Source organism: Pogoniulus pusillus, chromosome 3 (assembly GCF_015220805.1).
Source record: "Pogoniulus pusillus isolate bPogPus1 chromosome 3, bPogPus1.pri, whole genome shotgun sequence".
Taxonomy (NCBI): domain Eukaryota; kingdom Metazoa; phylum Chordata; class Aves; order Piciformes; family Lybiidae; genus Pogoniulus; species Pogoniulus pusillus.
Genome location: NC_087266.1, coordinates 33,781,624 through 33,925,802, shown reverse-complemented (window position 1 = coordinate 33,925,802; position 144,179 = coordinate 33,781,624).

Sequence of the window (144,179 nt, the reverse complement as noted above, 5' to 3'; positions counted from 1 at the left end):
CAGGCTTCTTAAGGTAACCATTTAAAATAATTTGAATGAATCATTTTTTTGCAACTGTCTCTCCACTGTTTATAGACGTAGTCTAGGTAACTGGCTTAGACTACATGACTGCATTTAGACAGTTGAAGAGATAGGCCATGATAGATGCCTAATTTTTAGATGGTTAAAGATATATGATAGGAATATCTGCCTAAATGTTCACCTAATCAGCAAGCTGGTGAGAAGAGGAATCTCCGTGCTGAAAATTCAAGGTGTGTTACTTTCAAATGGAGAAGCTTGAAGCAAGAATCTATGCAGCAAAAAGTATCACAGAATCACAAAATGTCAGGGGCTGGAAGGGACCTTGAAAGCTCATCCAGTCCAACCTCCCTGCCAGATCAGGATCTCCTATACCAGATCACACAGGAACACGTCAAGGCAGGTTTTGAATATCTCCAGAGAGGGAGACTCCACAACCTCCCTGGGCAGCCTGTTCCAGTCTTCTGTCACCCTCACAGTGAAAAAAAAATCCTTCTCATGTTTAAATGAAACTTCCTGTGCCTCATCTTCCACCCATTGCCCCTTGTCCTGTCATCAGGCACCACCAAGCAGAGCCTGACTCCAGCCTCCTGGCACTCACCAGTTACATATTTATAACCATTGACGAGGTCACCTCTCAGTCTCCTCTCCAAGATAAAGAGCCCCAGCTCCCTCAGGCTCTCTTTATAAGAGAGATGTTCCATTCTCTTAATCATCTTTGTGGTTCTGTGTTGGACTCTCTCAAGAAGTTTGTGGCCACTTGAGCTAGATTTCGAGCTCAGACATAGGGAAGAGGTGAACATTCTAGGGCTAGAAATCTAGCTCAAATGGCCACACAGTTCTATGTCCCTTTTGAACTGGAGACCCCAGAACTGCACATAGTACTCCAGATGAGGCCTCACCAGGGCAGAGTAGAGAGTCAGGAGAATCTCTCTCAACCTACTAACCATAACTCTTCTAGTACACCCCAGAATGACATTGGCCCTCCTGGCCACAAAAGCATATTGCTGGTTCATGGTCAACCTCCCATCAACTAGGATTCCCGAATCCTTTTCCCCTTTGCTGCCTTCCAGCATATCAGTCCCCAACCTATATTGATACCTGGGGTTGTTCTTTCCCAGGTGCAAGACTCTACACTTGCCTTTGTTGAATTTCATTAAATTTCTCCCTGCTCAACATTCCAGGCCATCCAAGCCTCACTGACTGAGTCGTCAGCATGGGTTTACCAAGGAGAAGTCATGTTTAACTAAACTGATAGCATTTTATGATGCCATAACTGAATGGGTAGATTCAGGGAAACCAGTGGATGTAGTCTACTTTGACCTTAGCAAGGCCTTTGACACCATCTCCCATGACATCTTAGTGATCAAGTTGAGGAAGTGTGGGATGGAAAAGCAGACAGTGAGGTGGGTTAGGAACTGGTTACAAGACAGAGTTCAGAGGGTGGTGATCAATGGTGCTAGGTGCAGCTGGAGAGCTGTGACTAGTGGTGTCCCCCAGGGATCAGTGCTGGGGCCAGTCCTGTTCAACATCTCCATCAATGACATTGATGAGGGCACAGAGTCTGCTCAGCAAGTTTGCTGATGACACCAAGCTGGGAGGCTTGGCTGATCCAGCTGAAGGCTGTGCAGCCATCCAGAGAGACCTGGACAGACTGGAGAGCAGGGCACAGAGGAACCAGATGAAGTTCAACACGGACAAGTGCAGAGTCCTCCATCTGGGGAGGAAGAATAAACTGCACCAGTACAGGCTGGGAGGTGATCTGATAGAAGCCCTGTGGAGAGGGACCTGGTGGATAGCAAGTTACCCATGGCACAGCAATGTGCCCTTGTGGCCAAGAAGGCCAATGGGATCCTGGGGTGTATTAGGAAGAGTGTGTCCAGCAGATCAAGGGAGGTTCTCCTCCCCCTCTTCTCTGCCTTGGTGAGACCTCATCTTGAATAGTGTGTTCAGTTTTGGGCTCCCCAGTTTAAGAGGGACAGGGATCTGCTGGAGAAGGTCCAGTGGAGGTCTATGAGGATGATGAGGGGACTGGAGGGCATGGCTGATGACCTGGAGCTTTTTAGTCTGGAGAAGAGAAGACCGAGAGAGGATTTGATAAATGTTTATAAGTATCTGAGGGCTGGCCAGGAGTGGGGGACAGGCTCTGCTCACTTGCTCCCTGGGATAGGACAAGGAGCAATGGGTGTAAATTGCAGCACAAGAGGTTCTGCCTCAACACAAGGGGGAACTTCTTTCATGTAAGGGTCCCAGAGCACTGGAACAGGCTCCCCAGAGAGGTTGTGGAGTCTCCTTCTGTGGAACCTTTCAAGGCCTGTCTGGATGTGTTCCTCTGTGATCTGTGTTAGATAGTATTGTCCTGCTCTGGCAGGGGGGTTGGACTTGATGATCTCCTTGGGTCCCTTCAACTCCTCTAACATCCTGTTATTCTGTGATCCTGTGAATGGAGGCACAGCCTTCTGGTGGGGCAGGCACTCCACCTTGGCTTTACTATTGCGAACAGTAACTACGGAGGTGCGCCTCTAAAACAATATACTGTAATGTCTAGTGATTGTACAAATGCTTTTGATTGTTCTGCAGCAAAAGTACAAAATAAATGGATGAGAAAAAGGAAGAAAATAAATCATGCAAATGTCTTCCATAAATAGCAGCTGTACGCAATAGTGAAACTTGGCAGGTCAGATTCCCATTATCACACAGATTCTTCTTAAAGCCAAAGAACACTCTGAAATTAGCTACTGGCTTCTTAAGCCTCCTAAGGCATTCCTTTTTTTTTCAGAGGCCATTTAATTTACAAGCTCAAGACGTAATATACAATATAATATCTTCTCTTTTTCAAAAGTATTATCTCCAATCTACATCTTCTTTCCCTGAGGACAGAATCCCAACAGCTAGGCTGGCTGGTCTTCCTGACTCTCTCATACTGTCTCAGTGCACTGTTTTAGATACTGAGACACTTTAAAAGGAGTGATAAAGGGACATTGCCCCAGGAGATGAGGCTTGAATACCTTTTACAGGCTGAACTTGTGCTAAAGGGAGAAATAAAACTGCTCCTAAATAAAAGTCAGCCTGGGAATCACTCAAGGAGCAGGGTGAAGTGACGAGTGGTGCTCATGTTTGTGAAGGCTGACTCCCCTACATCATGCCTGATTTTTATTTAAACAAATCAAAACAACAATGAAAACAACAAGCTGGAACTGAAACAAACCCAGGGACTCAACTAACAGTTAAGCATTGTGGATGAATGGGTGCCAGTGATTCAACATTCTCTCCAACATGCTTACAATTTAGTAGTGTAGACAGAGGAGGCTCAGGGATGACCTCATTGCTGTCTACAACTACCTGAAGGGAGGCTGTAGCCAGGTGGGGATTGGTCTCTTCTCCCAGGCAACCAGCAATAGAACAGGCTCAAGTTGTGCCAGGGGAGGTCTAGGCTGGATGTTAGGAGGAAGTTGTTGGCAGAGAGAGGGATTGGCATTGGAATGGGCTGCCCAGGGAGGTGGGTGGAGTTGCTGTCCCTGGAGGTGTTCAAGAAAAGCCTGGCTGATGCAATTAGTGCCATGGTTTAGTTGACTGGGCAGGGCTGGGTGCTAGGTTGGACCTAATGATCTTGGAGGTCTCTTCCAACCTGGTTGATTCTATGATAACAAATAGTCTTTCATCAACGTTAGTGAACTTTAAGCAGTGTTCTTCTTTCTATTTCTGATTTTGAGAGTACAGCACTGAAATATCTGTTCTGAGCAGTGAAGGACCAGCTTAAATTACCAGAGTTTGTTTCAACACTGGAGACAGAGTGCCTGGAGAGCAACCAGGAAGAAAGGGACGTGGGGGTGCTGGCAGATAGTAGCTGAACATGAGGCAGCAGTGTGCCCAGGTGGGCAGGAGAGCCAATGGCATCCTGGCCTGCATCAGGAACAGTGTGGCCAGTAGGACAAAGGATGTTATTCTTCCCCTGTACTCAGCACTGGTCAGGCCACACCTTGAGTGCTGTGTCCAGTTCTGGGCTCCTCAATTCAAGAGAGATGTTGTTGCCCTTCTCTGGAACGTGTCCAGAGAAGGACAACAGAGCTGGTGATGGGCCTGGAATACAAACACTATGAGAAGAGGCTGATGGAGCTGGGGTTGTTTAGCCTGGAGAAGAGGAGGCTCAGGGTGACCTCATTGCTGTCTACAACTACCTGAAAGGAGGTTGTAGCCAGGTGGAGGCTGGTCTCTTCTGGCAGGCAACAAGCATTCGGACGAGGGGACACAGTCTCAAGTTGTGGCAGGGGAGGTCTAGGCTGGATGTTAGGAGGAAGTTGTTGGCAGAGAGAGTGATTTGCATTGGAATGGGCTGTTCAGGGAGGTGGTGGAGTCGCCGTGCCCAAAGGTGTTCAAGCAAAGACTGGTTGAAACAGTTAGTGCCATGGTCAAGTTGACTGGATAGAGCTGGGTGCTAGCTTGGACTGGATGATCTTGGAGGTCTCTTCCAACCTCTTTGCTTCTATAATTTAATGAGATGATTTTTACTCTCTTTGGACCTAAGGTGGCTTTGGTGTCAGTATAAACATAATTGTGTTTGTGTCAGAGATAATAAATTCAAATAGGTACACAGTGCCTTTGAGCAGAGTTAGCCAGAGTGGTGGCAGTTCGCAGCATGGCTAATCCATAAAGCAGTTATCTGGAAACTAAATGGGACCAGGTGACGAAATACTTGTGCCTTCTGGCCTCACATCACATCATTGCTTTATAGGCTGCATTTTTTTGCTTGCAAAGAAACAAAACAAAAGAACCCCACCCTGAAATGAGAACATTTGGTTTCTGAGAATAAACGTAATTACAGCTGTGTATTTTAGGCAACAGTAAAATTATAAATAGAGTATTAGTATTTCACAGGAGAATTCTTTTACAGTAGCACCTGTGAGTGTACAGCACTTCAAGTATTTAGAAATACAATTCACGTGATGTGGAAGAAAAATGCTTCTATACTTAATAAAAGTGGCCTCACAGTACGTTAAGGAACTCTATGATTTCACTCTTGAGCTTTTTATAATCTCCAGATAAACTTATTTTATACCGTGTCAGAGTGTATTGCCATGAGGGATCTCTAAAAAACTTTACAATACAGTTATTATATCAATAGTAGCTATGACAAATCAGTCAAGTTTCTGGAGTGACACATGAGATTCAGCAGGCTCATGGTCCACAGAATTTAAATTAAGGCAATTCAAAATCTGGCTTTTGTGCTCGTTCCACAAAAGGATGACAGGGATTTTTATTTGTCTTGGGACTTTCCCCAGCTTTGCCTTGTGTCCAGTCAAAAATAATTTCTTCAGGTAAAATCCTACTTCATCGGATCTAAATTGAAAGCAAAGCTTTGGAAGATGGGAGAACAAGCAAGAAAAGGAGCAAGGGCAGTTGAAGGGCGAATTTAGTTTGAAACTAAGCAACAGGCTGATGGAGATGAAAGAGTTCCTGTGCTTGCCCTAAGAACTCAGCAGAAACAATTTCCATCTTGACAGTCTTCAAGTAAACCTTCTTCCACTGGCTGACTCTGGCTGTAATGCTGAAACAAATAGCTGTCAATGTGGCGTGCAAAGAGGGGAGGGACACCTCTCAACAAAAACACCCCAGCATATTTTTGTTGCATAGTACTTCTTTCTGAAATGCACTTCAGACCTGCTCTTTTGCCTAAAACTTTAAAAATGTTATCAGGTCCCTGAAATTCATAGAATCATAGAATCAACCAGGTTGGAAGAGACCTCCAAGATCATCCAGGCCAACCCAGCCCTGTCCAATCAACTAGACCATGGCACTAAGTGCCTCAGCCAGGCTTTTCTTGAACACCTCCAGAGACAGAGACTCCACCACCTCCCTGGGCAGCCCATTCCAATGCCAATCACTCTCTTAAATTCTTTCTTTTCTGCTGCTGGTATTCTCTGGCTTCAGAGAAAAAGACAGAGCTCTCCAAAAGGGCAAATAAGACAGATTTCTTAAGAGGAAAATAGATGCAATTAGGTGAATCTTGTGATGTGGTGTGAGAGGGAAAAGAACCAGCAAATTAATGGAGAAAGCTACAAATAAAGAGAGTTTTGCAATTTATTTTGCATAATACTGGTTTTGTTCTCTTTCAGTCTCCCCTCTGTGAAAAAGATGATTAAAGAAATGAAATAAGAGTTAAGAATTTTGCAGGGTAATGTTCAAGCTGTACACCCCCATACTGCAAAAAGGCAAATGGAAACAACTTCTCAAAAGAAGATTTTTCTGTCTTGGTAGATGTTTGCAAAGGAAAAAAAAAAAAACATATGCAAGGGAAGAAAAAAAAATCATACACATAATAGATTATAATTGCAAACTTAGGGCATCACTTACAATCAATAAATATCAAAACATGTAATGTGTTCCAGATTGTGCTAGTTTGAAGCTAGCTAGAATGTTTTGGTTGGAAGAATTAGATGATAGGCTCTGAACAGGAAACAATGGTGATGTCTGCTGCACTCATAGGCTTGCTGAGATGGATTAAAAAAACCCACAAATATAGATAAGGGAGTCTCTCCCTGGAATTTTTGGGCTGCACTTCTCTCTCTAACCTAACTTGCTGCCTGACTAATCCATCTGCTTTCTAACCCCCCCAGCCAACCCTCCAACTTACATTGAATATAAGGCAAAGTCTGGGGTAAGGTAGAGGGGTGGGGAGAGGGTGGAAGGGTGGTTGGGAGCTCCTCCTGGGGACTCTGGTTTCTGGGAGGGCTGTTGTGTTTCTGTATTACTTTTTAACTTGTCTATTTCTGTCTATAGCTGTATGTATTGTAAATACCTGCTTGGATATTGTGCTAAGCTGTAAATATAAAGCTTCATTCATTCAATTTCCATATCGACTGAACTTAGTCTGGGTGATTTTCAACATCTTCATGTATGACATTGATGAGGGCACAGAATGTCTGTGATGAGGGCACAGAGTGTCTGCTCAGCAGGTCTGCTGATGACACCAAGCTGGGAGGCTTGGCTGATCCAGCTGAAGGCTGTGTGGCTATCCAGAAGACCTGGACAGACTGGAGAGCTGGGCATAGAAGAACCAGATGAAGTTCAACAAGGACAAGTGCAGAGTCCTCCATCTGGGGAGGAAGAATAAACTGCACCAGTACAGGCTGGGAGGTGATCTGCTGGAGAGCAGCCCTGTGGAGAGGGACCTGGGGGTCCTGGTGGATAACAAGTTACCCATGGCACAGCAATGTGCCCTTGTGGCCCGTGAAGGCCAATGGCATTAGGAAGAGTGTGTCCAGCAGATCAAGGGAGGTTCTCCTCCCCCTCTGCTCTGCCCTGCTGAGACCTCATCTTGAATACTGCGTTCAGTTTTGGGCTCCCCAGTTGAAGAGGGACAGGGATCTGCTGGAGAGGGTCCAGTGGAGGTCTATGAGGATGATGAGGGGACTGAAGGGCATGGCTGATGACCTGAGGCTGAGGGACCTGGAGCTTTTTAGTCTGGATAAGAGAAGTGAAGACTGAGAGGGGATTTGATAAATGTTTATAAGTATCTGAGGGCTGGCCAGGAGTGGGGGGACAGGCTCTGCTCACTTGTTCCCTGGGATAGAACAAGGAGCAATGGGTGTAAGTTGCAGCACAAGAGATTCTGCCTCAACACAAGGGGGGAACTTCTTTACTGTAAGGGTGCCAGAGCACTGGCACAGGCTCCCCAGAGAGGTTGTGGGGTCTCCTTCTCTGGAGCCTTTCAAGGCCTGTCTGGATGTGTTCCTCTGTGATCTGTGTTAGATAGTATTGTCCTGCTGTGGCAGGAGGGTTGGACACGATGACCTCCTTGGGTCCCTTCCAACCCCTAACACCCTGTGAGCCTGTGATTTTTTTAAGTGTCTGGGGGGACAGGGAACACCCAAACCATCACACAGTTTTTTTAGTCATGGAACACAACATGTCTCTCACAACAGAAAATACATTTTCATAAAACTTGAAATTTTAATGTCAGTTTGAAAATCTTACAATTTCATGTTCCTACTTTCCCCCTCAGTTTAAATCATCATATTTTGTCAACCCTAAACTCTAACAAAATCTCCTTAATCTGAGTTAGGACTTGAGAACAGCAAAAGTGTAAGATTGTTAAAGCCACATAGAGAAAGCTCCTAATGAGGGTGTTAAAGCTGCCAGCAAATTAGCCTAAAGATATTTTATTATATATGGAAGCATTCTGCTAACTTCTAAGGATATCTTGGAAGAATGCTGGGGCTTTTTTTTTTTTTTTTTAAATCCCTGAAAACTAAAGAGCAGTTGAAAAACTAGAAAGCCTAAAAACCATTACAGATGATCATAAAGCAGCCTTGGATAAAATAGGTTAGCTCATAAATCAGAGCTATAGAATCTACTGCAGGACAACTAAAACAGCGGAAGCGGTACTGTTTACAAAGGAACTCTAACTCCAAACAATGCAGCTCACCAATAGAAAACAAACACATTAAAAGAAAGGAAATTAGTGAAGTCATTACACAAACCCAGCTGGGAACCCAGCTGTTTAAAGATGAAGCAAGCTCTCTAATTCTTGATCTTTGGGAGTGTCTAATTAGAAAACAAACCAAAGCGTTGTTCTCCAAGACAGTATTAAAATGAAAAGGAAAAGAAAGAGCTCCTCTCAGGATCAGATTCCTGAATAACTAAGCTAAAGAGCAATGCTACTTTTGCAGAATTGTGGCATCAGTTTGGGGCTCCACCTGTGAGTATTACATCCAGTTCTGCAGCCCCTGTGACAAGAAAGATGTGGATGTGCTGGAGGGTGTCCAGAGAAAGGCCACAGAGATGCTCAGAGGGCTGGAGCAGCTCTGCTATGAGGACAGACTGAAAGAGTTGGGGCTGTTGAGTCAGCAGAAGGGGAGGCTCCCAGGTGACCTTCTTGTGGCCTTCCAGGATCTGAAGGGGGCTTACAAAAAATCTGGGGAAGGACAGTTTAGGATATCAGGGAGTGACAGGACTAGGGGGAATGAAGCAAAGCTGGAGATGGGTAGGTTCAGACTGGACGTGAGGAGGAAGTTGTTCAGAATGAGAGTGGTGAGAGGCTGGACTGGGTTGCCCAGGGAGGTGGTTGAGGTCCCATCCCTGGAGGTGTTTAAGGCCAGGCTGGATGAGGCTGTGTGCAGGCTGATCTAGGGTAGAGTGTCCCTGCCCATGGCAGGGGGGCTGGAACCAGATGGTTCTTGTGGTCCCTTCCAACCCTGCCTGATTCTGTGATTCAATTAAACTTAAATAAGGACTTCAGTGTATACAAGTGTAGTGCTATGAGGCATGTATGTATAGCTTTCATTTTGTAAGTTACTTTTGTTTTTCCTCCACTATTTAAAACATTAAATAGATACATTGCAAGCCTTCAGTGTTAACCACCTTCATTGAGCAAGCCAATTAGGCAAATATAATGGAAAATTGTTCTTAGGACCACAGACCATGAACTTTCTGCCCAGGGCCACCTTACCTGCAGGAGATTCAGCAAAATAACTTCTTTAATTATAGCATGGCAACCCTAAGTTTGTAATTATTTATTTTTCATGGCACTACTGCTTTCATATTAATAACTTTAATGCATGAAGGAGTAAGAAGGATGTTGTAAGCATAGGGATCAGATTGACAGAGACATACATGAGAGGATAAAGGAGACTGGATTTGAAATATTACAAGTAAGGACACATTGACTAGGGGATAAGTGTAGCATTGCATTTCAACCTCTGCTGCTAGCAGTTTTAAGCCTTTTGAGAACACAAATGTGAAGAGAAAATGCTTCTCTGAGTCAGAGGACCTACGTAATCACTCTTCTATTTTGGGATATTTGCCATTGGACTCTTATACTCAGTGGGAAAGCTGAAGGATTTGGAGACTTTTTTTTTCCCAACTGACATAAAATATGCCCCAAATGGCTCCTCCAGAATGCTCTGAAATAGAATTTGCTTTGTTTTCTTTTTTCTTTTCAAAATGTTTCATCACACTCTAAGCTTCATGCATCTTCAAAACCTCTTTGCTGTAGTGGTTACTCTTTATTGTACCTCATGTACTACAAAGGTAGCATGGGGGAGGAAGACAACCTCCCTTGATCTGCTGGACACACTCTTCTTAATGTGCTCTAGGGTAGCGTTTGGCTTCTTTGCCACAAGAGCACGTTGCTGTCCCATGGATATCTTTTTGTTCACCAGGAATCCAAGATTCTTCCCCAAGGAGCTGCTTTCCAGCAGGTCAACCCCTAATCATAGAGTAGAATCATAGAATCAACCAGGTTGGAAGAGACCTCCAAGATCATCCAGGCAATCCTAGCACCCAGCCTTGGCCAATCAACCAGACCATGGCACTAAGTGCCCCAGACAGGCTTTTCTTGAACACCTCCAGGGATGGTGACTCCACCACCTCCCTGGGCAGCCCATTCCAATGCCAATCACTCTCTCTGGAAAGAACTTCCTCCTAACATCCAGCCTTGACCTCCCTTGATTGCACAGCTTGAGACTGTGTCTTCTTGTTCTCTTGCTGGTTGCGTGCCAGAAGAGACCAACCCCCACCTGGCTTCAACCTCCCTGCAGGTAACTGTAGACAGCAATGAGGTCTGCCCTGAGCCTCCTCTTCTGCAGGCTGCACACCCCCAGCTCCCTCATTGTCTCCTCACAGGGCTGTGCTCCAGGCCCCTCACCAGCTCTGTTGCACTTCTCTGGACACATTCCAATATCTCAACATCTCTCTTCATTTGAGGAGCCCAGAACTGCACACAGCACTAAAGGTGTGGTCTGACCAGTGTTGAATACAGGCATAATTTATGTCCTTTAATGGTCACATTCAAGTTACAATTGTGAAACCATTTCCCAATATGATTCTATTTTAGGGTGCCATCCACTGATATGTTAATACAATCACCTAGAATCCAGTAGCAGAAAAAGTTGAAGTTTAAAGTTTTAGATGATTTAGTGCAAGGGAAGGATCTTGAGATATCAAGAATGGTATTGGGAACCAAAAAGTTACATGAAACATTTCTGTGCAGTGAAGTTGTTAGAACATGTACTGATGTTTTAAGAATGCCATGGGTAATCTGAGTTTTAAGTCAATGCTTGAAGATATTTGAGTTATTCTTTGAAAGAGTACCTCTTTTAACATTATATGTTATAAAACTTTAATTTGGTATAATATTGGAAGTGTGTGAGTTCACTTTTACAAAAACACATCATCCATCACTACCTGGTCTGTAGGCTCAATTGAAAGCATTTTATTTAAAATGCTTTACTGGTATGTAATGGCTTTCTCTCTTCATTGCTTCAGCCATTAGTTAAATTCAAATCTACATTCCTTCTGAACATTCAGCATACCCTCTCTCCTAGATTAAATCACATATTGCAAAGCTTTAAGTCTGGAGAAAGTCTTCTAGAATTCAAAGACATTAGAGTCATAGAATCAACCAGGTCAGAAGAGACCTCCAAGATCATCCAGTCCAACCTATCACCCAGCCCTGTCCAATCAACTAGACCATGGCACTAAGTGCCTCATTCAGGCTTTTCTTGAACACTTCCAGGGACAGTGACTCCACCACCTCCCCGGGCAGCCCATTCCCATGGCAAATCATCACTCTCTCTTGCAGTCTTCTACTTTTTTCTTTTACCATACACATATTGTTTAAACTGCTTAGTCTTCTAGTCTGCTTGCTCTGATGCCTGTCTTCTGTCTCAGGAAGAGAGGTATACAGTAGTTTTCCTAGTGGTTAGATGCCTGTGACTGTGTAATGGCCATTTCCCAAATTTCAGAACCATGTTGTAGCAGATCATAGAATCAGTCAGGGTTAGAAAGGACCACAAGGGTCATCTAGTTCCAACTCCCCTGCCATGCACAGGGACATCCTGCTCTAGATCAGCCTGCACACAGCCTCATCCAGCCTGGCCTTAAACACCTCCAGCAATGGGGCCTCAACCACCTTCCTGGGCAATCCATTCCAGGCTCTCACCACTCTCATTCTGAACAACTTCCTCCTCATATCCAGCATGGAGCTGCCCATCTATGAGAGTCTAAATCCCCTCTCTTGTTCATCAACAAAGATAAAGATTGCATCATCTCTCGTCTCTCCCTATTCAACAAAGATAAAGATTTAATCATCTGTCCCTAATCAACAGAGACAAAAATTGCCTTTGGTAACTCCCAAGACTCAGACTCAGTGTTTGGCCTAAAGCTCAGGGATGCAAATCAACAGACAAGCCTTCAAAACTCCTGGACCTCAGCCTGGCTGGAATGCTCAGGATGCCTACATCTTATGTCAGCTACCCTGAAGAGAAAAGGCTTATGTGTGTGTTCAGGGTATGGACAGGTACAGTCAGGGATGGGGCGGAGACCCTCCCCCCAGTGGCGACAGACCCCTACGAATGCAGGGGAGTACACAGGAAGATTTCCTGGGGAGCTGCACCTGGACACCAAGCAAAAAACTGTATAAAAGGCAGGAGGATGCCTGCCAAGAAGTGTGTCACTCCCAGCAGACCTCCAGTGGCACTCCCAGCAGACTACCAGTGCTGCTTCCACTAGACCACCAGTGCCGCTTCCACTAGACCACCAAGAGCAGACCACCACCAGACCACCAGAGCTGCACACCCCCCAAAGAACCTCTGACAAACTCCACAGAAGATCATCCCTGGGCCACACACCCGTCTCTTTCTCTGCCCTCCATCTGTGACTGAGGGTTATATGATCACAACTCTTTTCCTCCCCTGCTTCTTCTCTTCTCTTCTTTGTCATTCTCTTTGTCTCTCTTTGTCCCCCTTCCCCCTCTCTCCCTCTGTTTTGTCCAACCTCATCCTTTAATAAATAGTTTTGTGGTGATCTATGGTCTCGTTTGCACCTTAATTTCACAACACTGAAATAAGAACAGATCTTGCTCCTCTGGACAGAGATACTGTTAATCTCTGTTCTCTGGACCTTGACATTTTTTGACACGATCTCCAGATTTGCTCCATTCCCCCTAGTCCTGTCACTCCCTGACAGCCTAAAAAGTCCTTCTCCAGCTTTGTTGTAAGCCCCCTTCAGATCCTGGAAGGCCACAAGAAGGTCACCTGGAAGCCTCCTCTTCTCCAGACTTAACAGCCCCAACTCTTTCAGTCTGTCCTCACAACAGAGCTGCTCCAGCCCTCTGATCATCCCGGTGGCCATTCTCTGGACCCGCTCCAGCATCTCCACATCCCTCTTGTAATGGGGCTCCAAAACTGGATGCAGTACTCCAGGTGGGGTCTGAACAGAGCAGAGTAGAGGGGGAGAATCACCTCCCTTGACCTGCTGGCCATACTTCTCCTGATGCAGCCCAGAATCTGGTTTGCCCTCCTGGCTGCAAGTGCTCACTGCTGGCTCATGTTAAGCTTCTCATCCTCCAGCACTCCCAAGTCCCTCTCCTCAGGGCTGCTCTCCAGCCACCCACTGCCCAGCCTGGATTTGTGCTTGGAATTGCCTCAACCCAGATGCAGGACCTTGCCCTTGGTCTTGTTTAACCTCCTAAGGTTGACAGATTATCATGAATGAGAAATAACTTTGGATTCATGCAAAATGTCTCCTGAGATGTCCCATCATAGCACAGCCTGCCTGAAGGTCCTCTGGGAACAGGTCAGTCAAGGGAAACCTCACTTTGAGCCTTACCTTTCCAAATCTCCCTATAACAATTCTGTGAAATGCACATTTAAAAGTATTTGGGGTTTATAGAGTGATGAGTAACTACCTGCGGATTCTTAAAGTTGCTGTTCATTAACTAAGTTTAATTAACATCACTTACAATAACCAGTGAACACAGTGGGCAGTTGACAGAAGACATACCTTGACACTGGTCTATCAAAGGAACATGTTTCTGTGGGGGCTTCACAGTATCACAGTATCACAAAGGTTGGAAGAGACCTCACAGATCATCAAGTCCAACCCTTTACCACAGAGCTCAAGGCTAGACCATGGCACCAAGTGCCACGTCCAATCCTGCCTTGAAGTGCCCCAGGGATGGCGACTCCACCACCTCCCCGGGCAGCCCATTCCAGTGTCCAATGACTCTCTCAGTGAAGAACTTTCTCCTCACCTCCAGCCTAAATCTCCCCTGGCGCAGCCTGAGGCTGTGTCCTCTCGTTCTGGTGCTGGCCACCTGAGAGAAGAGAGCAACCTCCTCCTGGCCACAACCACCCCTCAGGTAGTTGTAGACAGCAATAAGATCCCCCCTGAGCCTCCTCTTCTCCAGGCTAAATAATCCCAGCTCCCTCAGCCTCTCCTCGTAGGGCTTGGCTTTTTTAATCCATCCACTCACCTCTTATTTGAAGGAATTCAAATTCAATTGCAAAAAAAACCCCCAAAAACAACTAACAAGAATTTAAAATCACATAAATCACATACAAAAATTTGTCAACTACTGCTCAGGAGGAAGAAGTTGATATGTGATTTGGATGAGTTCTTTGTGTGGCTTTCAAATAACTTTCTAGGAAAACTAACTCTGCCAGGAGGGAAACAAAAGAAGTCAGCTTGAAATATTCTGCAACCTTAGATGGATTGGTTAAAAAAAAAATAGAATTCTTAATCATGATGCAGTTTAAGTGATTTGAGGGCACTGTAAATTTGTGTGAATTGCAGGAGGTTTCTGAATTGCTGTCTCTTAACCAATTATAACTTGCATAAGGGAAAGGGAAGCACAGATATGTCAGGGCCAGATGCTGCTGTCACATGGACATGTGGCACCAGAGGTTCATAACCACTCCTGCTGTGTCATGTGCCAGCCAGAAACCATCTCTTCCTTTAGAGAGCAACCCATTCTTACCAGATGACAAAGCATATTTGCTATGTGGTTGGTAAAAGAAATCTCATTCTAGGCCCTTTCCTGGGTCTAGCAAACAACAGTCTTTTAATGAGCTGGTACTGAATAGACTGGAGGGATTCGTTTTAGCAGCAGTAGTCTGTATGTGGCTTTAGCAGTATTCTGGTGGGATTGTTCTTTAAAGTGTATTGCTCAACCCATGCAGCTTTCCAAAGTACCCAATACTAGCAAGCAAAGAGCAAATGCAGCTGCTGTGTGCATGAAGTGCATAAAAAGAGCTTTGTAATGTAAGATGGTGGCGAGAGACAAGAGGGATCTAATACACCTGGCTGGATGTTGGGCTCCCTGATGTTAATGCTTCTAAGATGTTTGCTCTGTTTCCTCTTTGATATGGCTGGTTAAAAGGCAGGGAGGTTGTGCTCCAGACATTCACATACAAAGAGCAATCAGATCAGTATCAATCTCTGCAGCCTGCTGCTGTTTTAAAGGCTCACCAATGCAGGCTGGTGGTTGTTCAGATGTGGTTTGGGCCTGCAAGAAGGATAAAACTATCATAAGTGAGCCTACAGGAAATCTGGAGAGGGACTTTTTAGGATGGAGAGGGACTTTTTAGAATGTCAGGTGGAATGGAACAAAGCTAGAAATGGGTAGGCTCAGACTGGGTGTTAGGAAGTTCTTCAGCGTGAGGGTGGGGAGAGCCTGGAATGGGTTGCTCAGGGAGGTGGTGGAAGCATCATCCCTGGAGGTGTTTAAAGCCAGGCAGGATGAGGCTGTAGACAGCCTGATCTAGTGTGAGATGTCACTGCCCATGGCAGGGGGATTGTAACTAGATGATCCTTGTGGTCCCTTCCAACCCTGACTGACTCTATGGTTCTATGAATAATTCTGCATAAGTAAGTGTTTGCAAACTAACATTAAGTTATATCTTCATCTTGTTATCACCTATGCTTCTTTAATTTTTAAATATCTTACTCTTTCTGTGTTCTTTTCTTATACCTGTTTTAATTTGCCTTCCATTTGTTTGTCAGATCTCATTAAGAATGAAGTCTCTGCAGGGCAGCAAACTTGTCTCCTTTATTTTTATACAATTCTGCCTAAATCTATGGCATCATGTAAATTATTTTAATTTAAAAGTAATAATACTTTCCTATCAAGACTAATTTTGAGGTTTGTATTCAATTTTTATTTATTATGCTCCTTATGTTGTTGAAAAGTTGGGTATTTTTTCATGCATATTCAAATACTTACCTTTCCTTAGTAAGTGCCTAAATTAATTTAGCTTTCTTAAGCAACCATGAAAAGTCCCAGTTTCAAGGGGGAAAATCATACTCCCACTGGAGGTAATTAACATTTTACTTCACCAGGGACAAGAGCTGGTGAGAGGCCTGGAGCACAGCCCTGTGAGGAGACAATGAGGGAGCTGGGGGTATGCAGCCTTGAGAAGAGGAGGCTCAGGGAGACTTCATTGCTGTCTACAACTACCTGAAGGGAGGCTGTAGCCAGGTGGGGTTTGGCTCTTCTGCCAGGCAACCAGCAACAGAACAAGGGGACACAGTCTCAAGTTGTGGCAGGGGAGGTCTAGACAGGATGTTAGGAGGAAGTTCTTTCCAGAGAGAGTGATTGGCATTGAAATGGGCTGCCCAGGGAGGTGGTGGAGTTGCTATCCCTAGAGGTGTTGAAGGAAAGCCTGGATGGGACACTTAGTGCCATGGTCTGGTTGATTGCCCAGGGCTGGATGCTAGGGTTGACTGGATGATCTTGGAGGTTTCTTCCAACCTGGTTGATTCTATGATTCAGTGAGTCGAAGATGTCACCCACAATCTCAGCATCTAATGGTCCCTGTGCCATGAACTGCTATTAGGTTGCTCTAAGGCAAGTTCTGATTCTAGTTGCCACAAAATGTGGAAGAACTTATAAACTGCTGCCTTCCTTCTTCATTTGATAGTGTCAAGCTCTTGTTTATGGTTATTTCTTTATCAAGAAGAATGTATTTGCCTGATATTCTCTGTCTCACAGATGGAGCTTCCCTGTCTCTCTGAGCTATGTTTTTAAATATGCCTTCTTCATCCTCTGTTTTCTTTGGGATTCCACTTTCAGTTATCTATATTTTCTCTTTCCCAAACATTTTACTCTTAGTTCTTCCATTTCTACTCACCTCACGCCCACATTGTACAATAATAGTTTCCTATTGCTTTCCCTTCACTAGTGGCAAAAGCCACCATCTCCTGAGGAAGGTAAATATTATTATTATTACTCTGGCTTTCCAAACAGGAAAGCAAATCAGAACGGCAAAAGGATTAGACAAAGAAAGAGGAGGAATTAGTGTTTATATCTGGGATCAGCACACAGAAGACAGCCTGCAAACTGTCCTGTGGATGTGACTTTCTTGTACAGTTGAGATGCCCCTCCCATGCCCATGCAATTATATTGCCTGCTAAGCTGACTCAGACAACAACCACATTGCCATTTTGCACAGCTTGAGCTGTTTCCACTGTTTGCAGCTCACAGAAGGGACCCTGTGAGATCAGGCGTCAAGTACAAATTATGATGAATAGGCTGAGCTTAGTTTTGGGGGTTACAACACCCACAAACTGAAGAAGGTCTAACATCTGGTATCAGGAGCAGTGTGGTCAGTAGGAAAAGGGAGATGATTTTTCCCTTGTACTCAGCACTCATCAGGCCATACCTTGAGTGCTATGTCCACTTCTGGGCTCCTCAATTCAAGAGAGATGTTGAGATACTGGAAGGTGTCAAGAGAAGTGCAACAAAGCTGGTGAGAGGCCTGGAACACAGCCCTGTGAGGAGAGGCTGAGGGAAGTGGGGGTGTGCAGCCTGGAGAAGAGGAGGCTCAGGGCAGACTTCATTGCTGTCTACAACTACTGAAAGGAAGCCGTAGCCAGGTGGGGATTGTCTCCTCTTCTGCCAGGCAAGCAGCAACAGAACAAGAGGACACAGTCTCAAGCTGTGCAATCAGGGGAGGTCTAGGCTGGATGTTAGGAGTGAGTTCCTGCCAGAGAGAGTGATTGGCATTGGAATGGGCTGCCCAGGGAGGTGGTGGAGTCACTGTCCCTGGAGGTGTTCAAGAAAAGCCTCTCTGGGGCACTTAGTGCCACGGTCTGGTTGATTGGCCAGGGCTGGGTGCTAGGTTGGCCTGGATGATCTTGGGGGTCTCTTCCGACGTGGTTGAGCCAGCATGGGTTTAGGAAGGGCAGGTCCTGCCTCACCAACCTGATCTCCTTTTATGATCAGGTTACCTGCCTGGTGAATGTGGGGCAGGCTGTGGATGTAGTCTACAGCAAAGCCTTTGACACTGTCTGCCACAAGAAGCTCCTAGCCAAGCTGGCAGCTCATGGTTTGGACAGATTCACTCTGTGCTGGATCAAGAACTGGCTGGATGGCAGAGCTCAGAGAGTGGTGGTGAATGGTGCCACATCCAGTTGGCAGCTGTCACTAGTGGTGTTCCCCAAGGATCAGTGCTGGGCCCAGTCCTGTCCAGTATCTTTATTGATGACCTGGATGAGGGCATTGAGTCCAGCATCAGTAAGTTTGCAGATGACACCAAGCTAGGAGCAGGTGTGGATCTGTTGGAAGGTAGGAGAGCCCTGCAGAGGGACCTGGACAGGCTGGATGGGTGGGCAGAGGCCAACTGGATGAGATTTAACAAGGCCAAGTGCAGGGTTCTGCACTTTGGCCACAACAACCCAAAGCAGTGTGACAGGCTGGGGACTGAGTGGCTGGAGAGCAGTCAGGAGGAAAGGGACCTGGGGATACTGATAGACAGTAAGCTGAAGATGAACCAGCAGTGGCCCAGGTGGGCAGGAGAGCCAACAGCATCCTGGCCTGCATCAGGAACAGTGTGGCCAGTAGGACAAGGGAGGTTATTCTGCCCCTGTACTCAACACTGGTCAGGCCACACCTTGAGTCCTGTGTCCAGTTCTGGGCTCCTCAATTCAAGAAAGATGTTGAGGTGCTGGAACATGTCCAGAGAAGGGCAACAAAGCTGGTGAGGGGCCTGGGGCACAAATCCTATGAGAAGTTGAGGGAGCTGGGGGTGTTTAGCCTGGAGAAGAGGAGGCTCAGGGGTGATCTTATTACTGTCTACAACTACCTGAAAGGGCATTGTAGCCAGGTGGGGGGTGGACTCTTCTCCCAGGTAACCAGCAATAGAACAAGGGGACACAGTCTCAAGTTGTGCCAGGGTAGGTATAGCCTGGATATTAGGAAGAAGTTCTTCACAGAGAGAGTGATTGGCATTGGAATGGGCTGCCCAGGGAGGTGGTGGAGTCTCTGTCCCTGGGGGTCTTCAAGAAAAGCCTGGATGAGGCACTTAGTGCCATGGTCTAGTTGATTGGATAGGCTGGGTGATAGGTTGGACTGGATGATCTTGGAGGTCTCTTCCAACCTGGTTGATTCTATGATTCTATGAGTTCTGTGAATCTATCACAGGCATTAGAATATGCCTCTGAAATACAGACATAATACACAGTATGCATCAGCAAGCTCTTTGCAGAAACTGTATCTCTGTAGGAGGAGGGAAAAAGTAGCAAACAAAACAAGATAAAATAACACCCCCAAAATAATGAACATTGAAGTTATTTTGTTAAGTAATTTTTTAACGTAGTGTGATTTCTTGTAAGAGTGCATGCACCCCATTTTGTCAAATATTGGAAAGAAGAAAATCTAAGAACAGTTTCTGAATCAGGCTGCATTTTTACTGGCAATGAGTTCACTTCATACCAGCAAAAGTATAGGATGCTTCAGGCAGGAAAAAATAGTGAATTTCAGTACAACTGAGGAAAAACCTTTCAGGACATTCGTTTCTTTTAAACATTATACTCGGCTGTTGTAAAGATGGCAAAGATGTCTGGCAGAAATCATACAATCATAGAATCAACCAGGTTGGAAGAGATGTCCAAGCTCATCCATTCCAACCTATCACCCAGCCCTATCCAGTCAACTAGACCATGGCACTAAGTGCCTTATCCAACCTTTGCTTAGACCAAACATGTTTGATTGTTATGCAATTTTTATTCAAAAACAAGGCAGTGTACCAAAACCCCTGGTCTTCTTGCAGTTGCTTCCTTGCTAGTTGTACTTCCACTTAGAACTCAAAGGAAAAAAAAATTTCTTCATACTGGCATCCATGGTCATGTCTGTACATAGAGTCATAGAATCATCCAGGTTGGAAGAGATCTTCAAGCTCATCCTGCCCAACTTAGCACCCAGCCCTGGCCAATCAACTAGATCATGGCAATAAATGCCCCAAACAGTCTTTTCTTCAACACCTCCAGGGATGGCAACTCCACCACCTCCCTGGGCAGCCCATTCCAATGCCAATCACTCTCTCTGCCAACAATTTCCTCCTAACATCCAGCCTAGACCTCCCCTGATTGCACAACTTGAGACTGTGTCCTCTTGTTCTGTTGCTGATTGAGTGGGAGAAGAGACCAACGTCCACCTGCCTACAGCCTCCCTTCAGGTAGTCATAGACAGCAATGAGCTCTGCCCTGAACTTCCTCTTCTGCACACACCCCCAGCTCCCTCAGCCTCTCCTCATAAGGTTTGTGTTCCAGGCCCCTCACCAGCTTTGTCACCCTTCTCTGAACATGTATAGAGCTACATAGCTGATACTACAAACCGTTTCACGCTCAGTAACAGCTGGTAAAATGGTATTTAAGGACAAGTTTGATTTAATCTAATGAGAAACTATGTTGCAATGTACTGTACTGCCTGCAGAAAATAATTGGACAAACATTGATTTTTGTGTTGCTATAATAGTTTCATTTTTGATAAATAGGAATTTATATGCAGAGTTATTTGCTCCTGTTCTTCTCTCCATGTACAGGCTAGACAAAAGAAACCAAACCAAACAAACCCAGTCTTGAAATGAAGTTTAGCTATTTGAGAACTACCTGAGCTGTAAAAATGATCTCCCTCAAGATTTCTGTTTTATCTTCATCTGACATTAGATTAAACTTGTGTCAAAGGGAGCCAGACAGTGGGATCTACAGAGACAGAAGGAAATTAGAGCACACCAACACCAACAAAAAAGGAGCATAAATGGAAGAAAAAGCATGAGGGGTAGCATAAACTTGAGTTTAATTCCAGTTTCATGTATACAGTAAGCACCATTTGAATCATTAAACAGATTATTTAAATATTTTTAAGAATGAAATAGCTTTTCAGTAAACAGAGGCAAGGCAGCAGACAAAATACAGTCTCCACAAGGGCTCTAACTCTGACTCAAAGCAGCTATTTTCCTCTGTTGGTAGGAATGCACCTAGAATTTTGCTTAATTTACATCACTGTAAGTCAAGGTGTGTGGCTAGCAAGGTGAGTGTGGCCAGCAGGTTGAGGGAGGTGATTCTCCCTCTCTACTGCACTCTGCTGAGACCCCACCTGGAGTACTGCATCCAGGTCTGGAGCTCCCAATACAAGAGGGATGTGGAGATGCTGGAGTGTGTCCAGAGAAGGGCCACGAGGATGCTCAGAGGGCTGGAGCAGCTCTGCTGTGAGGACAGAGTGAAAGAGTTGGGGCTGTTCAGCCTGGAGAAGAGGAGACTCCCAGGTGATCTTCTTGTGGCCTACCAGGATCTGATGGGGACCTACAAAAAACCTGGAGAGGGACTTTTTAGGCTCTCAGGGAGTGACAGGACTATGGGAAATAGAGCAAAGCTGCAGATGGGGAGATTCAGCTTGGATGTGAGGAGGAAGTTGTTCAGCCGGAGAGTGGTGAGAGGCTGGAATGGGTTGCCCAGGGAGGTGGTTGAAGCCCCATTGCTGGAGGTGTTTAAGGCCAGGCTGGATGAGGCTGTGGCCAGGCTGATCTAGGGTAAAGTGTCCCTGCCCATGGCAGGGGGGGTGGAACTAGATGATCCTTGTGGTCCCTTCCAACCCTGACTTATTCTATGATTCTAAGGTAGGTAACAGAATAAAAAGTTTTACTGTTTACTAAGAAACAAAGCTGACAATGAGCTAGATACTAATTTCCACTAATTAATTATACTTGTCTTACAAATTTGCACTACAACTAATTCTGTTAAATAGAAAGGCTGGGCACTCATCTGAGCATATGTTACACAATGGATTTTTCCTCAATGTCCAAATTGTATGTTATCCCTTCTCCCTCCACAACCGTTCTACCTTGTCCCAAGAGACTTCTGATTCTGAAACACCACACAATTCCCCTCAGCTTAATGTTATAAATCATTAAGCTTGTAGATGGCAACACAAGTCCTTGTATTAATTGAGATCCTTTGAACCGAAACACAAGGAGTCTTTCAAAGGAAAACAGAAATTATGACCAACCCATAAGGAAGCATGAGAAAAAACTCACCCCAAATACTTGTGAGTCTGTCTGTGACACCCAAACTGCTTGTCAGGGTTCAGTCTCTAGATAGGGATTGAATCCAGCATCAGTAAGCTTGCAGATGACACCAATCTAGGAGCAGGAGAGCTTAGGAGAACCCTGCAGAGGGACTCTGACAGGCTGGATGGGTGGGCAGAAGCCAGTGGGATGAGATTGAACAAGTCCAAGTGCAGGGTTCTACACTTTGGCCACAACAACCCAAAGCAGCACTACAGGCTGGGGACAGAGTAGTTGGAGAGGAACCAGGAAGAAAGGGACCTGGAGGTACTGGTAGATGGTAGCTGAACACGAGACAGCAGTGTGCCCAAGTGGCCTGGATCAGGAAGAGTGTGGCCAGTAGGACAAGGGAGGTTATTCTTCCCTTGTGCTCAGCACTGGTCAGGCCACACCTTGAGTACTGTGTCCAGACCTGGGCCCCTCAATTCAAGAGAGATGTTGAGATACTGGAACATGTCCAGAGAAGGGTGACAAAGCTGATGAGAGGCCTGGAATACAAACCTTATGAGGAGAGGCTGAGGAAGCTAGGGGTGTGCAGCCTGGAGAAGAGGAAGTTCAGGGCAGATCTTACTGCTGTCTATGACTACCTGAAAGGAGACTGTAGCCAGGTGGGGTTGATCTCTTCTGCCAGGCAACCAACAACAGAAGAAGGGGACACAGTCTCAAGTTGTGCAATCAGGGGAGGTCTGGGCTGGATGTTAGGAGGAAGTTCTTTCCAGAGAGAGTGATTGGCTTTGGAATGAGCTGCCCAGGAAGGTGGTGGAGTCCCCATCCCTGAAAATGCTCAAAAAAAGCCTGGTTGGGGCATTTATTGCTATGGTCTAGTTGATTGGCCAGGGCTAGGTGCTAAGTTGGGCAGGTTGAACTTGAAGATCTCTTCCAACCTTGATGATCAGATAATTCTGTGATTCTATGTACAGACATGACCATGGATGCCAGTATTAAGATATTTTTTTCCTTTGAGGTCTAAGTGAAAGTACAACTAGCAAGGAAGCAACTGCAAGAAGACCAGGGGTTTTGGTACACTGCCTTGTTTTTGAATAAAAATTGCATATCAATCAAACATGTTTGGTCTAAAATTGTTTTAACTCTCCCTAGTGTCATCATTTCTCCATCTCTTGAAATCTGTGTTCCAGGTCCAGTTTGTAGCAGTGAATACAGAATGAGAAAGCTCCAAAATTGCACATCTTACAATGTTACTTGTGCTTATAGAGTCTTGAAAAATGCCTACACTGGCTGCTATTTTGTAGATTTCTATTTAATATCTGTCAAAGTACAAACAACTTACAATTTTACATTTCAGGATTAACACTGAAGTATGACTGGGCCTAATCTTACAGCCCAATGGCAACATCTGGATCTCAAAGCCCCAAGAAACAACCAATGTACATTCCATTCAAATATTTCTCTATGTCTTGTTCATCTCTAAATATCCCTATTTATTCTGCCTCCTACTTAAGGCTTGATCTTTCCTTCTCCCCTAATTTTGTTCATGACTTCCCACTTCTCACCTCTTCAAACTGGAATTTTATCTTCTTTCTGTTTGAAGACCTTCTTTTTCTTGGTATTATTCCTTATTTCTTCTGTGACCACTACTTTAGTTACGATTTTCTGCAGTGGAAATGAGTGTGAATTCTATTTCTGTGCTTTCTCTTTTAAACTAATTTTTCTCCTGGTGAACTACAGCACTGTGTGTTATCCATTCTCATCCTACCTCCGTTGTACAGAGCAAACTGCCTTTCTGATGTGGTAGCATACCATTTCATAAACAGAGACAATTCATTTGAACTTGTTTTGGAACTACAGAAATCACTTTGTTCCTTTTAATGCAGCCTAAGGAAACCATAAACTAAATTTGAATTTCACTGGGCTTTTCTCTGCTCAATTTAGCCAATTTCTCATGTCTTTCCCTACCTTGCCCATTATCTACAGCTCAGGTGCATGCACTAGTTTAACATCCTGAACATTAAGAGCATAGAAGACTGTAAGAGCCTTTACATTGCTTTCTCACACTATTTTTTTGTGGGTGATTTAAATCTGTCTATATTTCATTGTTTCCTGGAAGTTACTGTGCAGAGACTATCAACTATTTGTGTGCAGTTCTGAGCTCCTCAATTCAAGAGAGATGCTGAGATACTGGAATGTGTCCAGAGAAGGATGATGAACCTGGTGAGAGGCCTGGAGCACAGCCTTGTGAGGAGAGGCTGAGGGAGCTAGGGGTGTGCAGGCTGGAAAAGAGGAGGCTCAGGGCTGACCTCATTGCTGTCTACAACTACCTGAAGGGAGGCTGTAGTCAGATGTGGGTTGGTCTCTTCTGCCAGGCAAGCAGCAAGAGAACAAGAGGACACAGACTCAAGTTGTGCAATCAGGGGAGGTCAAGGCTGGATGTTAGGAGGAAGTTTTTGCCAGAGGGAGTGATTGGCATTGAAATGGGCTGCCCAGGGAGGTGGTGGAGTTGCCCTCCCTGGAGGTATTCCGGAAAAGACTGATTGAGGCACTTAGTGCTATGGTCTGGTTGATTGGCCAGGGCTGGGTGCCAGGTTGGACTGGAGGTCTCTTCCAACCTGGTTGATTCTATGATTCTATGATTCTGTTCCTGAACAGCTTTACATATTTCCACCCAGGCATTTTTCGAAGTATTAAGAATGAGCCCTGTCATGTAGTCATCCTTCGGATGATTATAACTTCAGCTTAAGTTTACTGGGACTTTTCAGTGTGACTCTAATGCAGGATGAAAAGCACTCATGACATCTGATACCTATTAATTTGGGAATTCACAATTTAATACTGTCAGCGTTATGAGTGTCTTACTTATTTGCAAATCCATTTCAAAGTGTGTTTACTTCTGCTTATAATGACATTATGCTGAGAATATTTTTCCCCCTCAAAGGAATTTATCATATTTTGTTTGCTATTACCAACATGGTTGTTTTTTTCAGCTGTTAGTCTGGAACAAATATTTAGACAAGTGAAGGAAGTAGTATTATTATTTCTCCCATTGCACATTAGTAAAATGTAAAATACTGTGCATCTAGATTGTTACCTGCTTCTGATGAAGCTTGTGATTATATTTTCTAGGTTTAGTTTGAAAGCCAAGACATCTGTTTATCTGGTGCATACAGAATAACTCTCATGTCTCTTCATCTCTAAAATTTTCAAAGGCTTTCATTCTGTTTTAAATCCTTTGAAGAAGCAGTAATCAAAGACAAAAATTATCAGAGGTACATTTTTGTTTTCCAAACAATGAAAATAACAGCGCTCGTCCTACTCCGATTTCAGGCGCTTGCAAACGAAACTTCAAACCTGGAGATTTGCCACACAAATCAAAAGTAATCTGGGTAGCAGCAGACTCCAAAGTGCTGGCTTGGATTACAGTTAATATGGGTACACCCCCCCTAGACTTCAATTCATCATATAAATTTAAACTAGGCATTTAAATAATAAAGACCAATAAGGCAAGGCAAAGACTTCAAAAAACATATCCCCTCACAGCATGACAATGCATCAAAGTTTGGGTTTTTTTCCTTCTTCTTTTTTATTCATATGAAGAAATCAGGGAGAATAATGGTGAAATGCCTTTGTAGCACAAAAGCATTCTGCAAACAGAACACTGAACAAACAATATTTTGCCATTCAAAATGGATTTTCCATTTTGAAATTTAGGTTGTTTAGCCTGGAAAAGAGGCTCAGGGGTGACCTTATTGCTGTCTACAACTATCTGAAGGGAGGCTGTAGCCAAGTGGGGGTTGGTCTGTTCTGCCAGGCAACCAGCAATAGAACAGGAGGACACAGTCTCAAGTTGTGGCAGGGGAGGTCTAGGCTGGATGTTAGGAGGAAGTTCTTGCCAGAGAGAGTGATTGGCATTGGAATGGGCTGCCCAGGGAGGTGGTGGAGTCACCATCTCTGGAGGTCTTCAAGAGAAGCCTGGCTGAGACACTTAGTTCCATGGTCTAGTTGACTGGCCAGGGTTGTGTGCTAGGTTGGACTGGATGATCTTGGAGGTCTCTTCCAACCTGGTTGATTCTATGATTTTACTTCTACATATATCTCTATTACGACCGTGCCACATCTTTAGGCAGAGGACTGAGAATATTTAGTCAAGTTTAAAACCAGTGGGAATACGTTAGATGTTTTGTGAAAATTCTAATTCCTTTGTGGTAGATTTGGATGCCCTGGGTAAAACACCACCCAAACTTGATGTTAAAACATAATCATTAAAGGGGTGTGTGTTATCTTTTGTTTCATTAGAGATTTTCATGATTAGGGTGATAGTAAAGAACAAATTCTGTCATCAGTGACAGGATTCCTGCTGCACAGCTTTAGATCTCTGTGCTGTAGTCACCTACTTAGCTAATCATCTTTTGCAGTCCATGCAAGGAAATATATTTCTAGTCTACTATTCACAGGTCCTATTGACTTCTGATTTAAGATGAAATTAATGATAGCCTAGAAGCATCTGTGAAGGGAGCTTGGATGACTGTTAGCTCACATCTAGGTTACATATGTGTTTGCACTTGGTCAGAACAATTTCCTTCCATATTGGTGTGTTTCATTCTACCTTCAGTCTGTGGTAAACTCTTGGTCATTTTATATATGAATTGTAGATTGAGGAAACGGAAGGAAAGGAGGAAGGGAGGAAAGAAGGGGAAGGAGAGAGGAAGGAAGGGAGAAATTTTGATGGAAAGAGTGAATAAGAGAAAGAGGGAAAGAAAGTGGGAGAGGAAGGAAAGAAGGAGAGGAAGAAGGAAGGGAAAGAAAGAAAAGGTAAATAAAAGAGAGAGAAAGAGAAGAAGAATAAAGAAAGAAAGAAAGAAAGAAAGAAAGAAATAAAGAAAGAAAGAAAGAAAGAAAGAAATAAAGAAAGAAAGAAAGAAAGAAAGAAAGAGAGAAAGAGAAAGGAAGAGAGAAAGGGAAAGAAAGGAGGAAGGAAAGAAGGAGAGGAGGAAGGAAGGAAGGAAGGAAGGAAGGAAGGAAGGAAGGAAGGAAGGAAGGAAGGAAGGAAGGAAGGAAGGAAGGAAGGAAGGAAGGGGAAGGAAGGAAGGGAAAGGAATGGAAAAGAGAAAGAATGAAAAGAGAGAAAGAAAGGAGAGAGAAAGAAAGGGAGAAAAAGAAAAAGAAAGAGAAAGAAAGAAAAAGAAAGAAAGAAAGAAAGAAAGAAAGAAAGAAAGAAAGAAAGAAAGAAAGAAAGAAAGAAAGAAAGAAAGAAAGAAAGAAAGAAAGAAAGAAAGAAAGAAAGAAAGAAAGAAAGAAAGAAAGAAAGAAAGAAAGAAAGAAAGAAAGAAAGAAAGAAAGAAAGGAAGGAAGAAAGAAAGAAAGGAAGAAAGAAAGAAAGAGGGAAGAAACAGAGAAAGAAAGAAAGAAAGGGAAGAAACAGAGAAAGAAGAGAGGAAGCAAGGCAGGCAGGAAATTAAAAAATGCATATCCTTCACCCTAAAGACACATCCCTCATCAGTACTCCTCAAGCTGCTCAGCTACAGGAACCATGCTGAGGACATACTAGTAGAGAAGTAACACAGTGTCATTTTGGTCCTCAGAGTTCAGTTTGGAGTGCGCAGCAGACATCACACAGGGTTGCAGTCCTGCAAGTTCAAGGATTTTCATAAAATCTGCCCTTGTGGCCATGATGGGGACAACCAGCCAAGTGCCACTCCTAAGTAGCTGTGAAACTGTGCTCCATAATTTTTGGCAACGTTGGTTTGGTTAGAAATATCTCCCTCATCTTTAGACTTTCTTGTTGAGCAAACATAATTTAATTAATAATGATTAAAAAAAACCCGGGCAGCTCACCTTTGATATTGCAATAGAGTTTACTTCAGTTTGATTAGTTTTATAAGAACTGCAACGAGTGTTGAAGGTAGTAACTTTATATTTGTCCTGGAGTCCTGTATACCCCTAAATTCCTCTCCCTCTTTGGCTTGAATGGGAGAGGAAAAGCTGCCTGTTTCCCCCACCCCCGCCTTGCCCTGCAGGCGTGAAGGGTGAGAGCAAGGGACCCTTCTGGCATGAAGGGTGCCCTGTGCAGTGCCCGCGCTGGAATCAGGCTGTAATTGGCTGTGGTCTTTGCGTCTAGGAAGTGGTAACTCTGCTCTTTGTCTAGGAAGGGTATAAATAATGGGGGACTTCCCACCTTTGGGGTTCCTGCCTGAGCGTTCGTGCCTGCCTGAGACTTCTCCTCCGGCCTTGCCTGGCCTGGATAGCTTCTACAGAAAGAGCCCAGAGCTCCAAAGGACTGCTTCACCCATAAACGCCTTTTGTGCAGACCTGAATACCTCTTAACAACGGCATCAGAAGAGAGAGAGAGAGCGAGAGCACAGGCAGCTGGACCAAGTCAGCGTGACCATGAGTTATTCTGGCTCAGCTTTATTATTAAGTGGGAAACACTATTCAATTAATAGCTAAAGCCTTTTCCAACTTCTGACTTCCAAAATAGTCAGATTACTGATGGCATCCTGTAGATCTTCTCAAAGGAACTGAATCTGGTAACTAAAACTGAATTAATTTCTGTATATAGTTTTGGGGGTGGGTTTTTGGGAAAATAAAATAACTCTATTTTTGTATAAAATTCCTGACTTGGCCACATTAACTTCCTGCCTCCACAACAATATTATACTAGGATCACATCTTCACAGCCTCTAAAGTTGTCCTGGTAGGGCATAAATTCTGCCAGGCCAGTTTAACCCTTGCTCTCCTCCTTCTCTTGTGGGGTCAGGGAGTGGGGTTAGATGAGCAAACAATAAGGATTTGGCCCCGGCAAAGCCTTGAGGGCTAGGGGGCTTAGCACTGTGTGTCAGGTGTGTGCTAATTTGAAGCTAGCTAAGATGTTTTGGTGAGAAGATTTAGATGATAGGTTGTGAAAAGGAAACAATGGTGATGTCTGCTTCACTCACAGGCTTGCTGAGATGTATAAGAACAAGAACACAAGTATAGATAAGGGAGTCGCTCTCTGAGCCTCTCTCTTTTTGGGCTGAGCTTCTAACACTTTACCCAGTGTTGGAACAACTGATTTCTTGTAAGCCTGTGTCATGGTTTTTTAAGGAGAGACGACAGAAACTAAACTCTCAAATCAAATTGGAGAGAAAACACAGAATTATATTTAGAGAGAGAGAATACAGAGCTAGACATTACAAAGCAATTATCCCATCCATGGCAAACCCCCTTGAATTTTTTCCCATCCCAAAAAAACTAATTCTACACTCCCCAGTGCTCAAATCCTCCCCCCCTCCAATGCCTCTGCCATCCAAAGAGGCCAACTGCTTACATGCTCCCGATAAAGTGGCTCCCGCCACACACACAGGGCAGGAGGAGGAGGAAAGGAGAACCAACTGACCTTGTTGTGAGCTTATAACAAGATAGCAGAATTATGGGATTGAATAACAATCTTGTAGTCCCCAGAAGATTTTTAACCCCATTGTCTCAACCTGGGACAACCTGGAAAGTCTGTGTGACCAATCCATCTGCTTCCTAACCGCCCTGGCTGACACTCCAAACTACTTTGACCATAAGGCAAAGTCTTGGGTAAGGTAGAGGGATGGGAGGAAGGTGGAAGGGTGGTTGAAAGCCCCTCCTGGAGACTCTGGTGTCTGGGAAGGCTGTTGTGTTTCTGTATTCTAGACTCAGAGAGCAAGTCTCTTATCTATATTTGTGTTCTTTTTCTTATACATCTCAGCAAGCCTATGACTGCAGTAGACATCACCATTGTTTCCTTTTCACAGCCTATCATCTAATTCTTCTCACCAAAACATCCTAGCTAGCTTCAAACTAGCACAAGGTGCCTGTGTGGTCAAAGGAGGCACAAAGCTTTGAATCCATTGGCCAGAACAATGGTGCTAGTGCCTATTGGCCAGCTGGACTTCCAAAATGAAGTATTTAAAGGGAGACGATTTAGAGAACTATGCCTTTCTGCATCCTGCCTTCCTGCAGTCTGCATCCTGCCTCTCATTGTTTGTGGCTTGTTAAAGGTGGCCACATGTGTGCAGCTCACACCTGCCAGCTTAGCAGCAGCTCAACTCTCCTTCCTCTACCTGGAATATTTTGTATTTTACCCTGGGATCATTATCATGATTTTGAAAGGGTCTTTGATATAGGAGGCTTACTCAGGGACCAAAAGGGCAGTGAGTACATCTGCTGGAGTGAATGCCAAGCCTCCATAAGCATAGTTAGAATACTATTTTCCAAGTTCTGATTGTTTAAACTGTTTAATTCTGTGCAATTACTTCCCATTGACCAAAAATCCAAAGAATCTCAGGGAATGTTCCTAATTTTTTAATATTAATAATAAAAAGTAATATTCAGACAGAAAGTAATGTTCACAATTCATAGCAATTATTAATTTCCAATACAAAAGTGCAGTGCTGGCTTTCAGTCCTCTTGTGTCAGGGCTGCATTGAAAGCCCTGTCAATGACTAAGACTGTGGTTTTCCAACACCTTTGAGGTGATCTAAACCAAACTACTACAGAAAGTGATAATTTGCTCAACCCTTCCTCTCTCTGTATATTTGTCCCCCCGTTCCCCTTTAGTATCTACTTAAAAGGAACTGATCCAGCTAAAAACCTTATGAATTGGGAAACTGGTTGATCATTTCCTAGAGCTAGCTTACAAGGTGGCAAAGTCATATGATCTTGTGATCTCCTCTGACATAAGAGAAAAGGTGGGAATAGACATCTGGAGTTGGGAGGTATCACCTGCTTTAGCTGTGTTTCATATTTAAGTTGAAGTGTTCATGAAAGCACAGCCTAATTTAATTCATATTTCCAAGGTCCTCAGTGTTTCCAAGATAGATGAGCAACTGTCACAGTCTCTGACTCTCACTTCTACCTCCCTCCCCTCCATCTGGGATCAACCTCAAGATGCTATCATCACAGCAGCAAAGAGCCCTCAAAAGCATATTTGCCTGTCAGCTGGGTAGTTGGCTTCAATTAGAAATGTGAGGAATTCTGTCCTCTAGGTCATGGGCAGGTTTTTATAGTCAGACTGGGCTGGCTAACAAGTCTATTTGCATCCTGTGCCTTTACCTGCATGATTTGCTTCTGAGGAATAGAAATAACAGTAGTGTCAGCTATGCACATCTTATGACCTTGCTCTGAATGGAACATAAAGAATGAAAGTGAAAACCTCCACAATCATTACGAGCAAACTTGAGATCTTCAGGTTACAGCTACCAAATAAATGAGAAACTGTGAAAGTGAGAGAAAGCAAAAGTAAAAAAGGAAAGTGAAGAAAATGAATTATGTATGTTTTTTAATACACCAGCACAGTGAAAATAGTGTCATGAAATGTGCAAGACTTCAGGATATTAAGAAACCATCTGAATATTGAAAACATATCTGCTATAAACCAATATGCTAGTAAATAGGTGTTGATCTGTTGGAGGGTAGGAGAGCCCTACAGAGGGACCCTGACAGGCTGGATGGGTGGGCAGAGGCCAATGGGATGAGATTTAACAAGGCCAAGTGAAGGGTTCTACACTTTGGCCACAACAACCCCAAGCAGCACTACAGGCTGGGGACAGAGTGACTGAGAGTAGCCAGGCTGAAAGGGACCTGGAGGTGCTGGTAGATAGTAGTTGAAGATGAGCCAGCAGTGTGCCCAGGTGGGCAGGAGAGCCAATAGCATCCTGGCCTGGATCCGAAACAGTGTGGCCAATAGGGAGGTTATTCTGCCCCTATATTCAGCATTGGTCAGGCCACACCTTGAGTGCTGTGTCCAGTTCTGGGATCCTCAATTTAAGAGAGATGTTGAGGTACTGGAACGTGTCCAGAGAAGGGCGACAAAGCTGGTGAGGGGCCTGGAGCACAGCCCTGTGAGGAGAGGCTGAGGGAGCTGGGGGTGTGCAGCCTGCAGTGTTCAGGTCTTGGTGAGGCTGGAATCTATCCCGGCTTGCAGGGAATGATAAGTGTTCCCAGTCTCTGGGGTAAACAGGATTTCTCTGACCTTGTCTCCTGGTTTGAAGTGGTCTCTGCCTCGGCGCTGCTGGTTTGTCTGGATGCTGTGTGTCCAGGGATGGTCAGCTGGAAGGATTTCCAGGTGCAGGAGGAGGATTTGTCTGCAGTCTCTGGCACGGTCTTCTCACAGCTAGCAGGCTGTGTTTGTGGGTTTGCAGACAATCTAGAAGGTCTGCTGATCCTGATGCTTCAGGCTATGCTAGGGCAGCGGGCATGCAGTGTGCCAGGCTGCTGGGAGATTGATCTCTGTGGATAATTAGAGATAGCTCTAGGCTTAGGCAGGGGGCTCTCGGCTCCCCGTAGGTATCAAGTGCAGGCGTGCACGTGCTCTGCTTCTCAAAGGGCTTGCAGACTGCTTAACTGCACCTTGAGATCAATGCAAGAGGGCTGAGCCTCAGTAAGTACGCAAGTGAGTGAGTAAGGGCCTGACTCTGTGTCTAGGCCTCGCAAGCAGGTCAGGGCTGCTATATGGATCAGAGAGCTGAGCTCAAACCTCTGAACAATCTGAACACGTGGTGCTCCTTTGCACTTCTCTTTATAGACTCTGAGCCTAGATTCGTGGCTCATTTGGCCATCTAAAGTGACCGATCAGGCTGGCAGTAAGCTAAACCTTACCTTAATAGGCAGTAGATGTTTGCCTGGACCCTCCCAATTAGGGGATCACTTGGGCGGACCCCAGGGATACATGGGCTGGGTGTGTGTGTGTTACACAACCTGTTTACTGCCATGGGTCCTGGCAGAAAAACATGTCCAGGCATTTAGAGGCATAGGGAAGCCTCAGTTTTGGGGCTTCGGCCCCTCCACCACAAGCAGAGTTCATGAATAATATCTAAAATAGGTTTTGAACCTTACTCTCGAAAGTCTTTTTTAAGTGTAATCTGTTCTTCCTCTCATCTCCTTTGCCATTTCTACCTGAGCCCTCTCAGATGAGAGGAAAATCTGATTTGTTCAACTGGCCACCACTGCCAATAATTTAGTGTCAATGAATTCTTCATTGCAGACAATGGCTGTTATCAGCAAGCTTTTCTGAAGTGCTACTGAACAACGCTGAACTGCATCTGAAGATGAAAAAAGGTATTTTCAACAGTGGACTTGCACATATATGAGATGAAATCTTATCCTGAAAGAGACACAGAAAAACAAAGAAGGAATTCAAACGCCTGACATGTCTGGTGTGATTTAAAACCCTTTAGGCTATGCCTAGATCAGGAAGTAGTGAAAACCAAGAGGAGCACTCACACTGCTCAAGACTGTCTACACCACATGCACCTCACATTTTCTTTCTTTGGGCTCTCTCTAGCCTGGAGCCAGAGGATAAACATTCTCTTGGTGTGCTCACAGGGGAAGTATCTTCCGGTTTAGTTTTGTCACAGAAAAGCCCCATTCATGTTCTCTGGAATCACTTTGTCATGGAACCAGTGTAGAAAAAGGGACCAGGAGAAGATTTGTTTCATAAATGCACTCCTGATCCAAATATCCTCAAGTTGAGGCATTTAGGCAGGCAGACAGATCAGAGACTATGGAAGACTTGTGCCTTTCTGAGGGAACATTTTTAGGGTGAACAAGATATTCTATCATGTCCTGGACCTGAGGAGGAAGTCGTTCAGCATGAGAGTGGTGAGAGCCTGGAATGGGTTGCTCAGGGAGGTGGTTGAGGCCCCATTGCTGGAGGTGTTTAAGGCCAGACTGGATGAGACTGTGTCCAGGCTGATCTCAGGTAGGGTGTCCTTGCCTATGGCAAGGGGGTTGGAAGTAGATGGTCTTTGTGGTCCCTTCCAACCCTGAATGATTCTATGATTCTACAGTAGTAGTAAGCACCTTTGCCACTCCCTAAAGGCAAAGGGAATTGAATGAATATGTTTGGTGGCAAAATTAAAGCAAACTGAGCCCTGTGATTACGCTGCCCAAAACAAACAAGCCCCTTAATGTTCCTGTCTGTGAAAGCAGAATTCTGTGACAGTAAATGAGGTATTTGTGTATATTTACACAGAACCTTTTCCTTTTATCTTCTCTGTTTGTATAGACCTACGAACCTCTGAGAATTATCTGTGTTTGTCTGCCTGAGTCCTCCCATTTGGTTTTGTATCTCTTCTGTTCTATCTTTTCTTTCTTTCTAGAAGTCCACATGGCAGCTTTCCAATTGTATTTATCCACTCCAACTAATTGAGTCACATAAATGCAAGTAATTTGAAGCATTATTGTGAGAGATTTCTGTTTCCCTCTTTAATTAAGCAGTTGTTCACAGGTGCATACAGTTACAACAAAATTAATTGATAGCTTTATATTGCAGTTCTTGAGTCTGCTGCTATTTGGTATTTGCAAACAGTGCCATTAGATACTGTATGTCTTATCTTGTTCATAGGGAACATTTCTCATTTTCCTTCAGAAAAGGTTAGAACAGATTGACCTATATATTGGAAAATCTATTCAAGCAGTAAAGGTAATTTTCTTAAGAAGGAATCAGAGCAAATGCTTATTTATGGAATAGTTTATTACCAATGGGAAGAAATGCAATCCTGCTTGATTTTTCTACATCCATAGCAAGTATCTTGACTATCAAAAATCACTGCTAGGGGAAGCTAATAGCTTCTTGCGGAAATTGTGGGCACTTTATTTTTTGTCATCAAGGACTACAGGATTGTTAAAGGATTACTAATACAGTTTCTTTTAAATGATTTTTGTTTAAACTAAAACATAAAAAAAAATACACTAATGAATTTAGCAACAACCTGGGAAAACTGTAAGCATGTAAGTCTGATTCTATCAGATATGACTCTGCCTACTTAGCTTTAGGCTGCTGGTAGCAGGCATAATTTGCAGCGTAATTCAGCAAACCTGAAGTTGGATTGTCCCCTTGGACTGCTGTTTTGTATTTAGCTCTGCTTTAGGTTTCACATTATGTAGAATAAATTGAGGCTACAGGATTTTTTTTACAACAGCTAGTGTCCCTGAATGATCTTGATTTTCTGTTTTTTATCAGGGTCTTAATTTAAGACTGAATCATAGAATCATAGGCTGTGTCCAGGCTGCTCTAGGGTAGGGTGTCCTTACCCATGGCAGGGGGATTGGAATTAGATGATCCTTGTGTTCCCTTTCAACCTTGACTGATTCTACGATTCTTTAGTTTCAGCTTCACTGTTCTGTGAGGCAAGCTGCATGAGAGTGAGAATGCAGAGTCTGGGGAGACAGAATCATAGAATCAAACAGGTTGGAAGATACCTCCAAGATCATCCAGACCAACCTAGCACCCAGCCCTGGCCAATCAAGTAGACCATGGCACTAAATGCCTCATACTGTCTTTTCCTGAACACTTCCAGGGATAGTTACTCCACCACCTCCCTGGGCAGCCCATTCCAAAGGCAATTCGCTCTCTCTGTCTAGAACTTCCTCCTAACATCCAGCCTAGACCTCCCCTGGTAGGAAGAAGAACCCCATGCAGATGTTAGTGCTGCTGGTGTTCTCTTTCTTGCACTCTTACACAGTATCATTGTTGCAATATGTGTGGATTTCTGGAGAGTTGGGCAATAAAACTGAGAAGTAATCTTTATTGAAGGGAAATCTGCTCTAGTTTGTTACCGTAACTGCCTATTGGAGTAGAACATTATGAATGTTATGCTTAGATTTGTTCTTTCAGTGGACAAAGATAATTTCCTGGGGACAAACACAGCAGCACATTCCACAGTACCTTATGTCCCTTACAAATCACAGAGATTTACAAATCACCATGTGGCAAATGGCCATCCCAAGCTGATTTATAGAGCAGCTTTTGTTGATGGGAAAGAAGCTCAAGCTCTGCAATGAGGCATTACGAAAATGCATGGTAAACTTCTCTGTTTGTTCTATCTCTTTGAATTTGTGTCAGTTTTATCCTGACTAGGCATAAAAATATTTTTCCTTTTGTCTGCCAGCAGTGAAAACATTGTAGTGAGATCTGAAAGTCACTGCCAACAGTAAAGTTTTCTCAGGCCAAATCATTACAATTGAGTAGACACCTTGTCTCCAGTGGGGTTGCAAATGTGTAAATAAGGAGATAGAATAGCTTCACTGATGACATATGAGACTGACTAAAATTCAGCTTACCCCCATGAAGCTGTTGAATCTGTTAAGAAAAAAAAGGAAAGTTATGAATCAAAGTCGAAACACACAATTGTTTCTGAAGCAGACACATATGACTCATACAGAACCTATCAGTTCAGAAGGAAGCTGCTGTGCCTTTGAGTCAGCTTAGACATATGTCCGTTTAACATGGCCTAGCATTTGTAGCCCAGAGATACAGAAAATTAAGTATAGGCAGCCAGATAGAACAAAACATTTTGGAATTGATAGTGCTGGTGAGTCACAATTAGGAGCTCGCTTGCAGATGAAGGATCTCTTTGTAGCTTGTTTAGGGACTTGTGTGTGGCTTTTGAGTCAAGATCAAGGGAGGTTCTCCTCCCCTTCTACTCTGCCCTGGTGAGACCCCATCTTGAATACTGTGTTGAGTTTTGGGCTCCTCAGTTTAAGAGGGGCAGGGATTTGCTGGAGAGGATCCAGAGAAGGGCTAAGAGGATGATGAGGGGACTGGAGGACATGGCTTATGACCTGAGGCTGAGGGACCTGGGGCTTTTTAGTCTGGATAAGAGAAGACTGAGAGGGGATTTGATAAATGTTTGTAAGTATCTGAGGGCTGACCAGGAGTGGGGGGACAGGCTCTGCTCACTTGCTCCCTGGGATAGGACAAGGAGCAATGGGTGCAAATTGCAACAGAAGAGGTTTCACCTCAACACAAGGGGGAACTTCTTTACAGGAAGGGTCCCAGAGCACTGGAAGAGGCTCCCCAGAGAGGTTGTGGGGTCTCCTTCTCTGGAGACTTTCAAGGCCTGTCTGGATGTGTTCCTCTGTGATCTGTGCTAGATTGTGTGGTCCTGTTGTGGCAGGGGTGTTGGACTCGATGATCTCCTTGGATCCCTTCCAACCCCTAACATCCTGTGATACTCTGATTCACAGAGGTGCTTAGCATGGGACTTATGTGACTGAGCACACCTGTGGTTGTGAACCCCAGTTTAGGTGCTTGTCTCCTCTCCATGCCTAAATCAACCTTAGCAACTTTGCCCTTCAGCCCTTCAGTCCCTGTCTTTCAGCTTTTCTTGTTCCAAAAATCTCTGTCCCTAAGTCTGGAGGGTAGTCAGCCAGCTACCATTTCCTATTTGTTTGGGTTTAGCTGCAACAACAGAGCAACAGGAATTTGTTTCCATACAGAGCTTGGATGAAAAAAAAAGAAAAGAAAAAAGAAGACTGAGTTACTCTCCTGTTTAAAGGCAGTGTTATATTCAGTACTGGCCATGCAAACGGGCTCATCACTTGTGGAATGAGGTACAGTGAGAAGGAAATTATGGTCAGCTTCCCCAGAGAGGTACAGAATCAAGTACAAGGGTGAAAAGATTTATTTTTAATCAAGTGGATAATCCTCTTCTCTGTGCAATGGGAATTACCTTAGGTATAAACATTAACCATTGTAACTGTTAAGTATGAGGGAATATTAGATTAATTATTGTGCAGATGTGAAATAAACTGCTGCAGCTTTTGCAGTATGCAAAAAGGGCGATGAGCAGAGAGTCTAAATTGGGTATTTAGCTCAACACACAGAAAGATACTTTGATTTAGTGATCACGTGGTTTAATGATGATAGTTACAAATTCTAGGTATATGGCATTGTATCATGTTGAGTAATAGTCACTTGTTCCATTTAACAATATTTAATGCAGTGAGTGGAAGTTCCACAGAAGGCAAAGGGAGCTGGGCTAACACCTCATACTGATTTTCATTAAGGTTTGGCTATCTATCTCCTCTGGATTAATTTGAGAATGCAAATATCATTGTTATGTTTTCATTACTGATAATTATTTAAAGCATTTTTATTTCAATGAAGTTTACTATTATTATTATTATTATTATTATTATTATTATTATTATTATCAATTAAAATCTCTGAGTACAAACACTTGCCTGAGAAAATACATGGAAATAAAACTTATGAAACCTGATTGTATATAAAAACAAAGAAACAAACAAAAAAAACCAATTATGAAATAATTCTTTGCCAGATAGAATAAATTTCTTTCAGCATTCATTTATTTTTTCTTATTGTGATGGTTTGGGTGTTACCCACCCCCCCCACACTTAAGAAAATCACACAGACTAGACTCAGCTGCTGGAAATTGATTGAATGAAGCTTTATATTTACAGCTTAGCACAATATCCAAGCAGGTATTTACAATAGATAGAGCTATAGACAGAAATAGACAAGTTAAAAAGTAATACAGAAGCACAACAGCCCTCCCAGAAACCAGAGTCCCCAGGAGGGGCTCCCAACCACCCTTCCACCTTCTCCTCACACCTCTACCTTACCCCAGACTGCCGTATGCTCAAGGTAGTTTGGAGGGTTGGCCAAGGGAGGTTAGGAAACAGATGTATTTAGTCAGGCAGGTTAGAGAGAGAAGTTCATGCAGCCCTAAGAGACAGAGGGCAACTCCTTTATCTATATTTATGTTCTTGTTCTTATACATCCCAGCAAGTCTAAGAGTGCAGCAGACATCACCATTGTTTCCTTTTCACAACTTATCATCTAATTCTTCTCACCAAAATATTCTAGCTAGCTTCAAACTAGCACACTTACAGTACATAATCATCTTTTGCTTTTAGCTGCTATTTTCTTTGTGGCTATGCCTACAGGTCTCTTTGTTTTCATTTAAAACACTGTCAGCAACACAAGAGTCATCAAGCTGATATTTATGTAGCTTTTATAATGATAAAATAATTTTGATAGCTTATAAAATAACGTGTGACTCCAGTGATAAAATACTTTCATAAGCAGATTTAAATCTAAACTCAGAAACTCTTTTCAATTTGCAGGCCATGTTAAATGTTCAGTCCTCTTCAATATATTTATTGACGACCTGGATGAGGGGATTGAGTCCAGCATCAGTAAGTTTGCAGATGACACCAAGCTAGGAGCAGGTGTGGAGATGTTGGAGGGTAGGAGAGCCCTGCAGAGGAACCTGGACAGGCTGGATGGGTGGGCAGAGGCCAATGGGATGAGATTGAACAAGGCCAAGTGAAGGGTTCTACACTTTGGCACAACAACCCTAAGCAGTGCTACAGGCTGGGGACAGAGTGGCTGGAGAGCAGCTAGGAAGAAAGGGAGATGTGGGTACAAGTAGATAGTATCTGAACATGAGCCAGCAGAGTGCCCAGGTGAGCAGGAGAGCCAATGGCATTGTGGCCTGGATCAGAAAGAGTGGCCAGCAGGACAAGGGAGGTTCTTCTGCCCCTGTACTCAGCACTGGTCAGGCCACACCTTGAGTGCTGTGTCCAGCTCTGGGCTTCTCAATTCAAGAGAGATGTTGAGATACTGGAAGGTGTCCAGAGAAGGGCAACGAAGCTGGTGAGGGGCCTGGAGCACAGCCCTATGAGGAGACAATGAGGGAGCTGGGGGTGTGCAGCCTTGAGAAGAGGAGGCTCAGGGCAGACCTCATTGCTGTCTACAACTACCTGAAGGGAGGCTATTTCCAGATGGGGGTTGGTCTCTTCTGCCAGGCAACCAGCAACAGAACAAGGGGCCACAGTTGCAAGTTGTGGTGGGGGAGATCTAGGCTGTATGTTAGGAGGTAGTTCCTGCCAGAGAGAGTGATTGGCATTGGAATGGGCTGCCCAGGGAGGTGGTGGAGTCGCCATCCCTGGAGGTGTTCAAGGAAAGCCTGGCTGAGGCACTTAGTGCCATGGCAAGGCAAGGGCTGGGTACTAGGTTGGACTGGATGATTTTGAAGATCTTTTCCAACCTGCTTGATTCTACGGATCTATGAAAATAACTTGTTACTCCAGTGATAAAATGCTTTCCTAAGCATATTTAAATCTAAACTCAGAAAGTCTTTGAAATTTGCAGGCTGCATTAAATGAAAATTTCTTATACTTTAACTTGGAACACTACACTTCACGGGGGCAATGGTTTAAAAGTCACAAAGAGACTGCAGATTATCCACAGCAAGTGTTGTAGTGATATCCCTGTGTAACAGGTTAACAAGAGAAGATGATACATAGTACTTCACTTTATCTACTTGCAGTATTCTGGAACCAAGCCCTGTTTTTTCACCCTGTATATGTCAACTGATTTCCATGGGGCTCCCACAAAACATAAAGGGATCAGGACAACATATTTCATACAGGGTTTAAGCATATATTTTTAATTTATAAATACTATTTTGTGTCTCTAGCTAGCTTTAGATTAATATTGTTGAAATATCTCTATATGCTTTTCTTCCCAGTGTGATGTTTATCACCTAATAAAAATGCTCAAGTTACCAAGGAAAGATGTTTAATTTGTTCTTGCTGCTCAGTTGCATGTTGCATCCTATTTTGTAGTAAATGGCACATTGTCCCAGGTGGGCTGCCATACTGCCAGATACATTATTTATACATCACATTACTGGTTAATCAATGAACAAAAACACAGGAGCCTTTTTTCCTTTCTTTTAATTCTTTTTTTTTTTTTTTTTCCCTGTGACATCTTTAAAGCTACAGCAGAGAAGAAGAGTTTTGCAATGTATTCTACCATTACTTTTGAAGTTGGCTTCAGGAGTTGCCTGGCACAGTTTGCAGCTCGCATCTGATTAAATTGAATGTGATTGTTAGACAAATGCAGTAATGATTTGTGCAGAGCAGAAGAATAATTTAACTATGTAAGCATTCTTTCCAGTTACAAGGGAGAAAAATGTATTCCAGCAAATCTTTCTAACATAGAATCATAGAATCACAGAATCATAGAACCAACCAGGTTGGAAGAGACCTCCAAGGTCATCCAGTCCAACCTAGCACCCAGCCCTCGCCAATCAACTAGACCATGGCACTAAGTGCCTCAGCCAGGCTTTCCTTGAACACCTCCAGGAATGGTGACTCCACCACCTCCCTGGGCAGCCCATTCCAATGCCAATCACTCTCTCTGCCAACAACTTCCTCCTAACATCCAGCCTAGATCTCCCCTGCCACAACTTGAGACTATGTCCCCTTGTTCTACTGCTGCTTGCCTGGCAGAAGAGACCAACCCACACCTGGCTGCAGTCTCTCTTCAGGTAGTTGTAGGCAACAATGAGGTCAGCCCTGAGCCTCCTCTTCTCCAGGCTAAACACCCCCAGCTCCCTCAGCCTCTCCTCACAGGGCTGTGCTCCAGGCCTCTCACCAGCTTCGTTGCCCTTCTCTGGACACCTTCCAGTATCTCAACATCTCTCTTGAATTGAGAAGCCCAGAGCTGGACACAGCACTCAAGGTGTGGCCTGACCAGTGCTGAGTACAGGGGAGGAATAACCTCCCTTGTCTTGCTGGCCACACTCTTTCTGATCCAGGCCACAATGCCATTGGCTCTCCTGCTCACCTGGGCACACTGCTGCCTCATTTCCAGCTACTATCTACCTGTACCTACACTTCCCTTTCTTCCCAGCTGCTCTCCAGCCACTCTGTCCCCATCCTGTAGTGCTGCTTAGGGTTGTTGTGCCAAAGTGTAGAACCCTTCACTTGGCCTTGTTCAATCTCATCCCATTGGCCTCTGCCCACCCATCCAGCCTGTCCAGGTCCCTCTGCAGGGCTCTCCTACCCTCCAACATCTCCACACCTGCTCCTAGCTTGGTGTCATCTGCAAACTTACTAATGCTCGACTCAATCCCCTCGCCCAGATCATCAATAAAGGTATCTCCTTGTTCTGCTGTTGGTTGCCTGGGAGAAGAGACCAACCCATAGTTCCTTAGCAGTTTTGCTACACCCTGCACCAAAACAGAAAAAAGGAGAGCTTTTTAAATGAAAGAAGAGCTGACGTATAGAATCATAGAATCAGTCAGGGTTGGTTTGGTAATACATGTGTGCAAATAAGAGTTCTGTGTCACAGAACTACAAGGGATTTCTGCTTGTACTTGGGCTGATTCTGTCGTATTTTGTTCATAGACATTTCAGATCAATATAAAACATTCAGCTCCGTTCCAGTGATTGAATATGAATACATTATGTGCATACAAAAATAGTGATAATCTATGTTGATACAATAGTTCATTTTGCATTAGTGTCCTAGATGGGACAATGTTAAGAAGCAATTTAAATGAAATTCATTTAAATGTCAGCTCTCATGCTTGCGATTTTTCTATAATTGGTTATTTAATTAAAATAATTCTCATAGTCATTAATTTAGACTAAAACTTGCTGTGCACTGACACGTTTTAATTACATGGTATTAACAAAATTGATATGCTTTAAAAAAGCATGGTTAAATTTTAAACAAGAATAAATTAGAAATCTCATAGATCATCCTACTTAGAGTATTTATGAGAGAGGAAAAAAAAATTCAGTCGTTTTAAATGTTTATTATAAACAAAGTCCCAACATTATTGTGCAGGCATCATGTTTGGTTCCTGCTTCAGTGAGAGGAGACTTTTATGTTAACACAGCACCTCCATCTTCGAATTCCTTTAACCAACACACAATAAATAAGGTAATGAACCAAATTAAATATTAATAGAAATCCACATAAAGCACAGAAGACAGACACAGAAGTGACGTTTGAATTATACCATACCTTTGATATCATTAGGACAACATATTAATGAAGTTTTAAAGGGTTGAATCTTTATCTTCATGAAGACAAAAAAAAAAAAAAAAGATTAAACAAGCATCCTTGTAAGATGCAGAAGAGAACTATAAAAAAATTAACTAGTAAAACTACCTCAACAGAACTAAAGTCTTAGACATGGATCCTGCAAGGTAAGCCATAAGCAAAGTTTCACGTGTCCTTAGGAAGTACACTGAAGTCAAAGGAATTACTTTCATAAATAAAGTAGGCACTTTGTTTTCAGGACTGGGCTTATATTCAGGAGCATGAGAACCAGAATTTTATTTCATTGTCTATTAATTAGAGTAGCTCTATATTACTTTGACCTTTTTAATATTCTGTGATTTAATTGGATGATCAGTCTACCTCAGCCTATGATTGCCAATCACTCTGCATAATATACTTCTGCTCGTTTTTGCTTTGATGTGTGCAGGTTCCAACCTATATTAACATGAAATAATGATTTTTTGGTGAGTGGCAGGGGCAAAAAAAGGACATATACAGACATCTAGAACTTTATTAATTCCATAACAAGATAACTTATCGATGTGGCTTTTTCTGGCAGCCAGGGTATGAAGGATATTATACCTCTTTCAAACATTTTTGATCCTCAAATTCAACACTACACATCACAGAGTTTAAAATGTTGTTCAAGACTGAAGCCATCAGATTTCACACAAGTCACCAATCTGACTTAGGAAAAATACTGAAGAAAAAATCACTGCAGAAAGGCAAGTCTTGCATGTGGACTGTGATCTATCTCCTCTTATAATTTGAGAACTGGATTCATAGAAGTGTAGATGGTAGTGTCACTACCCATGACAGGGGGATTGGAACTATATGATCCTTGTGGTCTCTTCCAACCCTGACTGATTCTATGATTCTGTGTCTAGGTGTGAGCTAAAGATTGTAGGCTTTTTAAAGTCAGTGAAGCGGAAAATCTCATTCCAGATGAGATACTGTATTTGCTTAGATGAATTGTTCTCTAAAGCACAAAAGCAAATGTAGCTCTCAATTTACTACAAAGAAAGCCTCCGACTAGGTCAGAGATGGAAGGTTCAGCTAGCTGAGTTCCACTTCTTCTAGTTGGCATAGATTGGGGTGTTTTAATCTTGTATATTCTGACTCATGCGTCCATAGAATCACAGAATCATAGAACCAATCAGGTTGGAAGAGACCTCCAAGATCATCCAGTCCAACCTAGCACCCAGCCCTGGACAATCAACTAGACCATGGCACTAAGGGCTCCATCCAGGCTTTCCTTAAACACCTCCAGGGAAGGCAACTCCACCACCTCCCTGGGCAGCCCATTCCAATGCCAATCACTCTCTCTGCCAACAACTTCCTCCTAACATCCAGCCTAGACCTCCCCTGACTGCACAACTTGAGACTGTGTCCCCTTGTTCTGTTGCTGCTTGCCTGGCAGAAGAGATCAACCCCCACCTGCCTGCAATCTCCAGGTAGTTGTAGACAACAATGAGGTCACCCCTGAGCCTCTTCTTCTCCAGGCTGCACACCCCCAGCTCCCTCATTGTCTCCTCACAGGGCTGTGCTCCAGGCCTCTCACCAGCTTTGTCACCATTCTCTGGACATGTTCCAGTACCTCAACATCTCTCTTGAATTGAGGAGCCCAGAACTGGACACAGTATTCAAGGTGTTGCCTGACCAGTGCTGAGTACAGGGGAAGAATGACCTCCCTTGTCCTACTGGACACACTGTTTCTGATACAGGCCAGGATGCCATTGGCTCTCTTGGCCACCTGGGCACACTGCTGGCTCATCTTCAGCTACAATATACTAGTGCCCCCAGGTCTCTTTCTTCCTGGCTCCTCTCCAGCCACTCTGTCCGCATCCTGTAGTGCTGCTTGGGGTTGTTGTGGCCAAAGTGTAGAACCCTGCACTTAGCTTTGATATCTCATCCCATTGACCTCTGCTCCCACCATCCAGCCTGTCACGTTCCCTCTGCAGGGCTCTCCTACCTTCCAACACATCAACACCTTGTATATTGTGATCTTGTATATTGACCTTGTATATGATGGCTTGGTTTTACTTTCTGTTTTATAAATATCTGTGGTCTGAAGTACTGTAACGTCTATGCATCTCACTGCCTTTAAGATCTGCAAGATATTGGGAAAACTGCTAGCCCACCAAGATAGCACAGGATATCTAGCAGAGTCAGAAACAAAGCCTAGCCCAGCAAACATCCATTTAAAATCTTAGTGCTAGTCAAGTGACTCATACTTCATATTTTCTCCAGTATTACTTCCTTTCTGCTTCATTGCTGTACTGACATTTTTGTTCCATGCAGTGATATCACAGTTGTCTTATCTTGTGAGCTGATGGGGATTCTGACTTGTCTGATGGGGATTTTTCTGATACTTGGAGTATCCTGCCCTTCAGCTGCTGCAATGAAGCACTTTGTAGGATGAAATTGTGATTATAGCATGTGTTGGCTAAACTTGACTAGCACAATCAACACCACCATCAAAAAATAGGAAACTAATTTACTGTATGCCAGTAATCTAAAGGTTGTTTTGTTTGTGATGAACTTTAGTTGGTTGCATTTCAACTTCCAACACATGAAAATGCTGCCTCAACTTCATTGCTGTTCTCTGCATGAAGCAGATCAGCTGGCACTAGTTCCTTTGATAACCAGAGTTTCTATTTGCAGTGTCTACATACTTTCTGAACTGTAAGTCACCCACATTTATGTTGTGGAAAACATGGAAGGAGAAAACAGAAACTAGGATATATTTAGTAACATATTACCATCCCTCTTTAGGAATGAAGTTCGTGGGTTAGAGGATTCAGGTGTGTACTTATTGACTTATTTCCATGGTAAATGGAACTTATGACAGAAAATTTTACTAATGCTAGAGCTGGACCTTATTTACCCTCAGACTTTTTCTAAGACTCTTACACTGTAAAAGTGCCTTTGAATGCATGTAAATGTGATTTATTTTTAGCCTCCCTAAAAAGTTTCCATCTGAGAGATCTTCAACGCTGACAGGAGTATATTTTCAGTTGAAAATCAATATACAACTTTAGCAGTTAAGATTGCAATTCAAACTTAATAACAATTCCTTTGTCTTCTTGCTTACTTTATTGCTTAATACAGTGCTTCAATTGAGAATACTCAAAAGTCACCTTGAAGAGTACAGGACAGTCACTTGCCATAGGAACTGCAGCTCATCTAAAAAAGCATCTCTTTTTAAATCCCCTAACTTTAACTTTCCCCTTTTGTTTCAGTTTCATTAGACTTTCAGGCTGATCAGGAGAAACCACACTAGCTGCTACCCACATCATCAGCTCTACAAAGCCACTTGCTCACTCCCACGCTGTGGGAAGATAGTTGGAAGAATAGAAGTGAGAAAACTCATGGACTGAGATGAAGGCAATTTAATACACAAAGTAAAGGCCACACATGCACACAAAAGAAAACAAAGAATTAATTAACTGCTTTGCAGGCAGGTATTCAGCCATCTCCAAGCAAGCAGGGCTCCATCATGCATAATGGTGACTTGGGAATACAAACATCAGCACTCCAAACATCTTCCTCTTCTTTCTTCCTCCTGCCTTTTTATTGCTGAACATGGTGTCATAAGGTATGGAATATCCTTTGGGCCAGCTTAGGTCAGGTCTCCTCTTAGAGGTTAAGTAGGTTGGAGTTGCATGGTGGAGCCCTGCTTGTACAGTTTTCAGCCGAAATCCAAAACATTATCCCAAACTAGCTGCTCTGAGGAAAATTAACTCTATTCCAGCAAATCCCAGCACACTGGTGTTCAGTCCATAAGGCAAATGTATGAGGTGAAGTCATAGAATCATAGAATCAGTCAGGGTTGGAAGGAACTGCAAGGATCATCTAGTTCCAAACCCTCTGCCATAGGCAGGGACACCCTACCCTAGAGCAGCCTGGACACAGCCTCATCCAGCCTGGCCTTAAACACCTCCAGCAATGGGGCCTCAACCACCTCCCTGGGCAACCCATTCCAGCCTCTCACCACTCTCATTCTGAACAACTTCCCCCTCACATCCTCTCTGAATCTAATAGAATCATAGAATCTTAGAATCATGGAATCAACAAGTTTGAAAGAGATCTCCAAGATCATCCACTCCAACCTAGCACGCAGCCCCATCCAGTCAACCAGACCATAGCACTAAGTGCCTCAGCCAGGCTTTTCTTCAACATCTCCAGGGACGGCAACTCCACCACCTCCCTGGGCAGCCCAGTCCAATGCCAATCACTCTCTCTGCCAACAACTTCTTCCTAACATCCAGCCTAGACCTCCCCTGCCACAACTTGAGACTGTGTCCCCTTGTTCTGTTGCTGGTTGCCTGGCAGAAGAGACCAACCCCCATCTGGAAACAGCCTCCCTTCAAGTAGTTGTAGACAGCAATGAGGTCAGCCCTGAGACTGCTCTTCTCCAGGCTGCACACCCCCAGCTCCCTCAGCCTCTCCTCACAGGGCTGTGCTCCAGGCCCCTCACCAGCTTTGTTGCCCTTCTCTGGACACCTTCCAGTATCTCAACACCTCTCTTGAATTGAGGAGCCCAGAAGTGGACACAGCACTCAAGGTGTCTGTCAACAGAGTCTGCAGCACTCACAAACCAGTCTATCTTGTTGCTTTACAGCTCCATCTGGGCTCAGTAATTTTGTTCCTATGACAGAAAAAGTTAGCTTTCTAAGACTTGTCAAAAGCAGAACTAGCAAGAGGCATGATTATTGAGCTTTTGAAAATACAAATGATCATAAAGCTTCAAGAAAAAAAAATCAGTAAGTCATCATCTCTTTTTCTTTTTTACAGAAGATTAATAATGGAATTTAACTTTAGACTGAACATCTCTATGAGATGTAGGTAGATTTAATCTTTCCTAACAGTGGAAACTCAGCCAATGCAGTCTAGCAAGAGTAGAAAGCTCTTCGGCTCTTCTTGAAGTTGATGCCTATCTTTAGGAATCTGAGCAGCTCACTAAACTCTAGAACTGAATGGTTGTTGGTGACTGAACAAGAGTTCAGATATACAAATTGGCATTCCATTGCTTTGACTTAGATGTTTAGCACCATTCAAGTTGTCCTTAGGTACATATCCTACATGGCATTCTAACAAACATAAATTCCTTATGGCTCTTGTGTCACAATTTCCAGGCTTCTGTAACATCTCAGATGGTTCTATGCTCAGGCTACTGACTTCCATATATATCTGTCCTATACATGAAGATTTACTTATATGATCTTAAATTTAGTTATCTTTGACTGTAATTAGATCTCATATCAAAAAAATGGTTTGGTTTTTTTTTATTTAGTTTGAACACAGGTGAAGATTTTGACAGAGGCAGGGAAAGGAATTTGGCATGCTCTTAACAATAAAGAAATTTACAAAAGCATCCCATTGATAAGTAACTGAAAACTGCAAAAAATGTGCGGTCTTTGCCTTCTCCTTCCTCTTCTCTTTCCCCTTCCCCTTCCCCTTCCCCTACCCCTTCCCCTTTGCTTTCCCCTTCCGCATCTATTTCCCCTTCTCCTTCCTCTTCTCTTTCCCCTTCTCCTTTCCCTTTCCCTTTCCCCTTCCCTTTCCCTTCTCCTTCTCCTTCTCCTTCTCCTTCCCCTTCCCTTTCCCCTTCCCTTTCCCCTTCTCCTTCTCCTTCTCCTTCTCCTTCTCCTTCTCCTTCTCCTTCTCCTTCTCCTTCTCCTTCTCCTTCTCCTTCTCCTTCTCCTTCTCCTTCTCCTTCTCCTTCTCCTTCTCCTTCTCCTTCTCCTTCTCCTTCTCCTTCTCCTTCTCCTTCTCCTTCTCCTTCTCCTTCTCCTTCTCCTTCTCCTTCTCCTTCTCCTTCTCCTTCTCCTTCTCCTTCTCCTTCTCCTTCTTCTCCTTCTCCTTCTCCTTCTCCTTCTCCTTCTCCTTCTCCTTCTCCTTCTTCTCCTTCTCCTTCTCCTTCCCCTTTCCTTCCTTCTTCTTCCCATTCTACTTCTCCTTCTCCTTCCCCTTCCCCTTCCCCTTTCCCTTCCCTTTCCCCTTCCCCTTTCCCTTCCCCTTTTTCTTCTCCTTTGCCCTCGCCTTCTCCTTCTCCTTCTCCTTCTCCTTCTCCTTCTCCTTCTCCTCCTCTTTCCCATTCTACTCCTCCTCCTCCTCCTCCTCCTCCTCCTCCTCCTCCTCCTCCTCCTCCTCCTCCTCCTCCTCCTCCTCCTCTTTCTTCTTCAAACTCATCTTTCCTCTTCTCTCTTTCTTCTTTTCTTTCTATTTATATCTTATCACAATGTCTATATTGCTACCCAGGTCCTAAATAAGATCCATCATTTTCCAGACTGTAACCCGTGGAGATGCCGTACAGACTGGTGTAATTTTAGGAACTGCATAACTGTAAGGATGAGGTACGCAATAGCACATTTCATGCAATTCCATCACAATTTGTTGATGTGTTGCCAACAAATCTGCTTCCATTTCACATTCTGAATGGATGTTTTCTCTCGGAAGCTGGTCACCGCTATACAAATGTGTTAGCCCCACTTCAAACTTCACGCTGAAAAGAATTCTGAAATAGCCCTGGGAACATTTAGTATTTCCTTGAAAAAGCTGTGGATTGTCATTAACTGACAAACAGTCCGTTGCCAAGTTCTTGCAAGAATTGTATTTGTTGTCTGATGCCAAACAGCCTCTTTAAATGCTAATGAACAAAGTATGGCATGCATTCTGTTCTTGATGGATTATGCCTATACCTTCTGTGGTCAACAGAAGGGGAATTCCCGGCCCATATGATTTCCATTCTGGCACGGTACTCTTTTCTCTGCTTACAAGGCAGTAAGCACTCAAATAGATTAGTCAATCTTATTTTTAAATGAAGTATAGCCTCCGCACCCTAACTCACATGTATAAAATCTGAGGGAGCTGTGCCAGGCTGCCTACGCACTGTATGTGTTTTGTTTTCTTTAGAGGATTAAGCTCCTGACTTTAATATCAGCGATTCTCGCTGTATACTGATACGCCTTTTAAATTCAAACATGACTGTTTCATAAACAGCTGATTTACATGTTTGTCTTTACCTCTTTGGAGACAGATTTATGGAGTTACTCTTTTAAATTGTCTTTTTTAGTGGTTTTCATTATTTCCTGCTACTGAAAGAGCAGGCTTGGTAGAAACGGATTAAAGAACTGTGTCTTTCTACCATGGATGTGTAGTTATAGAGGAAGAGAAGGTCCAGATTTGTACATATTAATATCTTTGATTACACTTTCAGCCTTGGCTTTCCAAGAAGCATGAATTATGCAGCAAATTGGATAGTGGAGCTGCACATTGACTGTTTTTTGTGTGATATGATATTTTAATGTGGTTTAATTGTCATTTGATAACTGCTGTTAGTCAGATGATCCTCTCCCAGTTTAGGTTTTGTGGAAAGGGAAGGAAAAGTGGCGCTAGAACAACAGCAAGCCAGAAGCTACAGGGATAATACAATCCATCTTTAGGTAAGATATAGAATTATATTATGTAGAATTTACTATTAATAAAAATAATCAACCATGAATGATTATAGGAAAAAAAAACACAAGACTATTTTATCAAATCACAGGGAAGGAATTTTTCATTTTAGGTGCACTGCAATCATAAGCACAAATCCAGGCTGGGCAGTGGACGAGAAGCTCAACGTGAGCCAGCAGTGTGCACTTGCAGCACAGAGGACCAACCAGAGCCTGGGCTGCATCAGGAGAAGTGTGGCCAGCAGGGCAAGGGAGGTGATGCTCCCTCTCCACTCCACTCTCTTCAGACCCCACCTGGACTGCGGCATCCAGTTCTGGAGCCACTATTACAAGAGGGATGTGGAGATGTTGGACCACATCCAGAGAAGGGCCACGAGGATGCTCAGAGGGCTGCAGCAGCTCTGCTATGAGGACAGACTAAAAGAGTTGGGGCTGTTCAGTCTGAAGAAGAGGAGGCTCTGAGATGACCTTCTTGTGGCCTTCCAGTATCTGAAGGGAGCCTACAAAAAATCTGGGGAGGGACTTTTTAGGCTCTCAGGGAGTGAGAGGACTAGGGGGAATGGATCAAAGCTGGAGGTGGGGAGATTCAGAGTGGATGTGAGGAAGAAGTTGTTGAACATGAGAGTGGTGAGAGGCTGGAATGGGTTGCCCAGGGAGGTGTTTGAGGCCCCATGGCTGGAGGTGTTTAAGGCCAGGCTGGATGAGGCTGTGTGCAGGCTGCTCTAGGGTAGGGTGTCCCTGCCCATGGCAGGGGGTTTGGAACTGGATGCTCCTTGTGGTCCCTTCCAACTCTGACTGATTCTATGGTTCTAACTTCTCTAAATCCTGCAGTTGAGGCTGACCCTGCAGTAGATCTCCACATGGATCCCACTGGTTTAACTGGTTTTTAGTGAATAAAAAGTACTCCTGCTTTTGGTCTTCAGACAACTTTACAAATGGCTTCGCTAGCTAACAAGATACAAAAATTAAATCAGTTTATTCAGAGAAGCAGATCATCCAGTAAAAAAAAAAAAAAGACTTTTCAAGGGTAAAAAAGCATCTTGCATTCCACCAACCTACACAGAAAGAAGGACTGGTTTTTTTCCACTGATCCATTTCTAAAGATGCATGGAGAAAGCACACTTCGAAGTTAGTGAGAAGTTTGATCAAAGCTTTTCTCTCTCAGATGAGAAAAAAAAATCCTCAATGCTGTTTGAATTAAAGAAAAAAAAAATCAATTCATAACAGTATGTCTCTAATTTGCTGGAGGTACTGGGTATGCTTATCTAAACATTATGGATAAATCAAGATATCCTGTCATCTTCCATTCAGCTGTAGCAAGTAAAAAGGATAATCATACTTATGGGTATTAATATTGCAAGAAAACAAATGTTTAAAATAATCTCAGCCTTATTTGAAATGAGTAATTTCTTCTAATCTTCAAGCTATTTATAGCTAGACCTTTATAAGCTCAAACTAATTAATAAATGGGATCAATTTCAAGATTCCCCCCCCCGTTCAAACCCCACATAATCATTCATTTTAGTAACATTTTAAAGGCCACGTCTAAAATAGATTTGCACCCATGTCCCCAGTGTGAATTTTTCACTCTTTGGCAGCATACAATAGGTAGTGTATAATGACCTTTTCTTTGTTTGGAACAGGGATTGGAATAATATATTTGACCCTTTTTACTCACCTGGGAGTGATGCTAGTCTCCATGTTCAATAAGGTAAAATATGTCTCTAGTGTCCCAAGGTTAAGGCCACGACTTTAAGCTGTTTAACACGAGCTATCAGGCTGATTCACCTCAATCAGACTCTACAGAGAGGTTGTTTTTACTTTTCTCTACCCCCCCCCCCCCCCTCCTTTTTTTATTAGGCTGAATTATATATACTCCATCATAACAATTTCTTAGCCACGATACAATTAAGGGAAATATTTTGCATTACAAACAAAGCAAGTTAACCTGGTCACATTGTGCATTATCAGGAAATTTATGACTGCATAAATAGCAGTGTAAACTTACAGAAAGACTAGTAATTATAGTGCCATTGATGGGCTTTGTTGCTTTAATTCTGAAGCAGCCAGAATGATTAAACTGAATCTTAATCGACTTCTCCATTAAAAATGCTGGCAGAGAAGCTCCCTTAACCTTTCCCATTGATTGAACACAACAATCACCATTCAATTATAATGCAAAAGGACATTTGTTATAATGTACAAAAGATGCAAGAGCCATTTCCTTTTACTCAAGACAATCAATGAGATGACTTCTACCTCAGAGAAAGTAAGGTGAAGCTAGCATACCTGGAAGAGCATTAAAATCAAAGCTGAGCTCAGATAACTGCAAACACTATCATTTTCAGGGGAGAGGAAATTATTCCAGTGAAAATAAAACAAGCAGTTCCTCTTCAAAAGATGGATAAGAATGCAGAATTGGAAGTAAATTCCCTCAATTTAACAGTAAATTCCTGTAATATAAAAGTAAGCAAAACTCTCAGGTAAAGATTCTAGGGACATAATATCTAGAACTAAAACTCAGACCTGGATCTTTAATGTTAATTGTTGGGTTTTTATTTGATTGGAAGTAAATTCCCCCAAATTAACAGTAAATTCCTATATTACAAAAGGAAAGCTTTCAGGTAAAGATTCTAGGGACATAATATCTAGAACTAAAATTCAGACCTGGATCTTTAATGTTAATTTACTATTTTGCAGTGGAAGTAGACTCCCCTAAATTAACAGTAAATTCCTATATTATAAAAGTAAGCAAAACTTTCAGATGAAGATTCTAGGTACATAATATCTAGAGAATGATACAATATTATAAAAGTAATAATATAATATAAAAGATTATAAAAGTAAGGAAAGCTCTCAGATAAAGAATCTTAGTACATAATACCTAGAACTGAAATTCAGACCTGGAACTTTAATGTTAATTGTTTTGTTTTTTTTTTTTTAATTGGAAGTAAACTCCTCCAAATTAACAGTCAATTCCTATATTATAAAAGCAAGCAAAACTCTCAGATAAAGATTCTAGGTGCATAATATCTAGAACTAAAATTCAGACCTGAAATTTTAATGTTAATTGTTATTTAATCTCGTTGTTGTTTTTGTTGTTTTCTTTAGGAGGAGTAATTTGTATATTTATGTGACTAAATTCATAACGAATAGAGCATGGTAGTGTCACATACAGAATATAAACACTGCAGCCATTAACAACCAGCATAATTTCTGGACTTGGAAGACTAACAGGAAATCACAGAATCAGTCAGGGTTGGAAGGGACCACAAGGAGCATCTAGTTCCAAACCCCCTGCCATGGGCAGGGACACCCTACCCTAGAGCAGCCTGGCCAAAGTCTCATCCAGCCTGGCCTTAAACACCTCCAGCCATGGGGCCTCAACCACCTCCCTGGGCAACCCATTCCAGCCTCTCACCACTCTCATGCTCAACAACTTCCTCCTCACATCCACTCTGAATCTCCCCACCTCCAGCTTTGATCCATTCCCCCCAGTCCTCTCACTCCCTGAGAGCCTAAAATGTCCTTCCCCAGGTTTTCTGTAAGCCCCCTTCAGATCCTGGAAGGCCACAAGAAGGTCACCTGGAAGCCTCCTCTTCTTCAGACTGAACAGCCCCAACTCTTTTAGTCTGTCCTCATAGCAGAGCTGCTGCGGCCCTCTGAGCATCCTCATGGCCCTTCTCTGGATGTGGTCCAGCGTCTCCACATCCCTCTTGTAATAGTGGCTCCAGAACTGGATGCCGCAGTCCAGGTGGGGTCTGAAGAGAGTGGAGTGAAGAGGGAACATCACCTCCCTTGCCCTGCTGGCCACACTTCTCCTGATGCAGCCCAGGCTCTGGTTGGTCCTCTGGGCTGCAAGTGCACACTGCTGGCTCACGTTGAGCTTCTTGTCCACCAGCACCTCCAAGCCCCTTTCCCCAGGCCTGCTCTCCAGCTACTCACTGCCAAGTCTGGACTTGTGCTTAGGATTACCTCGACCCAGAAGCAGGACCTTGCCCTTGGTCTTGTTGGACCTCGGGAGGTTGACTTGTGCCTACTTCTCCAGCCTGTCCAGGTCTCTCTGGATGGATCCCTGTCCTCCAGCCTGTCTGCTGCACCACACAGCTTGGTGTCATCAGCAAACTTGCTGAGGGTGCACTCAGTGCCTTTGTCCATGGCACCCACAAAGATGTTGAACAAAACTGGTCCCAGAATTGATCCCTGAGGGACTCTGGTTGTCACTGGCCTCCACTTGGACATAGAGCCATTCTGTATTACAGAAATCACAGGATTTTCACACAGATAATTGCCTTAGTTTTATTTTTGTTTCCCCAAGTAAACTGCAGTAAAAAGAATACAATCAGTTAACACATCACACACATTTGGGAAGGTTGTTCTTCACAAACTAATTTTCAGAAGTTTCTAGTGAGATAATTTTTGAAAAGATGGGTTACCCTATCCTGAAAAAGTCATTAACTTCAGTCCAAAAAGAGGTACACTTCTAGAGCTAGCATGGAAGGTCTTGTATCACTCTTGCTCTCTGTTGGTACAGTTGAAAGCCTGGAAAATCATGGAGGAGAGAAGAAGCAGCATCCAGGTTGCTGGTTGTACTAGTTTGAAGCAGGCTAGAATGTTTTGGTGAGAAGAACTAGATTACAGGCTGTGAAAGGAAAACAATGGTGATGTCTGCTTCACTCACAGGCTTGCTGAGATGTATAAAAACATAAGTCAAAACACAGATAAGACACTCGGCACCACTCTCACTGGGGCTGCTGGCTGAGCTGCATCTCTCTAACCTCACCCTCCATTTTGGGCTAACCCACTTTGCTTCCTAACATCTTGGACGAACCTCTATTCTTCCTTGGGACTGGGGTAAGGTTGAGAGGGGCAGGGGGAAGGTGAAGGCATGGTTGAGAGCCCCTCCTGGGGACTCAGGTTTCTGGGAGGGGAGTTGTGTTTCTGTATTACCTTTTACCTTGTATATTTTTGTATATAACTGTATACACTGTAAATATCTGCTTGTATATTGTGCCAGCTGTAAATATAAGCTTCATTCATATTTCCAGAGCTGGCTGAGTCTAGTCTGGGTGATTTCTGAAGTGTGGGGGGGTGGGGAACTCCCAAACTTTCACACTGGTACTGTTTCTGCTATGTGCAGGTGTGGAACTTACCTCTACATAGATTTGCACCAAGTCAGACCTGTTCCTGAGATGCTGCTCTGCTCCCAAAAGAAAATGGGCAGGAGCTAGGGACTCCACAATATTTTTTCAGCTCTGATTCCATAGTTGCTTGTGTTGAGCTTCTCTCACCAGAGCTTGAGTAGAACAAATCCATTCAACATTTTTTCAGCCTCTTGCCATTTTGCACTAGTTCTTTGCCTTCTTCAGTACGTCTTTGGGGTCAGTGTGCATTATGGACAGAATGAGTACTAGTTCAATGTTACCCACATTCTGCTCAGTGTTCTCAATTAAGCTGTTCTGCCTCTTAAAACTTTGAGATACAGTGTGACATCCATTTTCTGAAAGATGTTAGTGCTGCCATCAGGTTTTGAAAGCTCCATAATGCAGTATTCATTTTCTGAATCCTTGCATGCATTTCCCGGTAGAAATCACCATCTGCTGCTGCTATCTGCTTGGGTAATTATTTCTTCTCCTGCTTAGCCTCTTTCTCATATTACTCCCAACTTTTACATTCATATGGAGCACATCCATTTTATACTGTTTAATTTAGTTGACAAACATTGGTAATGTTTACCAGAATGAAGAACAGTTTACAGAATCAGAGGGATGAGAATGCTATCTTATATCATAGAATCATAGAATCAACCAGGTTGGAAGAGACCTCCAAGATCATCCACTCCAACCTAGCACCCAGCCACATCCAGTCAACTAGACCATGGCTCTAAGTGCCTCAGCCAGGCTTTGCTTCAACACCTCCAGGGATGGTGACTCCACCACCTCCCTGGGCAGCCCATTCCAATGCCAATCACTCTCTCTGGCAACAACTTCCCCCTCACATCAAGCCTAGACCTCCCCCGGCACAACTTGAGACTGTGTCCCCTTGTTCTATTGCTGCTTGCCTGGAAGAAGAGACCAATCTTTAGGTAGCTGTAGACAGCAGTGTGGTCACCCCTGAGCCTCCTCTTCTCCAGGCTAAGCAATCCCAGCTCCCTCAGCCTCTCCTCACAGGGCTGTGTTCCAGGCCCCTCACCAGCTTCATCACCCTTCTCTGGGCACGTTCCAGTACCTCAACATCTCTCTTGAATTTAGGAGTCCAGAACTGGACACAGTACTCAAGGTGTGGCCTGACCAGTGCTGAGTACAAGGGCAGAATAACCTCCTTTGTCCTACTGGCCACACTGTTTCTGATACAGGCCAGGATGCCACTGGCTCTCTTGACCACCTGGGCACACTGCTGGCTCATCTTCAGCTACTATCTATCAGTATCCCTAGGTCCCTTTCTTCCTGGCTGCTCTCCAGCCACTCTGTCCGCATCCTGTAGTGCTGATTGGGGTTGTTGTGGCCAAAGGGCAGAACCCTGCACCCTTTGCCCTTGTTGAATCTCATCCCATTGGCTTCTGCCCACCCTTCCAGCCTGTCGCATTCCCTTTGCAGGGCTCTCCTACCCTCCAACAGATCAACACGTGCTCCTAGCTTGGTGTCATCTGCAAACTTACTGATGCTGGACCCAGTCCCCTTGCCCAGAACATCAATAAAGATATTAAACAGAACTGGGCCTGGCACTGATCTTTGGGGCACACTACTAGTGACAGCTGCCAACTGGATGCAGCACCATTCACCACTGCTCTCTAGGCCCAGCCTTCCAGCCAGTTCTTGACCCATATCAGAGTGCATCTGTCCAAGCCACAAGCTACCAGCTTTGCCACGAGCTTATTGTGGCAGACAGTGTCAAAGGCTTTGGTGAAACTCAGGTAGATTAAAATCTTGGAGGGTTGTTCCAAGACTTCTGACAATCGCTATTCAAATCTAAAAATCACTAATAAAGAAGTCAAAAGAACAGGAAATGAAGGATGGGGTATATATTCCCTGTAATGGATCTCTTACTGGATTACCCAGGGAAGGTGGTTTTTCCCATACTTTGTAATGACTTGTGTCCTGTGTTTGGCTAGAATAGGGTTAAGTGTTTGGTTTGTGTGGATTTTTCCATCTTCAGAAGAAGATGGGAGGAGACACAGCTAAGACAGGCAATGGAAACAGCCAATGGGGTATTCATGGAATCCACTGGTTGGAAAAGACTTTAACATGCTTGAGTGCACAACTGTTAGACCATGATCCTAAGCATCTCATCCAAATGTCCGTACTGACATCATGCCCACTATCTATAAATGAAGGGCTGGACAGGGCAGCTATGGGTGCTTTGAGCAGGGACTGTGATGTGCGACTGGCAGAATGAACCAGGTAGGCAGTCCCAGATGGACTATCAGGGTCACTGCTATGTTTTCTTTTACTGGCTGCATACACTGTTTCATTAGTATTATTGTTCTCCCTGATTGTAGGGATCACAGGATGTTAGGGGCTGGAAGAGACCCAAGGAGATCATTGAGTCCAACTCCCATGCCAGAACAGGACCACACAATCTAGCACAGATCACAGAGGAACACATCCAGACGGGCCTTGAAAGGCCTCCTTGTGTTGAGGTACAACCTCCTGTGCTGCAGCTTACACCCATTGCTCCTTGTCCTATCCCCGGAAGCAGAATAAAAGGTCCCTTCATTCTGCTCTATTAATGTCTGTTCTATTGCTGTCTACAACTGCTTGATGCAGTCTACAACTATTTGAAGGAAGGTTATAGCCAGGTGGGGCTGGGCTCTTCTGCCAGGCAACCAGCAACAGAACAAGGGGACACAGCCTCAAGTTGTGCCGGGGGAGGTCTAGGCTGGATGTTAGGAGGAAGTTCTTCCCAGAGAGAGTGATTGGCATTGGAATGGGCTGCCCGAGGAGGTGGTGGAGTTGCTGTTCCTGAAGGTGTTGAAGAAAAGCCTGGCTGAGGCCATGCCTTAGTACCATGGTCTAGTGGATTGGCCAGGGCTGGGTGCTAGATTGGACTGGATGATCTTGGAGGTCTCTTCCAAACTAGTTGATTCTATGGTTCTATGATTTATTAAATTCCCTCTTAGTCTTCTCTTCTCCAGACTTAAAAACTCCCTTTGTTCTGTTCTATTACATTTTTCTAATCTCAACCCATGGGACTTTGCCTTTTCCAACTGATTCCCCTTCCCATCCTGCTTGGGGTGTGGGTGGAGATGAGATGGCAAGGGACACTTGTGTGAGGGGGGCTGCATGGGGCTTGGCTGCCAGCTAGGCATAAAAACCAACAAACTGTAAACCTTCCAGTATAGATCCCATATCCCACTATTGTAGGCTGATAAGCAGTATTCTGATACCACTTCAATAAATTATTAATATCAATTAAGGGACTAGTATTTTCTGCTTGAGTGTAAGAATCCCATTTGTAAGAAATACACTCTTTCAATTTCTCTGAGTTGTGATGAGCACTTACTGTATAAATAGCTATGAAAAATATGAACATGGTCTTGGTAATTCACATAGCACAAAACATTCATTTTTGAAATTTTCTATGTGCCTGTCACCTGTAAAATTTCATTTTGCAGAACAGAGTTTTCTCAATGTTCTTGACTACTTTAGTAGATTTGAATAATAATTAAGCTGAATCTAATATTTTTTTTTAATGTATAGAAATGCTGAATACTGGTTCCCAGCATGCAATGATGTATAATGTATTGTATTTACACTGTACTGTGTGATGGTTTTGATGCTACCCACCCTTATGAAATCATCCAGATAGACTCAACCAAGCTGGAAATTAAAGACTAAAGCTTTATATTTACAGCTTAGCACAATATATGAGCAGGTATTTGCAATAGATGCAGCTATAGACAGAAATAGACAAGTTAAAAGGTAATACAGAAACACAACAGCCCTCCCAGAAACATCATACACAATTTTCAGATATAAGGCAAGTCACAGACAAATAGAAGGAAAGACTATGAAGGATGTGGGTGTAGTTCTGATGTTAGTTCCATTTGACAAAACTATTGTAGTATTCTAGATGGATTACATAAATTGTTATCAGATGAGAATGACTTTTGAGGAAGCTCTTAGGCTACATGACTGTAATGGTTTGGGAGTTACCCACCCCTCCACTCTTATGAAATCACCCAGACTAGACTCAGCCAAGCTGGGATTAAGAATGAAGCTTTTATTTACATCTTAGCACAACATACAAGCAGATATTTACAATAGTTATAGACAGACAAAAAAGTAATCACAGAATCAACCAGCTTGGAAGAGACCTCCAAGATCATCCAGTCCAAAGTGTTGCAAACAGAAACACAACAGCTCCCACAGAAACCAGAGTCCCCAGGAGGGGTTCCCAACTACCCTTTCACCTCCTTTTCACCTCCTTTCCACCCCTCTTCCTTATCCCAGACTTTGCCTTAAATTCAAGGTGAGTTTGAAGAATTGGCCAGGGGGGTTAGGAAGCAGAAGGATTAGTTACACAGCAGGTTAGGGAGAAAAGTGCAGGCAGCCAGAGCCAGATAACAACTCTGTCATCTATGTTTGTGTTCTTGTTTTTATACATCTCAGCAAGCCTATGAGTGCAGCAGACATCACCACTGTTTCCTTTTCACAGCCCATCATCTAATTCCTCTCATCAAAATATTCCAGCTAGCTTCAAACTGGCACATACTGTAAATTGTATTGTATTGTAAATTACAATGTATTGATATTACATTTAATTTACTATATAAAATATTCTAAAGCGTGAATAGTACTGAAAACAGAGGCCAAATTTTTGGTCTTTACCAATATCAAGGAGGTTTTCTCAGCCACATCCCCCTAAGTCTTACATAATCTTGCATAGTAAGTGAGAAATGTGAGATCTGAACACCATATTTCTTTTGTGGAACATTTAACCCCTTTGGAAAAGGGTGCTGTAGATTAAAAATGTCCATTGGAATGGGCTGCCCAGGGAGATGGTGGAGTTGCCATCCCAGGAGGTGTTCAAGAAAAGCCTGGCTGAGGCACTTAGTGTCATGGTCTGGTTGACTGGATAGGGCTGGGTGCTAGGTTGGACTGGATGAACTTGGAGGTCTCTTCCAACCAGGTTGATTCTATGATTCTATGAAAATACTGTTGCTCACACTAAAATGGACTACAAGTCTGTGTCATAGGGCTGCAGGAATCTGCACTGGTTTCTGATTTGCCGCTTTCAAGAACAATGGCTGTGGTTTATTTCCTTGACCCAGCCTCTCTGTTCCTTTTCTTCCAAATGTCTTCCTCTCTGCTTTAATCATAGTCAAACAGGGAATCCACAGGAAAAGAGTGAGGGAACAAGAGGACTGACACAAAGAGGTAGAAACACATTCAAACATCTGTCCCTAGTAAAATAGCCTTTGATTTTGATGGAGGCACATCAGCTTTACAGCAGTTTTGCTGGCAGCTGTTTGTTTCTTTAACTGCTGCTTTTACCCACTCAGTTGTACAGAAACAGCTGTTTCTGTGCCATGCTTTGCTGGGAAAGAAACCTCCATATTTATGGCAGAAATGGGAATTTTTCTTACTTTTAAAATATTAATTACTGACTTTATTTGCAAGATAATAGCTAGAGTAAGCTTGAACCAGCCAGGAGGCAATGGTGCAGGAGGTGAGCTACCAGCCTAGATGTCCATTTTCACAAGGGGCCAGAGAGCCCTGAGCTGCCAATATTCCTTCTACCTCTTCTGGATGAAGGCCCATAGAATCATAAAATCAACCAGGATGGAAGAGATCTGCAAGCTCATCCAGTCCAACCTAGCACCCAGCCCTATCCAATCAACCAGACCATGGCACTAAGTGCCTCAGCCAGGCTTTTCTTCAACACCTCGAGGGATGGTGATTCCACCACCTCCCTGGGCAGCCCATTCCAATGCAAATCAATCTCTCTGGGTAGAACTTCTTCCTAAGATCCTGCCTAGAATTTCCCCAGCACAACTTGAGGTTGTGTCCCCTTGTCCTGTTGCTGGTTGCCTGGCAGAAGAGACCAACCCCATCTGGCTACAGCCTCTCTTCAGGTAGTTGTAGAGAGCAATGGGGTCTGCCCTGAGCCTCCTCTTCTCCAGGCTGCACACCCCCAGCTCCCTCAGCCTCTCCTCATGTGGTTTGTGTTTCACGAACAGAGAGCCTTCTCTCTGCATGCCCAGAGAGGTTATGGTGTTTCCTAGTTTCCCTCTCTGGAGACTGTCAAGACCTGTCTGGGTGCATTCCTGTGTGACCTGAGATAGATTTTATGGGAGGTTGCACTAAACAGACCTACTGATACAAGGCTGTATTTTCATCTAAAGGCAATGATTTTGCTTCTCCTACCACATGCAACAGTCTGTTTGACTTTATTGCACAGCACTCCTGTTGCTGTGAAATTAGACTACCCAAACAAAATCTAGCTCTAGAATAAAAAGCACTGTATTACTGTAGTGGTCAGATGACAAATCAGAAAGAAATATAAATGATAGATTTCATTTTGGCCAAAAATGTAGAATTTTAGTTTCCTTCTGTTGTCCAGAATGAGCATCTGTTAGTTTGATCAGGCCTGCCCAGCATCCCTGACAACTGAGTGTATGGCTTTATTAATTTTTAAGTGGAGATAGATGCACTAGACAGGACTCAGCTGATGTGTCTCACACAAGCACAATTTCTTGATGCTGCAAAGGGGAAAGAAAAAGCTAAACATTTGTTTTCATAAGCTTGATATAACAAGTAATCTAACATGCATATTGTGAAGGTATTTTGTTAGAATTATTTTCCAGTTTTAAAGGTAAAGTGCTCTGTAAATGTGCTAAAATGTAAAAGCTGCTCCTAAGGAAGTAAATTATTCTTAGTAAACCTGTCATGTTTTATGCCTGTCCAGTGGCTTTGCCTCATCCTTAATGTTATACATGCCTCTTTTTTCATAGAATCATAGAATCAACCAGGTTGGAAGAGACCTCCAAGCTCATCCAGTCCAACCTAGCACCCAGTCCTGTCCAATCAAATAGACCATGGCAATAAGTATCTCATCCAGTCTTTCTTTGAACACCTCAGGGGTGACCTCATTGCTGTCTACAACTACCTGAAGGGAGGCTGTAGCCAGGTGGGGTTGGTCTCTTCTGCCAGGCAACCAGCAACAGAACAAGGGGACACAGTCCCAAGTTGTGCCAACAGAGGTCTAGGCTGGATGTTAGGAAGAAGTTCTACCCAGAGAGAGTGATTTCCCATTGGAATGGGCTGCCCAGGGAGGTGGTGGAGTCACCATCCCTGGAGGTGTTCAAGAAAAGCCTGGCTGAGGCGCATAGTGCCATGGTCTGGTTGACTGGATAGGGCTGGGTGCTAGGCTGGGCTGGATGATCTTGGAGGTCTCTTCCAACTTGGTTGATTCTATGATTCAGCATTTTTTTTTCCACTTTTCTAAAGACTATAACAAGTTTCTTCATTATTCTGCACACCATAAAGCAACCACAATAAATTTGGCATGAACTGCAGACTCATCACAGGACAGGGTAAGGGATGGACATGGTGGCAAAGATGAGAACTAAGCACTACTCGTAGAGCTGTATGCAGACAGTGCTGTGAAATGTGACAGCATTATGACTTCCTTAGCCATATAATCCTACAGTCATAAAAGCATGGGACACTTAGTGCCATGGTCTGGTTGATTGGCAAGGGCTGGGTGCTAGGTTGGACTGGATGAGCTTGCAGGTCTCTTCCAACTTTGTCGATTCTATCATTCTATGAAAAAAAGGCCTTCCAGTACCAGAAAGGGGATTAGAAGAAAGCCAGGAAGGGACTATTTTTTAAATGTTTAGAATCACAGAACAAGAGAGAATGGGTTGAAATTTGAGGAGGACAGATTTAGACTAGATATTAGAAAGAAATTCCTTACAGAAGAGGTGATGAGATACAGGTTGCCCAGGGAGCTCACCGATGCCCCTACCACAGAGATGTTCAAGGACAGATTGGATGAGACCTTGAGCAGCCTGGTCTAGTGGAAGGTTTCCCTGGGGGGGAACTCCCAGGGGAGTTGAAATTAGATCTAGGTCCTTTCCAACCCAAACTATTCTATGAGTTTATGAATAAGTACAAAACCACAGAGTTTAAGGAAAGAGAGCAATAAAATGAATCATGAATTATGTAAAACTAAAATAAGGAAATGCTGCCTGCTGTTAGAGTATTTTGTCACACCACCTTACCAGGTAATGGCAACAGCACAGGATTTAACAAAGAGTAAGAAGGAGGGTAAATTAAACTTTATAATTTCTGATATATTGTGGTCAACTCCTATTGGCACTCAGGGTAGCTCGTGTGAGGCAGCTGGAACATCTCTACACTGTACTGGTCTTACTTCTGTTAGCTGATGTGAAAATATGAGCTGATGCTATACCATTTAATGTCTGAAGGTAGACAAAATAAGAGAGATTAGGCCTTCAAAGATGAGCAGAATGCAGTGATCTGCAGAGACTCAGAAAGAAAAGAGGTGAAGGAAAATATGATGAAAGTCTTAGATGTCACCATGCTGGTTTTAAATTGAATCATGGTGACAAAGAGCACTGGTAAAGAATATCACATTTTTAATTTGGCTAAAGAAAGCATCAGATATTAAAAGTGCTTCATCAGGAAGTCCACATAGAAAATGAAGTTGCAATTTCTATCTGCATGTAAGAATGACCGTGAGAAGAATATGAGTCTGAAAGCCATCTGGAGCTAACCTCAAAATATAGGTAGGAAATGAACAGTTTCCAAATGGAAATGTAACATGTGGGGATGAAAAAGGAAAATAAGGAAAAAAGGATGAAAATTCAAAGGGGGTGTTTGAATCATAGAATCACAGAATCAGTCAGTGTTGGAAAGGACCACAAGGAGCATCTAGTTCCAAGCCCCATATCATGGCAAGGGACATCCTACCCTAGAGCAGCTTGGACACAGCCTCATCCAGCTTGGCCTTAAACACCTCCACCAATGGGGCCTCAACCACCTCCCTGGTCAACCATTCCAGCCTCTCACCACTCATGCTCAAGAACTTCCTCCTCACATCCACTCTGAACCCACCCACCTCCAGCTTTGCTCCATTCCCCTTAGTCCTCTCATTCCCTGATAGTCTAAAAAGTCCCTCCCCAGCTTTTATGTAAGCCCCATTCAGACACTGAAAGGCCACAAGAAGGTCACCTGGGAACCTCCTCTTCTCCAGACTGAACAGCCCCAACTCTTTCAGTCTGTCCTCATAGCAGAGCTGCTGCAGCCCTCTGAGCATCCTCGTGGCCCTACTCTGGACACACTCCAGCGTCTCCACATCCCTCTTGTAATGGGGGCTCCAGAACTGGATGCAGTACTCCATGTGGGGTCCGAACAGAGTGGAGTGGAGAGGGAGAATCACCTCCCTTGCCCTGCTGGCCACATTTCTCTTGATGCAGCCAAGGATATGGTTTGCCCCCTGGGCTGCAAGTGCACACTGTTGGCTCATTTGGTACCTGAATGATGGGAGAGAACATAGCTGTGTTTCTAGAACACAACTATTTGAGATAAAGCTGTTACTCTTCAATGGGACAGTTTTTCTCTGCAGAGCTGGCAGTGCAAACTACAACTGCACTGCACTACAATTATTTGTCTATTGACCAGAAACAGGCAAATAATTTATACGCATATATTCTTAGAACTCTATAACTATTGCTTGAAGACACTGAAATTATTTTATTATGCTTACAGACAGAAAATGTCTTATTATTTGGGATAAAGTAGGATAAAAATTGGTTGAGATAGAGTGCAATAAAATAAAATGTGTTAAATCCATGTACAAGTTCATTTATTATACTATGATTTAAACCATTATTGAAGAGCTATTCAAGAGAAGTGCATTAGAAATACCTCCACTGCACTTGTTAAAGCGTGCTTTTATCTGTAACTCACAAAATCATATGATACAACCACTGTGAGATTTTGCGGTTGGCTTGGAGACTTTTAAATTCTTCTATGAGTGTCACATAAGATCAGTTAAAGTGATTTGGCAAATTAAAGGGAATCTGTGTTGTAGTATCACCTTTACATCTCATTGCTGGGGAAAAAAAACCTAGTTTGGTTATAAATAAGGTATCAAATATTTGGTAATGTGTATGCTGATAAACTACATCCCAGTTTTTATTCATGCATGGGGCCACTAATATAGACACTGAATTCAGAGTGCCCCCTGAAATTAGCTCATAAGATCATAGACTAAGTGCCTCAGCCAGTCTTTTTTTGAACACCTCCATGGACAGCGACTCCACCACCTTGTCATGGAGGCAGAGAATTAATGTGGCTGAGTCAGGAATTATAAAAAATGGAATTATTTTATTTTCCTGGAACCCTGCCCCCAAAACTATATTCAAAAAATAGTTTAGTTTATTAACAGATTCAGTTTGCTTGGGAGTTTCTTCCAAAAACTGTATTATAGATAAATTTAGATATTTAGGAAGTCAGGAAATGGAAAATGCTAAGCTATAAACACAGCTTTACCTCACTATCAATCAAGCTAGGCAGAAGATTAAGGGAACAGCAGGCATTACTCATGGAGGTGAGATAGGCATTCAGCAGTGATCCCTTGCAGGAGCAACCTTCTGATGTTGCAGGCTATATCCAATAATAGAGATCCATACTGCAGAAGCCCTTAGGTGAGTGGCAGAGCTGTCAAACTCAGAAATGTCTCAAGCACTTCTTCCTGAGTGGGATGGTCATGGAGTGATGTTGCCTTCATAGTGGCAGCGGGGAGCCAGAACTGCTAGTGTCCCCAGTCTGGGAGGCAGCCAGGAAGTTGGCTACCGATGGAGTATGAGTGAGGGTGGTCCAGATGTCGCCAGTGCTCTCTCAAAGGATCCCAGGGCTTGACCAAGCTTGCCCATTTTGCAAAAATGGGGAGAACCATCCAAAAGCAGGGATGGGATAAAAGCAAGAGCTGTAGGAAAGATGGGAGCCATCCAAAAGTGGGGACTGTCCAGTCATGGCAGGAATCTGTCCTTTGCAGTGGCAGGGGATTCTTAAGACAGGAACTCTCACGGCATGAACCCTCAGGGCAGGAATCCTTGCTCTATTTATCCTTTTTCTAGACAAAATGTCCATTTACTATTTATACTGGGCATGAAAACCCAGCTAACCACTAGCACGACTTCAGCGTGGGCTTCCACACAGGTCAGCCCATGGGCGACACCCTTTGCTGCCCCCCTTCAAGCCTGCAGGACAGGGCTGGGGGAAGCAGGTGTTTGTGTCTTTCTTTTCTCATTCAAACTCACAGAGTGAGAAGGAGAAGAGAGGAATTTGGGGTACCCCTGGAGACACCTCCCTGGGCAGCCCATTCCAATGTCAAATCACTTTCTCTGTGAAGAGATGTGATGCAGAGTTAACTTCAGGTAGTGTTTATAAGCTATGCTTGTGCTACATTGACATTCTTGTGGGAATTGTATTGTCATTAACATGAAGAAGTAGTTCTTTTGAAGAAACTTTGGACAATGTAAGATATAACCTAGCCTAGCTAAAGATGTCCCTGCTTACTGTAGGGCAAAGTTGAACTAGATGACCTTTAAAGGTCCCATTGAGCACAATGCAGTCTATGATTCTATTATTCTGTGACTATACTTCTTTTTAGTGGCGATACAGGAACACTGTCAATTTATGAGTGATGCAAACACTTGTTCAGATTCAAATAACTTTCTATTCTTATCTATGCTGCAAAAGAAGGCTACTGTTACATTAGAGTTCTGATTAAAGGTATTTCAATATCATAGATACAGTCTATTAAAAGTCAGACAGAAAAGAGTTGGATAAACCTTAGTAGTTGCATGTGGCATGATCAGATATTGGTTAGGATCAGGCTGATAATGTTGAAGCATTGAATAGAGAAGTTCACACAGTATCACAGTATCACAGTATCATCAGGGTTGGAAGAGACCTCACAGATCATCAAGTCCAACCCTTTACCACAGAGCTCAAGGCCAGACCATGGCACCAAGTGCCACGTCCAATCCTGCCTTGAACAGCCCCAGGGACGGCGACTCCACCACCTCCCCAGGCAGCCCACTCCAGTGTCCAATGACTCTCTCAGGGAAGAACTTTCTCCTCACCCAAGCCTAAATCTCCCCTGGCGCAGCCTGAGGCTGTGTCCTCTTGTTCTGGTGCTGGCCACCTGAGAGAAGAGAGCAACCTCCTCCTGGCCACAACCACCCCTCAGGTAGTTGTAGACAGCAATAAGGTCACCCCTGAACCTCCTCTTCTCCACGCTAACCAATCCCAGCTCCCTCAGCCTCTCCTCGTAGGGCTGTGCTCGAGGCCTCTCACCAGCCTCGTCACCCTTCTCTGGACACGCTCAAGCATCTCAACGTCCCTTTTAAACTGGGGGCCCAGAATTGAACACAGTACTCAAGGTGTGGTCTAACCAGTGCAGAGTACAGGGGCAGAATGACCTCCCTGCTCCTGCTGACCACACCATTCCTGATGCAGGCCAGGATGCCATTGGCTCTCTTGGCCACCTGGGCACACTGCTGGCTCATGTTCAGGCGGGTATTCTGTCATATCTGATTATACTTTAAAAGCCCCAAACCAGAAAATTCTCTATTTATTTCTCAGATAAGCAACTCAAGCAATGTCATAAATTATACAGTGCGTTTTGCTCTTGCTTCCTCATACTGAAGAGCAGCATATTCCCATTTTCTCCTGAAGGTCTACACCTTGCCATACTCTGCAATCACTTGTGTGGCCAGTAGTCTCTGATTTGTGCATGTCCTTGTTTCTAAATTTATGGGGGAAATGTGAGTGTTTCAATTATCACAAGATAAGATTTTCTTCCTCTAAATTTGTATTTTTCTTCTGGAAGGAAAATGCTTAGGTTATATGAGGAAACATAAGATATTTGGCTTCTTGACCTGTCCTAGAGATAAGAAAGATTACTTACAGAGTTAACTAGATTCTCAGCCTGAGGATGAGCAGAAAAATCTGAGAGTATCTTTGATACTGCATGGTTAAAATTTGAGCAGTAGAATGCTGAAGACCAAGCTGCACACTCTATACCACTGGAACTCTGAAACAGGTTGCTAAGAAAGGCAGTAGAGGCCCCATTCCTGGGGACATTCACAGTCAGTGTTGATGGGAGGTCTGAGCCGCCTCATTTGGTTGGGGCTGTCCCTGCTTGTTGCAGGGGCATTAGACTAGATCACCTCCAGCAGACTGTATGCTCATCCAGCCATGACCACCCAGGTTTTTTCACATGAATTCCATGTAAAACAGTGTGAAAGTCTTTACAGAAGTCTAGGTAGACAATATCCACAGCTTTTCCCTCATTCATTAGGCAAGTTATCTTCTCATAGAAGGAGATCAGTTTTGTCAAGCAGGACCTACTCTACATAAATTATGGCCTGATCCCCTGGTTGTCCTCTGTGTGATGTGTATTTGAGATGATCTGTTCCATGACCTTCCTTGGCACTGAGGTCAGACTGACAGGTCTATAGTTCCCCAGGTGTTCCATTCAACCTTTCTTGTCAATGGAAACATTAACATATATACAACCAGAGCATGAAACATCATACAAAAAATAGGACAAAATGAACTATTAAGTTGATAGTTAACAGGAAATTAAGAAGATCAAATATAGATATAGGAAGTCACTATAGGTGTTTAAGATACCTGTAACTAAAAGATAAGTCTCTATATATAATTTAAAATGATTTTCACTTAATCATTAAAATATCCTATATCATAGATATAGGATTGCATCTGATGTGTAGGATTGCCTCTGATGTGTAAAAATGAGTGAGATCAGATAGACATACATAAGACCACACTAAGAAGTTCATAGAATCATAGAATCAACCAGGCTGGAAGAGACCTTCAAGATCATCCAGTCTAACCTATCATCCAGCCCTATCCCATCAACCAGACCATGGCACTAAGTGCCTCATCCAGTCTTTGAATGACCAGTCCTGAAAAAGAGATCTGCCAGAGTTTGGAAAACCTCAATATAAATTTAAATACAGAGAGTCTTGCTGAATTCCAGTTTTAGGAATCCTTTGTAGAAGGCCAGCAAGTTCATTAAGGCAGTGACCTTTGCATTCTGCACTTTGCAGGCTTTGACAACATTTCACATAAAGCAGAGTGAAGACACTGATTTGCAGAGACCAGGAGACCAGAAATTCCTCTGTAATACACAAAACCAGATATCTAAACACTGGAAGCACTAACGGATAACTATGCTGCAATGTCAAGAGAGGCAAAGACAATTAAGATACGATACTAGCACAGCCAGAAATTCAAAGGTAAGGGCCCCACACATCTCACATTACAATATCTGTCTTTCATCCCTCCCTAAAAATCATGCAAATTCACAAATAATTTCTTCCATTTGCAATGATGAAAATAAACAGCAGCCTGAAAACAGAGAGGAGAGCATCACTGCCCTGGAGAATGTGACAAACCAAATCAACAAAATTTGATGTCACTCTCAGCAGGTGACTATTTTATTCCAGTTTCTTTCCAAATCCTTTCTGTTTCCATAAAGAGACCATAAGGCAGTAGCTAGGCTATTAGAGTATAAGCTACTAACAGACTTGTGAGGTAAGGTAGAGAAATATCTATGAAACTATTGTGCTTGAGTTGGCAAGTACATTAATATCTGCATTTAGATCCTTACCAGGAGGGAAACCACACAACTAAGCAGTACTGAAACTGGAAATGCCAGATGAGTGATAATTCAGTAATGCTAAAATTTTCTCTCTGGATTGTTATTAACCATTATCAAGATAACAAAAAGGAAAACAGAAGCAAATTTTCTTCTGAAGGTGTTCCCTTTCTGTACAGTACTGGATGTCAAATATCAAGGTTAGCTAAATGGCACCACATTCTCTCTCTTTGAAATCATACAGAACCTTTCTTAGATGTGTAATTACCCTATGTGCCTACATCTACCAGAATCAAACCCACATTTGTTTATGCTCAAAAAACACAGTATATAACTTCTGAACTACATGCAAAAACTCATTTGTCTCCATCTATCCTTTAAAACTTTGTAGTAGTTCATCACCTTTCTGGTGATCTTTATTCATTAGTTAACGAAATTGAAGGTGCTGTTAGCTGACATTACATCATGAGTTCAATAACTGAAAGAGAAAATATTTGCTCTGCAAGTAAAACATTGGGAAGGACTCACTAAATTCGATATTATTAACACAAAAGACAAGACACTTAAAGGTTATTTTTCTTTCCTATTTCAGCTACCCAATGCTTTCCTTTCCCTCTGATGCACTCTGGACAGTGTTTTAACAACTAACTTCTGATTTAGATGGAGTTTATCAGAAAAAGGTAATTTTCAGTCTTTCAGTTCCATATGCCATATTATGCAGTGTGAATAAAGAGAAATCGCAGGCTCACAGGATGTTAGGGGTTGGAAGGGACCCAAGAAGATCATCCAGTTCAACCTCTCTGCCAGAGCAGGACAATACTATCTAACACAGATCACAGAGAAACACATCCAGACAGGCCTTGAAAGGCTCCAGAGAAGGAGATCCCACAATCTCTCTGGGGAGTCTGTTCCAGTTCTCTGTGACTCTCACAGTAAAGAAGTTCCCCCTTGTGTTGAGGCAGAACCTCTTGTGCTGCAACTTACACCCATTGCTCCTTGTCTCGTCCCAGGGAACAAGTGAGCAGAGTCTGTCCCCCCACTCCTGGCCAGCCCTCAGATACTTATAAACATTTATCAAATCCCCTCTCAGTCTTCTCTTCTCCAAACTAAAAAGCCCCAGGTCCCTCAGCCTCTCCTGATAAGCCAATACCCTCCAGTCCCCTCATCATCCTCGTAGCCCTCCACTGGACCCACTCCAGCAGATCCCTGTCCCTCTTAACTGGGGAGTCCAAAACTGAACACAGTATTCAAGATGAGGTCTCACCAGGCAGAGTAGAGGGGGAGGAGAACCTCCCTTGATCTGTTGGACACACTCTTCCTAACACACCCCAGGATCCCATTGGCCTTCTTGGCCACAAGGGCACATTGCTGTGCCATGGGTAACTTGTTATCCACCAGGACCCCCAGGTCCATCTCCACAGGGCTGCTTTCCAGCAGATCACCTCCCAGCCTGTACTGGTGCAGTTTATTATTCCTCCCCAGATAGATGCAGGACTCTGCACTTGTCCTTGCTGAACTTCATCTGGAAATAGTCTTCAACAGGCTGCCCAGGGTAGTGGTGGAGTGACCACTACTGCTGAATCATGTAGACATATAGAAGTGGTGCTTAGGGGCATGGTTTAACAGTGACCTGGCAGTGCTGGATTAGTGGTTAGGCTTCGTGATACTAGAAGGCCCTTACAACAAAAATGATTCTATGATTCTACGTTAAAGGAGCAGCCTTGGTTATAGTTTAGGTTATAACCTAGGTGAATCCTAATCTGCATCTTTAATGTCTGAGCCTTTCCAAGGGCCACAAAAAGACATTCCATCTCAGATTGTTATCACAGTATCATCAGGGTTGGAAGAGACCTCACAGATCATCAAGTCCAACCCTTTACCACAGAGCTCAAGCCTAGACCATGGCACCAAGTGCCACGTCCAACCTTGCCTTGAACAGCTCCAGGGACAGCGACTCCACCACCTCCCTGGGCAGCCCATTCCAGTGTCCAATGACTCTCTCAGTGAAGAACTTTCTCCTCACCTCCAGCCTAAATTTCCCCTGGCGCAGCCTGAGGCTGTGTCCTCTCATTCTGGTGCTGGCCACCTGAGAGAAGAGAGCAACCTCCTCCTGGCCACAACCACCCCTCAGGTAGTTGTAGACAGCAATAAGGTCACCCCTGAGCCTCCTCTTCTCCAGGCTAAACAATCTCAGCTCCCTCAGCCTCTCCTCGTAGGGCTCTGCTCAAGGTCTCTCACCAGCCTCGTCGCCCTTCTCTGGACACGCTCAAGCATCTCAATGTCCCTCCTAAACTGGGGGGTCCAGAACTGAACACAGTACTCAAGGTGTGGTCTAACCAGTGCAGAGTACAGGGGCAGAATGTTCTAACAATATAGACTTTTTTTAATGTAAGGTTCAATTTCAAGCAACCTTCTTGAGATACCTAAACTGACACATTAAGCCTGATTTCTTGAGAGGCCCTGGTTCATAATGTAATCTGGTTAATTGAAATGAAGATATTGATATTAATATCAACGTATATTTTAAAATAATCTTAGATACTTCAGCTATCAAAAAGTCATTAAAAAACAATTTCACTCTTTTTATTTTCATCTTTGGTGCTTTTTACATCTTAAAGGTGATGAGTGATGGAGTCACTGTCCCTGGAGGTGTTAACAAAAAGCCTGGATGAGGCACTTAATGCCATGGTCTAGTTGATTGGACAGGGCTGGGTGTTAGGTTGGACTGGATGATCTTGGAGGTCTCTTCCAACCTGGTCAATTCTATGGTCCTGTGATTATTGTCTTCTTCCTAAAGATAGTTGTTCTATATTGGTAGCACAGATTTTCTGTCCTTGTTCCAAAAAGCATTGAGATTCAGAGGTATTTTTAATTAAAATGATTACTGTTGTGGTTATGTTATTGAGCAATATCTTAGGATAAATACATTCACTGTTAGAAGTGTAATTCTACTTTTCATCTTCACTCTAAATAATATTTATACAGTTCATCCTGAAATTGTGTAAAGTTGGATTTGATCCCAACTGCTAGAAGGTGTTGTTTTTAAAACAAGGCTAAGCAAGCACAAAACTGTGTATGAAGATACATATTTGATTAGCATTCAGACAAAACAAGTTCAGCCAGGTTAGCTCATGCAGTTATTCCAGTCTCATTGCAGTGAGTTTCCACTGCATTGACCTTTCAAAGAGGGACTTAATTTTGCTGCAATCAACAGTGCTTTTGAAAAGTAGACATACCTAAGGTGATATCATATGGTGCAGGTCATCATTGTTGCTAACACACTTTCAACAATCTCTTTTTGCATTAGAGCAAATTCATTATAACTATAATGGAATTTATCAGAGATAAGGAAAAATGTTCACAAACTCTACCTGTGAGGTTCTCTTTTCTGCCACACCAATCTCTAGAAATATTCAGCATGTTTGATTTAGACTCTCCTCTTTCCAAAGACTGTATGCTGAAACACTGATACAGGAAATCATATATAAGTTTCCACTTTGTCAAAGATAATGTAGTGGGTCTTATTTATAGTATTATTCTGGCATCTTTGAAAAAAACAAACCAAACCAACACCCCCACCCCCCAAAAAAAAAAACCACAAAAAAACCCCAGTTCAAAACTAAAAGCCTTAAGTTGATTGTCAGTGGTATAGAAAGACACCTGTGCCAGCTTCTCATCTGTTTCAGATTAATCACTACAAATTCAGAGTCTAATCCTATTAGATGCTGCAATGGAGCATCAAACAGGACATGCTAACTCAGTGTGGTTCAAAAGGACTTCTGTGCCAGGAAAGAGCCAATCTGCTGTAAAGCAGTGACTGCTGTTTTTCACAGAGCCCAGGTGAAAATGAAAACTACAGAGAATTTATGCCATTGTAGCCTTTGATAAATTCAAACCAGCAGAATAAAAGACAAATTTGTATAATGATTATGGCAACAATCTCATCCAGAGGCAAAAAGATGTTTTACATTTTCCCCGTTGGAAGCAATTCCTCCTGAGATGGTAGCTTATTTGGGAAGTTATGTGATGACTTTTTTTGCCAGAGACAGGTGGGGTGATGGTTTCATAGGTTCCCTTTCCTGAAATTTGGGAGCACAATAGATTACTGTCCATATGGCTTTGTGCATAGTTGCTATTGCATAATTGATTAAATAGGTGTTCAGTAGGTGCTATCCACCTGGTTTGGGTAATTGTTTCCCATTCTGATTCGTTTGAAAGCTTGTGGCTTTCAAAGTATTCTATCTGTTCACAGGCTCACAAGCTCACAGGATGTTAGGGGTTGGAAGGGACCCAAGGAGATCATCCAGTTCAACCTCCCTGCCAGAGCAGGACAATACTATCTAACACAGATCACAGAGGAACACAGCCAGACAGGCCTTGAAAGGCTCCAGAGAAGGAGACCCCACAACCTCTCTGGGGAGCCTCTTCCCATGCTCTGGGACCCTTACAGGAAAGAAGTTCCCCCTTGTGTTGAGGCAGAACCTCTTGTGCTGTAATTTTCACCCATTGCTCCTTGTCCTAACCCAGGGAACAAGTGAGCAGAGCCTGTCCCCTTGCTCCTGGCCAGCCCTCAGATATTAAAAAAAAATTATCAAATCCCCTCTAAGACTTCTCTTCTCCAGACTAGAAAGCCCCAGGTTGCCTGCGTTGCACCCTGGAATGAACGACTTTTGGGCCAGCAATATGGTTAGATAATCGGTCTCCAATTTATTTCTGCGTTACAGTGACTTATATGCTTACTTGGAAGAGGCGTGCACAGCTAACGTAGTTTGAGATCGGTACGTGTGGAAAGCACAGATTGGCTCAAGGTTATGTGTGTGGTACAGATAGGTTAACTTTACAATAACAACCTGTAAAGTCAGCCCCCCATGGCTGGCTGGCTCTGCCTCCTGCAGCTGCATGTGGAGGGTGCCACCCACCACCTGGTTTCCTGCCTCTGAGACGGATTCAAGGACACTCAGCAGCACAGGTTTGCTCATTCTTATCAGTTCATGCCCTGTTAGCAAGAAATCCCTCCACACCAGGTCCCTCAGCCTCTCCTCACCAGCCATGTCCTCCAGTCCCCTCATCATCCTCGTAGCCCTCCACTGGACCCTCTACAGCAGATCCCTGTCCCTCTTAAACTGGGAAGCCCAAAACTGAACACAGTATTCAAGATGAGGTCTCAGCAGGGCAGAGCAGAGGGGGAAGAGAACCTCCCTTGACCTGCTGGACACACTCTTCCTAATACACCCCATGATCCCATTGGCCTTCTAGGCCACAAGGGCACATTGCTGTGCCATGGGTAACTTGTTACCCACCAGGACCCCCAGGTCTCTCTCCACAGGGCTGCTTTCCAGCAGATCACCTCCCAGCCTGTACTGGTGCAGTTTATTATTCCCCCCGAGATAGGACTGCTCTTGCAGCTATTTTTTTTACCTAAGCAAAGTCTACTCCCATGCTGCTCACTAATATTTTGAGAGTTAGTATTTGACATTTAAAGAATACCCCTTCCATCACTGGGATGCAAACTGCCTTAGCCCCTGATTGGAAAGGACCATTTCCAGCCTTGGTTACACAGTTTTTGGTAGAATGTTTATACTTGTCCTTTCCCCTGGGAGTTGATTGTAGGGTTTTAAGGCTATCAATATCTAAGTTTCTTTATTCTTGCTAGACTCTTATCTATTGTTTCTTGCCTCTCCATATTCCTCTGTTTCTCCTCCAGCACTATCTGTTTGGGGTTTTTTTTTCAGTTGTGCTGCTTGCTAGAAAATCCACTTGTATTTCTCTGTCAGCATTCTTCACTTTTGTGTAAATTTCTTCTAATCCTTTCATTATTAAGAGAGGTAAAACTTTCTACTTTAGGGTTGGCTTGGAACTTTGTCCACGTAGATACTGTAGATTGCATGAAGTAGGCCTTCTGACTTAAGTTACCTCTTCAAGATTCCTGTTTTTTTCTCTCTTTATGGCTACTATGACCTGGCTGTGCCATTTCCTGTGTCAATTTCTGAAAAAAAAAACCCAAACAAACAAAAGCAAAAAAACCACAAAATATCATGTATGTTAGATGCAGCCTGATGAGTTCATAGAATAGAATCATAGAATCAGTCAGGGTTTGAAGGTACCACAAGGATCATCCAGTTCCAACCCCCCTGCCATCGACAGGGACACCCTACCCTACATCAGCCTGGCCACAGCCTCATCCAGCCTGGCCTTAAACACCTCCAGCAATGGGGCCTCAACCACCTCCCTGGCCAACCCATTCCAGCCTCTCACCACTCTCATGCTCAACAACTTCCTCCTCATGTCCAGTCTGAACCTACCCATCTCCAGCTTTGATCCATTCCCCCTAGTCCTGTCACTCCCTGATATCCTGAAAAGTCCTTCCCCAGCTTTTTTGTAAGCCCCCTTCAGATCCTGGAAGGCCACAAGAAGGTAACCTGGGAGTCTCCTCTTCTGCAGACTGAACAGCCCTAACTCTTTCACTCTGTCTTCATAGCAGAGCTGCTCCAGCCCTCTGATCATGCTCATAGCCCTTCTCTGGACATGCTCCAGCATCTCCACATCCTTCTTGTAATAGAGGCTCCAGAGCTGGATGCAGTACTCCAGATGGGGTCTGAACAGAGTGGAGTAGAAGGGAAGAATCACCTCCCTCTCCCTGCTGGCCACACTTCCCTTGATGCAGCCCAAGATCTGGTTGGCTTTCTGGGCTGGAAGTGCACACTGCTGGCTCATGTTGAGCTTCTCATCCACCAGCACCCCCAGGTCCCTCTCCTCAGGGCTGCTCTGCACCCAGTTGTTCTAGGCACGTGTGAAATGTATGTAATTTCAACCTTGACATATATGAAGTAGTATGTTGCATCACAATGACTGATTAGTCGTGGTTGAAGGTAGTATACATGAACTGCTCCATCTCTCACTGCAATGATTTGTGTGGGTGCACAGACCTTTGAGTATCCAGCAGCAGAGAGCAGATGAAAATTCATGCTCTCACCCACTCCTTTATTGAAATCCTACTGTTTCCTTTCTTCCAAGTTGTTTGTAAGCTGCTGCATCCCTGTGAAATCAGGGGGAAATCTGAATTGTTCCTTGAGATCAAATCATGAATATCAATCCAAGAAATCCATGATAAGCCCTAGATCATTTGATCTGCAGTTCAGCAACAAAAAGTCATCTGGCCCCAGAACAATGCAGCACAAGACAGCACTAATAGCAACACCCTGTATACTGCTTCTTTCACTTGGTATAGGCAAGAAACAAATTTAGATCAATACCCACGATTTGGCTTCAATATCCCAATTTCTTTCAAGGCATCAGCGGTAAGAAGCTTATTGTGGAGACCATTGAAAATATGCTTTCCAAATGCACTATTGACCAAAGAGCAGGACATAATAAGAAATTAAATGAAGCTGAATAAATGCTTGCATTCAATGTCAGATATCAAGAATGCATTAGTTGAAAACAGTAAGCAAAAGTAAAATAATATTTTCCAGCAACCATCTCAGCATGCTTTACAGCTGCATTGCTAATCTCTGTGCCTCATGGGCTGCAAAGCAAGACATAAAAAAAGACTTCATAATTGTGAGAACGAGAGGGGAGTCAATACCCAACTTGAATTGTAATTAGTATGTAATTTTTGCAGGGACATTCTGTCTGCTTAGAGTGATGACAAACTCATCATGGCCATTATGACTTGAATTTTCTGAATTTTGTGTGCCCCGGTCTGTCAAGGTCCAGAGAACAGAGATCAACAATATCTCTGTCCAGAGAAGCAAGATCTGTTCTTATAGATTGCCATGTCGAGAAATTAAGGTGCAAGCGAGACCACAGATCACCACATAACTATTTATTAAAGGATAAATTTGGACAAAACAGAGGGGGAGAGAGAGTGGGACAGAGAGCTAAAGGGAACAACGGAGAAAAAGAGAAGCAGCAGGGAAGGAAAAGAGCAGGGATTATATTATCATCAGCCGCAGAAGAGGGGGATAGAGACAAGTGTGTAGCCCAGGGATGATCTTCTATGGAATTAATCAGGAATTCTTCTGCTGGAGGTGCAGCTCTGATGGTGCTCTGGTGGAGGTGCAGCTCTGGTGGTGGTCTGGAGGAGGTGCACACTTTGTCAGGCATTGCTCATGTCTTTTTACATAGTTTTTTAGATCGGTGTCCAGGTGCAGCTCCCCAGGGAATCTTCCTCTTCATTCATGCATTTGCCAGGCTGCAGCAGTGCTGGAGGAGGGCCTCAGCCCCATCCCTGCACTGCTTACTTGTCCATACCCGGAATAAACATAGCTGACATAAGATGTGCACATCCTGGGCATTCAAGCCAGGCTGAGGTCCAGGAATTTCCTCCAAGGCATTGTCTGTTGATTTGCATCCCTGAGCTTTTGGCCAAGCACCCTGTTTGAGCCTAGGAGGTTAACAAAGGCAATCTTTATTTTTGTTGATTAGGGAGAGATGATGGTAACACTTATCTTTGTTGATGAAGGAAAGAGAGAGAGGATTGAGATTTTCACACAGTCCTAGCTGTTTCAAAAAAGAAATCAAAGATTCATAGAGTCATAGAATTAGCCTGGTTGGAAGAGACCTCCAAGCTCATCCAGTCCAACCTAGCACCTAGCCCTGGCCAATCAACTAGACCATGGCACTAAGTGCCTCAGCCAGTCTTCTCTTGAATACCTCTGGGGACAGTGACTCTACCACCTCCCTGGGCAGCCCATTCCAATGCCAATCACTCTCTCTGTGAAGAACTTCCTCCTAAATAATTACAGATTTTGAAGGAAGAGATTAGATGAAATAAGAACAGAGTAGTCTCAGAGACTTTATATTTCCTCTAGAACTTTATGTGGACTTCAGCTACTGGTTGAGTTTCATCCTTTTCAACCATAGCAATTCATAGTAACTAAACGTTGTGCTGAGGGATTTGGTTTAGTCAAGGACTTGTCAGTGTGAAACTAAGGATTGGACTTGATGATCTTCAAGGTCTTTTCCAATCTAAGATATTCTGTGACTCTGTGATCCTGTTTATCCAGTATGCTGAGGGTGCTGGTTATTTATAGTGTGTAGATGAACTGGGTTTTAAAATGATTTCGTGAGGAGTATGTGCTGAGATAAATACCTTTTGTTACTTTAGAAATGCAAATTAAAATGAAGAAATAAAGCTCAGTAAAGGCTTGAGCAACTGCAAATTGTAGTCATTAACTGAACTCTTTCCTTTGTGCTTCTTTATTCTAAGCTTTCTTATGATCATCACTATTTAAATTTCCTGTTGTGCAGTGCTAAAGGGCATCAGCTTGCAACGCTTGCAGCTGTAAATATCAACTGTTGTATGTTTTAAGATAACTTGAAACCTGAAAGTTTTCCCACATCATAGTGAAAAGCAACAGGTGTGTGAAATGCTATTACATGGGGAAAAGAAGTGGAGTTGTAACAGGGCTGGGTATATTGCCATATCACCATTCCGAGGTTACAGCATACTCATTTTAATGTCCACTTCTAACATTAGGGTTACTTTATCTTGGTTTTTCTGTAATGGAATGTTCTCTGTTTGAAACACAAAGGACAGACGTCAGCAGTGCAGTCAGACAGTAAAGAGCTGAAGCCTGCATATCACAGGCCTGATTCATTTGTGTTGTTTCAACCCATGCTCCAGGCTCTCAACAGGAGAAGTAACCACAAATGACCTTGTGAGAGTAAAAGCATTGAAGCAGCAATTCTTTGGCAGGTTGGGTGTGCGTCTATGGAGTAGCTATGCAAACAATGACTCAGATTTCTCAGTTTGGTCCTTATATTAGGATCACTTAGTAAGATTGATTCAGCTCCTCCTATCTCCTTTTAGGCTTGGATCTTCTGGGCAAAAGTAGATATTTTTAAATTTCTTTCTGGTCATGGAAATGTCTTTGCATTCATTTGTTACATTAGAATATCCACAGTGTAGAGCCACACCCCAGGTCCCTAATAATTTTCTCTGTTCCTCTGTAAAACGAATCACAGTGACTGACAGAACATGTCCCATAGCCTGTGCCTGTGTGAGCTGGACCAGCACAGTGGGTTTAGAAATGTTCATCTAAAATGTAATAGTTGTAGAAAAATGACTGTAGATAGATATATGGTGGAAGATAAGACCAGAACTGAATGAACTGCTGAATTAAAGCTTCCGAGTTTAGAAAATGAAAATCAACAGTGCTTTGCAATAAAAACCCTCAAGCTAGCAGTTCTGTGCTTGCCATCTTAGAATCATAGAAGGGACCACAAGGATCATCCAGTTGCAAGCCCCTTGCCACAGGCAGGGACACCCTACCCTACATCAGCCTAGACACGGCCTCATCCAACCTGGCCTGAAACACCTCCAGCACCTCCTCAACCACCTCCCAGGGCAACCCATTCCAGCCTCTCACCACTCTCATGCTCAACAACTTCCTCCTCACTTCCACTATGAATCTCCCCACCTCCAGCTTTGATCCATTCCCCCTAATCCTGTCACTCCCTGACAACCTATAAAGTCCTTCCCCAGCTTTTTTGTAGGTCACCTTCAGATCCTGGAAGGCCACAAGAAGGTAACCTTTGGAGCTTCCTCTTCTGCAGACTGAACAGCCCCAACTCTTTCAGTCTGTCCTCATAGCAGAGCTGCTGCAGCCCTCTGAGCATCCTCGTGGCCCTTCTCTGGACATGCTCCAGTATGTCCACATCCTTCTTGTAATGGGGCCTCCAGAACTGGATGCAGTACTCCAGGTGGGGTCTCACCAAAGCAGAGTAGAGGGGGAGAATCACCTCCCTCTCCCTGCTGGCCACACTTCTCTTGATGCAGCCCAGGCTCTGGTTGGCTTTCTGGGCTGCAAGTGCACACTGCTGGCTCATGTTGAGCTTCTCGTCCAGTAGCAGCCCCAAGTCCCTCTCCTCAGGGCTGCTCTCCAACCACTCACTGCCAGGCCTGTGTTCGTGTTTGGGATTGCCTCAACCCTGATGTTGGATCTTGCCCTTGTTCTTGTTGAAGCTCATGAGGTTGGCTGTACCCACCTCTCTAGCCTGTCCAGGTCCCTCTGGATGACATTCCTTCCCTTCAGCCTGTCTGCTGCACTGCACAGCTTGGTGCTGTCAGTGAACTTGCTGAGGGTGCGCTCAATACCTCTGTCCATGGCACTGACAAAGATGTTGAACAAGAGTGACCCCTGTCAGTCCCTGAGGGACTCCGCTTGTCACCGACTCCACCTGTCCATGGAGCCATTAACAGCCGTTCTTTGTGTGTGGCCATCAAGCCAGTTCTTTATGCATCTCGTGGTCCACCCATCCAACCCATGTGTCACCAGCTTGGAGATCAGGATGTAGTTTGGGACAATGTCCAGGGCCTTGCTCAGGTCCAGGTAAATGACATCAGTTCTCTTATTCCTCCACCCGTTGCTCCCAATCCCATGTAAAACTTTTTGTGAATGTTGTAATTGTCCTAATCTTACACTTGTATTTTAATCCCTGGAGTTTGCTGTATACTCACTGAGGTGCATTCTCCTTATGTTGCCATGATTGACATTGTCTATGGCATTGATCTCATCTATCCTAGACTTCTACAGGTTAATTTCTGAAGTTCCAACTGGCCAGCTTACAGTCCATAGAGCATAATGGAACCTGGAGCTTGTAACTTAACCTGTGCTGGATGTACTCCTAACATATATGTACTCCTATTATGCCCACTCTTAGTAAACCTATTTATTCAGGCCAAGTGGCATGAAAGGTTGACTTTCATGAGGTTCACTTCACAATGCTCATGGGTACGCTCACTTGAAGCAGCTTGTCTCCGTCCACAAAGCACCTGGCAACAGGTGACTCATCCCTGTGTGTTACCCCTGAGAACCTAAAATACCACTTTCTTTTTTGTTTCATCTGTTTTAAGGAGTTCTCAATTATGTGAAACCTGAGTCGCAGATCACCACAGCGATGTGTTTATAACACAAAGCTGAGGGTACGTTACGTGCTCTGAGGCCTAGCTGGAGGGTGTGAAGTGATGTTTGAGGAAGTGTTTTGTAATTGTATGTGGCAACCAAAGTCAAGGCTGGCTCAGTCTTGCCTAGACTTTATTTTAGGGATGACTACTGGCACAAAGTATCACCAAAACCACTCCTGTTTTGTTTTGGGGCAAACTAAGTAGTTGTCATGTTTTTTTAAGAGGTAACTGATAGAAATTAAGCTCTCAAATGAAATTGGAGAGAAAAGTACAGAATTATATACAGAGAGAAATACAGAGATAGACATTATAAAGTAATTACTGCATCCCTGGCAAACCCCCTGGGATTTTCCCCCAACCCAAAAACTAAATCTAATGCTCCCCAGTGCTCCAATCCTACACAACCCCCCCAATGCCTCCACCTTCCAAGTGGCCTAAAAAAGCCTCTGGAGGCCCAAAAACAGGCCTGCTGCTTACACGTTCTTCCCAAAAAAGTGGGGACCGCCAGACACAGGGCAGGAGGAGGAGGAAAGGAAAACGAACTGACCTTGTTGTGAGTTTATAAAGAGATAGCAGAATTATGGGATTGAATAACAATCTTCTAGTCCCCAGAAGATTTTTTTAACCCTAGAGCCTCAACCTGGGACAGTAGTAAACCAAAAACTCAAAAGAGACAGTTTAGGAGGAAAGGGGACACAGTCTCAAGTTGTGCTGAAGGAAGTCTAGCATGGATGCTAGGAGGAAGTTGTTGCCAGAGAGAGTGATTGGCATTGGAATGGGCTGCCCAGGGAGGTGATAGAGTCACCATCCCTGGAGGTGTTCAAGCAAAGACTAGCTGAGTGTGCTAGTTTGAAGCCAGCTAGAATGTTTTGGTGAGAAAAAATAGATTACAGGCTGTGAATGAGAAACAATGGTGATATCTATTTCACTCATAGGCTTGCTGAGAGGTATAAGAGCAAGAATCCAAACATAGATAAGGGAATCGCTCTCTGTCTGGGATGTGGGCTGCATCTCTCTCTCTCTCTAACCTAACCTGATTAATCCACATGCTTCCTAACCTCCCTGGCCCACACTCAATTCTTCCTTGGGCGCAAGGCAATGTCTGGGGTAAGGCAGAAAGGAGTGGGTGAAGGTGGAAGGAGGCCCTCCTGGGGACTCAGTTTTCTGAGAGGACTGTTGTGTTTCTGTATTACCTTTTACCTTGTATATTTCTGTATAAAACTGTATATACTGTAAATATCTGCTTGTATATTCTGCTAAGCTGTAAATAATAAGCTTCATTCAATTTCCAGAGCCAGCTGAATCTAGTTGGGGGGGTGGGGAACACCAAAACCATCACACTGAGTCACTTAGTGCCATGGTCTGGTTGATTGGACAGGAATGGGTGACAGGATGGACTAGAGGAGGTTGGAGGTCTCTTCCAACCTGGTGGATTCTATGATTCTATGAAAGTAATATGATAAACCAGGGAATGGAGAGCCAGGAATGAAGCAAGTGATTTGATTGCATGTTTGTATCATAAGAAAATAATTTTTAGATGTCTAAGGTAGATTGAGATGTATTCTACATTAAACTACTTCTGCAGGATGGACAGGCATGCACTTCCTTTTGCCTAGGGTAGCCTTTAGTAGCAGGAGCAGCTAAAAAGAGGTTTCAGTGTCATAGAACCATAGAATCATAGAATCAGTCAGGGTTGGAAGGGATCACAAGGAGCATCTAGTTCCAACCCTGCTGCCAAGGACAGAGACACCCTACCCTACATCAGCCTGGCCACAGCCTCATCCAGCCTGGCCTTAAACACCTCCAGGGATGGGGCCTCAACCACCTCCCTGGGCAACCCATTCCAGCCTCTCACCACTGTCATGCTGAACAACTTCCTCCTCACGGCCAGCCTGAATCTCCTCACCTCCAGCTTTGCTCATTCCCCCTAGTCCTGTCACTCCCTGACAACCTATAAAGTCCTTCCCCAGCTTTTTTGTAGGTCACCTTCAGATCCTGGAAGGCCACAAGAAGGTAACCTTTGGAGCTTCCTCTTCTGCAGACTGAACAGCCCCAACTCTTTCAGTCTGTCCTCATAGCAGAGCTGCTCCAGCCCTCTGAGCATCCTCGTGGCCCTTCTCTGGACATGCTCCAGCATCTCCATATCCTTCTTGTAATGGGGGCTCCAGAACTGGATGCAGTACTCCAGGTGGGGTCTCACCAAAGCAGAGTAGAGGGGGAGAATCACCTCCCTCTCCCTTCTGGCCTCACTTCTCCTGATGCAGCCCAGGCTCTGGTTGGCTTTCTGGGCTGCAAGTGCACACTGCTAGCTCATGTTGAGCTTCTCATCCAGCAGCACCCTGAAGTACCTCCCCTCAGGGCTGCTCTCCAGCCACTCACTGCCCAGCCTGTGTTCGTGCTTGGAATTGCCTTGGGATTGTTTGTCTGAAGCTTTGGCTAAATGAGCCTCTGTGTTGCTATGCTTTGCAGTATACTACTGGCACTGTAGTATATGATTTGCCTTTCCATTTAAACTTTCCATTTGTCCAATCCTATGTGTGAGTGGTTTTCCTTGCACCTTTTGGAAGAGGTAAAAAAGCAATTGTATTTTTGTAATGTTAGTCTTGGAGCTTGTTTTCACCCTTAGCACATTTGTACATTGAGAAAAACATTGCAGGGATGGAAATATTTTCATGGGAAATATCCTCTCAAAAACTTTAGCAGAATAACTTGAGATAGCAATTCATGGATAGTGATCACCTAAATGGTCAAAAGATTATTTTCTCTAACTATTCTTTATTTTTCATTCCATAGAATCATAAAATGGCTCAGTTTGGAAGAAACCTGACAGTTCATCTATTCAAACATCCCAGCCATGGGCGGGGATGCCTTTCAACTAGTCTCAGCTGCTCAAGGCATCATCCAACCTGGCCTTAAACAGCCCCAGACAGTAGGCATGCATAACCTACCTGGGCAATCTACTTCAGAGTCCCACCATCCCTGTACTGAAGAACTTCTTCCTAAGATCCATTCTGAGCCTGCTTTCTCTCAGCTTAAAACTGTTCCCTCTTGTTCTATCACTAGACACTTAAGAAGAGTCTCTTTCCACCCTTCCTGTAGGATCCCTTCAGATACTTGGTCTGATAATCTTGTCCTTTTTAGATCAAGCTGAAATATTAAACTATTTAGCATTTTAAAAGTGATTTTGTTTTTAAGTCATCAGAGTGTTTTAAGAAATTAATCTGTGGTTTTTGACCCAGAGATTACATATAGAATCTCTAAACATTAAAAAAAACCCTAAAGAGTTGTTTCTTTAAAATGCACACTATTAATCCAGCATTATTAACACCTTTTATTTTTCATTCAGACTTTCCTATATCTTATACAAGCATATAGAAAGATATATCTTTTGTACATAAAGGAAAAATTCAGACACTGTCTTAACACCCTGAGCACTGCTATTTTGTTTCATCACTATTTGAATAGCTGTTATTTGTTTTATGGTGCCCTATTTCTGACAAATGTCTGCTTGATGAGAGCCTCTGGGGTATAGATTTATAGGTTTCACTCACTTTGGCCACAACAATGCCAAGCAGTGCTACAGGCTGGGGACAGAGTGGCTGGAGAGCAGCCAGGAAGAAAGGGACCTGGGGGTACTGGTAGACTCTAGCTGAACATGAGCCTGCAGTGTACCCAGGTGAGCAGGAGAACTAATGGCATCCTGGCCTGGATCAGGAAGAGTGTGGCCAGCAGGACAAGGGAGGTTATTCTGCTCCTGTACTCAACAGTAGTCAGGCCACACCTTGAGTGCTGTGTCCAGTTTTGGGCTCCCCAGTTCAAGACAGATGTTGAGATACTGGAACATGTTCAGAGAAGGGCAAAAACGCTGGTGAGGGGCCTGGAGCACAGCCCTGTGAGGAGAGGCTGAGGGAGCTGGGGGTGTGCAGCCTGGAGAAGAGGAGGCTCAGGGCAGACCTCATTGCTGTCTACAACTACCTGAAGGGAGGCTGTAACCAGATGGGGGTTGGTCTCTTCTGCCAGGCAACCAGCATTTGGATGAGGGGACACAGTTTCATGTTGTGCCAGGGGAGGTGTAGGCTGGATGTTAGGAGGAAGTTGTTGGCAAAAAGAGTGATTGGCATTGGAATGGGCTGCCCAGGGAGGTGGTGGAGTTGCCATCCCTGGAGGTGTTCAAGAAAAGCCTGTCTGGGGCACTTAGTGCCATGGTCTAGTTGACTAGACAGGGCTATGTGTGAGGTTGGACTGGATGATCTTGGAGGTCTATTTCAACCTGATTGATTCTATGATTCTATGATTGTATGATGAAAATAACTTCATTCTATTGAATAAGACTGTGATTCTTTTATTTTTTCTAAATACTTCCTCTCAAAGGAGTTATCTCAAATGACTTTGTATATAAATGTCTGCCATATATTTATTCGTCTTTCTATATGCATTTCTTAGTTTGCAGTGTCCTTGAGATGAGATTCTGCAGTCCTACACAGAAGTTAGCAGTTAGAATGATCCTAGTGAGTTCCTTTTGCTATGAATGTGTGCTGGTTTGAGACTGATTTTTTTATTGAGAGAAATTAAATCCTTAGCTGTGAGAAGAAAGAAAAAAACAACACTACCCTATATCACCATTCTTCTGCTGAGAAACACAACTAGTCAGAGTATAGACAAGATGAGCACTTCACACACACACTGCTCAGCTCTTCACTTCAGGCTGTGCCTTCTTTCTGGTGGTCTGGTCTCTGGCTGACTCTGCCTTTAATTCCCTAATTCACCTAAGCTCTTTTTCCTCTAACCTCCTTGTTGCCTTTATGACATCTCACCTCAGATCTCCAGATTTATCACATGAGATACATGTGGGGTGATCTGGTTATTTCTGGAGGAAGGGAATGTGATGGTTTGGGTGTTGCCTGCCCCCCCCCCCCCCCCCCCCCCCCCCCCACTTTAGAAATCACCCAGACTAGTCTCAGTCGGCTCTGGGAATATAAATGAAGCTATTTATTTACAGCTAGCACAATATACAAGCATATACAGTTATATACAGAAACAGACAAGGTAAAAGGTAATACAGAAACACAACTCCCCTCCCAGAAACCTGAGTCCCCAGGAAGGGCTCTCCACCACCCCTGCACCCCTGCACCTTCCCCCTGCCCCTTTCAACCTTACCCCAGTCCTAAAGAAGAATAGAGGTTCAGCCAAGAGGTTAAGAAGCAAAGGTGAGTGGAAGGTGAGGTTAGGGAGTAAGATGCAGCTCAGTCAGCAGCCCAAGGCAGAGTGCGACAAAATGGCGAGAGTGTTATCTAATGTTTTCCTTTCCTCTTCAGCAAGACTCTGAGGGGAGTAGACATCACCATTGTTTTCCTTTCACAGCCTGTGATCTAGTTCTTCTCACCAAAACATTCTACCCTGCTTCAAACTAGCACAGGAAAGAGGGAGGAGGAAGGGAGTTTGGGTCAGGAGCCCTCCTGGGGACTCTGATTGTTTCTGGGAGGGGTAATGTGTTTCTGTGTTACTTTTAATTTGTATAAAACTGTATATATTTGCATATATCTGCTTGTATATTGTGCTAAGCTGTACATATAGCTTCATTCCCTAATTTCCAGTCTAGTCTGGGTGATTTTCTTAAGTGTGTGTGGGGTGGGTAACTCCCAAACCATTGTAGAATGTCTCATGCATATGCTGGCAGAATAATAATAGAAGCTGAAAAATAGGTAGTGTATCCAGTGTTTTGAAGCAAAACCAAATGTAGAGGCTTGAGTTTAACCCTGTGTGACCTCATCATAACTGACTCTGTTTTGAGCAGTAGATTGGTCTAAATGACATCCTGAGTTCCCCTGAAAGAGAAATTATCCCATGTTCTTCCGAACCTCAGCTGATGGATTTCATTGTTGCTTTGTCTCTTCTGGAAACAAAATGTCAGAAAAACACAATCTCTGCCTTTATTTTATTTTTTAATAGATAGATGTGTATAAGAAAGTTATATGTATACAAATATATAAATAAAGGTCTCCCCCTACTCTTTAAGGTTCCCAAAACGAAGTTTTACCTTTTCAGATTTATTCATTTTCTAGTGCCATGGAAACAAATTGACTATATTTTAGTAAGGGAAGCCAAAATGCAAGTCACTGAAAAGGTTGTTTTAAGAATCATAGAATCATAGAATCAACCAGGTTGGAAGAGACCTCCAAGATCATCCAGTCCAACCTATCACCCAGCCCTAACCAATCAACCAGACCATGGCACTAAGTGCCTCATCCAGTCTTTTCTTGAAGACCCCCAGGCACGGTGCCTCCACCACCTCCCTGGGCAGCCCATTCCAATGGGAAATCACTCTCTCTGTGAAGAACTTCTTCCTAACATCCAGCCTATACCTACCCTGGCACAACTTGAGACTGTGTCCCCTTGTTCTATTGCTGGTTGCCTGGGAGAAGAGGCCACCCCCCACCTGGCTACAATGCCCTTTCAGGTAGTTGTAGACAATAATAAGATCACCCCTGAGCCTCCTCTTCTCCAGGAAAGTGAGACAGTGCATTCGTGGTAAACTGTTGTACATCCTCACCAGAGTGTTCTTTACCTGTGATAGCTGATGCTTTGTAAGGGAGTTCAGTCATTCTATATCACATACTTTTCAGTCATAACAAATGCTACAAGTCGTAATTCCATTTTAAAGTGGCATTCCACTGTGACATCAGTGCAAATATTCCAACTCCCTCTTTTTTTTTGCCATCCCTCTCTTTCTTGTGAAAAACCAGATGGTATTTTGTGTGCGCTTTCTCATAGGCTATAAGAGAAGAATTTTATGTTTGAAATATAAAATCAGTCTGAATGTTAAAATTGAGCTACATGGGTTTTGTTTTTTTTTTTTTTTAATATTTGAGAGCAATCGCAGTCTCTGAGCAATCTGTGTAAACTCAAACCTGAAAGAAAACCTTGGTGTTTTTACAGTATGTGAACACAACCATCTGATTTATAGTTCAATCTGTTAATGCACTCCGTTATTAGGCCACCTGGCAGTTTTATGCATTGTGAATTTAAAGAGGAGCTCAATGTAACATAAGCTTTACAAGCTGGGGAAATATTATTGAAATGAAACATGAATGAGAACCATTTAAACAATAAAATAATGTGTGTTAGACCATATATTTTTTTCATTTTAGTGAATGCACAGCCTAGGTTTTATTTGCTCAAGCTAGATGAGGTTCTGAGAGACTCCAATGCTGAAACTTTACCTTCTTTTTATAATGCTAGCAGTTTTTGATGTTCACATCAGTAAAACCAAAACCATATCCCCCTATTACATCAGGAAACTGCATTTTGGTGAATGATTTTCACTGTTTTGTTAAGGTAATATTCAATTATTTTATGGGTTGGAATTCATCCATCAACAACCTATATATGCATATATGTCTACACCAAAAAATTATAGACACGGATTTACCAACCTACACTGTAAAAAGTTATGAGCTATACCATAAAGAAAATGAAGATCATCTTATTAACCAATTAGTTATAAGTAGGTGTGTGTGTATATATATATATAAATATATATGTGATGTGTATATACAAACATTAATTCCATCTTTCTCTTTGTTTGGGTTTTAGATCTTTGCAGTTCTTGTTTTCAAGCTTTCTTTTCATCTGTGATGCTAGAAACTTCATTTTTTCTGTTTAAAATTAAATCTGAGCACATTCACATGACCTCGGGGCTGGGGTTTCAAGTACAAGAGAAGTTGGCAGAGCTGCAAGTATAAAATAAGCATTCTATTATTCTGTATAATAATAGGATTACCCCTCCTCATCTGGCACAGAACCCTGGAGGCACCTAAATTTTCCTAGGCGCTTATGGGCACATTCTGTATTCTGAGTTGTCTTACAATTATGTGTTTGCTAATTTGTCCAATATCAGCAGAAGATCGTTTTCATTGGAGGTAAGAATCAAAATGAGACCATATTGACCATTTGCTGCTTTTTAAATAGAGTTTGAAATAAAGAGAGGTTTTCCATGCAATAGAAACACACAATGGATAGATTGGGCAGAGGGCCTCTTTGTCTTGTCTGGGTAGTTGCTTTACGCTTCTCAGAACTTCTGCTGCTTCCCTTTGCTCACAACTACAGGGACAAGATCTGAATGAATTGGGAATGGATGGAGAAGCTGCTCTGTCTTCTCAGGATTTTACTGGTCGTGAGCTGGGAAGGCTGGTTTACACTGTAAAAAGCTTAACAAAAGAGAGATTTGAGGAAGTGATTACAAACTTCTGAGTCACATCTCTTTCCCCATGGCAGTGCAGATGAACACCTCCCTTTGTTCAAGACAAGAAGGGAAGGTAAGGAAATCTTGCAATTATGTATATTAGTATAAATTTCTTTGCTCTACGAGCATGCTTCCAGAGACACAGAGCAACAAGGAGTGATTCAATTATTAAAAGACAGTATTTATCTCTCTGCAGTCTTGGCCCCAGTGCTGAATGCATATATAAAGTTTACAACACTGAAGTCCCAACCCTCAGTTGTCCTAGCTTACAGTTTATTCTTGCTTGCGAGATATATGGTCCTTCTGTGAAATCAGAGGAAGAATTGAATTCAAGTTTTCACATCTTTGATGAATTCTTTATTTCTCAGAATGACTAAAGTTGCAGAAGACTTCCAGAGATCATCTGGTCCAACCCTTCTGCTCAAGCAGGCACCACCTAGAGCCAGCCGTCTGTTCAGATGGCTTCTGATTGTTGTCAAAGATGGAGACTCCACAACCTCTCTGGGCAACTCTTGGTCATTCTTAAAGTAAAAAAGTGTTTCCTGATGTTCAAATGGAACCTCTTGTGTTTCACTATCTCTTGTCCTATCACTGGCTGCCACTGAAAAAAGCCTGGCTGTGCTTTCTTTGTACTTTTACTTCAGGTATTTTTATACATCAATATGATCCTCCCTGAGGCTTCTCCTCTCCAAGTTAAATGCTTCCAGCTCTCTCAGTTTTTCCTTAGAGAAGAGATGCTCCATCTAAGTGGGCTTTTGCTATACAGTTGACAACATGTTTGTACATCTCTTGTAGTGTGGGACCCAGAACTGGACACTACTCCAGATGTGGCTTCACCATTGCTGATCAGAGAGGAAGTAACACCTCCCTCAAACTGTTCAATAGTTCACCCAATGAAGCCCAGGATACCATTCAGTTTCTTTGCTTCAAGGCCATACTGCTAGTTCCCGTTGAACTCAATGTCCACCAGGTCCCCTAGGTCCTTTTTGACAAGCTGCTGCCAGCTTGGTGGCTGCCATCATATACTGCTGCATAGGGTTACTTCTCTTCAGATGCGAGACTCCACACTTCTCTCCTTATTGAACTTCATAAGGTTCCTGCTAACCCATTTTAGCCCTTGTTAAAGTTCCTTTGTGAGCATAATCATCCTGTATAATCATAGAATCATAGAACCATAGAATCTACCAGGTTGGAAGGGACCTCCAAGATATCCAGCCCAGCCTAGCACCCAGCCTTGTTCAATCAACCAGACCATGGCACTAAGTGCCTCATCCAGGCTTTTCTTGAACACCTCCAGGGACGGTGACTCCACCACCTCCCTGGGCAGCCCATTTCAATGTCAATCACTCTCTCTGGCAACAACTTCCTCCTAGCATCCAACCTATACCTCCCCTGGCACAACTTGAGACTGTGCCTCCTTGTTCTGTTGCTGGTTGCCTGGCAGAAGAGATCAACCCCACCTGGCTACAGCCTCCCTTCAGGTAGTTGTAGGCAGCAATGAGGTCACCCCTGACTCTACTCTTCTCCAGGCTGCACAACCCCAGCTCCCTCAGCCTAACTATTCCTCCCAGTTTTGTTATCTGCAAACTTTCAAGGGTGCACTCTGCCCCATCATGAGAATGATGCTGAACAAGATTTGACCTAGTACTGAACAATGGTGTATGTTGTTACTTACCTCAGACTTTGTGCCTCTTATCACCACCCTATGGCCCCACTTTTACAGCAGGTTTTTTACTCTTCTCACTGCTCATCCAGCCTGTACATCAACAGCTGGTCTGCAAGGATCTTATGGGAGACCATTGAAGCTGAAATACGACTGAACCATAATGTATTAGGGAAAGATAGTACTAATAATTCCCTGTTCTCTATTTTTCATAAGGTGGGGAGAAACAAACATAACCAAACAGGAGTTCAACACTTCTATAAAAAGGATAATTTTTGACAGCACCTCCACCTACTGCAGCTGGAGTATGGGATTAGTCAGTGTGACAGAGAGAATATATAATACCTTAAAGTTTCACTTTTGTAAGGATTGAGGTGAGATGGAAATCTTACATTATGTCATGGTCGGGGAACTAAAATGAACTACTGTTTCTCTCTTCTCACATTTCATTTTATCTAATGCAAGGAAGCATGTCTGGTAACTGAGTGAGACAGGGCTGCCCAGAGAAGTTGTGGATACCTCATCCCTGGAAGTAGTTAATACCAGGATGGATGAAGCTTTGAGCAGCCAAGTCTAGTGGGAGATGTCCCTATCCATGGCAGGAAAGTTGGAACTAGATGATCTTTAAGGTTCCTTTCAATTCAAGCCATTCTATGATTACATGATATGGTTTTAAACTGCTTGTCAGTGATCCAGTCAGTGAGAATTAGACATTTCTGTCTAAATTTCAGACACCCAATATGAATTTATCTATCTAAATATAGGTGTCGTTATCACAGTAATACAGTATCACAGTATCACAGTATCACCAAGGTTGGAAGAGACCTCACAGGTCATCAAGTCCAACCCTTTACCACAGAGCTCAAGGCTAGACCATGGCACCAAGTGCCACGTCCAATCCTGCCTTGAACAGCCCCAGGGACGGCGACTCCACCACCTCCCCGGGCAGCCCATTCCAGTGTCCAATGACTCTCTCAGTGAAGAATTTTCTCCTCACCTCCAGCCTAAATTTCCCCTGGTGCAACCTGAGGCTGTGTCCTCTTGTTCTGGTGCTGGCCACCTGAGAGAAGAGAGCAACCTCCTCCTGGCCACAACCACCCCTCAGGTAGTTGTAGACAGCAATAAGGTCACCCCTGAGCCTCCTCTTCTCCAGGCTAACCAATCCCAGCTCCCTCAGCCTCTCTTCGTAGGGCTGTGCTCAAGGCCTCTCACCAGCCTCGTTGCCCTTCTCTGGACATGCTCAAGCATCTCAATGTCCCTCCTAAACTGGGGGGCCCAGAACTGAACACAGTACTCAAGGTATTTGCCTGAATTAAGCTTCTAGGTCACAGAAAACTACTCAAAAAGACCTAGAGCTCTTCTAAAATGGCTCAATTCTGTTAGCAGGCCAGAAAAAGTTATTACCATGTGAAATAACTACTTTTCCATCTAGTGTCTATCTGGTACTCCAGGAGGATGTATGCTCCTCACAAATTTCCTGCTTTATATAACAGTACATGTGACTGTCTGAGATATTCTGAGGCAGTTTGATCAGGACTAGACACATTTTGCTAACTTTTGCATTTGGTCACTTTCTAGACTCCATCGAATGCTTTGGCAGAAACTTGGCTTACACAACCATACATCTTTGCACATCTAAATGTAGGTGTAGTCTGGAGCTAAATCCAATTGCCAATGAAACTGGCAATGCTTTTAAAGCATACTCTGAGAAGAAATACAAAGAGTATATCACCACTGCTTACGAGCTATCTGGTATCCTTTGAAGGGCAACACAACACTAAATGGTTGCTAGCAACCATTGGTGAAAAATCAGGTTTGTAAGCAGTAAGTTTCATAAACAGTTGATTGTCTACTGGATCCAATGGGGGCATGGAATCTATTAGTATTGTGAGAGAAGTATCCTGAGGTTTTTACATCTCCATAGACAGTAGGACTTCGAAGTTTTTTAGACATTAAGGCAGACACTGAAATGTAAAGAATTAATTTTAGAATCATAGAATCAGTCAGGGTTGGAAGGGAACACAAGGATCATCCAGTTCCAACACCCTTGCCATGGGCAGGGACACCCTACCCTAGAGCAGCCTGGACACAGCCTCATCCAGCCTGGCCTTGAACACCTCCAGCAATGGGGCCTCAGCCACCTGCCTGAGCAACCCATGCCAGGCTCTCACCACCCTCATGCTCAACAACATCCTCCTCATGGCCAGCCTGAAACTACCCATCTCCAGCTTTACTCCATTCCCCCTATTCCTGTCACTCCCTGAAAGCCTGAAAAGTCCTTCCCCAGCTTTGTTGTAAGCCCTCTTCAGATCCTGAAAGGCCACAAGAAGGTCACCTGGGAGTCTCCTCTTCTGCAGACTGAACAGCCCCAACTCTTTCACTCTGTCCTCATAGCAGAGCTGCTCCAGCCCTCTGAGCATTCCAGTGGTCCTTCCCTGGACACACTCCAGCACATCCACATGCCTCTTGTAATAAGGGCTCCAGAACTGGATGCAGTATTCCATGCGGGGTCTCACTAGAGCACAATAGAGGGGGAGAATCACCTCCCTCGACCTGCTGGCCACACTTCTCCTGATGCAACCCAGCATCTGGTTGGCTCTCTGGGCTGCAAGTGCACACTGTTGCCTCGTGTTGAGCTTCTTGTCCAGCAGCACCCCCAAGTCCCTCTCCTCAGGGAGAATTTTAGTTCATCAATGTATTCTGACTAGGGAAAAAAAAATTAACACCTTTGTATTTTATCTTCTTCATGTTATGTAGCAACAAAGTAGACTCCTAAATGTGGGTCTAATTTCAGGAAACAAGGAACAATTTATTCCTCTGATGCCATATGGCTTATAAATAAGTTTAGACAGAAATCAGTTAATGAGTATTTGCCAGAATGTCTTATTAATAGCTGAAGTGTAAATGGCATGCTTTGCTACTGGTTTTTGGCATCAGAGAAACTATTTCTGTTTCAGTCTCTCTCTTACTTAATAACATTTTTGCACTGTGTGGATTCGAGGAGCTTTTCTGGCTTCCGGGGCCATAGGAGACTCATTTGTTTGAGTGCATTAGTTCTGAGAATTGTTTACACAGCTAGGAGGCTTGACTACATAATTTCTATCCTGTTTCTGTTTCTCTTCAATGTGGGTTGGTTTTTTTTTTTGTTGTTGTGGGGTTTTTTTGCTGGTTTTTTTTTAATTTTTATTATTAATCCTGACAATCACAACAAGAAAACAATATTTTTTTCCTTCTTTAAAATGAACAATATGAAAAAGTCTTTTAACAACATTGGTAAATATAATTATTTGAGGCCCTTTTTGTGAGTTTCAAGCATTTGCCCAAGATGCAGGAGCTTTCAGCCTAGGAATGACCCGACAAGGTCAAGGTTGAAGTACACACAAAACTATGAGGAAGTGGAAGCAGAAATGATAGTGTAATACTGATAGAAGGAGTGCAAAGGTACAGCAGTTTGTCTGTGCAAGCAGAGCATTTCAGTCTCTGTAGCTGTCAACCAGTCACCTTTCACAAGTAGAAAATTCACTCAACAAGACTCTTTAAAATCTTTCCTTATAACAAAGCTGAGGTTTGAAGTTTGCAATCAAAGCCTTGTAAAACAAAACCAAGTGGGTGGCATATTCCAGCCATGAGATATGTCATTACCATTGACCTCACTACTTTTCTTAAATAGCTAGAGAAGGGCAACAAAATTGTCAATTAGATTTGCAGTGAGCAGGAGTCAGCCTTACTTAACTTGTACTTGCCTGCATAATCATGCATATCTCTCCTCTCTATCAGGAGTTGTTCAAGCCTATAATAACTAGGGTTCAACAAGTCTGAACCACCTTCCTTTGCTGATTATATGGAAGTTGTCTATTTGCAACAGATTATTCAGGAGTTTTGTAGCATGACAGTGTCATATTTCAAATTCCACTTCTGAGTTTGTGCTCTGGCTGCTAAATAGGAATCAGTGCAAGGAAGTACAGGCTGGAGACAGAGTGGCTGGAGAGCAGCCAGGCAGAAAGGAACCTGGGGGTACTGCTAGATTGCAGGCTGAATGAATTAGCAGTGTGCCCAGGTGGGCAGGACAGCCAAAGGCATCCTGGCCTGGATCAGGAAGAGTGTGGCCAGTAGGACAAGGGAGGTTATTCTGCCCCTGTACTCAGCACTGGTCAAGCCACATCTTGAGTGCTGTGTCCAGTTCTGGGCTCCCTAGTTCAAGAGAGATGTTGAGATATTGAAATGTGTCCAGAGAACGGCAACAAAGCTGGTGAGGGGCCTGGAACACAGCCCTGTGAAGAGTGGCTGAGGGAGCTGGGGGTGTGCAGCCTGGAGAAGAGGAGGCTCAGGAGGGATCTCATTGCTGTCTACAACTACCTGAAAGGAGATTGTAGCCAGGTGGGGGTTGGTTTCTTCTGCCAGGCAACCAGCAAGACAACAAGGGGACACAGTTGCAAGTTGTGCAATCAGGGGAGGTCTAGGCTGGATGTTAGGAGGAAGTTCCTGCCAGAGAGAGTGATTGGCATTGGAATGGGCTGCCCAGGGAGGTGGTGGAGGCACCATCCCTAGAGGTGTTCAAGAAAAGCCTGGCTGAGGCACTTAGTGCCATGATCTGGTTGACTGGATAGGGCTGGGTGCTAGTTTGGCCTGGATGATCTTGGAGGTCTCTCCCAACTTGGTTGATTCTATGATTAAGCATAATCTTTTTTTCACTTTTCTAAAGACTATAACAAGTTTCTTCATTATTCTGCACACCGTAAAGCAACCACAATAAATTTGGCATGAACTGCAGACTCATCACAGGACAGGGTAAGGGATGGACATGGTGGCAAAGATGAGAACTAAGCACTACTCGTAGAGCTGTATGCAGTGCTGTGAAATGTGACAGCATTACGACTTCCTTAGCCATATAATCCTACAGTCATAAAAGCACTTTATTTACTCAAAGGTTTTTAAAAGATTTAAGCAGGTTAAATTTAAAGCCGATGAATATGTTTATCAGCTCTCATAGCTGTGCCATATTTCTTTAGAATGCAGACGAGGAAACACTGTAGGAAAAGTGCATTTTTTAAAATCAGTGATTCTTCCTGCAGCATTACTGTTTTGTTTGTTTCCCAGAGGAGGACTTGTCTTTCAAGATTATATTCTCTTAAGTTTTCCTTTGCATAATAGTAGCCTGTTTCTTTACCTAGTCATTATGGACTTCCCCCATTTTACAAGTGCTCCCTATGGCTGAGCTGCTCTAACGAAAACCCATTGACACACATTGGAGTGCATGGTTTGACATTCCAGGTCTTGCTCTGGATACCAGGACTTGAAAGTTTTCACCTGTGCTTTGGATACCAAGGCTAGAAAGTATTCATCTTCACTGCCCTGGTGGAGAATAGTCACAAGTGGAGTCCTTCAAGGATCAGTACTGGGACCAATCTTGGCAGCATGGACAGTGATATTGAGTGCACCCTCAGCATGTTTGCCAACGACACCAAGCAGTGGCTGTGTATTGGAGATTAATAATATTTATGAATGATGACTATTAATTCCTGTACAAATATTAATTTCTATTATTACTATTAAAAAATCAGGGAAATTCCCTGAGGTTCTTTGGATTTTCAGTTGACAGGAAACAATTGCACAGAACTAAACAGTTTAAACCATCAGAACTTGGAAAATATGAGGGTGAGGACAGGAAAAATTCTAGCTATGCCTATGGAGTCTTGGCATTCACTCCAGCAGAGGTACTCACACTGTTTTGGTCCCTGAGAAAGTCTCCTGTACCAAAGATGCTTTCAAACTCACTATAATGATCCCAGGGTAAAATACAAATAATTCAGGCAGAGGGAAGAAGATGCTGCTAAGCCACTGGTGTGAGCTGCAACATGTGTCTGCCTTTAACGAGCCGCAAATGAGGAGAGGCAAGAAGGCTCCATGCAGAAAGGCTGAATACAGAAAGGCACAACGCAGAAAGGTTCTTGATTGGAAAATCCAACTGGCCAAGAGGCACTAGCACCATTGTTCTGGCCAATGGATTCAAAGCTTTGTGCCTCATGTGACCATGCAGGTAGGGTGAGGGCAGCACAAGACATCTGACACATGGTGCAAAGGCCCCTAGCCCTCAAGACTTTGCTCATCTGACTCACTCCTGGACCCCAGCACAACAGGAGGTGGGGAGCTAGGGTTAAACTTGCCTGGCAGGATTTAAGCCCTACCAGGACAGGCTGACATACTGGAAGGAAGGGATGCCATCTAGAGGGACCCTGACAGGCTGGAGAGATGGGCAGAAGTCAACCTTGTGAAGTTCAACAAGACTAAGTGCAAGGTCCTGCATCTGAGTCAGTGCAATTCAAATAAGACTGGGCAGTGACTGGCTTGAAGAACACTCCTGAAGACAAGGACATGAGGCACTGGTGGATGAGACACTGAATATGAGCCATCATTTTGCACTTGCCACCCAGAGAGCCAACCATACCCTGGCTGCATGAAGAGAAGCATGACCAGCAGATTGAGGGAAGTGATTCTACTTCACTCTGGTGAGACCTCACCTGGAGTGTTGTGTCCAGTTCTGGAGCCTCTATTACAGATAAGATATGGAGATGGTGGAGTGTGTCCTGAAGAGGATGATGAGGGTAATCAGAGGGCTAGAGCACTTCTCCTGTGGAGACAGACTGAGAGAGTTGGGGTTATTCAGTCTGAAGAGGAGGCTCAGAGGAGAACTTATTGTGGCCTTCCAATATCTGAAGGGGGCCTACAAGAAAGCTGGTGAGGGACTTTTTAGGATGTTGGGTAGTGATAGCACTAAGGAGAATGGACCAAATCTAGAAGTGGGCAGATTCCGCTTGGATGTTGGGAGGGAGCTCTTCACCATGAGGGTGTTGAGACACTGGAACAGGTTCCCAGGGAGGTAGTGGAGGCTCTTGTAATAGGGGCTCCAGAACTGGATGCAGTGCTCCAGGTGGGGTCTGACCAGAGCAGAGCAGAGGGGGAGAATCACCTCCCTTTCCCTGCTGGCCACACTTCTCCTAATGCAGCCCATGATCTGGTTGGCTTTCTGGGCTGGAAGTGCACACTGCTGGCTCATGTTGAGCTTCTCATCCAGCAGCACCCTGAAGTACCTCTCCTCAGGGCTGCTCTCCAGCCGCTCACTGCCCAGCCTGTATTTGTGCTTGAGATTGTCTCAACCCAGATGCAGGACACTGCACTAGTTCTTGTTAAAGCTCATGAGGTTGGCTTGTGCCCACCTCTCCAGCCTGCCCAGGTCCCTCTGGATGGCATTCCTGCCCTCCAGTGTGTCTGCTGCACCACAGAGCTTGGTGTCATCAGCAAACTTGCTGAGGTTGCCTCTGTCCATGTCACCAACAAAGATGTCACAGAATCATAGAATCAACCAGGTTGGAAGAGACCTCCAAGTTCATCTAGTCCAACCTATTCCCCAGCCCTGGCCAATCAACTAGACCATGGCACTAAGTGCCTCATCCAGTGTTTTCTTGAACACCTCCAGGGACAGCGTCTCCACCACCTCCCCAGGCAGCCCATTCCAATCCCAATCACTCTCTCTGCGAAGAACTTCCTCCTAATATCCAGCCTATACTTTCCCCGGCACAACTTGAGACTGTGTCCCCTTGTTCTGTTGCTGGTTGCCTGGGAGAAGAGGCCAACCCCCACCTGGCTACAACCTCCCTTCAGGTAGTTGAACAAGACTGGTCCCAATATGTTGCCTCCTGCTTTCTTTCATGACATATTTTGTATATGAGAGGATTTTGTGACAACCAGAAAGATGCCTCAGAGATCTTTCCTCCTGCCATTCACAATATGTACGCAGTGGATGGTGCTGCATCTGCTGCTTTTTGTTCTGACTCTTGTAGCTGTGTTGCTGGGTCGTACTCCTTGTTTGTTTACTGCTCCATCTTTTGACACTTGAAGGTTCAGACGATACTGTCCTAGATTAAAAGCTGAATTCTGGAACCTTTTTCCACTAGAACTACTTGTTCTCTAGGATAAAAATCCCTACAGGCCAAACTTAACTTCCTTTAACACTACTGTTTTCAGTTAACATGTTTCTTTCATAACTCTTTTTGCTTTGTCCCCGATAGATTTTTTTTTTAGTGCTGTAAGACATTATTTGCTACAGAAACAAACATTTTCCAAGTGTTATTTCATCCCATTCATCACATTTACTTAAAATACATTTAGTAAAACATAAGCCCGTAACAAAATTAGTCTCAGTTATTTAAAATTGTACAGCTGTAAACTACTGCATCATTGGAGGAAATCTCAATTAAGCAGAATTGCCATCCCCATTAAGCAGTAGTCATTGCCATTAAGTATCATTGGACTTAAATTGTTCCCAGGGATATATCCTGATTAAGCGGACTTCCTAGTTTAAGTGTATCTCAATTAAACAGAATGTGCTGCATCAGCATTTCATTTTATGAATGCACTGAAAAGACATTTGATTAGGATTTTGAAATGGTTTGTGTGATTGCTATCATTACTGAAAATTTAGAGGGGAATGCAAAAAGAACTTTTTGGGAATTAGTATTTATGGCATCTAGGCACCTAACCCTTAGGCCTTTTAACAATGACCGCTCAGAGGTTCTGATGTGGTTTGTACATCCTAGATTTGTTCTGTGTGGACATGATTGATTACACTTAGAAAGATTTCCACAAAAGTAAATTTAGGAGTAAGGATGTGCCTCATCTTGGAATCATCTAAGGCTTAAAACACATCATTTGCTGTTTACAATTTCCACAGGGCTGATTTTCTTCACACAAAACTCAACATTCTAATGACTGCTTAGAGATGCTGGAACGTGTCCAGAGAAGGAGAACAAAGCTGGTGAGGGGCTTGGAACACAAACTCTAGGAGAGAGGGTGAGAGAGCTGCACTTGTTTAGCCTGAAGAAGAGGAGGCTCAGGGCAGACCTCATTGCTGTCTACAACTACCTGAAAGGAGGCTGTAGCCAGGTGGGGTTGGTCTCTTCTCCCAGGCAACCAGAAGCAGAACAAGAGGACACAGTCTCAAGTTGTGGCAGGGGAGGTCTAGGCTGGATGTTAGGAGGAAGTTGTTGGCAGAGAGTGATTGGCATTGGAATGGGCTGCCCAGGGAGGTGGTGGAGTCACTGTCCCTGGAGGTATTGAAGAAAAGCCTGGCTGAGGCACTTAGTGCCACGGTCTAGTTGACTGGATAGGGCTGGGTGCTAGGTTGGACTGGATGATCTTGGAAGTCTCTTCCAACCTGGTTGATTCTATGATTCTATGAACTTCTCAGTGTGGTATTATGTATGTCTAGCTGATCTCACTCATTTTTACACATCAGAGGCAAGCTTTCCAGATTGTAAACCTGATCTGAAATAAAGTTAAGCTTCATTGTAGGACCTGATTTCAGTCAACTTATATTTCCAGAATATGACTATTCTGCAGTATATCTATTTAAAAAATCTAGGTTCTTATTGAAATGATTCTCATCTGCTGGAGCCAAATAAATATGGTATCCAAGGTAGCACAAGATTAGCATAACAGAATTATTCTTTTCAGAAAGAATAATGATGATGTGTATATTTCAATGGTATAATTTACTCATTCTGTGACTCTTATTTGATGAGGATTTATTCGGATGTACTAATTTGACGGCAACAGACGTGAAAGAAACTGATGTTTTAATAATGTTGTTGAGAAAGAAATGAGAGACAACTGGGTGTCATAAGTATCTTAACATATAGCATAGATTCATAGATTAACAGGATAGTTTGGGTTGGAAGGGACTCTAAATATCATCTAGTGGGCAGGGACACCTTCCACTAGATCAAGCTCCTGGCCTGGATTAGGAAGAGTGTGGCCAGCAGGACAAGGGAGGTTATTCACACCTTGAGTGCTGTGTCCATTTCTGAGCTCCTCAATTCAAGAGAGATGTTGAGGTGCTGGAACATGTCCAGAGAAGGGCAACAAAGTTGGTGAGAGGCCTGGAGCACAGCCCTGTGAGGAAATGCTGCAGGAGCTGTGGGTGTGCAGCCTGGAGAAGAGGAGGTTCAGGGCAGACCTCATTGCTATCTACAACTACCTGAAAGGAGGTTGTAGCCAGGTGGGGTTGGTCTCTTCTGCCAGGCAACCATCAACAGAACAAGGGTTACACAGTCTCAAGTTGTTCTGGGGGAGATCTAGGCTGGATGTTAGGAGGAAGTTGTTGGCAGAGAGAGTGATTGGCATTGGAATGGACTGCCCAGGGAGGTGGTGGAGTCACCGTCCCTGGGGGCGTTCAAGAAAAGCCTAGATGAGGCACTTAGTGCCATGGTCTAGTTGACTGGATAGGGCTGAGCAATAGATGATCTTGGAGGTCTCTTCCAATCTGGTTGTTTCTGTGATTCTCTGATTCAAGCCTCATGGCATCTAGCCAAGAGTGGAAAAAGACCAGGCAAGTTAACATTTCCCCATGAGTTTATGTAGGTCTAAACCATCCTTTGAAAAGGTTGATACATTGCAGGGATTTAATTTTGTCCCCTACTCCACTCTGGACACTACTCTGATCTTGTTGTGTTCCAGTTGCATAGATGAAGTCTGAATTGCCTTAGAAATTGGGAATCTCTTTATCCACTAATGCAAGAAGGTATTTACCTGCTTAATTCCCATTAGCATTAATTGGAGTTACATGCCTAATACAGCTCAGCATTGGTGAGAAGTGCACCTTAAATTTTCATCTGCTTGAAACAGCAACCTCTGCAACCACACATTAGAGATTATAAGTAAAGAAACAATAGAAACAAAGCAGGCTCCTAAGAGGTACCAGCAGTGTATCGATAGTAGCAGACAATTTTCCCCTCAGCAAGCTTTTCTACTTAAATCATTTTAGTAAATAAATATTTAACAAGTGACAGAACTTAATTGATGTTTATATTTACACGGCAGTTAATTTATATTCTGCTAAAGCTGAATTCTCCATCCACAATAATGCTTTATATCCCTCCATGGTGGCAGACACCCAAACAGCACAGTTGTGTTTTTGAAGAAAAACATAACAACAACAAAAATGCTCTACTCCAGATACTATATGTTAGTACATTTTCCTTCCTCCCCCCCCGACTCCTTCAGCTGTCAGATGTATTGCATTATATTATCAGATTGATAGATCTAGTGTTATTTCAACATTTGCCATTTTACAACAACAAATGGAAAACATATAAGGAAGCTTCGGTAACAAATCTTTCTTAATATGTATGTGAAGTAGAAAATACGACTGATGACAGATTTCATTTCAATCTACTGGTGCTTATTAAGATGTCTACAAAGGAAAAAAAAAAGCAAGATCTGAATACATCTCTTTATGCAAACAAAGGAAAGTTTTAATTGCTTTAATCAGCGTTTGTTTTGTCTTTGCAATGACATGAAAAAACAAGTCAGGTAGAATCAGTAAATGCTTTCTAAAGGAAATTTGTGAGCAGAGACTTTATGTGATTTCTATTATTTGTGTCTATAACATGGTAAAAGCCTATGTTACAGGTGCAGGGTGATTAAAAATAATCTTAGGTTTCCCTATTAAAACGGATTTGCACGTGATTTTTATTGCATCATTTTAACATGAGGAGCAAGAAACTAGCATAAATCTGACCAAATTTCTTCTCCCACAAAACCCTACAATAAGTTCTGTAAATGCTGTCTCAGATCTTAGAAATCAGAACACAGCCCAAGGAAATAAACTGCACATTGATGTGAAAATATCTGAAGTATCTGAATATCTGGAAGTAGCCAGGATCTGAAGGGGGCCTACAAAGAAGCTGGGGAAGGACTTTTTAAGATATGAGGGAGGGACAGGACTAGGGAGAATGGAGCAAAGCTGGAGGTGGGGAGATTCAGAGTGGAGATGAGGAGGAAGTTGTTGAGCATGAGAGTGGTGAGAGCCTGGAATGGATTGCCCAGGGAGATGGTTGAGGCTCCATTCCTGGAGGTGTTTAAGGGCAGGCTGGATAAGGCTTTGGCCAGACTGATCTAGAACAGGGTGTCCCTGCCTATGGCAGGGGGATTGGAACTAGATGCTCCTTGTGATCCCTTCCAACTCTGACTGATTCTGTGATTCTATAATTTTATGAAAGTGAAGCTAAGATGATAATAATGTGACACAATTCTTGTCAGTCAACAGGATTTAGAGCAAGCCATTATTTTTTTCAGCTCACAGGCCTTTGATTTTATATCTTGATGATGTATGTAGCTCACTTCTCACCAGAAAGAAGGCCATCAATAGACCCTTCCTACTATCAAAAGTAAATAATAGTAATGTAAAAGGCATGAAAGAAACCACAACATCCATCTCTCTCTTAAGCAGGAAGTGGGAGTTTGTCTACTCCCAGAGGAAATACTCAGCACCTTCTAGATCAAGTACCACAGGGAACTTGTTTTTCAGAATTCTAAATCTCTTAAAGATGTCCCAGTGAAGGGATGGACCATTCACATATTCAGAGCAAGCATGATTTCACCTCTGCACTTATTTGCTCTTATAAATGCATTACTTTGTCCAGCACAGAAGGGAGGAGAGAGATGAGACTTCAAATCTTGTCCCTTTCTACAACTCTAATAAGATTGCTCAGTGTTCAAACCCTTAGGAGTGGTTCTTACTGATGGCTCTGTGAAGCGCTCCTGGTTGCTTCAGTCATTGCCAGTATCTGAAACCCTCTGTCAGGAGGTAATGTGTCCTGCTGCACACAGACTGCATTTGCAGAGAGATTCAGACTGGACATGAGGAGGAAGTTGTTCAGCATGAGATTGGTGATACCCTGGAATGGGTTGCCCAGGGAGGTGGTTGAGGCCCCATTGCTGGAGGTGTTTAAGGCCAGGCTGGATGAGGCTCTGGCCAGCCTGATGTAGGCTAGGGTGTCCCTGCCTATGGCAGGGGGATTGGAACTGGATGTCCCTTGTGGTCCCTTCCAATCCTGACTGATTCTATGATTCTACCATGCTGAAACCCCTTTATATCTGTTCCTGCTACTAAAGGCTACCCTAGGCAAAAGGAAGTGCATGCCTGCTCATCTTGCGGAAGTAGATAAATGTGGAATACATCTTACTCTACCTTAGACATCTAAAAATTATTTTCTTATGATACAAACATGCAATCAAATCACTTGCTTCATTCCTGGCTCTCCATTCCCTGGTTTATCATATTACTTTCATAGAATCATAGAATCAACCAGGTTGGAAGAGACCTCCAAGATCATCCAGTCCAACCTAGCACCCAGCCCTGGCCAGTCAACTAGACCATGGCACTAAGTGCCTCAGACAGGCTTTTCTTCAACACCTCCAGGCACGGTGACTCCACCACCTCCCTGGGCAGCCCATTCCAATGCCAATCACTCTCTCTGTCAAGAACTTCCTCCTAACATCCAGCCTTAAGTTAATTCTGATTTTAAATGCCTCTGGGCACAGAATTCTTTGAATAGAGCTCAGTATGTGTGGGAGTTGTTAGACTATCATTGTACACTCTGATGAGATCAGTAGCAGGCAGGTTTCTGTGTAACTGGTATAACTGTCTTCCTTTAATGTAAATACATACACCAACAAGCTCTTATTGGAATGTCTTCAATGCGCAATAGGACAAGAAGCCTTGCCAGACTCACCAACTCTTATTCTCACTGACCTTAGTGTCATGACTTTCTTCAGTTTGCCAAGCAGAGAAGTAGGCTTAAGAAGATATTGACCTTCTTTTATCTTCATTTTCATCTTTCTCTGCGTGTAATAAATTTGTCCTCCTTAGACGAGAAAATTGACTAATCCTATTTTCAAGCTGCAGGAAGGTCTGTGAAATACCTGCTCATCTCTCCAAAGACACTGAGGATGGCTCATTGCCAGGCATTTGACGTTCCTAGATAGACAGCTAATCCAAAATCCCTGAGAGTATTGTTTCTATGGTCCAACCTCAGCATCCAACTGAGGTCTGTGATCTTCCCAGGCTTGATGTGTGTTCAACAAACATGAAGAGAATTCCATTTCTTCAGAGGAGACTTTGAAGAAGATGTTGATGTAAGCACTCTGAATCACCCTCTTTAGAGGTGTCATCTCTGGTGACCTTTCTGATCCTCACAAAATCACAGAATGTTTTGGGTTGGAAGGGACCTCGAAGGTCATCTAGTCCAACCCACTTTGCAGTGAGCAGGCACATCATTAACAAGGAACATTGGAACAGTGCTGAGAGCCCCATCCAAATGCACCTTAAATGTTTTTGGGGAGGGAACCTCTACCACCTGTCTGGGCAACCTGCTCTGGAGTTTCACCACTCTCACTGTAAAAAATTTCTTCCTTCTATCTAGTCTATCTCTCCCTTTTTTAGTTTAAAACCGTCATGCCTTGTCCTATCACAACAGGATGTGCTAAAAAGACTGCTAAAGTCACTACAAACAACTTCTGCTGTGCTGCTATTGAGACATTTCCTCCTGGAAAACTTTCTAATATGAACCTGGGCGTCAAGCCACCACAAGTGGACTGTGGATCCTTCCACTCTGTCTCTATGAAATAAGCAAAATTTGGGAAGCTCATCCTGGACATGTCCCTTAGGCAGTCAAATTTAGGATTAGCATATTGCTCTCCAAGGGAACAATTTGGACCCCATTAAAAAAACACTTGGCTGTTATAATTAGTGCCATCAGTAGATACAGACATACGTACTGTAGACATGTTCAAAATCAAGGGCAAACCTTGCCATGACTTCAGTAGTGCCAGTGTGTCACCCTTTGTACTTGTAACTAGCCACAAAATGGACTATGCTGTGTTTACTGCCATTGGAACTATCATTTTATTCCTAATTAAAACTATAAACCTTCCACATACTGGATATGAGATGGACAGATTCATACAGAAATAACTCTTCAAGGATAAACTCTCTTTTAAAATCAGTGAAGAGTTTGAATGGGACCTTAATCACCAGCACAGACTGGCAGGTCATTTTTTTTGACACCTGCACACAATTTTGAATATCAGCCAGGAACTGACAGGTGCAAAGTTTTTGCACTCCTGTTATGTGCAATAAAATTCAGTAGTGAATGGTTATAGGTGGCCTTTGTTATACATATATATATATAGTGCTAAATTGAAGCTAGCTAGAATGTTCTGGTGAGAGGAATTAGACTATGGGCTGTGAAAAGGAAACAATGGTGATGTCTGCTTCACTCATAGGCTTGCTGAGATGGATAAGAACAAGAACATAAACATAGATAACAGAGTTTGCTCTCTGGGGTTTTGGGTTGCATGCGCTTCTCTAACCTGCCTGACTAATCCTTCTGCTTCCTAACCCACCTGTCCGATGCTTTAAACTCACCTTGAGCATATGACAAAGTTTGGAGTAAGGTAGAGGGGTGGAAATAAGGTGGAAGGGTGGTTGGGAGCCCCTTCTGGAGATGCTGGTTTCTGGGAGGGCTGTTGTGTTTCTGTACCACTTTTTAACTTGTCTATTTCTGTCTATAGCTGTATCTATTGTAAATATCTGCTTGTATCTTGTGCTAAGCTGTAAATATAAAGCTTCATTCATTCATTCATTCAATTTCCAGATTGGCTGAGTCTAGTCTAGAAGATTTTCTTAAGTGTGGGAGGGAAGAGTAACACCCAAACCATCACATATATATATGTGTATGTGCATATGTGCTAGTTTGAAGCAAGCTGGAACGTTTTGGTAAAAGAACTAGATAATGGGCAGTGAAAAAGTAAACATGGTTGTGTCTCTTCGCTCACAGTCACACTGAGAGTTCTGGGAAGAAGAAGGAAAACGTTTGATAATATTCTCCATTTTGTCTTTCATTTCTGCCTTTGCCTTCAGACCTAGTCACATCTCCTTAACCCCACTGCCACTAACCTTCCTTCTTAACCTCTTGGCTGCACCTCTATTCTTCCTGGGAACTGGGGTAAGGTTGAGAGGGGCTGAGGAAGGTGTTGGGGTGGTTTGAGAGCCCCTCCTGGGGACTCAGGTTTCTGGGAGGGGAGTTGTGCTTCTGTATTGTTTATCCTTTGTATATTTCCATATATAACTGTATATATTGTAAATAGCTGCTTGTATATTTGCTGTTGTAAAATAAATAGCTTCATTTATATTCCTGGAGTCCCTTCTGAGTTAGCTGGGGCAAATACAAAGTGTGTGGGGGCGGGTAAGAGTCCAAACCATCACAGCATATATATATATATATATATGTGTGTGTATATATATATTTATATATTTATAAATGTATATATTATATTTAAGTCATATTTATTTTTTATTATTACATATATCTATACTATTTTATGTATTTATATCCACATGGTTTATATTTATATTTTATTTATATATTATATATTATTTATTTATATATTATATATTATTTATAATTATGTATTACTTATGTTTTATATATTTTTAAAATATCTATATTGTAGCCAGGTGGGGTTGATCTCTTCTCTCAGGCATCCAGCAATAGAACAAGGGGACACAGTCTCAAGTTGTGCCGGGGAAAGTATAGGCTGGATGTTAGGAGGAAGTTCTTCACAGAGAGAGTGATTTCCCATTGGAATGGGCTGCCTGGGGAGGTGGTGGAGTCGCCATCCCTGGGGGTGTTCAAGAAAAGACTCAATGGGGCACTTAGTGCTATGGTCTAGTTGACTGGATAGGGCTGGGGGATAGGTTGGACTAGATGATCTTGGAGGTCTTTTCCAACCTGGTCGATTCTATGATTCTATGATCTATATCTATATATATAAGTGAATTATGCATATTAACCCCCCCCAGGTGCATACTGTATTCATCCATTATTGTGCCCAGAAATGTTTTGGCAGTAACTTGTTCCCAATAGTGGATGAAGACAGTGTACATCCATGCTCAAAAGAAGAAGTAAAAAAAACATCAACCCAACACATTAAAAATGATCATAACAAGATTCTTATTAAGATTAGTATGTATTCTCATTAAAGTTTCCACTAATATCATATGCTTTAGCACCATCAGTAGATCTAAAAATTAAAGGCTAAACAAATGAAGACCTTGCTGTTTCCATGACCAAGCCAGTCCTCAGGTGTCTTAATCTTGAAAACCCTTACAAGCAGGCTGAATTTATGAAATTAAGTTGGTTTTTTCCAGTAAATGAAAGGAAGCATGGCAATATTTCTTGGATCACCAACTAAACCAGTAGTGCATAATGTAGAATTGATCCAGTTCTGGCTAATTCTGATCCAGTGCTGAACTGAAAGAGCAGTTCTAAGCTGAGGTCTTTTGGGCAAATTCTGTGGTGCTCCAAGCCTCACCTTCTCACACTCATTCCTGTCCTGTGAATAGTTGTGGACTGACCATGAATTAAACACCTCCCCCATCAATTTAATGACGTACTGAACGTATGTGGGTTTGTTTATTGACATTTAAACATTTACATAATATCATAATTTTATGATTAACATTTTGCATGATTGATGAGAGAAACAAAAATTATTGGCAAATACTTGATTTGGTTTTGGTTTTTTTTTTTAGTACAAGCTACTGACTAAATTCCCTACACACATCTGAACATACTTTGTTAAATAACAGAATAAACAATCGGTGAAGCAATTCAGCTGAAAAATCCCTTCACTGACACCAGTATTCCTCACAAACACCAAGTTTGTGGCTGCATCCAAAAAAAAGTTTGGGCAAAACCCCTTGCAAAATCCAGGCAAAGAGATCAGGGGAAAAGGAAGGAAGTTGGGTGCTGATTGATACCCGCCCGAACATGAGCCAGCAGTGTGCCCAGGTGGCCAAGAGAGCCAGTGGCATCCTGGCCTGCATCAGGAATGGTGTGGTCAGCAGGAGCAGGGAGGTCATTCTGCCCCTGTACTCTGCACTGGTTAGACCACACCTTGAGTACTGTGTTCAGTTCTGGGCCCCCCAGTTTAGGAGGGACATTGAGATGCTTGAGCATGTCCAGAGAAGGGCGACGAGGCTGGTGAGAGGCCTCGAGCACAGCCCTACGAGGAGAGGCTGAGGGAGCTGGGGTTGTTTAGCCTGGAGAAGAGGAGGCTCAGGGGTGACCTTATTGCTGTCTACAACTACCTGAAGGGTGGTTGTGGCCAAGGGGAGGTTGCTCTCTTCTCTCAGGTGGCCAGCACCAGAACGAGAGGACACAGCCTCAGGCTGCGCCAGGGGAAATTTAGGCTGGAGGTGAGGAGAAAGTTCTTCCCTGAGAGAGTCATTGGACACTGGAATGGGTTGCCCGGGGAGGTGGTGGAGTCGCCGTCCCTGGGGCTGTTCAAGGCAAGATTGGACGTGGCACTTGGTGCCATGGTCTAGCCTTGAGCTCTGTGGTAAAGGGTTGGACTTGATGATCTGTGAGGTCTCTTCCAACCTTGGTGATACTGTGATACTGTGATCACAGAATCATAGAATCAGTCAGGGTTGGAAGGGACCACATGGACCATCTGGTTCCAATCCCACTGCCATGGGCAGGGACACCCTACCCTACATCAGCCTGCACACAGCCTCATCCAGCCTGGCCTTAAACATCTCCAGGGATGGGGCCTCAACCACCTTCCTGGGCAACCCATTCCAGCCTCTCACCACTCTCATGATGAACAACTTCCTTCTTACATCCAGTCTGAATGTCCCCACCTCCAGCTTTGCTCCATTCCCCCTAATCCTGTCACCCTGAGAGCCTAAAAAGTCCCTCCCCAGCTTTTTTATAGGCCCCCTTCAGGTACTGGAAGGCCACAAGAAGGTCACCTTTGGAGCCTCTTCTTCTGCAGACTGAACAGCCCCAACTCTTTCAATCTGTCCTCAAAACCTCTCATAGCTGTCATAAAGATGCTGTAAACATTATCCTACTTACAGAAATAGATATTAGCTTCAGCTGGGTGAAAAACATTTACTATATACCAAGTCACAGGGTTTCAACCTTTTTTAGTTTCTAAAGTATTAACTAGTGTAATTATTATCTGGGCAACCATTGTAATTCCTCTGAGAGATTAACTCTGAGCAAAGCTAGACAGGTTATGTTGTTTCATGCATTGTGCCCCTGAATATTTTATCTCTTTTTTAAAAAAATAGAGTATTAAAGACAACTGCATGTTTGTGTATGAAGTGCAGAAATGCAGCTGTCAAATTGATATTAAATGCCTAAAATTCCACAAAAATACACCTCTGCTATGAGGACAGGTTACAGGAGTTAGGGCTCTTAAGCATGGAGAAGAGAAGGCTCTGAGGAGACCTTATAGTGGCCTTCCAGTATCAAGGGGCTACAGGAAGGCTGGGGAGGGACTATTGACAAGGTCTTTAATGACAGAATGAGGGGAAATGGGTTTAAACTTGAAGAGGGGAGATTTAAACTAGATGTTGGGAAGAAATTCTTTCCAGTGGAGGAGATGAAACAGTGGCACAGGCTGCCCAGGGAGGTTGTGGATGGATGCCCTCTCCCTGGAGATGTTCAGGGCCATGTTGGATGAAGCCTTGAGTGACCTGTTCTAGTGGGAGGTGTCCCTGCCTATGTCAGGGGGTTGGAACTAGATGATCCTTGAGGTCTCTTCTAACCTAAACCATTCTATGATTCTATGAAGTATTTTCATTACAGCCTTATTTGGGACTAAATATTGCTAACAAGAGGGAAACCAATCATTTTTATAATTCCATATTTTAAGGTAAAACTGAAGGATTAAAGTGAGATCAGTAAGCAGGTTATCCTAACCATTCCAACCTAGACCATTCTATGATTCTTTGAAGTATTTTCTTTATAGACTTTTTGTGAATAAATATTGGCAACAGGAATGAAACAAAAAACTCTTATAAGTGCATATTTTGAACTAACACTGAAAGATTAAAGTGGGATCAATAAGTAGGTTAACCTAACCACTCCAACCTAAACCATTCTATGATTCTATGAAGTATTTTAATTACATACTTTTTGTGAATAAATATTGCTAACAAGAGGGAAAACAATAATGTTTATAATTTCATATTTTAAGGTAAAACTGATGGATTAAAGTGAGATCAACAAGCAAGTTACCCTATTATTATGAAGTGGATTTCAGTTGCAATGAACTATAATAAATAAATGATTGAAAAAAAAATCATCTTACTTGGAATAAGTGTCAGACAATGCTGCTATTATTATTATTATTATTATTATTATTATTATTATTATTATTATGGGGTAGAAATCCAATATTATTATTATTATTATTATTATTATTATTATTATTATGTAAAATACTTTTAAAAATCAGTTGAAAAATGCAAGGTATTCATTAAACAAACCAAAATATACAAAGAACAAGGGAAGTGAACATTTTGTACCACTCTTAATTTTATTTATTTAATTCCATCCCCATCTCAGACATCTTTAATATTTCAGTGCCTCTACAGTTACCACACTAGAAGTCACTGAAAATATCGAAACCAAATTTGAAAAGCTCAGCTCTCTAGCCAAGGCAACATCAATCAAACATCCTATCAAAAGCAATCAATAGGTCACAGACACAAAGAACAGGAAAAAAGGGAACGACAGGAATGAGTTAAACACTGGAGAGGGCAAAGAGTGGTCAAGAATAAGACATCTCATAGGACCACAGGCTCACAGGGTGTTAGGGTTCGGAAGGGACCCAAGAAAATAATTGAGTCCAACCTTCCCACCACAGCAGGACAATACTATCTAACACAGATCACGGAGGAACACATCCAGACAGGCCTTGAAAGGCTCTAGAGAGGGAGACCACACAACCTCTCTGGGGAGCCTGTTGCAGTGCCCTGGGACCCTTACAGCAAATAAGTTCCCCCTTGTGTTGAGGCGGAACATCTTTTGCTGTAACTTGCACCCATCTTAAATCATGATGACTGTTTCTACAGTGTTGTAGATGTTTGTGGCACTTCAGATACAAAATCTCATGTAACTCTATGGCAGCAGATTTCCAGTGTGGGTACTGTTAGCTAGCCGAGAACAGGATAATGAAATGAAGTTAAGAATGGATAAAACAAAGCACACATACCGTAAATGTTAGCATATTCTGTTTAGTGTATTCAAGAATGAGACTACAAGCATGAAATGAGGGGGGGGAAATGATTTCTTATTTTATTTATTTATTTTAAAAATCATGACACATATAATCCATAACCCAGATGTTACTGGCAAATTCGTGACAATGAAATTTCCAGGCCAACAATAAGGCTGTAGCCACTAGCAGCAGGCAACAGCAGGCATGAATACAATGGCATAGCACACCAGAGCATGGCAGAGCACATTGTTTACCTTTTATCAGTGTGGGCTGAGATTAATTGCCCTTTGGACACAGAATAGCCAATCAGAATGGCAGTTTGCCAAGCCTTATCCTATTAGGCAAAGCCACAGGCTTGTTTTACCTAAATTTAGGAAAAGCATAGGCCTTGCACAAGGCAGGCACAAGCTAAGTGTGTGTACTTTGTACAGGACCAAGACAAGTCTGGGCAGGCCAGAGTCCTTAGACTTAGTGGCTCCAGGTTCTTTTGTCTTCTTTCCCATGCCTGCTTCTCTGGTGGAGCAGAAAAACATGCCTGGGCAAGCCAGGGCATGTATTAATCCTATTTTTGGCCTATCAGGCCCAAATACCACCAGATAATCTTCTAATTGATATTTGAGAATTGGCTCTAAAGTGAACAAACCTTGTAGCATACCAGAAGTGAATAGTTTGTTCTCCTCTAGGGGTGCAAATGAGAGGCAAGTTCTGTATGAGCTGCAGCTTCCAGGTCCAAAGATAATGACAGTAGATCGGTCAGACACAGAAACAGATACAGCTCCTAAACTTTAGCAGTGTCTCTAGAAAAGTATTTAGGACATCACATTAGATATTTGAGACACTCTTCTCTCTTGGAAAGAGACACGTCTAAAGATGGTTACATGACAAACGCTAGTGCCAAAAGTTAGCCGAAGCCCCACGCCTTCCTTAAATTAAGATGTCTCACTAGGGACTCTGAAAGGCACTTTACCACCTAAGAATCTGCACAGCAAAAATTATTTTGGAGCAAAGATGCTTCAATGTCCTTCCTTCCTATGGAGATACACCTTTGTGAAGCTGTTGACATTGCACACTCCTCTAACCTGTTTCTCACAGTGGAGCACAGCAGCCATTTCCTGTGTTATCTACACCAGCAAATATAAAAGAGCCAAGGACCAGTCTGTGGAATTGAAGCCACAAGACTCTGATTGACAGATTTTAAACTCCTTAGGACTAGTTTCTTCTGTAGCAGAATTACTCTATGGGCAGCATAAGCAGGATATCACAGTATCACAGTATCATAGTATCACCAAGGTTGGAAGAGACCTCACAGATCATCAAGTCCAACCCTTTACCACAGTGCCCAAGGCTAGACCATGGCACCAAGTGCCACATCCAACCTTGCCTTGAACTGCCCCAGGGATGACGACTCCACCACGTGGCCAGTAGGACAAGGGAGGTTATTCTTCCCCTGTACTCAGCATTGGTCAGGCCACACCTTGAGTACTGTGTCCAGTTCTGGGCCCCTCAATTCAAGAGAGATATTGAGGTGTTGGAACGTGTCCAGAAAAAGGCAACAAAGCTGGTGAAGGGCCTGGAGCACAAACCCTATGAAGAGAGACCAGGTGGGGGTGGCCTCTTCTCCCAGGCAACCAGCAATAGAAGAAGGGGACACAGTCTCAAGTTGTTCTGGGGTAGGTATAGGCTGGATGTTAGGAGGAAGTTCTTCACAGAGAGAGTGATTGGCATTGGAATGGGCTGCCCAGGGAGGTGGTGGAGTTGCCATTCCTGGAGGTCTTCAAGAAAAGACTGGATGAGGCACTCGGTGCCATGGTCTACTTGACTGGATAGGGCTGGGTGCTAGGTTGGACTGGATGATCTTGGAGGTCTCTTCCAACCTGGTTGATTCTATGATTCTATGATATGATTCTATGAATGCCGAAGCCTGCTCTGCTGTTACCTTTCACTTAGGAGAACAGATCGAGTCTGGGGAAGGAGCACTACTCACCCTCCCTAAGGAATTATGCAAGAAAAAAATCGTTTGTAAAAAGGGATAACAGAATGTATTACACCATCTGGTTGAAAGAGGGGAAAAAAGAAGCTTCTGGGACACAAACTTTTTCACATTGTTTTTGTAGAAGTTTCAGTCTTGCGAGCTAAGTATACATTGGGAAAAAATCGCCCTCATTTTAACGTGGTTATAAGATCTGCCTTACTGTGCCAAGGTGGATTTGAAATTTGTTGGGCCAGAAGAGAAAAGCACGATGGGAATAGGGCTTTCTAGCATGTTCTAGCAGGGCTTTCTAGTGATTCTAAGTTCTGTCCTCAAAAATATTTGACATTTTTTGCATAAAAAGGAGTGATTTTCGAATGCAAATTTCAACAACGTGACTGGTATGGACAAGAAATACAGGGCTCCCCTACTGAAACAGGTGCCCTAAACACTCACATTTAGTGGAGGTAATACATAGAACCATAGAATCATAGAATCAAGCAGGTTGGAAGAGACCTCCAAGATCATCCAGTCCAACCTAGCACCCAGCCCTGGCCAATCAACTAGATCATGCTTTTCTTGAACACCTCCAGGGATGGTGACTCCACCACCTCCCTGGGCAGCTCATTCCAATGCCAATCACTCTCCCAGGAGGATGTGAAGGAACAGAGATTGCCTATATAGATACTCTAGCCTTTAGATGTGGGGGAAAAGAACATAATTCTTTTTAAAGGAGGGTAACATTTGCCCTGTATTTTGTGGGAAACTTGGTAGTGCTGGGACAAAACCAGCATGAAAATCAACTTTGTGGAGTCCCAAGGAAGTTTAAATTGAGAAAGACTCAGTTTCTGAAATGAAAGAAAAACATTAGGCAAGGACTAGGGCATCATAGTGTGCCACTGCTGTTCTTGGGAAGTGATAAATCGAGGTGGCCAATGAGAAAACATTATTTCCCAAGAATGCTATTTTGAATTATTTCCTTCAGAGTCTCCATTTAGGTACCCAAGTCTATTTTTAGGACTTATATTGCTCCAGATGTATAGTCAGCCAGGGTGAAACATGTCTGTGCATCTGCAGTGTCACACACATGTCTGCCTTTTGCTATAATCTCTGATATCAGCTTAGAAAAAAACATTGAGCAAATCACATTAGTGTTGGCTCCTATCATTACCTAGTTTAGGTGTTATGTCTACCTATCAGCACTGTGAAGACAGAAAAAAAAGAAGATTTGGCAGCCTTGGATGGCAGGCAGTTTTTCTTGAATTTAGGTGCTGCAGTCATAAGTGGCTAAGTACCCTGAATAATGTCTGGTTAATCGTTTCCAAAATAGTGAATTGATACTAAGCTCTGTACAGAGATGTACGATGATAAGGTAAACAAAAAGAACTAAATCTGTGCCAAATACCACTTTCATTTTATGAATGATAGGTAGATACCCTACCTCATTACCCCCAGGGGATGATAGTTTCTGACAAGTTTTATCTAGCTTACACTCTGTTTTGGATCAAGTTTCAACACCTGAATCAGAAATCTGACAATGATACCAGAACCAATATCTCAGTATGATGCCATTCCTCTAGCAGATGCAAGAAATGAGACAGTTTCCTCATCAGTGGATAATTAAAATTGTGCAATGAGAAGATATTGTTCAACTCAACAATGAGCAATTAAGTTTAGTCATGAGAGTGCACAATTGCATCAGTGTTGAAGAAAGGTGAGAAAAAACCCTGTGTACCCAAATAAGCTTGAGTCTAGATTCTGAATGCCTAATTAGTTCCTAAAAGTTTGATACCATTTTTACTTTGACATCCTATTTATTCACACCATCACACAAGCAAAGAAATACATAGTGAAAAAAAATACAAATAACTCCACATAAAAACAGTAAAAATGAAAAAAAAAAACCAACGATGAAAATCAAAACTTTGTTCTAGTTGTTTCTTGGAACTGATCTGAGTAAATATTATGTCACAAACAGTGTCCACAACAATGCTATGAATGTGAGGATTGCTTAGATTGAGCTAAGACATGGCTACAGCTGTCACGAAAGCGATGTTCTAAACAGGAGTTTCATGCACAAGGTATGACCATATTCTTGGCAAGTTCCTACACAAAGTTAGAACTGAGGTGAATGCATGTGCTCACCACACTCCTGCACTGAGCATAGAATCATAGAATCACCCAGGTTGGAAGAGACCTCTGAGATCACCCAGTTCAAACTAGCACCCAGCCCTATCCAGTCAACCAGACCATGGCACTAAGTGCCTCAGCCAGGCTTTTCTTGAACACCTCCAGGAATGGCGACTCCACCACCTCCCTGGGCAGCCCATTCCAATGGCAAATCACTCTTGATAATTGAGTAATTCTCTTGATATGATCAAGCTACATTGTTTCTGGTTTTGTGGCCTTCTGAGTAATATGCATTATGAAAAGATACAATTTTGAATTTGTACATTATTTTTTTTTCTAGACAATTTCTCATTCTGTTTAGGTCTAGAGTTCTGTGCATGATGTTCATCTGCAACATACTTGACTTCTTTAACCCTGAAACGGGTGTGTTGCACAAGTCTGTGTTGTGTCATGAGACTCTTCTGTTTGTTAAATGGAGTAATATTATTTTGTCCATCTGTTAAATCACTTCAGGCTTCGCAGAAGAAACAGAGGTATTTATTTTAACTGCATGAAGTCACAGTAATTATACCTTTCACTATGTCTCTAAGCACACGATATGTGTGTATGTATGTAAATAAAATGGAATGTTAATTTCACCTTTAAGTCCTGACTCCGGCATGTTGCATGACTTACTTTATGTCAGCCCTGTGTAACATGATAGAGATCTGTATTCTGGTATCACTAGTTCGGTCAGAATCAGTGTTTGTTTTACCATCTTGCAAAAGCAATAACTCTTACAGCTGTCCAGATAGATACAAATCTCACTGGAAATACTCAGAATGAATCCTAAGATGGTTTGCTGGCACCCAGAGGGGAAACTGTAGAGCTCTTGCTCCATCCTTCTACCAAGGCATGAACACTAAAAAAAAAACCAACAAACCCAAACATTTACAATTGAGTGAGTTTCCAAACTGCCTAACTTTTCAATTGTGTGGGTTTTTTATATGTTAAATATGGTTCTGAAGATTAAAGTCTTCGTTTTAGGCAAAGAAAGGAAATAATGTTTCCTGTCTCATTTGCCAAGCTAAGTGAACAACTGTTCCAGCACAATTAGAATTGTTAATTGATTTGAAAACATAGGGCTTTGAAGGTGGAAAACTGCTGACATTATTTCAATGGGGAAATGCACTCCTGAGAGAGTGCACTGCAGTACAATTTCTCTCCTTGTTTTGTTGAATATACATCTATAAAAACACTGTGAATCATGCAGTAAAAACTGCTGTGCTGATATCATAAATCTCTGATAATAAAAATTTCATTGTTGAAACAATAAAATAGACTTTTATTATAACACAGAGTATCCACCTAAACATTGTCCTTTTAGCTTCTTTGAGTTAAATGTATGCACAGTTTTACAGTCTATAAACAGATCTGGAATAAAAGTTAATAAATGTCAAAATTTGCATTTCAAAAAATTCTTGCTGCATTTTAGGGAAGATCAATCTATGAACCTTTCAACATTATGTCAAATGAAATGCTAATTGTACCTTTAGGAATTTCAGAGACAGTGACAAGAAACTAAATGCTCTGTTCCTTTGCATCAGCAAGTCGAGGATAATTGTATATCTACTCTTGTGAACTTCTAAGAAAAAAAGGGAAAATGCTAAGAAAAAAGGGTTTTCTATTCTCTAACTCAGGAGGGTAAACTCCTTCAGCCACCCTTCATCAATCTACCTTCAAATAAAGTGTGTTAACATGTTGACAATGGACAAATCACACAGAGCGACATTTATTCATTTCATAATAGGTTTGTCAAACGAGCTTGCGCTAGGGTGAGAAACATTTCCATCCAGGAGCAACTGACTTACTTTGTTCAAGTTGCTAGAGTGGTTCTGCAGTGTAAAAGTCTTCCTTTTTTTTTTTGAAACAAGTATTTTCCTCCTCTTCTCCAAATATTTATAAAGTCTTATTTCTGTGAAGGGTAAAAACACTGAAATATCAAAAGAAGAGGCATAAGATGTTTTTTATATCCTCTCTAGACAAATCTGTAGTGCATCCCTTGTTTTGTTTAGTAATCAATCTTAGCCATTTATCTCCAAGCAGTACAAATTACATGCCATAGTGGAAAGTGAAAGAACACACTCATGCAGTAGGGAAAGCCAAAGGAAAAGTAACAACTAATTCTGGTTTGCAGTGTTTCCCTGGCGTTATCCTACCCTCATTACATTGAACATATTTCCCACAGTATCACCGAGACTGTTGAAACATTCACTTACTGTGCAGAGAGTGAAAGGAGGAATAAAGTCAGAGAAATGGTTTATGCTCATGTTAACCTATCCAGTCAGCTTTATCCAGCTCTGACCTGAACTAGGTATCTTTTAGCTGTCTCAATGCTTTTAAAGCAAACAGCCTGTGGCTTCCAAACAGAGGTGACTCTCATCCTGCCTCTCTAGGTTATGATTGATAAGCCTACATTTGTGTATTTTAGGTCATTCAATGCAAAACCATTTCAAACTGTATTTCATTCTGAAATTCAGATATACTTCAGATATAGCTGATACTGGAGGATCTACTTCTACTTGTGTTGTCACTATGTATCTGAAAAGGAAGTTCCAGATCCTCTAGTAAAATAGTTTGAGAGAGTGATTGGCATTGGAATGGGCTGCCCAGGGAGGTGGTGGAGTCACTGTCCTTGGAGGTGCTCAAGAAAAGCCTGGCTGAGGCACTTAGTGCCATGGTCTAGTTGATTGGCTAGGGCTGGGTGCTAGGTTGGCCTGGATGTTCTTGGAGGTCTCTTCCAACCTGGATGATTCTATGATTCTAAGTATTTACAACCAATCCTGCAGTTGAAGGCAATTTTGTCTTTGACGAGAGCAGGAGTTAGCTTGGGTCCTTGCATCAATAGGTCTACCAGAATATGTAATGATTGCCTTGTTTTCTTTAATTTACACTAAGTAAATGTAAAATTATACACTCAGGAGTGATATATTTAAGTAGTTTCAACCCTGTGTAACCTCTTCCTGCTAGAACACAAGCTACTCACTGATTCAAATGACCCAGAATATTTGAAATTCCTATCCATCAATTTTCTTTTGCAGATGCTAATCTCTATGCCATCTCTGTGCTATATAATAGCTAGATAGTTAAAAAACGTGGCAGGCATGGGCCATACATACCTGGCAAACATTTTATAGCAAATATTTCTGAATATGTTGTTCTGGTTTTCAGTAAAATCAATTCCTGGCTTTCCACTGCAATAAAATGTTATCGAACATCATATTCACCATACAATCATAGAATCAACCAGGTTGGAAGAGACCTCCAAGATCATCCAGTCAAACCTAGCACCCAGCCCTAGCCAATCAACCAGACCATGGCACTAAGTGCCTCATCTGGGCTTTTCTTGAACACCTCCAGGGGCAGTGACTCCACCACCTCCCTGGGCAGCCCATTCCAAAAGCAAATCACACTCTCTGTCAAGAACTTCCTCCTAACATCCAGCCTATGCTGGCACAAAAAACAATACATATTAGAAAGAAAATAGTAAAGGAAAAGATTTGGCATGATCTGTGTTGTTCATTAACTACTCCATGCAGCCACTAACTATCCCATGTAGAAAACAAGAGTGTACTATGACATTTTTGCTAAGTGAACTTCAGCACGCCGGCCAAACTTCTAACCACAATCCCAATGGAAATGGAATGAATTCAGTCAACTCACTGGGGCCCTTTTCCCACCAGTATATCTTTCATAACTATAAAGTTTGTGGTCAGGTGGATCTCTATTTTCATTCCACTCCTACCTACATGTAAAAGGACAGATATGAAAGGGACAGAACTTTCTTAAGCTCAATGTTCCTTTTTTTTTTTTTTTAAGAGTCAAAACTGCAGGCTAATAAAGACCATTTAAAATAAAAGGGACCATTACTCCTCAGCTTTATATGAGCTTACATGCTTTCATTGTGCAAAGTGTGTTATTAATTTAACATGCCAGATTCATAGGTTTCTGCAATATCAGGTTTGATGTATTCATTATCGGCACTCAGTACATTAATTCACGCTGAAGTCCGGTAAATCAAAATTATACCATCTGGCTTCCTGTTCTTAATGATGAATTTGATGTAGGGGTGATTAAGATTGTTAGGCTTTTGAATTTTAATGTAAAAATTAGGGGATTAAAAAGGCATTTAGAAATGACCAATAGTTAGAATAAACTTACTGACAGGATCTAATTTGTGTACTTGCTAGTAAAGCTCCATTTTAATTAGCAGCCACAGTCTTTCAGCACAAGCTCAAAGAGACAGAAGTTTAGTGATTAAGAAGATGAAGCTGTTAAATTGATAAATTGACCTTGAAATACTTGTAACTGTGGGGGATGGCCTAGTAGCTGTATGGCTGGTGTGTTGTGCTGCCACATGGCAGAAAGAGTTTTGGGTTTGACCCTAGTAATTCTTCCTTTTTAGATGATTGACCAGACGGGGATGGGAAAAATCACAGAGGTGACCCGCTCGATGTCTAAATTCAATTGCTCAATTTGTAAGCAAACAAATTCCATTATTATTTAGCACTTGCTGGCAGATAGCCTGAAATACCATCTCAGTTCTTCAGCATCTTACTCACTCCCTTTGCCAGAGAAAGGTGCTAAAACAAGATAGAAAAGATAATGGGGTTGAAACGACATCATAAGGTGAATGATGACCTTTCAGCTTCCATTGAGAGCAGAAGAGTCAGGGACAAATTTGGCTCTCACTTGTCAAGTGTTCTTGACAATGGGGAAGCAGTCAAATCTTTGACAAGACAATTCCATTGTATTTAAGATATTTTATTAATCTTAAAACAAAGACTGTATATTGCTGTATGGAAATTGTTAGAAATCTCCAACAGGACAGGTAAGATAATGTAAAAGTTGTAGCATGTGAAGGCAAGATAGCTGTGCTTAGGGTGTCTGAGCTTGTTAGAGCAGCATAGCATTACATGGAATCACATCAGGGCAAACAAGATGAGGCAACTCAAATTCATATACATAGTAAAATGGAGACTAAAAAACACAGAGAAACCAAACCAAATTTCTCCCATGTTTTGGCAAGGTTCCAGTTTCTTGTACCATCGCTGAGAAATGTGATAACGTGTGAGATCTCACCCACCCTTTAAAATTCCTAAAGGTAGTCACTGATATTAGTCACTAATATTAGATAGTCACTAATACTACACTGTGTTGGGTATAACTTAAAAGACAAAAGGAGTACATTTGTACATATCAACAGTTTGAAAGATTCTTATTCCTTGGCAAGTCAGGGAATATTTTAAGTCTTATATTTTAGAGGAAATCGAATCTTGACTAACCACTGCAATTTATGTCATTTTAAATAAGATATATTTGAATAAGTATATTTTTCATGCCCTAAAAAGACTGATGTCTTCTTTTATAAGCTCATCCTGTGACACACTTGAGTAGGTAGGTATATTGATTTTTTTCTTTTTCTGATGGCAATGAAGTGTAAATGGAAAATATCAGACTTGGCAATCACTTAAACCATGTGAAAATTTCAGAGTGAAGGCTATTAGAGTCACTTTGTGATCTCCCTAGATGACCAAGGAAAAAAACATTTCTACATTTCTTCAGATCCTTTGTGTGACAGCTAAGGAGAATAACATTTTTTCTAATATGCCAGTTTTAGTCTCTAGTTGAGAATAACCTCAGTGCTTTCTTATGTCACTAGCTGAGAGAAGATGAAAGACCCAGCCTTGTGTAAATGGCTTTGTCTAACCATCAGTCTTTAGCTCTGCATGGCAGCTGTACTATTGACATTAGCTTGTGCACTGGGTGAAATTGAAGTGAGTTAAATGTGACCTTGGCTTAGTTGTTGAAGTAGAAATGAACTCTACTGGGAGTGAAAAAAAAATAAGACCAGTTTCTCTAACTTCATTTTTTCTTTAATGAGTTTAACAGCACTCTTAGGATTTGATACATTTTATAAAAAAGCTTTTATTTCCTTTTCTATTATACCATGAGTAATCACCATTAGTAAGGTTAGCTTGCCCTTTTTGTATAAAATCCTGATTTTAGCTGTTTAGATCTCAATTACTATAAAAAGCAGATCTCTCTCTCAAAGAGGAAATAAAAAAAAACAATATACTGCCTTTTTGTTGCCCATTGTTCACTAAAATCTGTTAACCACACGTATTAATTATAGCTGAATCATTAAAAAACATTTCAGAGTATCCAGTGTGTCTTAATGATTTTGCTTTGTCTGTCAGGTTACATTAAATTCACTGAACTACCTGCTGGTAAATCACATGCTTGTGTGAGAGACATACAGGTAAGTAAAGCTAGTTTGCAGTCAACACAGCATTTCTACCTTGTTTATATTCTGAGTTTCTTCCACGTGTACGTGACAATAGGAGGTATGTGAAGATGGCCAGAAGAACCAGGAACTAGTCACATCACATCCAGTCCTTCAGCTCATTGTGTATAGGGGTTCAAACTGAGGGTATGCAGGGCTATGTGCAGTAGGTACTCCCACCAGTTCACAAGATATAGAATACCTTTTTGTACAAAAGGTCTTCAGAGGAAGCTGCATAGATGACCTGTGAATGGAAATGTGAGCCATTTGGGCACTCTTGGGTCCCAGGACCACTACAGGAGAGAGAAAGCCAGAAACTTTCAGAGGAAGGACCAGCTACTGAGAAACAAATCTTTTCCTATCTTCAGCAATGCATTTTCTGACTGTTGATAAGATATTTTAGCTCTTCTGCTCAAAGTGAAGACAGAACACTCAGATCTTGGATAACGCTGCACCCAGTGCAGCAGTTCCAAAACTGAGCATACCCATGGATAAAGGACAGCATCTCCTTAAGGGAAGACCTACAGGAGAAGTACAAGGGTAACAATGATGCTTGGATGCCGACATTTATCAAGAGACTATCCATTTCTTGTAGGCATCAGGGAAAGCAGTGAGCTGCAGTTTAATTTACATTCACTGAACTGAACAGTATGACATCATAAACAGCAATGTGCCCAGGTGCAGGGTCCTACACTGGCCACAACAACCCCAAGCAGAGCTACAAGCTGGAGACAGAGTGGTTGGAGAACAGTCAGGAAGAAAGGGACCTGGGAATAGAATCATAGATAGTAGCTGAACATGAGCCAGCAGTGTGCCCAGGGGGCCAAGACACCAAATAGCATCCTGGCCTGGATCAGGAAGAGTGTGGCCAGCAGGACAAGGGAGGTTATTCTTCCCCTGTACTCAACATTGGTCAGGCCACACCTTGAGTGCTGTGTCCAGTTCTGGGCTCCTCAATTCAAGAGAGATGTTGAGAAACTAGAACATGTCCAGAGAAGGGCGACAAAGCTGGTGAGGGGCCTGGAACACAAACCCTGTGAGGAGAGGCTGAGGGAGCTGGGGGTGTTTAGCCTGGAGAAGAGGAGGCTCAGGGGTGACCTCATTGCTGTCTACAACTACCTGAAGGGAGGCTGTAGCCAGGTGGGAGTTGATGTCTTCTGCCAAGCAATCAGCAACAGAACAAGGGGACACAGTCTCAAGTTGTGCCAGGGGAGGTCTAGGATGAACGTTAGGAGGAAGTTGTTGATGATCTTGAAGGTGTCTTCCAACCTGGTTGATTCTAAGATAAACTACCAGAGATATTGGTCAAACTAATCAGAAAACTAGCTAAAAGCAAGCAAAGACTACCCAGGTTATGTCAGCATTATTTTTTATGGAGGTATGCTCAAAGTCTTGTTCATTCCATGAAATCCCTCCCAAGATAGAATTTACTCCTTATCAGAATCTCCTTATTTGATAGTTGTAACACATTATTTGTGGAGGTTTTGCCCAGTAAACCATTATTTTCCTGATCCCATTTCCACATCAGTCAAATAGTTCCCACTCAATTACATTTCCCAAGCCTTCTTAGGGGGCCTAGTTTCACTTTCTTACAATTTACTGCTTATGAGCAATGGGTCAAAGGTTTACATGATATATTCTGCCACCCCTAGATTTTCTGTATTGCTGTTTGAAAATTGAAAATCTTTCTTTCCATCTTCACTGTCTTTCTCTTACATTTTTCTGTATTATTTCATAACCATATATCTGTCCTTGGTCTTAGCCTTTCCAACTGCTCTTTATTTTAGTGCCCCCCTCATTCATTTTGACTTATTTTCCAGTTTTGTGCAGTCATCAGATTTCAGCCTCTTACTGCACACTCTGTGTTTCAGGTTACTTTTATATAAGGAGAATAAAATCTGTCTTAATAGTGATACTTTGGCCTTATACTTCTCTGATACTTCCCTCGTTCACAACTGTTAGAACCTATAACTACCCTTTATAATATACATGTCAATTCTTAGGACATTAATGTAACATACTGCCAGTACCATACATCAGCAGGCCTGCAGCAAACTTCTCTTGGGTTCTTTCTGGAAAAAAAAAAAAAACTTTACTAGGAAGACAAGAAAGAATTTTTCTACAGCTTTGGTCTGGTTTAATCCACTGTAATTTCTTTAAACTATTTTTTTTCCAAACTAAGAAAAATCAGTTTCTCATGGCTTTTAGAAAATATATAGTTAGGTTCAGAAACTGTCTGTATTTCATAGAATCATAGAATCAGTCAGGGTTCGAAGGAACTGCAAGGATCATCTAGTTCCAACTCTCCTGCCAACCCTCCTGCCATGGGCAGGGACACCCTACCCTAGATCAGGCTGGACACAGCTTCATCCAGCCTGGCCTTAAACACCTTCAGCAATGGGGCCTCAACTACCTCCCTGAGCAACCCAGTCCAGCCTCTCACCACTCTCATGCTCAACAACTCTCTCCTCACCTCCACTCTAAACCTACACATCTCCGTCTTTGCTCCATTCCCCCTAGTCCTCTCACTCCCTGGTATCCTGAAAAGTCCTTCTCCAGCTTTTTTGTAGGTCCCTTTCAGATCCTGGAAGGTCACAAGAAGGTCACCTGGAAGCCTCCTCTTCTCCAGACTCAACAGCCCCAACTCTTTCAGTCTGTCCTCGCTGCAGAGCTGCTCCAGCCCTCTGAGCATCCCAGTGGCCCTTCTCTGAACACACTCCAGCATCTCCATATCCCTCTTGTAGTGAGGGCTCCAGAACTGGATGCAGTACTCCAGGTGGGGTGTCAGCAGAGTGGAGTAGAGGGGGAGAATCACCTCCCTCACCCTGCTGTCCACACTTCTCCTGATGCAGCCCAGGCTCTAGTTAGCTTTCTGGGCTACAAGTGCACACTGCTGGCTCATGCTGAGCTTCTCATCCACCAGCACCCCGAGGTCTCTCTCCTCAGGGCTGCTCTCCAGCCACTCACCACTCAGCCTCTATTTGTGTTTGGGATTGCCTCAACCCAGATGCAGGACCTTGCACTTTTTGAAGCTCATGAGCTTGGCTCATGCCCACCTCTCCAGCCTGTCCAGATCCCTCTGGATGGATCCCTTTCCTCCAGCTTGTCTGCTGCACCACACAGATTGGTGTGGTCAGCAAACTTGCTGAGGCTGCATTCAATGCTTCTGTCCATGGCACCCGCAAAGATGTTGAACAAGACTGGTCCCAGGACTGTTCCCTGAGGTATTCCACTTGTCACTGGCCTCCACTTGGACATGGACCTGTTGAAAGCCACTCTTTGGGTGCGTCTATGAAGCCAGTTCTTTATCCATGCAGTGTTCCATTCATCAAACCCATGTGTCACCAGCTTGGAGACCAGGATGTGGTGCAGGACAGTGACAAAGGCCTTGCTCAGGTCTCACAGAAGCTTATATCAGAGGAAATTCCTTTGATAATTCAGGGACGAGGGAAAATTTCAATGAGACGGTGTTCTTAGTGGGTTAACAAATTATATATGGGGTCATATCTATATTTTAAAATTAAAGCTGAAAAACAACAGGAATTGTGAAGTGGTAAGCATGGTGAGTTCGAAAGCATCCTGCAGGTGCACAGTGCACGGCTAGGAGATTCTGGACTACAAAGAAAATGTCTGACAAATAATGCTCAGTCCTGAAGAATCACATGGCCAGAAGCAGAGACACAGATAACTCCCTGGAATACCCAAGCATCTCCAGCACACAAAACTAATAATATATGCTTACGTGTGTTAATGGAGCATTGAAAAAAAAAAAACAAAATCATAGAATTAACCAGGTTGAAAGAGACCTCCAAGATCATTCACTCCAACCTAGAACCCAGCCCTGGCCAATCAACTAGACCATGACACTAAGTGCCACATCCAGTCTTTTCTTGAACACCTTCAGAGATGGCAACTCCACCACCTCCCTGGGCAGCCCATTCCAATGCCAATCACTCTCTATGCCAACAACTTCCTCCTAACGTCGAGTCTACACCTCCCCCAACACAATGTGAGACTGTGTGCCCTTGTTCTGCTGCTGTTGCCTGGCAGAAGAGACCAACCCCACCTGGCTACAGCCTCCCTTCAGGTAGTTGTAGACAGCAATGAGGTCTGCCCTGAGCCTCCTCTTCTCCAGGCTGCACACCCACAGCTCCTGTAGCCTCTCCTCACAGGGCTGTGTTTCAGGCCCCTCACCAGCTTTATTGCCCTTGTCTGGACACCTTCCAGTTTCTCAACATCTTCCTTGAATTGGGGAGCCCAGAATTTGACACAGCACTCAAAGTGTAGCCTGACCAGTGTTGAGGACAGGGGAAGAATAATCTCCTTTGTCCTGCTGGCCACACTGCTCCTGATCCAGGCCAGGACGCTATTGGCACTCCTGCCCACCTGGGCACACTGCTGGCTCATATTCAGCTACAATATACCAGTGCCCCCAGGTGCCTTTGTTCCTGGCTGCTCTCCAGCCACTCTGCCCTACCCTGTAGTGTTGCTTGGGCTTGTTGTGTCCAAAGTGCAGAACCCTGCACTTGGCCTTGTTAAATCTCATCACATTGTCCTCTGCTCACCCATCCTATTTCTTACTAAGAGGACATGATCCAATGCTGTCAATACATCTACATCTCAGGGTGCTGGATTTCTTCTAAGCCTTGTTCCAGTCCTGAACTTCCTGGAGAATGTAGATTGGGTTACCCATATAATTTTAGGACAGTGATAATCATTTTCAGCCCTAGATTCGTGCTCAGTAGGTGTATGATTTCCTTTCCCAAACCAATTTTTCACATGGAGGCTGAGCAGGGAGCCAAGGATGGAGCTGCAGCTGACAGTCTCTGTTTTATAGCTGGGTGTGATGACTCCTGAGACACTGGAACATGCAGGTTTTGTGTCCCCATTTGGAGCTGGGGCCAGCCCTGCACACAGAGCCTTGTCTGGAGCAGGCAGGTTGTGCCTAGCCTCTCTCTGTCTTACCAAATGGGTCTGCTGCTGCCCTCAGCAATCCTCCTCAGGTCTCCTGGAGAAGCCACTACTTCCTCCTGCTCAGCAAAAGCCTGCCCTGGATAGGGTGAGAGCCTCCAAGGACTCAGCACACAGCCAGGGACCATCATGTGGCTGTGGGTGGTAGTTAGGAGGAAGGTGAGACCTCATCAGCTCATTTTGTAAGGGGTGAAAGGCACCACTTACTCTCTGCACTTTGGCCACAACAGGCCCAAGCAGCACTACAGGATAGGGACAGAGTGGCTGGAGAGCAGCCAGGCAGAGAGGGACCTGGGGACACTGGTAGGTAGTATCTGAAGATGAGCCAGCAGTGTGCCCAGGTGGCCAAGAGAGCTGATGGCATCCTGCATCAGGAGCAGTGTGGCCAGTAGGATAAGGGAGGTTATTCTTCCCCTGTACTCAGCACTGGTCAGGCCACACCTTGAGTAATGTGTCCAGTTCTGGGCCCCTCAATTCAAGAGAGATGTTGAGGTGCTGGAACATGTCCAGAGAAGGGCAACAAAGCTGGTGAGGGGCCTGGAACACAAACCCTATGAGGAGAGGCTGAGGGAGCTGGGGGTGTTTAGCCTGGAGAAGAGGAGGCTCAGGGCAGACCTCATTGCTGTCTACAACTACCTGAAGGGAGGCTCTAGCCAGGTGGGGGGTGGCCTCTTCTCCCAGGCAACCAGCAATAGATCAAGGTGACACAGTCTCAAGTTGTGCCAGGGGAAGTATAGGCTGGATGTCAGGAAGAAGTTCTTCACAGAGAGAGTGATTTGCATTGGAATGGGCTGCCCAGGGAGGTGGTGGAGTCACTGTTCCTGGAGGTGTTGAAACAAAGCCTGGATGTGGCAGTTAGTGCCATGGCCTATTTGACTGGATAGGGCTGGTTGCTAGGTTGGCCTGGATGATCTTGGAGGTCTCTTCCAACCTGGTTGATTCTATGATTCTATGATTCTATGATTTTTAAACTAAATCAATGCCAAAATGTAAACCATGCACAAAGATCTCCAAAAGTACCTGGAAGTCTTAAGAATTTGCTGTGGCCTCACTGCTGGGGAAGGTGAAGAAAGGGTCTGTTGGTCATAGAGGTGTTGGGTAGAATGTTGGACTTGATAACCTCAGAGGTCTCTGCCCACTTGAATGATCCTGTGATTCTGTAATGTTACCTTATTGCTGGAACTTTCTGGAAAAGCCTCCAATATTTACATATGTCAATACCCATCTCCTCTCCTATTAACAGAGCTCATTAGCAGAGAAAAAAGACAAATTAAGACACAAGGAACTTAAATGTGTTAGTGAATAAATACTCATTCGTGCGGTTTTACAATAGAAATGCACTTCTGAATGCTTTTGAAATTCTCAGACATGGTCTTGCAGGGCTTTAGAAAGCCCATGCAATTAACTGATGTCTTTACATTTAAAAATATTTGGCTCACCTCTCATCTTACAAGCCAAGCTTTCTAGATTTTAGCTAGATCACTTTTTAAATGTGTGCCACTTTGCCCTTTTCAATTCCAAAGAGATTATAAATAAACTTACTAAAGGTTTTCCTGTCTCTTCTGGGACGCTTCATCAAATGTGTACCTTCTGGTCCTTTAGTTTTGTCAGTCTTTACATGTTCTAATTTCTAGGTCACCTCTTCTGGCACGATCTTGAGTTTCTTCTGTATGCCTTCCACCTCTGCTGTTAAATTTATGTCTGTTTCTGGCATCTGTTCCCAGTCCTCCTTTGTGAACACCGAGGCTCAGAATTCATTAAAATTTTTAGCAATGCCTACCTAGGCTGTCAATAAATTACTTTCACTACCTTTTTAAGGCCTTACTGTTTCTTTTGCTGATACCTTCTTCTTTGTGTTCATTTAAGCCTAGCTGTGAAAAGGAAACGATGGTGATGTCTGCTGCACTCATAGGCTTGCCAAGACGAATAAAACCAAGAACACAAACACAGATAAGAGAGTTGGCTTTTGGGCTGCACTTCTTTCTCTCTAGCCTGCTGTCTGTGTGACTAATTCTTCTGCTTCCTAGCCCCGCTGGCCAACCCTCCAAACTCACCTTGAACATAAGGCAAAGTCTGGGGTAAGGTAGAGGGGTGAGCAGGAGGTGTAAGGGTGTTTGGGAGCTCCTTCTGGGGACTCTGGTTTCTGGGAGGGCTGTTGTGTTTCTGTATTACTGTTTAACTTGTCTATTTCTGTCTATAGCTGTATCTATTGTAAATACCTGCCTGTACATTGTGCTAGGCTGTAAATATAAAACTTCATCCTTCAATTTCCAGCTTGGCTGAGTTTAGTCTGGGTGATTTTCTTAAGTGAGGGGGTGGGGAACACCCAAACCATCACATTCTTATTAGTCAGTTTATCCTAACTTAATCTTGGCATCTCTATTTTTTTTTAACTAACTCAGAAGTCATTGTGTTAAAAATTATTATAAGAACCATCAAAGAAAGCAAAGAAACCATTTTTTTTTTGCCTTTAAAAAGTATTGCTCCTTTTTTACCTTCATGTCATGTCTCCCTTGAGTTTATTTTGAAATTTTCCTTTGGCCTCTAACCTGCTGCAAGTAAAAGAAATTCCCACAGCCACTAATGTTACTGTAATGGAGGGGTAATTAGTTGATTTTGCTATCCCAACCACTATTTTTTAATAATAATTGATTCCTCACATGGTCATGGAAACATTAGACAGACAATAACACAGGATCTAGAACATTTAAGAAATAACTATCAAAAATATAAACATTAACTCAATTGAACTGGAAGAGAAGGTTGTTGTGGTCAATATACTGCTTGCCCACTAAATGGACTCAAGAAGCATCTTTCTGCTTATGGCAGGAGGCAATTGGTGAATTACAAGAGGCTTTAAGTATTTACTCACAAAAAAATATCTCCCAACGTGCAGGGTTAGCCATAGCTTCAGACAGCACCCAAATGCTTTCTATCGATGTCTTGTCAGCTGCTGAGGCTTCTGATTCCTACCAGACTTCACAGGCTGCTGGGGAAAGGAGGCAGACTATCTCTGTCCTGGTCCTGGTTTCTCTGGATGATCTGTGTGTCCCTTCCAGGGCTCCTCATCTTGGCAGGTGTAGGCAAGATGTCTTGCAATGTGCACTCTTGGCATGATGTTACACTGGCTACCAGGCCGATTGTGTGGTGGCATTTAGAGCCTGTTCCTAGTAAACTCAAAGCAGCAGTTTCCAGGCAGTTCAACAGAGTTAACTTACAGCTTAGCAAAGCACAGTGCTGCAGAAGGCAACGGCAGAATCATTGCCAGAGACAGAAGGCAATGCAGCAGCAGCAAGCAAGCACGAATACAGCAGCAGAGCATGTTGTGTTACCTGCTCATCTTTTTTTATCAATACAGCCCAAGATTAATGGACCTTTGGATACAGAATCAGAATGGCAGTTAGCCAAGCTTGACCATATTAGGTGAAACCATAGGCTTACTTTACCCAAATTTGGGAAGAACATAGGCCTTGCATGAGGCAGGCACAAGCCAAATGTATGTATCTTGTTTACCACAGGGTGTAAACAGGAGTGAAACAAGTCTGGGAAAGCCAAGGTCCTTAGACTCAGTGGGTTTAGGTTCTTTGTCCTCTTTCATGTGGTTACTTCTCCTCACAGAGGAAGGAAGAAGAGCAGAAAAACATGTCTGGGCAAGCCAGGATATGTATAAGCCTATTCTGGCCTATTCAGGCCTACCACAACATTTACCCAAAGATATTATGCCTTCCAAAGGTATAGTAGATTGGATTCTAATATACTTTGCACTTAGTCAGTTATTTTAATCCCATGCAAGTGGAATGCAAAGAATCATAGAAACACTCACCTTGCTTGAGTATCAACATTTATCAGGCACAGATCAAGTTCATTTTATCAGTGAAGGTGTTCTAGGCTAGTTTCTTTTTCTAGCTCCATAATCTACTGAGAGTTTTGAAAGAAACTACTTAAATTATAAATCAAATGAAAAACACAAAGAAAGTGTTGTTGTTGGAACCCTGAGGTCTGCTGAGAACTGAATACAGCTGTAAAGAAACTTAACTATGGTCTATTTATACATTACTTTGTGAATTAGTTTGGGCAATTAATGAGGCAGGAATTATAAAATATATCATTATTTCTATTTCCAAATATCTCAGCCTACAAACTATATCCAAACTAGTTAAATTTGAGTTCTAATTTGCTCAAGAAAATCTGCACAAGGATGCTTATAGGCAATTTGGTATTTCAAGAGAATGAGAAAATTGGAAAAGATTTAGCCACAAAATGGCTCCACCCTACTTATAAACAGGCAGCCTGGAGCCCTAGGGTAAGTCTGTTCTACTCATAGCAGCGGAGTAGAATTTGGTGATAATCCCTTGGGTCCTTTGTGGCAGTGTTAAGAATCAGAATCATAGAATCAGTCAGGGTGGGAAGGGACCACAAGGATCATCTATTTCCAGCCCCCCTACCACAGAACTGCTTGATGTGCTCCCACAAACAGAAGTTTGTGGCAGAGGCAGGTCCTTCCAGCAGGAAGCTGGTGGTCCAAAAGTGGGGACTGCATGCTTTCTCTTCACCCTTCTCCAAGATGCTCCTCAAGGTCTGTGTCAAAGTCTGCCTAGGCAATGATCCTTCTGGTAAACTTGAAGCACTTAAGTTTCCAGGTAGTTCAAGCCCAAAACATCAGGGCTAAGCTGGGCTGAAGAATGAGGCAGAGCAGGATACATTATCCAATACATTATCCAATCTGGAAGCAATGGGGCACAGCACATTGTCTGAACAGAGCAGTGAGGCAGAGCACAGCTCAACTGCTTGCAACTTATCTCCATTGATATTATTTGTCCAAGTGTAATGGCTCCTTTGCCCACAGAGCCTCACCAATCAGAATGGCACTTTGCCAAACTGACCATATTAGGTAAAATCAGGGCTTGCTTTGCCTTACTTGGGCAAGACACTAACAAGTGCATAAACACCTGTGGGTACCGGTTTATCACTTTGGGAGGGGACATAATGGTCCAAGCCTTTGTTTTCACAGGATGTTAGGGGTTGGAAGGGACACAAGGAGATCATCAAGTCCAACCCCCTGCCAGAGCAGGACAATACTATCTAGCACAGATCACAGAGGAACACATTCCCACCTGCCCTTGCTTCCCCTGCTAGCAGAAGGGTGGGGCAAGTCAGGATATGTTTTAGACCTATTAGCCTTCCACGACCGTATGATCTGAAATAAATATTGGCTATAACAATGTTTGTATAGTATCAACAAAACCAGTACAACTTTGTATATGGATGCTTTTGTACCTTCTAAAATATGTTATAGATCACTTATGATTGAAGCAATATATTTCTACAACTCTTTTTGAAATCATAGAGTCACAGAAGGCATTGGGTTGGAAGCAAACTCTAGGTTATCTAGTCCGATGCACCTGCAGTAAGTAGAGTCATGCCAAACCAGATTGGGTTGCTCAGACCCCAGTCAAGCTTGGCCTTGAATGTCTCTAGGGATGGGACATCCACCACATCCCTGAGCAACCTCTTCCAGTGTTCCACCACAGTTATAGCACATAACTTCTTCCTAGTGGCCTATCTAAATGTACCTTTCTCTGGTTTCAGACCATTGCTCCTCGTACAGTTGTAGATGTCCCTTGTAAACTGTCCTTCCCCAGCTTTCTTGTAGACCCCCTTCAGGTACTGGAAGGCTTCCTTGGAGCTTACTCTTCTCCAGGATGAAAAATCCCAACTCTCTCAGCCTGTCTTTGTAGAGAAGGTGCTCCATCCCTCTGATCATTTTTGTGGGCCTTCTCTGAACCCTCTCTATCATGTCAATGTCCTTCCTGTGTTGAGGACCCTAGAGCTGCACACAGTACTCCAGGTGAGGCGTCATAAGATTGGAGTAGCAGAATAACCTCTCTCAATCAACAGATTTCTTTTGAGGCAGCCCAGGATGTGATTGCCTTTATAGTTTAAGTTTAAATTTCCAAACAGTTTCTGAAAAGGCCTAGGTAATCATACCTTTGATTTTGGAGATGTGTAACTCCATCCTGGGCTGCATCAGGAGAAGTGTGGACAGCAGGTTGAGGGAGATGATTCTCTCCCTTACTCCACTCTGGTCAGACTCCACCTGGAGTACTGCATCCAGCTCTGGAGCCCCTATTACAAGAGGGATGTGGACGTGCTGGAGCATGTCCAGAGAAGGGCCACAAGGATGCTCAGAGGGCTGGAACAGTTCTGCTACAAGAACAGACTTAAAGGGCTGTGGCTGTTGAGTCTGGAGAAGAGGAGGCTTCCAGGTGACCTTCTTGTGGCCTTCCAATATCTGAAGGGAGGCTAAAAAAAAGATGAGGAGGGACATTTTAGACTCTTAGGGAGTGACAGGACTAGGGGGAATGAAGCAAAGCTGCAGATGGGTAGGTTCAGAGTGGAGGTGAGGAGGAAGTTGTTCAGCCGGAGAGTGGTGAGAGCCTGGAATGAGTTGCCCAGGGAGGTGGTTGAGGCCCCATTGCTGGAGGTGTTTAAGGCCAGGCTGGATGAAGCTGTGTCCAGCCTGATCTAGGGTAGGGTGTCCCTGCCCATGGCAAGGGGGTTTGAACTAGATGATCCTTGTGGTCCCTTCCAACCCTGACTGATTCTATGAACTCTAGATACAGTGATACACCAAAGTCATTAACCTGTCTGAGATCCTGATAGATTCAGAGTCATAACCACTATTACTATTGGTATTATTTTTGCTGTGCTTCTTGAATTTGCATACACACATCTTATAAAACCGCATGAGTGCCTCATTATTTTAAAATATTTTCATATTTACCTATTTTTCTCTCTTCAAGTATTGTGATTTTTCCCATTCCCACTCTCTAGGCATTTGTTGTCTATTTTGTTGTTTGATATTGTTGTCACTTTGTCCACCCATCTGCTCCTTCAGACTATTTCCTTCTCTCTTCATTTTTGACAGTGCCTGTATAATGTTTCTCACACATCTGTTTTCTCTCCTATATGCTGGCTTAAGCCCTCCCTCATGTTTCTGTGTATCCTCTTAGCATCTGGTAGATCACTGCCTGTTTGAGGAGCTGCCTACTCAGAAATCAGCTCTCTACTGTAATGTTGTGCATCTCCAGGTAGGGTGGGGTGAAGCTACAGTAGACAATAATTATTATTCAGTGACTGATGCAAAAATCCTGTCCACAATGAAAGAGCCTATTGTCATGCACATACCCATGTGGATAGTAGGGGAGTTTCTGAAGAAACCTTTGGTTTAAATCTTTCAGTTAAAATCTCATTCTCAACGTTAAAACAGTATAACTATTGCATTTAATGAAAAAATGTATGAACTTCTGAAAGTACCACTTCTAATGATAATTAACCTGTTGCTTTGTAACTATATGCTATAGCTTGTGATTGCAGCAATATATTTCTACAACACTTTTTGAAATCATAGAGTCACAGAAGGCACTGGGTTGGAAGCAAACTCTAGGTTATCTAATCCAATCCACCTGCAGTAAGTAGAGTCATCCCCAAAGAGATTGGCTTACTCAGAGCCCCACCAAGCTGCCTGGCCTTGAATGCCTCCAGGGACGGGACATCCACCACCTCCCTGAGCAAGCTGTTCTATGTTCACAGCACTTCTAGAATATTCTATTTTCACACTTCAACGAACTTCAACGACCTAGAAGGAATTAACGAAGACAGGAGATCATGCCCTCATCAATATCTTTATTGGTGATCTGGATGAGGGGATTGAGTCCAGCATCAGTAAGTTTGCAGATGACACCAAGCCAGGATCTTGTGTGGAGCTGTTGGAGGGTAGGAGAGCCCTGCAGAGGGACTTTGACAGAGTGGATGGATGGGCAGAGGCCAACGGACTGAGGTTTAACAAGGCCAAGTGCAGGGATCTACATTATGGCCACAACAACGCCAAGCAGCACTACAGGATAGGGACAGAGTGGCTGGAGAACAACCAGGAAGAAAGGGACCTGGAGGTACAAGTAGATAGTAGTTGAAGATGAGCCAGCAGTGTGCCCAGGTGGGCAGCAGAGCCAATGGCATCCTGGACTGGATCAGGAACAGTGTGGCCAGCAGGACAAGGGAGGTTATTCTTCCCCTGTACTCAGCACTGATCAGGCCACACCTTGAGTAACATGTCCAGTTCTAAACCCATCAATTCAAGATGTTGAGGTGTTGGAATCAAGCAGCTTGGAAGAGACCTCCAAGATCACCCAGGACAACCTAACACCCAGCCCTGGACAATGAAACAGACCACATCACTAGAGCCTCAGCCAGACTTTGCTTCAACATCTCCAGGGACAGCAACACCACTACCTCCCTGGGCAGCCCATTCCAATGCCAATCACTCTCTATGCCAACAACTTCCTCCTAACATCCAGCCTAGACCTCCCCTGCCACAACTTCAGACTGTGTCCCCTTGTTTTGTTGCTGGTTGCCTGGCAGAAGAGACCAACCCCACCTGGCTAAAGCCTCCCTTCAGGTAGTTGCAGACAGTAATGAGGTCTGCCCTGAGCCTCCTCTTCTCCAGGCTAAACAACCCCAGCTCCCTCAGCCACTCCTCACAGGGCTGTGCTCCAGGTCCCTCACCAGCTTTGTTGCCCTTCTCTGGACACATTCCAGTACCTCAACATCTCTCTTGAATTGAGGAGCCCAGAACTGGACACAGTACTCAAGGTGTGGCCTGACCAGTGCTGAGTACAGGGGCAGAATAACCTCCCTTGTCCTGCTGGCCACACTGTTACTGGTGCAGGCCAGGATGCCATTGGCCATCTGGACATTCTGCTCCATGCACCAGTAATTATGTATGGTTTGCATTTCAATTTACTTGCAGACTCATTGCTTACCTCTTAACTTAAGTGGCTCAGCTTTCCTTTGCCTCAGATCCACTCCTTCTTCATTCTTCCTCATTCCTTGCTCCTGGGAAGAACGTTGATGCCTATCACTGCTTTGTGGCATGCAGCGGGAGCTAGAAGCACCCTCTGTTAGTCATTGCTTGCCTGACATTAAAATCACTGACAATTTAGGAGACTTGTTTGCCTTTGTTTAAATAACTGTTTATCTATCATCATAAATGTTACCTTGCTCCAAAAAGGCAAGCAAAACAAATCTACATTCCATAGGCATGACCACCCTTGGCAGGTTTATACACCTCCTGCCCTGTGAGGAGTGGCGTAAGAAAAAGTTGGATTTGTTCAATGTTTGATTTCCCTATTCTAGTCATAGCTACCTTCTGGTATGAGAGATCTAGATGGCTAGTCTTCGAATTTATTCTCAGTTTATATATTTAATCGACTTCTTTTTATCTTTAACAACAACCATCTTCAGGTACCTCTTTGTGCTGTGCTATTATACCAGTGTTTGGCCTGTTACCCTATTCCTGCTGTTCACTGATTTTAGCTAAGCAATTTATCTCCTCGAACCTTGTCAGCTGCCTTTTTAAAGTCTAAGTATAGTATATGCATTGAATTTATTTTTGCTATCATGGTAGTAATATCTTTTAAAAAATGTGATGGGCAGAGGCCAATGGGATGAGATTTAACAAGGCCAACTGCAGGATTCTGCACTTTGGCCACAATAACCCCAAGCAGCACTACAGGCTGGGGACAGAGTGGCTGGAAAGCATCCAGGAAGAAAGGGATCTCAGGGTACTGATAGACAGTAGGCTGAATATGAGCCAGCAGTGTGCCCAGGTGGCCAAGAGAGCAAATGGCATCCTGGCCTGCATCAGGAAGAGTGTGGCCAGTAGGAAAAGGGAGGTTATTCTTCCCCTGTATTCAACACTGATCAGGACACACTTTGAGTGCTGTGTCCAGTTCTGGGCTCCTCAATTCAAGAGAGATGTTGAGAAACTGGAACATGTCCAGAGAAGGGCACTGAAGCTGGTGAAAGGCCTGGAACACAAACCCTATGAGGAGAGGCTGAGGGAGCTGTGGGTGTTTAGCCTAGAGAAGAGGAGGCTCAGGGGTGACCTCATTGCTGTCTACAACTACCTGAAGGGACATTGTAGCCAGGAAGGGGGTGGCCTCTTCTGCCAGGCAACCAGCAACAGAACAAGGGGACACAGTCTCAAGTTGTGCCAGGGAAAGTATAGGCTGGATGTTAGGAGGAAATTCTTCACAGAGAGAGTGATTTCCCATTGGAATGGGCTGCCCAGGGAGGTGGTGGAGTCTCTGTCCCTGGAACTGTTCAAGAAAAGACTGGATGAGGCACTCAGTGCCATGGTCTAGTTGATTGGATAGGGCTGGGTGCTAGGTTGGCCTGGATGATCTTGGAGGTCTCTTCCAACCTGGTTGATTCTACGATTTGATGATTCTATGTCATGATTTAGTTGTGTGGCCTCTCTAGGTCAAGCCCACACTAATTATCATTATTTCAAGATGGAGACTTTCACTATGTCCAGAAGGTCGATTTGAATATTTTGATTAAATAAATCAGCAAAATTCTAAATTCTTAGGATTCCTCTTGCTGCTTCTAAATAATTACTACTTTCTTCTATATAATTACTAGGTTTATAGCTCTTTACTTCTATACTTCTTTACATCTGCCACAAGCAGCTCCTGGCAAAGCTGGCAGCCCGTGGCTTGGACAGATCCACTCTGATATGGATCAAGAACTGGCTGAAGGGCTGGAGCCAGAGAGTGGTGGTGAATGGTGGGACGTCCAGTTGACAGCTGTCACTAGTGTTGTTCCTCAAGGATCAGTGCTGGGCCCAGTCCTGTTCAATATCTTTATTGATGATCTGGATGAGGGGATTGAGTCCAACATCAGTAAGTCTGCAGATGACACCAAGCCAGGAGCAGGAGGGTAGAAGAGCCCTGCAGAGGAACCTTGCCAGACTGGATGTGCAGAGGACAATGGGATGAGACTGAACAAGGCCAAGTGCAGGAATCTACATTTTGGCCACATCAACGCCAGGCAGCACTACAGGATGGGGACAGAGTGGCTGAGAGCAGCCAGGAAGAAAGGGATCTAGAGGTTCTGGCAGATAGTAGCTGAAGATGAGCCAGCAGTGTGCCCAGGTGGGCAGCAGAGCCAATGGCATCCTGGCCTGGATCAGGAACAGTGTGGCCAGCAGGACAAGGGAGGTTTTTCTGCCCATGTGCTCAACACTGGTCAGACCAAACCTTGAGACCTCTGTCCAGTTTTGGGCTACTCAATTCAAGAAAGATTTGAGATACTGGAATGTGTGCCGTGGTCTAGTTGATTGTATAGAGCTGGGTGATTAGTTGGACTGGATGATTTTGGAGGTGTCTTCCAACCTGTTTGATTCTGTGATTCTATATGTTAGAATTATTAGAAAATCTTTAGCAAATTTATTTATATAGAAAAAGAAATATTCACAGGTGTCACAGTGAGAATTTGCTGTGCCCATATTTGTTAAAATGGAAATGCTTTGCCACTGAGTAGGGTCTTGCAGTATTGCCTGAAATCAGCAAATTGTCCTGGCCAATGTGGAAAGATTAATATTGTATACCTGAACTGTGGGCCTTATCTTTAGTGTCCATGTGTTTAATCTAGGCCTTCAGAGGTTGAGAAGTTCCACAGAGACCTCACTGTTTTGGCTGGTAACGATGAACATGTGCATCCCACCGTAGCCCCAGATGTGCCACACACAATTTTCTATGAATGCTTCCAAAACTTTAGTTACATTTATTCCATTATTACTCACTCACAATCAGCTAAATCCTGATGGAGGCAGTGCAGTTACACAGCAGTAAGTCTCACCTGAGTGAAAAGAATCAGGCCTATCATCAGCTCTTCTTCTGAATATTCTATTGAACAATTGTGAATGACATCCAGAGTGAGCTGAAGATAACCACATTTTATAGTGATTTAATATTATCATGTTTCTGAGAGGGGCATGCTCCTTATGTCCAAATGCTAGAACTATTACTGAGAAAGGCTCCTTGATGTGGAAGGAAAGATGAGGTGATAGGAGGGATCAAGGAGAGCAATATAACACAATTGTAAGGAGAGACAGGAGAGCATACAGTGGTAAAATTGGAGCCAAGATGTGTCATGATGAAGAGAAGAGAAACAATGATAATTTGCATTTTGTGCAGCACCTTCTAGTCATGAATTTCAAAACACTTTGCAGCTCAGCTTAGCTCTGCCTCTTCCTATATATAAGTACTAGTAACCTCCCTTTTGACTGGCATGTGGGAAAATGTAACTGGCTTCCCTGAAAAACAAGGCAAAAAAAAAATCTGGACATACTATTTGGACTCCTAACAGTAAGTTGATAAATCATATTCCTGTGAAGGATATCAGGGAGTGTGTCAGGACTGGGGGGAGTGGAGCAAAGCTGCAGATGGGTAGGTTCACATTGGACGTGAAGAGGAAATTGTTCAGCATGAGAGTGGTGAGAGCCTGGAATGGGTTGCCCAGGGAGGTGGTTGAGGACCCATCCCTGGAGGAGTTTAAGGCCAGGCTGGATGAGGCTGTGTGCAGGCTGCTCTAGGTTAGGGTGTCCCTGCCCATGGCAGGGGGATTTGAACTAGATGATCCCTGTGGTCCCTTCCAACCCTGACTGATTCTGTGATTCTATGACATGGAATCATAAAATAACAAAAAATAGTAGAAAGAAAATGATGTGATGAGTCAGGAATGTAGCCTTCACCTTAGGCTTTAATTCTAAATTTTCAGGCACAATTGACTATCCATGAGCAAGTAACTTAATCTTAACACTCAGGTCCTTGAATTCTAACTCAAAATAATGACTACCAACATGACTACTGGGGACAGCGTCATATAGGCTTTCAGGAAAGCATTTATGTTCCTGGGAATCCACTGTCAGAACTTGATTCAGAAAATCAGTGTCACTGACCTTACTTCCAAGGAAGGTTTTTTTTTTCCCCAGAAACTGGTAGCAAGTAGTTTTTCATCTTATAGCCTAATGGATTAGAGAATCACCAGGGAGGCAACAGACAACTCAATCACCACTTCAGTTTGAGTAAGTTCAGAATAATGATGCCAGAACTGCTATTTTGCCTTGTAAGCACAGATAGCAGTCAAACAAATCAAGAAAAATATAGTCTTTTTATCTTCTCTCTAAAGGATTTCTTTCTTACTTAGAGAACTGTCACATAAACAGTTCCTCTGTTGGCCTAAGTAGTAGCTTAAGCCTGACTGGACAAGGAAAGGAGGAAGAGTTGGATGAGTGACAAAATATCCTGAGGTGAGTCTGCTACTTATGGAAACATTTATTTTATCTTTGGCCAAAACACTTCAGAAGGCTTCCTTCTTCCACCTAATTCTTCTCCCTGTCCCATGACTCCTTCAACAGCCTTTTGCTGTCATAATTGGATGAAATGTTGAGACTGCTGACTTTGTTTGAGGAGAAAGTATTTCTGATGGGGAGAAGGCACAAGCAAAGGTGTGAGCCTGCTACATGAAACTAGGATGATAATTGGATTAAAATTTAACAAGCTTAGTTCAAAGCTGTACCATGCACTTTCTCTGACAGAGCCCTAACCAAGAGATCTGTGTCTACTGTGGATGGGGATGTTGCCTGCCTTCCAGTTTAGGCTTTTCTTTGATTTTGCAGATGTCTCAGTAACTAAAATAGAGAGATATGTATAAAAAAACCCCACCATATTTTGAATGCTTTCATTAATTGCAAGATGCCACCTAAACATATGCAAAGTTTCTCATGAATGTAAGTGTTTGCAACATCAACATTGGAATAAGCACCTAATTAATTAACTACCTTAAAGTATGTGCTTATGAAGGATTCTTAGTTCCATGTGAACAAACAAATCATAGAACCTCATTACACTTGGGTCTAAATTGGTGATATTCTATTGCAAACCAGTATGATTTTCATGATGCCAGGGAAGTTTTCTCATGGGTTACAGGATATTTTGGACTCAGACGTGGCTTCTGGTGTTCTTTCTGATTGTGCACAGCAAAGTATCCACTGAAATGCCTAAAATTTACCTTAGATCTTTATTTTAGTAAGTATTCAACAGTACCACATCAGGGCCAAGATTGCTCAGTGTGTATTTCTGGTTTGGTGTGGGTAGAGTGTTTTGGTTCATCCAGAACTCTGACTCAGAGGGACACTGGTAGTACATATAGAGAGAAAGGAAGAAAGAGAGAGAGAGAGAAAGAGAGAGAGAAATAGGGAAAGAGAAAGAGAGAAAGGGAAAGAGAAAAGGAGAGAGAGAGAAAGAGAAAGAGAAAGAGAAAGAGAAAGAGAGAAGGAAAGAGAAAGAGAGAGAGAAAAAGAAAGAAAGAAAGAAAGAAAGAAAGAAAGAAAGAAAGAAAGAAAGAAAGAAAGAAAGAATGAAAGAAAGAAAGAAAGAAAGAAAGAAAAAGAGAGAAAGAGAGAGGAAGGAAGGAAGGAAGGAAGGAAGGAAGGAAGGAAGGAAGGAAGGAAGGAAGGAAGGAAGGAAGGAAGGAAGGAAGGAAGGAAGGAAGGAAGGAAGGAAGGAAGGAAGGAAGAAAGGAAGAAAGGAAGGGAAGTATTGGGGAATGAGGCCTGAAGGGAGATAAAAGTATTAGAAAATCTCCATATCAGCATCTGGATACTTCCAGATGCATTTCACCACATTAATCTCTTTAACTGATTTATCTCAAGGTGGACATATATCAGTTGTCAATAAGGGGTTTCTATAAGCCAACACTCCACAATAGAACCTGTAGAAAATAGACTAATATGATATCTTGAAAAATATGCCACCATGTCAATAGAGGAGTACAAAACCCACCACCTACATCTAGAGTATATGTACAGATGAGTGAAAGGTTATTGGGTGTTGGTGTGAACTGCTACATTTTCCTTCCAAAATAAAAACCAAACAGGAAGAATATAAATCTGAACTCATTTACATAAAAGTAAATACATTGACTTTAGTTGGTGAAAATGCTCTGAAAGCAACCAAGGTTAAAACCTAATTGGATGTTCTCTTTGCTTCATCAGACCTGTAGGAGCTACACAGGACTTAATATCAGAAATTAAACAGTGCAGTAAACTTTAATAGTGGAAGAATAGGGAAACCTGACTGGCATATCTATCCCTGCTGCTCTAGCTTTGATGAGCACTACAGAAACAACAAGCTCAAGCCTTAGTTCCAGTGAGGATAGTGTGTATGAAATCTGACTTGCCACATCTTACTGAGAATTTTCTGCATGGTGACCTTTTGCCAGAACAAATTGTATGAAGTTGCTAGCATTTGCAGGTAGTTGACAGTTTGCTGTCCAAAGCAAATATAAGAAACTCAATTCGCAATGGCAGTTGTGAAAACTGTTGTGTCTAAACAAACTAATCAGAGCACAGTTCCTGAGACACAGTGCTTCATAAATTATTTTTATAAGAAGTGATCTTATGAAAAGAAGCATTGCATAAGTCTGTCATAAAACTCACCAAATCCATGCTTAAATAAGTTAATGTATGTGAAGGTCCAGAGAACAGAGATTAACAATATCTCTGTTCAGAGGAGCAAGATCTGTTCTTATAGATTGCTGTGCTGTGAAATTAAGGTGCAAGTGAGACCAGATAGCACCACAAAAGTATTTATTAAGGATAAAGTTGGACAAAAAAGAGGGAGAGAGAGTGAAGGGGGGGGAGGGGGATAAAGAGAACAACGGAGAAAGAGAGAAGAAGCAGGGAAGGAAAAGAGTTGGGATTATATTACCATCAGTTGCAGATGGGGGAGAGAGAGAGAGATAGGTGCGTGGCCCAGGGATGATCTGTGGAGTTCATCAGGGGTTCTTCTGGTGGTGCTGCTGGTGGTGTTGCAGCTCTGGTGGAGGTGCACACATTGGCAGGCATTGCTCATGTCTTTTTATACAGTTTTTCAGATAGGTGTCCAGGTGCAGCTGCCCAGGAAATGTTTCTGTGTATTCATGCATTTGCAGGGGTCCAGCTGCAGCAGCAGGGAAGGGCCTCCACCTCCTCTCTGCACTGTTTACCTGTCCATACCCTGAACACACATAAGCCTTTTCTCTTCAGGGTAGCTGACATGAGATGTACACGTCCTGGACATTCAAGCCAGGCTGGAGTCCAGGAATTTCCAAGGCACTGTCTGCTGATTTGCAGCCCTGAGCTTTTGGCCAAGCACCTCCTCTGAGTCCAGGAAGTTATCAAAGGCAATCTTTATCTTTGTTGATTAGGAAGAGACAATGACAACCTTTATCTTTGTTGATGAATGAGGGAGAGAGGATTTAGACTCTCACAATGTAGTTACTCTAAATACATATTGGGAAAAATGTATATTCATACATAAAA